At 42.5% G+C, this 144,179-nt stretch overlaps 6 protein-coding genes across 14 annotated transcripts in view; 3 read left to right on the forward strand and 3 right to left on the reverse strand.

Moving 5' to 3' along the window:
- egfl6 (EGF-like-domain, multiple 6) overlaps positions 1-20,988 on the forward strand; it is a 25,283-nt gene extending 4,295 nt beyond the window's left edge. Inside the window, exons 2-13 of one of the 3 annotated variants that reach the window (XM_042306900.1) lie at positions 82-188; positions 585-677; positions 1,757-1,876; positions 2,074-2,193; positions 2,645-2,779; positions 2,865-2,987; positions 5,014-5,082; positions 6,517-6,771; positions 11,100-11,177; positions 11,270-11,365; positions 11,613-11,875; positions 20,206-20,988. In XM_042306900.1, coding sequence (XP_042162834.1) covers positions 82-188; positions 585-677; positions 1,757-1,876; positions 2,074-2,193; positions 2,645-2,779; positions 2,865-2,987; positions 5,014-5,082; positions 6,517-6,771; positions 11,100-11,177; positions 11,270-11,365; positions 11,613-11,875; positions 20,206-20,313 — 1,567 coding nt within the window. In that variant the 3' untranslated portion in view covers positions 20,314-20,988. The remainder of the gene's footprint in view (positions 1-81; positions 189-584; positions 678-1,756; positions 1,877-2,073; positions 2,194-2,644; positions 2,780-2,864; positions 2,988-5,013; positions 5,083-6,516; positions 6,772-11,099; positions 11,178-11,269; positions 11,366-11,612; positions 11,876-20,205) is intronic. The other 2 variants (XM_042306901.1, XM_042306902.1) reach the window with 2 other exon arrangements.
- A 2,343-nt stretch (positions 20,989-23,331) lies between these two features.
- On the forward strand, positions 23,332-27,117 carry LOC112225290 (ras-related protein Rab-9A). 3 transcript variants are annotated; one of them, XM_024389085.2, is made up of 4 exons: positions 23,332-23,748; positions 24,306-24,354; positions 24,471-24,498; positions 24,601-27,117. In XM_024389085.2, exons 1-4 carry the CDS (start codon positions 23,724-23,726, stop codon positions 25,249-25,251), a joined length of 753 nt encoding a protein of 250 aa, XP_024244853.1. In that variant the 5' UTR covers positions 23,332-23,723; the 3' UTR covers positions 25,252-27,117. The 3 variants fall into 3 exon arrangements, with proteins under 3 accessions (XP_024244853.1, XP_024244854.1, XP_024244856.1); XM_024389086.2 differs by having other exon boundaries at positions 23,336-23,748; positions 24,221-24,354; XM_024389088.2 differs by having other exon boundaries at positions 23,336-23,748; positions 24,271-24,354.
- A 288-nt stretch (positions 27,118-27,405) lies between these two features.
- On the reverse strand, positions 27,406-33,002 carry LOC112225293 (trafficking protein particle complex subunit 2). 2 transcript variants are annotated; one of them, XM_024389093.2, is made up of 5 exons: positions 32,901-32,968; positions 32,534-32,652; positions 32,172-32,316; positions 29,206-29,291; positions 27,406-29,115 (listed from the first exon to the last, which is right to left on the reverse strand). In XM_024389093.2, the coding sequence occupies exons 2-5, from the start codon at positions 32,624-32,626 to the stop codon at positions 29,017-29,019; spliced, it is 423 nt and encodes a 140-aa protein (XP_024244861.1). In that variant the 5' UTR covers positions 32,627-32,652; positions 32,901-32,968; the 3' UTR covers positions 27,406-29,016. The 2 variants fall into 2 exon arrangements, with proteins under 2 accessions (XP_024244861.1, XP_024244862.1); XM_024389094.2 differs by lacking the exon at positions 32,534-32,652 and having other exon boundaries at positions 32,901-33,002.
- Positions 33,003-33,111: 109 nt separating this feature from the next.
- Positions 33,112-44,938, forward strand: ofd1 (OFD1 centriole and centriolar satellite protein). 2 transcript variants are annotated; one of them, XM_024389089.2, is made up of 22 exons: positions 33,114-33,445; positions 33,529-33,729; positions 34,294-34,362; positions 34,452-34,479; positions 34,569-34,676; positions 34,763-34,899; positions 34,995-35,168; positions 35,318-35,424; positions 35,505-35,624; positions 36,740-36,813; positions 36,915-37,006; positions 38,261-38,450; positions 39,478-39,608; positions 40,087-40,198; positions 40,725-41,492; positions 41,857-42,019; positions 42,112-42,212; positions 43,527-43,652; positions 43,888-44,045; positions 44,157-44,339; positions 44,465-44,538; positions 44,767-44,938. In XM_024389089.2, exons 1-22 carry the CDS (start codon positions 33,350-33,352, stop codon positions 44,804-44,806), a joined length of 3,252 nt encoding a protein of 1,083 aa, XP_024244857.2. In that variant the 5' UTR covers positions 33,114-33,349; the 3' UTR covers positions 44,807-44,938. The 2 variants fall into 2 exon arrangements, with proteins under 2 accessions (XP_042162720.1, XP_024244857.2); XM_042306786.1 differs by lacking the exons at positions 43,888-44,045; positions 44,157-44,339; positions 44,465-44,538; positions 44,767-44,938 and adding an exon at positions 43,323-43,424 and having other exon boundaries at positions 33,112-33,445.
- A 116-nt stretch (positions 44,939-45,054) lies between these two features.
- Positions 45,055-94,425, reverse strand: gpm6bb (glycoprotein M6Bb). 3 transcript variants are annotated; one of them, XM_024389091.2, is made up of 7 exons: positions 94,267-94,425; positions 54,405-54,591; positions 51,731-51,887; positions 51,070-51,238; positions 50,453-50,526; positions 49,964-50,029; positions 45,055-47,683 (listed from the first exon to the last, which is right to left on the reverse strand). In XM_024389091.2, exons 1-7 carry the CDS (start codon positions 94,268-94,270, stop codon positions 47,534-47,536), a joined length of 807 nt encoding a protein of 268 aa, XP_024244859.1. In that variant the 5' UTR covers positions 94,271-94,425; the 3' UTR covers positions 45,055-47,533. The 3 variants fall into 3 exon arrangements, with proteins under 3 accessions (XP_024244859.1, XP_042162721.1, XP_042162722.1); XM_042306787.1 differs by lacking the exon at positions 94,267-94,425 and adding an exon at positions 69,119-69,285; XM_042306788.1 differs by lacking the exons at positions 45,055-47,683; positions 94,267-94,425 and adding exons at positions 48,091-49,336; positions 69,119-69,275.
- A 26,055-nt stretch (positions 94,426-120,480) lies between these two features.
- Positions 120,481-134,171, reverse strand: LOC112225294 (NGFI-A-binding protein 1). The gene is made up of 8 exons (XM_024389095.2): positions 133,871-134,171; positions 128,983-129,821; positions 128,541-128,674; positions 127,826-127,877; positions 125,562-125,681; positions 124,550-124,733; positions 121,157-121,321; positions 120,481-120,947 (listed from the first exon to the last, which is right to left on the reverse strand). The coding sequence occupies exons 1-8, from the start codon at positions 133,893-133,895 to the stop codon at positions 120,859-120,861; spliced, it is 1,608 nt and encodes a 535-aa protein (XP_024244863.2). The 5' UTR covers positions 133,896-134,171; the 3' UTR covers positions 120,481-120,858.
- Between the last annotated feature and the right edge of the window lie 10,008 nt (positions 134,172-144,179).

The raw sequence follows: 144,179 nt of genomic DNA on the forward strand, positions 1-144,179 counted from the left end.
CTGGCCCTCAAGGAATGGAACCAAAGATCTAACAGGATAGAGCTGTGTATCACCTATTTCCCCTGTCCTTTATGTGCACAGGCACCGCAGACAAGTTCCCGCCGGTGGCCAACCAGGTGTATGTCGCTTTGGCAGGAGACTAGAGTGTTGCTATGGCTGGAAAAAGAACAGCAAAGGACAATGTGAAGGTAAGCATCTCAAACAAAACAAGCTGTGATTACGTTTAGTCAAAATGTACTGTATTTGACCTTGTCATGTTGCTTGTTTGTATGGTGAATAGAAATGTATTTGTATAGCTCTGCTCATCAATTTAACTTTTTCTTTGTTTCGTTGAATGAGAATATTGTATACTGTAAATAGATATTCAAAGAATGGAAACCTCAAGTTTAAGAACTCAAATTGTTCTCCACAATAATGGGTTTTCACATGTGTCATTCTTTGTGGCTGGGTATTTTCTTGCACCAGAAGAAATATGGACTAAATTACCTCTGGGATAGTAAAACTGGCATGTTTGAACCTCAGTGAACCTGCATAACTCCTCTTATTGCCGCTGGTGGTATTTCTCTCCTTGAATGCTTTACCAGCTCAGTGTGAACATGGCTGCAAGCACGGAGAGTGTGTTGGCCCCAACAAATGCAAGTGTTACCAGGGATACACCGGAAAGACGTGCAATCAAGGTCAGTGGGGTAACTAGAGTCAATAGAATGAGGGTCAAAGGTCAGAGAAATGTGAGCCAAAGTGGTCTCTTTATGGAGATCAACTTGCAGCTCAGATTTGTAGCCTGTCTCTGTAGTTATCCCTCTCTACTTCACAAGCCCCTGATACAGTGCCTTGCAAAAGTATTCACCCCCCTTGGCATTTTTCCTATTTTGTTGCATTACAAACTGTACTTTTTATTTTTTATGTAACGGAATGGACATACCCAAACTAGTCCAAATTGGAGAAGTGAAATAAAAAATATAACTTGTTTCAAAAACGGAAAAGTGGTGCGTGCATATGTGCTATAAAGCCCCTAAATAAGATCTGGTGCAACCAATTACCTTCAGAAGTCATATAAGTAATTAAATAAAGACCACCTGTGTCAAATCTAAGTGTCACATGATCTGTCACATGATCTCGGTAGATATACACCTGTTCTGAAAGGCCCCAGAGTCTGCAACACCACACAAGCAAGGGGCACAACCAAGCAAAAAGTTGTGGAGAAGTACAGATCAGGGTTGGGTTATAAAAAAAATATATGGAGGGGGGGGGGGTGAATAGTTATGCACGCTCACGTTTTTTGTGTTATTTCTTGTTTGTTTCACAAAAATATTTTACTTCTTCAAAGTGGTAGGAATGTTGTGTAAATCAAATGATACAACCCCCCCCCAAAAAATATATTTTAATTCCAGGTTGTAAGGCAACAAAATAGGAAAATGCCAAGGTGGGTGAATACTTTCGCAAGGCACTGTAAATCACTTGATCATCCTGTTGATACCTTTTAAAGATGCCTCAATATTTCAATACCAAACTATTCATTTTCTGCTATATAGAATACTTAATCTGGAGAAACCTAAAATGTATTCAATATGTTACCCCTGGGACCACCTAAGATATGATGTCCATGGGACAATATTCAAGTTTGATGTCTCTGGTGAAGCCAACATAGACTTATAGAAGCCACAGGTGCATTATTTCTGATTACAAACTAATATAGTATGGCCATAAATATCCCTGAAGTACATAACTGAGGACGACTGTCTGTCTCTCTGTCCAGATCTGAATGAGTGTGGCCTGAAGCCACGTCCCTGTGAGCATCGCTGCATGAACACCCATGGCAGCTACATGTGCTACTGCCTCAACGGATACACCCTAATGCCTGATGGCTCCTGTACCAGTGAGTGGGCACTGTAACCCCTACTTTACCTGCTTCTATTCACTCAAAAAATGGTGTTAGTTTTATACTGTACCAGTACTGTTTAAGAAGTTCTCTTTTCTGTGTGTGTGTGTGTGTGTGTGTGTGTGTGTGTGTGTGTGTGTGTGTGTGTGTGTGTGTGTGTGTGTGTGTGTGTGTGTGTGTGTGTGTGTATATAGACTCCAGGACGTGCTCCCTGGCCCACTGTCAGTATGGCTGTGAGGAGGTACAGGGGGAGATCCGTTGTCTCTGCCCGTCTGCAGGTCTGCAGCTGGGGCCGGACGAGAGGACCTGCGTGGGTGAGTACCACCACCTTGGACAACCAACCCTGACACTACAGTATATCACTTCATGAGGAGTTCATGCTGGTTCTCACTGGACCACTCCACCTCATAGATTAGCAGCTACTGAACACAATCAGAAGGGGTCAACATGTTGGAGCTTTGTAAAGCTCTGTGAAGCCTCCATTATGTGGTTTCACATTCCTGCTCCATCTCAAGGCTTCTCACATAAGAACTTAATCATCTGTAGCAGCCGGTTGGACAAAATGGGGTAGTGTTTCTTCCCACAAAACTACTTGTGTGGATTGGGAGCCATTGTCCCATTGTGGTGCTAAACTAAAGTGTCAGTCAGGGATGGTTGACATTGATCCAAATATTTAACCCTATGCTTCAATGTAGAAAACAGAACCTGGTCATTCCATGTTTATTCAAATCTGTCTGTCTTCCTCCCTTCCTTCCTTATGCCTAGATATTGATGAATGTGTAACTGGGATGAACCTGTGCCCATACAACAGACAGTGTGTCAACACATTTGGTAGCTACTACTGCAAGTGCCAGAATGGCTACGATCTGACATATGTTAGTGGGAAATATGACTGTGTAGGTAAGGTATACAATCATTTCGCATGCAACAATTTACTTTAAAACAATCTGTGAGGAGATATCAGATCAGTAAATGTATTTTTCAGACAATGACGAGTGTGCGGCGAACACACACAAGTGCAGCCACCATGCAGTCTGTCTGAACACTCAGGGATCCTACAAGTGCAAGTGCAAGCAAGGCTTCCGTGGCAGTGGCTTCGAATGCTCTGGTGAGACCTGAACAGATTAACTATTCATCAATCATCAGAACATTCTTAGAGTAAAAACCATTTGATAGAAAAGTTGTTGATGTGCAAGGGGGCCACAATCGGAAGTTTACATACACCTAAGCCAAATACATTTAAACTCAGTTTTTCACAATTCCTGACATTTAATCCTTTTAAAAATTCCCTGTCTTGGGTCAGTTAGGATCACCACTTTATTTTAAGAATGTGAAATGTCAGAATAATAGAAGAGAGAATGATTTATTTCAGCTTTAATTTCTTTCATCACATTCCCAGTGGGTCAGAAGTTTACATACACTCAATTAGTATTTGGTAGCATTGCCTTTAAATTGTTTAACTTGGGTCAAATGTTTCCGGTAGCCTTCCACAAGCTTCCCACAATAAGTTGGGTGAATTTTGGCCCATTCCTCCTGACAGAGCTGGTGTAACTGAGTCACACACACTTTCTCAGTTCTGCCCACACATTTTCAATGGGATTGAGGTCAGGGCTTTGTGATGGCCACTCCAATACCTTGACTTTGTTGTCATTAAACCACTTTGCCATAACTTTGGAAGTATGCTTGGGGTCATTGTCCATTTGTCCATGAGATGTTGCTTCAATGTATCCACATAATTTTCCTGATGCCATCTATTTTGTGAAGTGCACCAGTCCCTCCAGCAGCAAAGCACAACATGATGCTGCCACCCCCGTTCTTCACGGTTGGGATGGTGTTCTTTGGGTTGCAAGCATCCCCCTTTTCCTTCAAACAAAATGATGGTCATTATGGCCAAACAGTTCTATTTTTGTTTCATCAGACCAGAGGACATTTCTCTGTGTGCAGTTGCAAACTGTCGTCTGGCTTTTTTATGGCGGCTTTGGAGCAGTGGCTTCTTCCTTGCTGAGCGGCCTTCCAGGTTATCTCAATATAGGACTAGTTTTACTGTGGATATAGATACTTTTGTACCTGTTTCCTCCAGCATCTTCACAAGGTCCTTTGCTGTTGTTCTGGGATTGATTTGCACTTTTCGCACCAAAGTACGTTCATCTCTAGGAGACAGAATTTGTCTCCTTCCTGAGCGGTATGACGGCTGTGTGGTCCCATGGTGTTTATACTTGCGTACCATTGCTTGTACAGATGAACGTGGTACCTTCAGGCGTTTGGAAATTACTCCCAAGGATGAACCAGACTTGTGGAGGTGTACAATTTTTTTTTCTGAGGTCTTGGCTGATTTCTTTTGATTTCCCCATGATGTCAAGCAAAGAGGCACTGAGTTTGAAGGTAGGCCTTAAAATACATCCACAGGTTCACCTCCAATTGACTAAAATGATGTCAATTAGCCTATCAGAAGCTTCTAAAGCCATGACATAATTTTCTGGAATTTTCCAAGCTGTTTAAATGCACACTCAACTTAGTGTAGGTAAACTTCTGACCCACTGAAATTGTCATATAAGTGAAATAATCTGTCTGTAAACAATTGTTGGAAAAATAACTTGTGTCATGCACAAAGTAGCCTAACCGACTTGCCAAAACTATAGTTTGTTAACAAGAAATTTGTGGAGTGGTTGAAAAATGTGTTTTAATGCCTTCAACCTGGTGGGTGGGTATGTAAAACTTCTGACTTCAACTGTATATTCATCTTTTATATCCGATACAAGAGTAAAAGTCTCTCAGACAGTTATTTCACTATAGCATATTTTAACTGTGCTCTTAAAACATCAGCACTGCCAAAGCCAGTTTCCTGTTTTCAGACAACCCCTGCACTCTACAGATGTTACTCAGGGAGAGCCCCTGATTCAAATTACACCTGTGTAAATATCTGCTGTTCTACCGAACCCAGCCATCTGAAGGACAGAGGAAAGGAGAGGCATGTCTGTCTGTCTGTCTGTCTGTCTGTCTGTCTGTCTGTCTGTCGCAGAGGGGCCACAGTGCACTCTCTGAACCAGGCAGTTGGCACTAGCTGATGTAGCCTAGGTGACATGATAGGTGCGCCATGGCTTTGTGTAAACAAAGATGCCTTTATGTTTTTGTAGTCAAACCCTTTTATCAAAGCTCGTGGGACCAGGGAGACAAAGGCAGTGCAGATGATAATTTCCTCAATGGTGAGATGTGTATGGAATGCAACAAGGCTTTCCACTTCCTCTGTTCGCACCTCGCCCTGCAGCGTCCCCCACCCCCCTCCTACCTACCACTGTTGCTTTGCGAACTCCCCCTTCCTTCCCTCTCTCATGGCTCAAGGCTGGCTACATCCTATCCGCACCACACACAGCTTCATCTGCCATGTAGAAGTCAGCATGAAACCATTTTAGACTTTGCAAGTACATACAGTATATGGCTGAAGCTGGCTGTCATGCTTCCCATGCATGGAGTGTGATATTCCTGTCTGTTGTCCTACTCTATGTGCTCATCTTTCATGTCTATGACAACACGTTTACACAAAATAAACACGTATTTCAATGAACAAGGTAAGTCTAATTAATTCTTTAGTCATATCCCAGCTTACCAATTTACTTAGGGTTACGCCGAGCTATTGGTTTTTTTAAATTATGAAAGCAAAAACAATACTTAAACATGCTTATGTATGTAATGAATATGAGTTTCGGGGGGTTAAAATGATTCAATATTACAGCATTAAACCTCACTTAAAGCATGTCAGAAAAAAAGTTATACATACACCTGAACTGGTTCTGCAGGAGATTAGTAAGAATGGCTCACCCCTTGGTAAGAATGGCTCACCCCTTGTTAAAAAATGGCCTGAAAATGGAACCTTTTTCAAAATATCGCCTTTTTTAAATGATCTTTGTTAATTATATTATGAATAGGAAAAGTGAAGTTATGTCACATGTGCAGCTCACAAAAATATATGGAAATATTTGTTCTATCCAAACTTACAACCAACTGATTGCAGCATTACAGCAAAAATTGAGAAGGTTAGTGGAAGGGGAACTTGTTTGTCTGCACTTTATTAAAGACAAACATTGTCACACAAAAATTGTCACGAATAGAAAAATAAACCAGTTTCATTTACGGACCAAAATGTTGACATCAGTGCCATAGAGGTTGCAAATTTCGATGTGCCGATTCCATATCACATGGTTTATGAATTTAAATTCAAAACAACGCTTGATTCAAATCTTAAGAGTTTTTCTATTTAAAATATTATACAAAATTCTTGCCACCAACAAAATGTTATGTGTAAGGGGAATACAACCATCTCAGCTCTGCAGATGTAGCTGCAAAGATATAGAATCAATAGATGAATTATTCATTAAAAGATGTAAAAACATTTATTTTTGTTTGGTGGGTGGGCCAATAAAAAATAAATAATAATATTATATAAAGACAACAAGGTAAGTCATTAAGAAAAATTCCCATGACATACTCTCTGACATGTTTTGGCTTTAAAAACTATAATGGCTTTATAAACTATAATGGCAGTATAAACACAGGATTTATGCCTAAACTCTGGTATAACTGCATCAGATTCCACCTGTGATTGTAGTTCCAGAGGTCTGACCTGGTTCTTCTTCCTGCAGCTATCCCAGACTCCCCAGTGAGGCCCAGACTGCCAGGAAAGCTGGACAACGAGCAGATCAAGAACGTCATCCCCGAGCCCCAGGTGACCGTCCCCCCTCAGATACGCATGCAGCCCTTCGACTACGATGGCGAGACCTACATCGGTGGCTCAGAGAAGGTGGGCCAGGTGGACTTCACTAATGTAGGGGAGGAGGAAGAGGAGGAAGAGGAGGCAGATGTGGACAACCAACTCAATCCAAGAGGAGATGTTTTCAGTAAGCCTAATTTCCCCAACTCCTCCCCACTAATCCCCCTATTTATTTCCATCGTGGGTGGTCCAAAATCTGATTACACCAACACTGATCATATGGATTTTCACACACCATTACTGCTGTGGTGGTGTGTAGCACTCATAGTTACTCAGAAACACTGTCCCCCAGTTGCGTCACCTAAATAGGAATGGCAAGAACTTTGTGATGTATACTCTTCTTTTCACTCAGTTATATTTAGGGTTACACATGTTCTATGGCCGCATAGAACACTAAACAGGATGCTCTCAAACACATCTCTACCAGTCAAAGTTAGGTTAGATCACAGGGCCTTTGCTCTATGCTCTGTTCTGTGAGGGTTAGTGTAGCCTACAATGACCCTATGACCCTGCTGCCCATCTGTCTACTCTTTCTATTAGCTACCCCCATGCCTTCACAGCGACCCACAGTATATCCTCTCTGGGCATCTTTTACAGATGTCTCAAGACAGGGGGAATTTATGGAGTCTAAGGTCTGGCCTAATTACAGCCCCCCCCCCCCTTCCAAACCTGACTCTACATTTCCGGCTGGCCTCAGGTTTCTTGGCCTTGCTTGAAGGAAGTCTTATCTCTCTGTCCTATGTATCTCTTGTCAACTGCCAGGGAGTTAAACTCATCGCCGTTGTTATGAAGGGTTCTATTTATTAGGTGTCTTTGACGTAAACCTGAGGTATTCAATCAAATCTATGTCGCTTATCAAACACAGTTCTACTTGATATACACACATATGCATGCACACATGTCTAGGAAACTATGTATAAACAACATCTGAGCTTTTATTTTTATCTATAGGAGTCAGATGGTCCACTGTCACTTGACAGTTTTATTCAGAGACAGCAAGGACTGGGGAGAGCTTTGGGTTCCTTTAAAGATCCACGGTTAGCTGGACTAAACGTATGGATTGAGTCCCTTCTGACTCTAACCTTGTTTCAGACATCTCAAAGCTGCAATGTGATGTCAGTCTGTCAGGCAGTGTAAGCTTGAGGATTACCATTCCACAATAAAAGGTCAGTTCTAAGCCCTGGACCTGAGTGTATGTCAGGATTCAGCCTGTTGCTTCATGTTCTGGGCACTGAGTAGGTCTATGGCTTAGATTGAAAAGCTAATTCTCAGTAAGCAGCAGGGTTGGGCTCAAATTAAATTGAGAATGCCTCAAATTCTAGTTCAATTCTTGAATTTGAATTGAAGTAGTACATTTTGAATTTAAAATTAAATTCAATAAAATTCCAATCCCTCTTCTATTCTGTATATAGGTATAGTCTACACAAATATAAATATTCTACATGCTGTAAATCATTAAACATGTCGTTATATACGTGCATATCATTTTTGGGGAAACTGTTGAAATGAATGTTCAAGGAAAACATAACAAAACCTGTACGCAAATATTCTAAGTAATTATATTTCATTAATCACTTAAATTCTGTTAAATATAAGGGAAATACAACATGAATGCATTAATTTAGCCCTCAAGATGCCTTTAAAAATAAGCCAAATAAATGCAATGGTTGGTGGAAATAAAATTGGCTATTCTAAGCACTAAAGTTAAAGGAGTATATGAACATTGATTTTAGAGAAATGTGATATATTCTTTGGTATCTGGCAATGTGACCTGTCAGATTCTGTTAAAGGGTCATGTTCTATGGCTGAGTGGAATTTCTTTGAAATGCACTGACTTAAATTCTACTTCCTGTCACTCAAACTCTAATTCTACATCCTGTGGGGTATGTCCAATTAAATTTGAATTTCAACTCATGAGTTGAATGGGAGTCAAATCCAAAATGTTTAATTGAGCCCAACCCTGGTAAGCAGAGAATGGCCTCTTTCATATATTAGATTCACATGTTGTAAATACAACACATCCTGTGAGGTATAAATAGCCAATGTGGTTGGAAGACAAGACAACAACACATTAGCTTACGCTAGAAGAGCTCTTCCAGTGTTATGTGTTACCACCAACCCTAAATAAGATGTAGCAGAGAGTGAATATATTCAACCATGGAGTTTAACTAAGTTACTGTTAAATGCATTCGTGTAAAGTACTTAAGTAAAAATACTTTAAAGTACTACTTAAGTTTTTGGGGGGGTATTTATATTTATTTTGAATGCTTAGCAGGACAGGAAAATGGAAAAATTCATGCACTTATCAAGATAACACATGGTCATCCCTACTGCCTCTGTCTTGGCAGACTCACTAAACACAAATTAGTATTTTGAAAATAAGTGTTCCCCTGACTATCCATAAATTCTAAAAACATGAAAATGGTATTAAGCAATCTGCTTAACTTAATATAAGGAATTGTAAGTGATTTACATTTTTACTTTTGATACTTAAATATATTTTAGCAATTACATTTACTTTTGATACTTAAGTATATTTAAAACTGAATACATTTACACTTTTACTCAAGTAGTAGTTTACTGGCTGACACTTGAGTAACCTTCTGTAAAGGTATCTATACTTTCACTCAAGAATGACAACTTGGTACTTTTTCCACCACTGGTTAAATGCTGTGTGTTAAATGCTGTGTGTTAAATGCTGTGTGTTAAATGCTGTGTGTTAAATGCTGCGTATAGTTCAGTACATGCTCTACGCATGTTGGTTGCTTTAATAAACTACATCTGGTCCTAGTGTTTGAAAGAGTATTCTGTTTCACCCCTGCCATTTGCCATTGACCATTGAAAGGAAACTAAGGCCAGAAAAACAGCTGTGCTGAATACCGGTGTGACAATCCCACACAGCCAAGCCTGGGAAAGAGGTGGACGCACTGAGGCCATCAGTCAAACTGTCAAACAGAATAACTTCTCTAACCTTCTCTGGCCATGGGCTGAAACTGAAAGTTGAAAAGCAAGTAGAAACCCTTGAGAGAAGGTCATTTAATTTGACTTGTGGGAAAGAAATAAATATATTTTTAAATGTATTTAACTAGGCAAGTCAGTTAAGAACAAATTATTATTTTCAATGACAACAGATTTGTACCTTGTGGATTTGAACTTGCAACCTTGCAGTTACTAGTCCAACGCTCTAACCACTGGGCTACCCTGCCACCCCAGCATATCATGAGGAACACAGGAGGTTGGGGGCATCTTAATTGGGGAGGACGAGCTGGTGGTAATTGCTGGAGCGGAATGGGTGTAATGGTTTCAAATACATCAAACACAGGTATTGATGCCATTCCATTCACTCTGTTCCAGCCATTATTATGAGCCGTCCACTGCTGAGGAGACACCGTAGCATAGAGATGAGTATAATGAGGCCAGGATGCATAAAAGCAATGAAATATGCCTTTCATGCCAAATCGATTCTTCTGTGCAGATACAACATATGGCCTCAAAGACAGTGGAGCTTATAGCTCTTGGGATAAAACAAACATGCACATAAGTTGCCTCTGTAGCTATTTGGTTTAGATAGCTAGGATTATTATTATTATTGGCTCTTCCTTTTAAGATGAGTGTGGGCAAAGGATCACACGTGATGGTATGCCTCTCAGTGAGACAGTAACAAGGCTGCTTTTCACCGCTAATGTTGATCTCTTTAAGGAAACAAGTGAGACAGCAGCCTGAGCCTTCGTCAGGATGACTCAAATAGCAAGAGGAGACAGGCCCCAAGACATTCATCAGCTCCATGGAGGAATTCCACTCTGCCGCCATGTGAGCGCCTTGGGATACACACAGCTCTCCCTGCGCCTCTACTCCCCATTCACTATGAGGGGGGGGGTGCAGAGGCTCCGAGCCTTTTATTATCATCCCCCAGAACAGCTGTTGAGCAAACAGACCTGACTCCCTGACAGAGAGAGTCTGTCATCAGCTCCTCAAATCCCCTCAAACTCCAACCCTCTCTGGCTGGGCAGGTTCAATTAGCAAAGCCGCTGTACATCTGGTTGTCTAGAGCAACTCAGTGAAGGGGGACGTTTGTTGGGAGAGCTTTAAGATGCTTCAGTTATAATATCCTAAATGTCAACAGGGCAGGCTTCCACTTGCAGGCTTCCACTTCCCTGACTGGCTTTTGTTTTATGATGGGAAATCTTTCCACAGCATAATCATCTGGATGGTCTTCATGGACCACATATTTTCAGAAGAATGCTTGGAACTGAAATGGCATGTTTTGATAGAGCTATATTAAGCATTCATAACTGTTTAGACAAGGTTATACCTACACACTAATTAAGGTGGTTAATATCCTGTTTCAATATCTCTTGTCTTATGTCTTGCCTTTTTGTGCTTTCAGTGGAAGTGAACTACATTATCTTGACATTTGATGGACCATATTATAACAGAGTTCTCTCTTTCCCGAAGCAGATCCAGAGGACTTTGAGTCGGTATTTGGTCCTCCAACAGAAGTCAAAGAGATTGAAATAACTCCAGCCCAGGAAGGTAATCGTTGGTTTAGTTGTTGACATAAGGTGGGTAAGAAATAATACCTTTCTAATTACTGTGAATCGTTGACATCTGACTGTGCCTTCCAGAGTTCTTCATGGACTGCAACTTTGATCAGGGTGCTTGTGAGTGGGTGCAGGACAAGGACGACAATGTCGACTGGAGCGTGTCCTACCATGAAAACGGTACATATCATAATGCTAATGGCGCATTAATAGTATTTCTGCCTCCTATATTTGCCATGTAAATGCATATAGGTTTATACAATAACCGATAAGGTAAATATTTTATTATCCACATGATCATCTGAATCTATCTTCCAGAAATGGCTCTTTGCTGTGCTTAATCTATGCATTCCCAAATAGCTGTTAGTCATACGTTAACGACTATCACTGATCAGCCGGTGTCCACTCCCTGATCCCTAACCCCCAGGTATGGAGTATTACATGGCTATGAGAGGTCTTCTGGGGGAGAAGAAGGACCAGGCTAGGCTAAAGCTGCTCCTTAGTGACCGGGCCAAACAGGGAAGCTTCTGCCTCACCTTCAACTACCGCGTCACTGGAAAACAGGTGGGCTCGCTGCGAGTGCTGCTGAACAACAATGCCTACCCGGTCTGGGAGCAGAGCCGCAGCCAAGACCAGGACTGGCAGACAGAACTGCTCACTGTGGCCTGGAAGAACCAGGCCCCGGAATCTGTAAGTTACCATTCCATTCAAACACCTAGAGTGATAAAGGACACATAGAATGCTGACAATGTCAGCAGATAATGGTACAGTGCATTCAGAAAGTATTCAGATCCCTTCTTACGTTACAGCGATATTCTAAAATTGATTGAATTAATTGTTTTCCTCATCTACACCCAATTACCCCATAACGACAAATTGTAAACAGGTTTTTTGGATTTTTGCTCATTTATTTTAAATTAACAGCAATACCTATTTTACATACACTACCAGTCAAAAGTTTGGACACACCTACTTATTCAATGTTTTTTCTTTATTTTTTTACTATTTTAAAGATTGTAGAATAATAGGGAAGACATCAAATCTATGAAACAACACATGAAATCATGTACTAACCAAAAAAGTATATATATATATTTGATATTCTTCAAAGTAGCCACCCTTTGCCTTGATGACAGCCCTGCACACTCTTGGCATTCTCTCAACCAGAGAATTCTTTGTAAATAAGAATTTGTTCTTAACTAACTTGCCTAGTTAAATACAGGTTAAATAAATAAATAAAAACTGCTTCATGAGGTAGTCACCTGGAATGCATTTCAATTCACAGGTGTGCTTGTTAAAAGTTAATTTGTGGAATGTCTTTCCTTCTTAAGGCATTGGAACCAATCAGTTGTGTTGTGACAAGGTAGCGGTGGTATACAGAAGATAGCCCTATTTGGTAAAAGACCAAGTCCGTATTATGGCAAGAACAGCTCAAATAAGCAAAGAGAAACAACAGCCTGTCGTTACTTTAAGACATGAAGGTCTGTCAATCTGGAAAAACCATCAAGCTCTATGATGAAACGGGCTCTCATGAGGACCGCCACAGGAAAGGAAGACTCAGAGTTACCTCTGCTGCAGAGGATAAGTTCATTAGAGTTAACTGCACCTCAGATTGCAGCCCAAATAAATGCTTCACAGAGTTCAAGTAACAGACACATCTCAACATCAACTGTTCAGAGGACACTGCGTGAATCAGGCCTTCGTGGTCGAATTGCTGCAAAGAAATCACTACTAAAGGACACCAATAAGAAGAGACTTGCTTGGGCCAAGAAGCATGAGCAATGGACATTAGACTGGTGGAAATCTGTTATTTGGTCTGAACAATCCAAATTTGAGATTTTTGGTTCCAACCGCCATGTCTTTGTGAGACGCAGAGAAGGTGAACGGATGATCTCTGTGTGTGTGGTTCCCACCGTGAAGCATGGAGTAGGAGGTGTGATGGTGTGACGGTGCTTTAGTGGTGACACTCTGTGAATGATTTAGAATTCAAGGCACACTTAACCAGCATGGCTACTAAATCAAATCAAATCAAATTTTATTTGTCACATACACATGGTTAGCAGATGTTAATGCGAGTGTAGCGAAATGCTTGTGCTTCTAGTTCCGACAATACAGTAATAACCAACAAGTAATCTAACTAACAATTCCAAAACTACTGTCTTATACACAGTGTAAGGGGATAAAGAATATGTACATAAGGATATATGAATGAGTGATGGTACAGAGCAGCATAGGCAAGATACAGTAGATGGTATCGAGTACAGTATATACATATGAGATGAGTATGTCAACAAAGTGGCATAGTTAAAGTGGCTAGTGCTACATGTATTACATAAGGATACAGTCGATGATATAGAGTACAGTATATACGTATGCATATGAGATGAATAATGTAGGGTAAGTAACATTATATAAGGTAGCATTGTTTAAAGTGGCTAGTGATATATTTATATCATTTCCCATCAATTCCCATTATTAAAGTGGCTGGAGTTGAGTCAGTGTCAGTGTTGGCAGCAGCCACTCAATGTTAGTGGTGGCTGTTTAACAGTCTGATGGCCTTGAGTCCCAGCTTTGATGCACCTGTACTGACCTCGCCTTCTGGATGATAGCGGGGTGAACAGGCAGTGGCTCGGGTGGTTGATGTCCTTGATGATCTTTATGGCCTTCCTGTAACATCGGGTGGTGTAGGTGTCCTGGAGGGCAGGAAGTTTGCCCCCGGTGATGCGTTGTGCAGACCTCACTACCCTCTGGAGAGCCTTACGGTTGAGGGCGGAGCAGTTGCCGTACCAGGCGGTGATACAGCACGCCAGGATGCTCTCGATTGTGCATCTGTAGAAGTTTGTGAGTGCTTTTGGTGACAAGCCGAATTTCTTCAGCCTCCTAAGGTTGAAGAGGCGCTGCTGCGCCTTCTTCACGATGCTGTCTGTGTGAGTGGACCAATTCAGTTTGTCTGTGATGTGTATGCCGAGGAACTTAAAACTTGCTACCCTCTCCACTACTGTTCCATCGATGTGGATAGGGGGTTGTTCCCTCTGCTGTTTCCTGAAGTCCACAATCATCTCCTTAGTTTTGTTGACGTTGAGTGTGAGGTTATTTTCCTGACACCACACTCCGAGGGCCCTCACCTCCTCCCTGTAGGCCGTCTCGTCGTTATTGGTAATCAAGCCTACCACTGTTGTGTCGTCCGCAAACTTGATGATTGAGTTGGAGGCGTGCGTGGCCACGCAGTCGTGGGTGAACAGGGAGTACAGGAGAGGGCTCAGAACGCACCCTTGTGGGGCCCCAGTGTTGAGGATCAGCGGGGAGGAGATGTTGTTGCCTACCCTCACCACCTGGGGGCGGCCCGTCAGGAAGTCCAGTACCCAGTTGCACAGGGCGGGGTCGAGACCCAGGGTCTCGAGCTTGATGACGAGCTTGGAGGGTACTATGGTGTTGAATGCCGAGCTGTAGTCGATGAACAGCATTCTCACATAGGTATTCCTCTTGTCCAGATGGGTTAGGGCAGTGTGCAGTGTGGTTGAGATTGCATCGTCTGTGGACCTATTTGGGCGGTAAGCAAATTGGAGTGGGTCTAGGGTGTCAGGTAGGGTGGAGGTGATATGGTCCTTGACTAGTCTCTCAAAGCACTTCATGATGACGGAAGTGAGTGCTACGGGGCGGTAGTCGTTTAGCTCAGTTACCTTAGCTTTCTTGGGAACAGGAACAATGGTGGCCCTTGAAGCATGTGGGAACAGCAGACTGGTATAGGGATTGATTGAATATGTCCGTAAACACACCGGCCAGCTGGTCTGCGCATGCTGTGAGGGCGCGGCTGGGGATGCCGTCTGGGCCTGCAGCCTTGCGAGGGTTAACACGTTTAAATGTCTTACTCACCTCGGCTGCAGTGAAGGAGAGACCGCATGTTTTCGTTGCAGGCCGTGTCAGTGGCACTGTATTGTCCTCAAAGCGGGCAAAAAAGTTATTTAGTCTGCCTGGGAGCAAGACATCCTGGTTCGTGACTGGGCTGGATTTCTTCCTGTAGTCCGTGATTGACTGTAGACCCTGCCACATGCCTCTTGAGTCTGAGCCGTTGAATTGAGATTCTACTTTGTCTCTGTACTGACGCTTAGCTTGTTTGGTAGCCTTGCGGAGGGAATAGCTGCACTGTTTGTATTCGGTCATGTTACCAGACACCTTGCCCTGATTAAAAGCAGTGGTTCGCGCTTTCAGTTTCACACGAATGCTGCCATCAATCCACGGTTTCTGGTTAGGGAATGTTTTAATTGTTGCTATGGGAACGACATCTTCAACGCACGTTCTAATGAACTCGCACACCGAATCAGCGTATTCGTCAATATTGTTATCTGACGCAATACAAAACATCTCCCAGTCCACGTGATGGAAGCAGTCTTGGAGTGTGGAGTCAGCTTGGTCGGACCAGCGTTGGACAGACCTCAGCGTGGGAGCCTCTTGTTTTAGTTTCTGTCTGTAGGCAGGGATCAACAAAATGGAGTCGTGGTCAGCTTTTCCGAAAGGGGGCGGGGCAGGGCCTTATATGCGTCGCGGAAGTTAGAGTAACAATGATCCAAGGTCTTTCCACCCCTGGTTGCGCAATCGATATGCTGGTAAAATTTAGGGAGTCTTGTTTTCAGATTAGCCTTGTTAAAATCCCCAGCTACAATGAATGCAGCCTCTGGATAAATGGTTTCCAGTTTGCAGAGAGTTAAATAAAGTTCGTTCAGAGCCATCGATGTGTCTGCTTGGGGGGGGATATACACGGCTGTGATTATAATCGAAGAGAATTCTCTTGGTAGATAATGCGGTCTACATTTGATTGTGAGGAATTCTAAATCAGGTGAACAGAAGGATTTGAGTTCCTGTATGTTTCTTTCATCACACCATGTCACGTTAGCCATAAGGCATACGCCCCCGCCCCTCTTCTTACCAGAAAGATGTTTGTTTCTGTCGGCGCGATGCGTGGAGAAACCCGTTGGCTGCACCGCCTCGGATAGCGTCTCTCCAGTGAGCCATGTTTCCGTGAAGCAAAGAATGTTACAGTCTCTGATGTCCCTCTGGAATGCTACCCTTGCTCGGATTTCATCAACCTTGTTGTCAAGAGACTGGACATTGGCAAGAAGAATGCTAGGGAGTGGTGCACGGTGTGCCCGTCTCCGGAGTCTGACCAGAAGACCGCCTCGTTTCCCTCTTTTTCGGAGTCGTTTTTTTGGGTCGCTGCATAGAATCCACTCCGTTGTCCAGGATCCGCGTCGCGAAAAACATATTCTTGGTCGTACTGATGGTGAGTTGACGCTGATCTTATATTCAGTAGTTCTTCTCGACTGTATGTAATGAAACCTAAGATGACCTGGGGTACTAATGTAAGAAATAACACGTAAAAAACAAAAAACTGCATAGTTTCCTAGGAACGCGAAGCGAGGCGGCCATCTCTGTCGGCGCCGGAAGTCAATGCACCAGCATACTACAGCATTCTGCAGCGATACGCCATTCCATCTGGTTTGTGCTTAGTGGGACTATCCGTTTTTCAACAGGACAATGAACCAACACACCTCCAGGCTGTGTAAGGGCTATTTTACAAAGGAGAGGGATGGAGTGCTGCATCAGATGACTTGGCCTCAACAATCACCCAACATCAACCCAATTGAGATGAGTTGGACCACAGAGTGAAGGAAAAGCATCCAACAAGTGCTCAGCATATGTGGGAACTCCTTCAAGACTGTTGGAAAAGCATTCCTCATTAAGTTGGTTGAGAGAATGCCAAGAGTATGCAAAGCTGTCATCAAGGCAAAGGGTGGTTACTTTGAAGAATCTAAAATATAAGATATATTTGGATTTGTTTAACACTTTTTTGGGTTACTACATGATTCCATATGTGTTATTTCATGGGTTTGATGTCTTCACTATTACTCTTCAATGTAGAAAATGGTAAAAATAAAGAAAAACCCTTGAATGGGTAGGTGTTTCCAAACTTTTGACTGGTACTGTAAGGATTCAGACCCATTGCTATGAGATTCAAAATTGAGCTCAGGTGCAGCTTGTTTCCATTGATCATCCTTGAGATGGTTCTTGATTGGAGAACTCCTGTGGTAAATTCAATTGATTGGACATGATTTGGAAAGGCACACACCTGCCTATTTAGGAACCCACAGTTGACAGTGCATGTCAGAGCAAAAACCAAGCCATGAGGTTGCAGGAATGGTCCGTAGACCTCCGAGACAGGATTGTGTCAGCATAGAAGGTCCCCAAGAACACAGTGGCCTCCATCTTTCTTAAATGGAAGAAGTTTGGAACCAGAGCTGCCCCCCGGCCAAACTGAGCAATCGGGGGAGAAGGTCCTTGGTCAGGGAGACGACCAAGAACCTGATGGTCACTCTGACAGAGCTCCAGAGTTCCTCTGTGGAGATGGGAGAACCTTCCAGAAGGACAACCATCACTGCACCAATCAGGTCTTTATGGTACAGTGGTCAGACGGAAGCCACTCCTCAGTAAAAGACACAACAGCCCACTTGGAGTTTGCCAAAAGGCACCTAAAAGACTATAGGACCATGAGAAACAAGACTGGTCTGATGAAACCAAGATTGAACTCTTTGTCCTGAATGCCAAGCGTCACGTTGGGAGGAAACCTAGCACCATCCCTACAGTGAAGAATGTTGGTGGCTGCATCATGCTGTGGGGATGTTTTTCAGCAGCAGGGACTGGGAGACTAGTCAGTATCGAGGGAAAGATGAATGGAGCAAAGTACCGAGAGATCTTTGATGAAAACCTGCTCAGGACCTCTGACTGGGGTAGCCGGTTCACCTTCCAACAGGACAACAACCCTAAGTACACAGCCAAGACAACTTGAACCTGATTGAACATCTCTGGAGAGACCTGAAAATAGCTGTTCAGCAACGCTCCCCATCCAACCTGACAGAGCTTGAGCGGATCTGCAGAGAAGAACGGGATAAACTCCCTAAATACAGGTGTGCCAAGCTTGAAGCCTCATACCCAAGAAGATTTGAGGCTGTAATCACGGCCAAAAGGTGCTTCAACAAAGTACTGAGTAAAGGGTCTGAATACTTATGTACAGTGGAAGTCGTAAGTTTACATACACCTTATCCAAATACATTTAAACTCAGTTTTTCACCATTGCTGACATTTAATCCTAGTCAAAAGTCCCTGTCTTAGGTCAGTTAGGATCATCCTATTATTCTGACATTTCACATTCTTAAAATAAAAGAAGAGAGAATGATTTATTTCAGCTTTCATTTCTTTCATCACATTCCCAGTGGGTCAGAAGTTTACATACACTCAATTAGTATTTGGTAGCATTGCCTTTTAATTATTTAATTTGGTTCTATCATTTCGGGTAGCCTTCCACAAGCTTCCCACAATAAGTTGGGTGAATTTTGGCCCATTCCTCCTGACAGAGCTGGTGTAACTGAGTCAGGTTTGTAGGCACCCTTGCTCGCACAGACTTTTTCAGTTCTGCCCACATATTTTCTAGAGGATTGAGGTCAGGTCTTTGTGATGGCCACTCCAATACCTTGACTTTGTTGTCATTAAGTCATTATACCACAACTTTGGAAGTATGCTTGAGGTCATTGTCCATTTGGAAGACCCATTTGCGACCAAGCTTTAACGTCCTGATTGATGTCTTGATATGTTGCTTCAATATATCCACACAATTTTCATCCCTCATGATGCCATCTATTTTGTGAAGTGCACTAGTCCCTCCTGCAGCAAAGCACCCCCACAACATGATGCTGCCACCCCCGAGCTTCACGGTTGGGATGGTGTTTTTTGGCTTGCAAGCCTCCCCCTCTTTCCTCCAAACATAATGATGGTCATTATGGCCAAACAGTTCTATTTTTGTTTCATCAGACCAGAGGACATTTCTCCTAAAGTGCGATCTTTGTCCCCATGTGCAGTTGCAAACCGTAGTCTTGGTTTTTATGGCGGTTTTGGAGCAGTGGCTTCTTCCTTGCTGAGCAGCCTTTCAGGTTATGTCGATATAGGACTCGTTTTAATGTGGATAGAGATACTTTTGTACCTGTTTCCTCCAGCATTTTCACAAGGTCCTTTTCTGTTATTCTGGGATTGATTTGCACTTTTCGCACCAAAGTACATTCATCTCTAGAAGACAGACCGCATCTCCTTCCTGAGCGGTATCACAACTGCGTGGTCCCATGGTGTTTATTTATTTATTTATTGTTTGTAGAGATGGATGTGGTACCTTCAAGCATTTGGAAATTGCTCCCAAGGATGAACTAAACTTGTGGAGGTCTACAATTCTATTTCTGATGTCTTGGCTGATTTCTTTAGATTTTCCCATGGTGTCAAGCAAAGAGCCACTGAGTTTGAAGGTAGGACTTGAAATAGATCCACAGGTACACATCCAATTGACTCAAATTATGTCAATTAGCCTATCAGAAGCTTCTAAAGTCATGACATCATTTTCTGGAATGTTCCAAGCTGTTTAAAGGCACAGTCTACTTAGTGTATGTAAACTTCTGACCCTTTGGAATTGTGATACAGTGAGTTATAAGTGAAATAATCTGTCAGTAAACAATTGTTGGAAAAATTACTTGTTTCATGCACAAAGTAGATGTTCTGACCGACTTGCCAAAACTATAGTTCGTTAACAAGAAATTTGTGTAGTGGTTGAAAAACGAGTTTTAATGACTCCACCCTAAGTGTATGTAAACTTCTGACTTCAACTGCAAATGTAATATTTTGGATTGTATATTTCTGCTTTGTCACTATGGTGTATTGTGTGAGATTGATGAGGGGAAAAAACAATTCAAGAAATTTTAGAATAAGGCTGTGACGTAACAAAATGTGGAAAAAGTCAAGGGGTCTGAATACTTTACCAATGCAATGTATGTTCTATGACTGCCTGTATTTACTAGCACAATGTTTAGAGAGGTTGTTCATTTAATCACCACACTTGCCAATATGACCACTGTCGAAGCAAACAAGATTCACTACACAAGTCCCAATTTCCAAAACACCTCATCAACATCTTTGCTCTCATCCTGCAGATCATCTTTGAAGCTGAGCGTGGGAATGGCGTTCGGGGAGAGATTGGGCTGGACAACGTGGTGCTGACCTCAGGCTCCTGTCAAGAGGAAGACTCTGCCATCTTTTAAACTGCTCAACTCAGTGACACTGTAGAATCAGTCCACTTTGTTTGACACACAGCTCAGAGGCAGAGCAGAAGTCTCTACCTTTAGTCTGCTCCTTTCAGAGAACAAGCACACATCTTCATAATCCCAAACTAAGGGTGTATTGTTCTGTACTGTATGTGCAACAATTATTGTTCAGCTGTCCACATTGGAAAGTGTTGCATAAGGGTTTGAGCAATGGTATGTGGAGGGATTTCTGCACGTTTCCAAGGCTCTGCTTTTGAAATTTTCTGTTTAATTTGAGCCACCAAGACAAAGAGTAACGTCCACAAATAAATGATCCGACACATATATACAGTGCGGATTTCAATGTTCACAAATACTTTTCATTTTATTCAATTATTTTCACATTAAATATCATGTTTTTTATATGTGAGAATATGGCATGTCTCCAAAATGTATACAAAACAACAAAATTGTGTTGCTTTTTCATTTTTTAAGTGATAGTGAAATACTGCAGGTAGCTGCAATATAGACTTGTAGTTATGTGAAATCAAAATATGAATATTAGATTAATCAAGAAGTTTTCACTTGAAGGTTACTTGGTTTTTAAGATCATATTATGTGTATGTAACAATGAATAAACTGCTGTAAATTGCGCTTTCATATCGTAATACATAAAACATGTTTTTATAAGGACTCTGTCCATATTTCATTCTAATGGTCTTTGCTTGTGGTCACCAGCTGCTTGTCTATGAGGCCATGTATACTAAAATGGTCACAACCTCTCACACACCAAGCTTGATCTGTCATAACTGCTAGATATTAGTGAGCGATTAACCAACATTCCTGTTATTTGTAGGTTTTTAAACAACTAACTATTGATGTCGGTTCAGTTATTTGAATTCCAGTTCTTTAAAAAAAAATCTGTGAGCTAGATGCACAGTTTCTCTACAGATAAATCAGATTAAACTAGAACTGTGTGATGTAGTAGGGAGTTGTAGTTTCCAACTGGCCAATATTCAACATAGTTTCGCACAGAAAACATGGTATTTAACTACAATGACCATAATCCATTGAGCCCGCCTACTTGTCTCTTCTGTGTGGAGCAGACACATAGATGGAGAGAAGAGAGAATGCATGATTGAGAGGGATAGAAAGCAGTTGCTTTGCAGGGGAGGTATAGAAAGCAGTTGCTTCACAAGGTATTTCTACCAACTATTAAGTAATTAATGGTTGGTATTCAGCAGTCATAAAAGTATGCCTTATTTACTATGAACTACTAAAATAGTGATTTTGTCAGACAGTATAGGCAGCAGCTCTATTCATGGGTTGCATGTTTTTTCACAATATTGTTTTGAACGTTATTGTTTTGGACTGAGTATTCTACCCAATGAGCACTGATGAAGATTTCATCAAAAGTGCATTACAGTGCTACCGAGGGGTGCAGCGGTCTAAGGCAATGCATCTGGTGCAGGAGGCATCACTACAGTCCCTGGTTTGAATCCAGGGTGTATCACATCCTGCCGTGATTGGGAGTCCCAATCATAGCTGGTTGTGATACTGCCTGGAATCAAACCAGGGTAGTAGTGACGCCTCTAACACTGAGATGCAGTGCATTAGACCACTGTGCCACTCGGGAGCCCCATGATGTGACAGAGATGACTTGGAATTAAATAATGAAGTCATCAAATAAAACAAATGTAACATAAACAACAACTGAAATATTTTATTAATGTAAAGTAATGTGAATAAATAATAGTTAATAAGCAGTATTTTGCAGTCACTACTATCATGGGACTTTAATTGCTCAGCACTACTGCTAGAGAAACGCTGTTTGCCAAACTCATTCTCACAGAAAGCAACACATGTTCACTTAAAACAAATTAGTGGGGGAGTAGTGGAAAAGCCTTAGGAGCAGTAATACCAAACCTTTTTCAGTTACTGTACCACCAACTGGATTTTGCTCTGCCTGGAGTACCCCTGAAATACCTTGTGTGCATTTTACCAATAGGCCTATATTCAGTAGACCTATGGTCTGTCTCATGAGTCTTCTCAAGTACCCCTATGGGTCCTCTGGTTGGCAACCACCGATATAGTGGAATGTGTTCCATAGACATCGCAAAAGAAAAATGATCTTTAATTGGCCTGTTTTTACTCTTTAATAGACAACACCATGAAAATATTAGGCCTACTAAAGACATCCAATCAGCTGACAGACTGTGTAAAATATGCGCCTACAATGTTAGAAATCATAAATAATCGTAACCAATTTACCAGGCTAATGCTAAATCTTTAACTCTGTCTGTCCTCTGGTCAAAAGTTATGGAAAAAGTAGCTTGATTTTGGTACTGGTCTAGTCCTGTCTACCGTGTGTTTATCGCCCTCTGGTGGCTCTGTTTCTGTAAGTATCAGAAGTGGTGTTGATTGAGTACTGCAGCTAGCTAGCTATTTAATGGCTAAAACCATAGAAAATGATAGAGGCCTCTAGTGGCCAAAAGGCCATTTTAGCATGGACAACACCATTGGTATAATAAGAACTGGAGACTGCGTTCAAGATGTCTGACCGTTGTTTTCAAGGTAATCTACTCACGTTTGCAAACACTGATTCATGGACAGTCTATATCCGGGTAGCACTCAGTGCGCACAGGGAGCAGTGCGAACAGTGACAATGACATCACGTCACCTAAAAACATGGTAAACATTGGATGAAAAAACATTTAACATTGTCGGCTTTCGCAACAATTATTTGAATAATTCAATGGATGTATTGTGAAAAAAGGTGATGACTAAAGTGTCTTATTAGGAATATTATAATCTGATTTCTCTATGGGGGAGTGTATAGCAATTGTTTTTCTGGGCCGGGTGTCAGTTAAACTGCAGTACCTAAGCAAAACTGTAGCCCCTGAAACTGTTCTTCTTAATATAACAGGAACCCTGGCACCTATAGCATTGAGGGCTTCCACCATTTAATGTAGCCAACTGGGTGGGACTTCCAACTTTATTGGCTGATCCCACCTGGTGACCCTGTTGGAGTCATGTCCAACTGGGTCATCAGGAAGGATCAGCCAGTCATAAAAAAATATGTACTACTTTAACATGGAGATAGCCTCAATACTGGCGACAGATGCTATAATGGCACAGATACAAAGATGAGTCCTCTATCAATCTCTATGGCTAAAACAGTCACCAGTACAGTTACATTTGTTTAAAATGGCTTTTTATTATAAATAACCTGCTATTGTGAACTGAGTGTTGGGACTCGAAAACATTTAACAGTACTGTAAAAAGTTCGAGACTTCTTGGGTCACATGAGTGGAAACAGAGGCTAGTCCGCCATCAGTGTTGAGCCAGCCAGTTAACGTTAGCTAACTCCTATTGAAGCCAAACAATTGACAGCTTGAAAAAAAGCTTTTAACTATCACAGTCCTTGGATGTGTTCTTCAAAACGTGCCAACGGTAAGGTAATTCAGTGTCTGAAGGTTTAGCTAGCTAACGTTTGCTAAATCGTTTTCAGCATGCTTAATAGCTATAGTAGCTAGGCTACTTAGCATAACAAAGCTAGCTCAATATTGATTGTCATCCAACTTCAGCCCGTTGTGAGGGCGTTGCGCCCTATTTTATTTTAAGTTCGTTACAAACAATATTTCACCGTGATTTTTTTTTCTTCTTCCGTGTCATAATTTACCTAACTATTTAGCTAACGTTAGTTATACAACACTAACTAACATTAGCTAGCCAACTAGTTGGCAATTTTAATAACTACTGTTAGCAAACAGTAGCTATGACATGTCAGTTGAACTGTGTCGGTACGTTTTGTAAAAATGCTGGTAATACAGACAGCTGTGCAGTCACTGTACTGAATGTTTATGTTACGTAGCTATACTTGAAGGTTCAGTCAACACATTGCTTGCTAAATATTTCATTCCAGCTGTTTGAACGTTGACTATGCTTCACATTATAATGACCCACACGAAACAGACACACGTGACTAAGAACCCGGCCATTGTCTGTAGCACATGATCCGGGCCAGCTGAGACCGAGGGAGGCTTCAATAATTCACGGGTAAGTCAAGTCTCTTTGTTGAAGGTTAACCACATTTCACTTCTCCCTATTTGTGTGATTTGACTAGTGTTTAATTGTTGTAAGATAAAGTGATAACATTCAAGTGTTTTCCATAGGTTTCAGAATATCTACACAGCAGTAAAGGTAAGTCTAGCTCCTAGACATACTTTTTAGGTGGAAAAACAGGTTTGAGAAACTTGAAGGCTATTGTGCTACAGTTGTTAGTTACACATTACTGTCCTCCAGGTTCCTATTCTCCAGAGGAAGAGTCCCACGTGCTGTTTAAGAGCCATGACCGCCAAGTCATCCCTGCTGAAAGTCATCCTGCTGGGAGACGGAGGAGTGGGGAAGAGCTCCCTCATGAACCGCTACGTCACCAACAAGTTTGACACACACCTCTTCCACACCATTGGCGTGGAGTTCCTCAACAAGGACCTGGAAGTGGACAGCCGTCTGGTCACCATGCAGATCTGGGACACGGCTGGACAGGAGCGTTTCCGCAGCCTCAGGACTCCCTTCTACCGCGGCTCCGACTGCTGCCTGCTCACCTTCAGCGTGGATGACAACCAGAGCTTCCACAACCTGGCCAACTGGAAGAAGGAGTTCATCTACTACGCTGACGTCAAGGAGCCCGAGAAGTTCCCCTTCGTGGTGCTGGGGAACAAGGTGGATGTGACGGAGAGGCAGGTGTCTGCTGAGGATGCTCAACAGTGGTGTCGGGATAACGGCAATCACCCTTACTATGAGACCAGTGCCAAGGATTCCACCAACGTAGCTATAGCCTTTGAGGAGGCGGTGCGGAATGTGCTAGCCATGGAGGAGAGGGCAGACCACCTCATCCCCACAGACACAGTTAACCTCCACAGAAAGCCCCGCTCCAGTGCTTCCTGCTGTTGATCTAATGTAGGGCCTACAACCTATAAAGAACTGGAGCTAGGAAGACACACAGGCTTATCAACACTCATGCTCTCTCAAATAGCATGTGCAAGCACTGGCTAGTGTCTGGATGATAATCCACTGGGCTTGTTGGTCTCTGGACTCATTGATGTGAAGAGGGTACTGAAGAATGGTGTTATTTGTCAGATTCCAAGAAATGCATTATAATTTCAATCTGTGCCGTATTTGAATTATATAGTCTTAAAACATATTACAACAATGTGGTTGCCAGAAATATATTTATAAAGTTTAATTTCCAAATCATGTTACACACTAAGTTCCATTTTTTTATTTTGTTGAAGGGTTTCGTACACTGACTGAAACAAATGTGCTGGTCCTTACCAGTGAAAATATATTTGATTGCATTCAAATTGTATTCTGGACCTTATCCAGAGATATGACCCCAAATGTGATACTTTAAAAGCAAGTCACTTTAATCGACTGACCTGAATGGGATTAGAATATACATAATATATTCATATTTATAACAACAAATGTTGATAGATTAATTTATGCAGTATTTTTATTTGATTAAGATCAAGGTTTACTGTCACTACTTTATTGTAGAGGGAGAAATGTAAGCAGAAATGAAGGCTTATGATTTCTTACTGTTTATTATAGGTGCTGAGAATTCTATACAACTTGCTGGCCTTGCAATATTTGTTCTCAACATACCGTAATTAATGAGTTATCATTATGTAATGGATTACATGTTTTAACACCTGCACAGAAGGATAAGAGATGAGGAATGTTCAATAAATAGTTGTTGGTATCCTGTGTGTATGTACTGCATGACATTTTATGCTCACTACCACTAATAGTTTGTAAAGAATTTAGTTATTTTTTTTATCATACCAGAATTTCAGTGATCCAATATCTTGGATAATTGTAATTAAGATGGGTGATAATTAGGTGGATATGATTGAACAAGGTAATATGCTGTATGTACCTCAAATTGTATTTGTCACATGCTTTGTAAACAGTGAAAGTTAAGTTCCTAACAATGCTGATTAAATCTGAGTAACAATAACTTGGCTATATACACAGGGTACCAGTACTGAGTCGATTTGCAGGGGTACAAGGTAGATATGTACATACAGGTAGGGGTAAAGTGACTAGGCAACAGGATAGATCAAACATTAGCAGCACTGTATGTAATGAGTCAAGAGTTAGTGCAGCTGTAGTGAACTGAAGGCCCATGCCAAATCTTTTCAGCCTCTTGAGGGGAATGAGGCATTGTCGTGCTTTCACCACACACACCGGTGTTGGTGTGTGTGGACCATGTTCATTCCTTAGTGATGTGGACACCAAAGAACTTGAAGCTCTCGACCCGCTCCACTACAGCCCCGTCGATGTGGATGGGGGCGTGCTCAGCCCTCCGTTTCCTGTAGTCCACGATCAGATCCTTTGTTTTTCTGACATTGGAGGAGAGGTTTTTGTGCTGGCACCATACTACCAGGTCACTGACCTCTTTATAGGCAGTCTCATCATCGTCAGTTATCAGGCCTACCACCGTCATGTCATCAGCAAAACCCACTGCCAGTTTTTCTATGGACATCTAATCTTACATGCATTTTATTTACATTTATGGAGCTCAATTTCATTTTCTTCCTTGCTAGTATAGTTTTGATACGAAGACTTTGGATTTCAACCGTTGATTTTACAGTATTGTCCATTATCACAATTTCCTCATTGATATTTCATCTAATTCAGGTAGAGTGCTGAGAACACTTTCATATTATTTAGCTATAGCAGTGTTGTCCAGAATTATTGGAATGCAAGTTGAATGGAAAATGTTATTTGAATAAACTCCATGAATGAATCATTTCCCCTGAATACATGTTTGTATTTCTTCCCCACTATGAAAAAACCCTACAAATTATGAAAACAACCACTTGATAACAGAGTAAGACTTCAGCAGGAAGTCATTAAGAAATGTTTGGTGTGATTGTTGCATTCATAAAGGTCCCATTACAGGCAGACCATTCCCTCAGTCAATTGTCATGCGATTTCAGTTTAGCAGAAAGTGATTGGTGAATCAACATTACTTTGTACGGCACAAACATGTATACCAGTGAATTATTTGGAACAAGATCACCTGAGGAAATCCCCAAATTATGTTAATGATAGTATTTAATCAGAGAAACTGGACAGTGAGTCAGAGCATTTCACAAACCTCAGGAATGAATGGCTTAGTTTACACCGGCAGCCTAATTCTGATATTCTGCCAACAATGGGTCTTTTGACCAATCAGAGCAGATCTCATCAGAATTGGGCTACCTGTGTAAACTTAGCCACATTTACATTGATTTAACTAGCTCTCAAGAACCCAAGGGGGTGTATAACCAGCGTACAGTTGGCCACCCTTTTGGCTTCTCAGCCAATGGTACGGACCACAGCTGCCTCCATGTGAACTACAATCCAGACGCTCTGTTTAAACGCAAATACGCCTCACTTGCAATGCGTTTTTGGAAACCTTTGGAACTTAACTTTCATAGAAGCAAGAAAGAATCTTGCAAATACAAAAAAGTACACATACTTTGCGCAGTTTAGCAAAGTTGCAGCCGGCTACGACACATGCCACTCCAGATTTCGAGTGTTCCACAAAATACAGCCGGGTGCAACTTTCCTGAACTGCGTACGTTAATTGTGTTTTGTGTTTGAAAAATTATTTCTCGCTTATATGAAAGTATGGTTGCAAATGTTTCCAAAACTATTGTGTGCAGGGCATAGTTGCATTTGCACAGAGCATTTGGGCAGCGCCAGAGAATTCCCCTAAGGCGGCAGACAGCTTTGTGAATGTTAAACATTACCGTCTTTTGAATGGGATAATATTTAACAAGCTCATTCAAGTTCAGAAAAGCCTCATACAAACCTTGTCATTATTATCAAACTTGAAACAAAATTCTGGTGACACATACACTACATTACCAAAAGTAGGTGAACACCTGATCGTCGAACATCTCGTTCCAAAATCATGGTCATTAATATGGAGTTGGTCATGATGAAACAGGAAATGGCCTATCCCAAACCCCTTTCATTAAGCTCCCGACGAACAGTTAGTGTGCTGACGTTGCTTTCAGAGGCAGTTCGGAACTCGGTCGTGAGTGTTGCAACCTAGGAGACCATTTTTACACACTTCAGCACTCGGCAGTCCCTTTCAGTGAGCTTGTGTGGCCTACCACTTCACGGCTGAGCCATTGTTGCTCCTAGACTTTCACTTCACAGTAACATCACTTGAACAGTTGACCTGGGCAGCTCTAGCAAGGCAGAAATTTGACAAACTGACTTGTTGGAAAGGTGGCATCCTATGATGGTGCCACATTGAAAGTCACTGAGCTCTTCAGTAAGGCCATTCTACTGCAAATGTTAGCTATGGTGATTGCATGGCTGTGTGCTCAATTTTATACACCTGTCAGCAATGGGTGTGGCTGAAATGGCCAAATTTGAAGGGGTGTCCACATACTTTTGTATATATAGTGTACCATCCATTCATTATGCAACAATGTTCCATGCTTACAATAGCTTTTATACAGTGGTTGGGAAGTATCAGTAATACATACTGAAATTATAAGACATACAACAGGTGATCATAGACAAATTATGTGTATATTATGTATATATATGTCTTAAAACATATTTTAACTGGAAACTGCACACAATGAAAAACTGCACACAATGAAGACATTAAAAAAGCTACACAACCATGCTGTCCAGGTTAGTTCATCAGCTCAAGAGGTGCTTCTTTCCAAGGAACTGTACTTTCCTGTCAAATGCCGTCGACCGGATTGGAGCATTGGTTTCATAGAAAGGATTCATTGCAAACTGGAAAAGAGCACAGAATAATGAACAAGAATAAAATCATCAGAATATGAATTATACATGAACATACTGTATATAGGAAGGATAACTCACCTTAATGTATAAATCATACACGTCATTGAAGAAGTTTTTGATTCCATCTTCTTGTCGTACATCATGAAGCATGATGAATCTCATATGTGATGGAGATGGTTAAGGGAATTATGAAACACACACACTAATTATTTGTCTGAGCCCTTTGTAACAATGACGATTTGTTGAATTCAACACTGTAGACATAATATTTATGTTTTGTTGCAATGTTTCCAGAGGGCTACATAGGTCTCTGTGGATTTGTGGTTGGTGTCTGCCATGAAATTTGTAGGTTGTGGGTTCAATCCCCAGTCAAGTCTTGATTTTATTACGATCCCCATTAGCCGATGCCAATGGCGACAGCTAGTCTTACTGGGGTCCGACACATAGCAAAAAATACATTACACACTATTTTTTTAATGTATGTAAAGTATTTTAACATGTAGTGTGTGTGTGTGCATCTCTCAGTTACATATACATATCAGTACATACACACAAAAAGTAGGTAAAATGGGGGAAAGGCATTGTGACGTGAGGTGTTGCTTTATTTTTTTTAAACCAGGTTTGCTGTTCACTAACTCTATATGAGATGGAAGGGAGTTCCATGCAATAATGTCTCTGTATAATACTGTATGTTTGCTTGAAATTGTTCTGGACCTGGGGACTATGAAGATACCAGGTGGCAAGTCTGATGGGGTAAGTGTGTGTGTCAGTGCAGTGTATAAGTTGACTATGCAAACTATTTGGAATTGACAACACATTAATATTTCTTATAAAAGCAAGAAACGATGTAGTCTGTTTTTCCTCAACTCTTAGACAAGAGAATCTGGCATGCATACTATTGCTATTCACCCTCAGATCACAATGAAGAGCAAAACATGCCACTCTGTTCTGGGCCAGCTGCAGCTTAACAAGGTCTTTCTTTGCAGTACTTGACCATATGACTGAACAATAATCAAGATAAGATTAAACTAGAGCCTGCAGGACCTGCTTTGCAGAGTGTGGTGTCAAAAAAGCAGAACATCTCTTTATCACAGACAGACCTCTCCCTATCTTTACAACCATTGAATCAATATGTTTTGACCATGACAGTTTACAATCTAAGGTAACACCAAGTAATTAAGTCTCCTCAACAGCCACACCATTCATTACCAGATCCCAAAGACAAAAAAAACAGGACCCAATGGTTCTCTGCCTGGCACTCAATATTGGGAGTATGTCCCTGTGATAGACTAGCATCCTATGTAGATTTGAATTGTAGCTGTTGAATCAAGCTGCAGAAACAGGATATATGCTCCTGCACTATGGACTGTTCTGGCTCAGACAAGGTTACTTACTTACAGTTGAAGTCGGAAGTTCACACACACACCGTAGCCAAATATATTTGAACTCAGTTTTTCACAATTCCTGACATTTAATCCTAGTTAAAATTCCCTGTCTTAGGTCAGTTAGGATCATCACTTCATTGTAAGAATGTGAAATGTCAGAATAATAGTTGAGAGAATGATTTATTTCAGCTTTTATTTCTTTCATCACATTCTCAGTGGGTCAGAAGTTTACATACACTCAATTAGTATTTGGTAGCATTGCCTTTAAATTGTTTAACTTGGGTCAAACGTTCCGGGTAGCCTCCCACAAGCTTCCCATAATAAATTGGGTGAATTTTGGCCCATTCCTCCTGACAGAGCTGGTGTAACTTGTTGTAGGCCTCCTTGCTCACGCACGCTTTTTCAGTCCTGCCCACAAATCTTCGATAGGATTGAGGTCAGGGCTGTGATGGCCACTCCAATACCTTGACTTTGTTGTCATTAAGCCATTTTGCCAGAACTTTGGAAGTATGCTTGGGGTCATTGTCCATTTGGAAGACCAATTTGTGACTACGCTTTAACTTCCTGACTGATGTCTTGAGATGTTGCTTCAATATATCCACATCATTTTCATCACTCATGATGCCATCTATTTTGTTAAGTGCACCAGTCCCTCCTGCAGCAAAGCACCCCCACAACATGATGCTGCCACCCCCGTGCTTCATGGTTGGGATGGTGTTCTTCGGCTTACAAGCCTCACCCCTTTTCCTCCAAACATAACGATGGTCATTATGGCCAAACAGTTCTATTTTTGTTTCATCAGAACAGAAGATATTTCTCAAAAAAAAAAAAAAAGTCCCCATGTGCAGTTGCAAACCGTAGTCTGGCTTTTTTAATGGCGGTTCTGGAGCAGTGGCTTCTTCATTGCTGAGCGGCCCTTCAGGTTATGTCGATATAGGACCCGTTTTACTGTGGCTATAGATACTTTTGTACCCGTTTCCTCCAGCATCTTCACAAGGTCCTTTGCTGTTGTTCTGGGAATGATTTGCACTTTTCGCACCAAAGTATGTTCATCTCTAGGAGACAGAACGAGTCTCCTTCCTGAGAGGTATGACGGCGGCGTGGTCCCATGGTGTTTATACTTGCGGACTATTGTTTGTACAGATGAACGTGGTACCTTCAGGCATTTGGAAATTGCTCCCAAGGATGAACCAGACTTGTGGAGTCTACAATCTTTTTCTGACGTCTTGGCTGATTTTTTTTTTTTTCCCCATGATGTCAAGCAAAGAGGCACTGAGTTTGAAGGTAAAGCCTTGAAATAAATCCCCATGTACACCTCCAATTGACTCAAATTATGTCAATTAGCCTATCAGAAGCTTCTAACGCCATGACATCATTATCTGTAATTTTCCAAGCTGTTTAAAGGCACAGTCAACTTAGTGTATGTAAACTTTTGACCCTCTGGAAGTGAAATAATCTGTCTGTAAACAATTGTTGGAAAAATGACCCGTGTCATGCACAAAGTAGATGTCCTAACCGACTTGCCAAAACTATAGTTTGTTAACAAGACATTTGTGGAGTGGTTGAAAAACACGTTTTAATGACTCCAACCTAAGTGTATGTAAACTTCCGACTTGAACTGTACCTGTGGGTATTCCGGTAAAAGCTAGAAAAAGATATGTCCTGCAGTGACAAAGGCAGAGACGAACCACTCGTTGAACTTGTCCACAGTTTTCAGGTACATGTTGTTAGACAGCCACATGTTTTCATCCACCAAGTCGAGGGCTGCATGCGCAATGAACTGGTTCAGATGCCGGTGGTCATCCTGTTGACATATAAGAGACAGAATGGTAATTGAGTGGGCATTACAGTATCCTCTTCTTTTTACTGGATGTGGACCAATATCGCAATACATATATATAGGCTAGCTGCCCCTTTAGACAGTTATCAGGAACACACATATACACGTGTATGCATGCATGTATGTACTACACACATATACATATACACATTATGTTGAGTAAAATCATAACGATACATTCCTTTGACTCAGCTTTACCAGCAGGCAAGAATTCCATTTCAAAGACAGGATTATCATGATGCCCAACCATGACAAAATAGAAACTCCCAGACATGTTTCTTTCCAGCAATCTGCAATTTTCTGTGTGAACAGAAATATATACACATTATTGGATAGTAGTATGGACACTGGACTTAAATCCTTAACTAGCTATCTAAGTTAGCTTGTAGCTAACGTTAATGTAGGTAGCGTGCTGCAAATACGTGATTATCGTCAAGCTAAACACATTGAAGCAAACGACAAGTCTTAATTTTCATAAAGATCCCATAGGTATGTGCATTTACCTCCAAAGCAATGGTTTTAATATGATAAATCAAATGTGAATTTACCTGTTTAAAAAAACGAGCCTTTCTTTTCCGTAATACCGTCGCTGTTTGATAACGACATGAAAAGTTGAATATAAAATACATTTGCAATGAAAAGGGATTTAGTAATTTTATATATCTTATATTACATTTGATGTATACATATGTAGTAATATATCTGTTAGTTGACTAATGTATTTGTTTTTATTTCTGATTTCAAAGACATTGATGCATCATAACTGTGCGACAGGAACTAAAACGATAACGTTGAATTCAAAGCTGTGGGCATTTAGAGAGGACGCCGTTGGTCACTAGGCAGGTCATTTAAACCAGAATACGTTGAAATACGTGCCATAAACTCTAGCTATATACATGTTAGTCGCGTTACAGAGAATTTGGTACTTGTCTCCAGCAAGAAAAATCAGCTAGCAATTATTCGTTGATTGATCCTCTGTTCCCCAATTGAAGACAACATGTCTGTTGCCAAGGAGGAGGCTTTATCCCCAGATGAGTTGAGGAAGAGGCTTTACCAAACATTTAAGAATCGAGGAGTGCTTGACACACTTAAAGTAAGTATTTACATTAGTATTTAGTATTTTACTACCAAAGACCGTTGTTTCCCCCTTTGTCAGACGTTATTTCCTTGTTCTAGACGCAGCTTCGTAATCAGTTGATCCATGAATTGAAGCACCCCATCTTGAGTGGAGAAACTGTTCCCAGGCCAGTCCCTATGAAGTCAGACTCTGTCCTGGTCACCGCTTCTAACAGTCTGGTGGCAGATCATTTGAGGAACTCTGGGTATGAGTACACCCTGTCTGTGTTCTACCCTGAATGTGGCATGGGCAAAGATAAGGTGAGCGCTTATGCTTTGGAGCAGTAACACAGTACTAGGGAATTTCCAGGGACATCAACGATACGATATTATCACGATACTTAGGTGCTAATACGATATGTATTGCAATTCTCACGATTCTTTATGTATTGTGATTCAGTAATGTGATTCTATTGCGATTCGATGTTCCAAAAATATTGCTCACGATATGTCTGCTGCAGAGGGACAAGAGAGAGCCATGGAAAAAAAGGTTTTGTTCAGTCATGGAAATAAAAGTGCTGACAACAAATTGATTCCCTATTTTAAAAGAAGAACAAGCTATGACGTTTTGGTGCAGGTACAGCCAACTAGAGCAAATCTAATATTGATATATTGTCAAAATGATAAGATCCTGATATGCAACTATGGATTTCTCCCCCCCCCATCACTACACACTACCTTATGTTTGGTCCTGTACAATGCATTGTATTATGTTGAAGCTCTGAATGACCCCACTCCAGTAATGTGTGGTCAGCTTTGCTTGTGCTGAACTCTCAGCCACATAATACTCTTTTGTTGACTATGCTCTCATCTACACCCTGCCAGATTTTCACTTCAAGGGACATTCTTCAACTTATGAAAATCAGCCCACGGTCACCACTTTACAAATCTCTGGTAATCACATCATCTTGGTAAAATTATACAAAATTATATAATTTGTACCTAATGATGTGAATGATGGTTATTTGTATATTTTTCAACAGGCATCAAGTACACAGAAAGAGAATAAGGGTATGTTGTGTGATGTTTACTTTCATATGCCAAGCCCCCTCTTGTCAGCTCAAGCATCCTGGCATGGCCCTTATTGATGTTTCTTCCAGGTTTCCTGATGAGTCTCTTGATAGAATTAACAGACCGTCATCTGCATGGAGAATGGCGTGATGCTGATACTCAGACCACCAGTACGCCAGCTTATAGAGAATCTCTTGGTAAGCATGAAGCACTCTCAAGTTGACCCAGTATTATAGTAAAATACTGCGTTACGTTACATTTTAATAACCTTTTGTGTGTGCAGTTGACAAGATGAAAATGATCGATGAGGAGTATGAAGCTCTCCGCTACAAAGGGGACAAGTGGGTGTCCTATGAATCTAAGCTTGCTGCATATCGAAAAGAAGTTGAAGCACAGGTTCAAGCCGAAATGAATGCAAAGGTATGACTCTATTTCTCTTCGCCTCTTTATGCATTCTGATGTTCTAGTGTTGCAAATGTTTGCATTGAGAAACATGGTGCTTTTTGCTTCTTCAGCTGCAACATTATAAAGATGTGGAAATGTCCAAAGTGAAGATGGAGGAAAAAGACAAATCTCGCAAAGAGATTTTGCAGCTGAGGCAGGACATGGAGAGGACTTATGAGATGAAGTCGGGGGCATTGATCAATAGGGAGAAGAATGCCATCGATCGATTACAGAAACAACAAGAGGTAGTTAATTCTCAGTTCTCCAATCATCGAGTCAGTGGCCAATTCATGTTTTACTTGGGTCGTTCTATTTTCTTAAAGTTTTTGCATTCGGGTGTTGTGTGCTTATGTGATGTTACGAATTACTTTGTATTTCATTTGTGTTTTTTCAGATTGAGGAAAAAGACATCTATATGCAAAGACAAGCTGTGTTGAAAGAAATAGAAACCGTGCGGAATAGAGAAGCTGAGCTGAGGTTAAGGGTGGAGGCTTTTGAAAAGTAAGATGAAGTCATATCGTCATACTGGGGTTATCAGGGTTGGTTTAGCATGTTACTCACCGAATGCTTATTCACCACAGGACTTGCAAAATACAGGAAGACAAGACCAAGACCATGGAGGAGCTGCTGAGAAGAAGAGAGCTTGCAGTGAAGACGACGGAGGACACCTATGACCAAAAGCTGAAGAATGAGCTTTCAAGGTGTTATGATGGCATTTTGCTAAATGTAGCCTACTTGGACTGTTCTGTACTTTTTTAAAGATGATCGTTACTTGCTCTATCTGTTTGATTTCCCTTCACCTCCCAGCACAGAAGCCATCATTCCATTATATCTCTTCTCTCTGCATCCAGAAGGTGGCACTCTTGTGTAGAGCAAAAATATGTATACTCTGACATTCACTTTCATATCCTCTATGCATATTTTGTTAATGTACTGTGTGCTTGGATCCAGTTCATCAGAGACAATTAATTCACCTTCTGATTCAGTTGATAAAAGGGATTGCAGGGATGATACCATACAGTGTATTGTACTGCCTTGAAAATTGGGCTAAGTAGCTTTGAATGCTAATAAGTTTGACTCACCACATCTATCACCTCTTAAACCCAAAACCACACAGTACATATTTTTAGATTGTAAATCTGGCTGGTATAGCCAGCTGTCAGTTAGCATTAGTGTAACATGCAGGAGTACTGGTCACAGAGGCTGTATAACAAGCAGTCCAGATGCATGGCTTCTTGAATAGAGCATCTACTCAGTGACCGTATCATAATGTGCTATCATGTCATGGTTTTGGGATAGTTACAGTCTAAGTATAAGAAGTTTGATGTAAGCTAAGCAGTGCATCACTTCAGGAAATGATTATGTTACCGTTGCGCTATATTTAAGCAATAAGGCCAGAGGAGGTGTGGTGTATATGGCCAATATACCACGGCTAAGGGCTATTCTTGGGCATGATGCATTGCGGAGTGCCTGGACACAGCCCTTAGCCTTGGTATATTGGCCATATATCACAACCCCGGCTAAGGACTGTGTCAAGGCACTCCGCATTGCGTCGTGCATAAGAACAGCCTTTAGCCGTGGTATTTTGGCCATATACCACACCTCCTCGGGCCTTAATGCTTAACTATACCATGGCTGTCAGCCAATCAGGATTCAGGGCTCGAACCACCCAGTTTATTACATTGCTGTCTTATATTACTAACATGTAGGCCTATGACATTTATGTTACTGTCAGTCATTATTCCATGCTGTTTATGTCAATGCTTACCTTGTATAAATAATTTGTGATTATTTGATATTTCTCTCTGGCTATCAGATATCAGCTTGAGTTAAATGAAGAGTACACCAAAAGGACTGAAAAACTCACAGAGAATGAAAAAAGAAACAAAGGTCTGTATTTTCCTGTAGGCCGTCGTTATAAACAATGTATTAACTGTTGTGCTTTGTATCATTTTATACAAATGTCTTATCACACATTCATTTTCTCTCAGTGGAGACTATTCGTATGCAGAAGGAGTCGGCTGCAATCGATGCCAAGCTAGAGGAACACAGCAGAGCTTGTGCTGAGTTGAGACGATTGCAGGTAAACTTGGCAACCAATAAGACTGTAAGGCAGAGACGGCCCTGTTTTGTAGGATTGTCCTTAGACAGATTGTCATCGGATGGTATACAGTTTTAAGCTGAGTAAGTTAATGTGTACAACTGAGACATACAGTGGCTTGCGAAGGTATTCACCCCCTTGGCATTTTTCCTATTTTGTTGCCTTACAACCTGGAATAAAAATAGATTTTGGGGGGGGGGGGTTGTATCATTTGATTTACACAACATTCCTACCACTTTGAAGATGCAAAATATTTTTTTATTGTGAAACAAACAAATAAGACAAAAAAACTGAACGTGAGCGTGCATAACTATTCACCCCCCAAAGTCAATACTTTGTAGAGCCACCTTTTGCAGCAATTACAGCTGCAAGTCTCTTAGGGTATGTCTATAAGCTTGGCACATCTAGCCACTGGGATTTTTGCCCATTCTGCAAGGCAAAACTACTCCAGCTCCTTCAAGTTGGATGGGTTCCACTGGTGTACAGCAATCTTTAAGTCATATCACAGATTCTCAATTGGATTGAGGTCTGGGCTTTGACTACGCCATTCCAAGACATTTAAATGTTTCCCCTTAAACCACTCGGGTGTTGCTTTAGTAGTATGCATAGGGTCATTGTCCTGCTGGAAGGTGAAACTCCGTCCCAGTCTCAAATCTCTGGAAGACTGAAACATGTTTCCCTCAAGAATTTCCCTGTATTTAGCGCCTTCCATCATTCCTTCAATTCTGACCAGTTTCCCAGTCCCGGCCGATGGAAAAACATCCCCACGGCATAATGATGCTGCCACCACCATGCTTCACTGTGGGGATGTAATTCTCGGGGTGATGAGAGGTGTTGGGTTTGTGCCAGACATAGCGTTTTCCTTGCCAAAAAGCTCAATTTTAGTCTCATCTGACCAGAGTACGTTCCCTATGTTTGTGGAGTCTTGTTTTTTTCTTTTAAGGAATGACTTTTTTCTGAACACTCTTCCGTAAAGCCCAGCTCTGTGGAATGTACTGCTTAAACAAGTTATTTTTTTCCATTTCACTTCACCAATTTGGACTATTTTGTGTGTTTCCATTACATGAAATCCAAATAAAAATCCATTTAAATTACAGGTTGTAATGCAACTTAATAGGAAAAACTCCAAGGGGGATGAGTACTTTTGCATGGCACTGTACTATGAGATACACAGACATAACATTTTCACATACTGATTCGGCCCTAACTGTACGCATGCTACTCTCTGTAATTTAGATGGAGCTGGAGACATCCCAGTCTCAGTACTCTCTGCTAACACAGCAGAATGAGCTGCTGAGAGAGAGGCTAGAGACCATGAATGACTACCCCACCCTGAGGCGAGAGAGGGTGGAGCAGCAGGCCCAGCTCAGGCTGCTGATGAAACAGCTGGAGGAAGCTCAGGAGGAGAACCAGCGCCTACGGGCAGGTGAGGAATGGTGACCTTACCATATGAGATATGCTACTGCCTTCTCTCAGTTTTGCATTGGTGGGCTCAGTCTGGGCATGTGGAGAACCAGTGAAATTTTACTTCGCTTTTTGCTTCCGTTTTAGCCTCTAGCATCTCTCTCTCTTTGACTAGTCCTTTTCTCTAAGAGGGAAACGTTTGTTTTTTTCACTGTCGTTAGTTCAGAGGTTACCTAGTTTAAAGATGCTCTCCATTTTCTGGTCAAACGGAATGTGTTGAGAAATATACAAATAATGCATGAAATTCTTTTCCAACCCAGAGAGGATACAGTATGTCATTTTTGAGGCATTCAAAGGCTTTGTGGTTTGACTGTGTGGAGTCTGTATAGACTCTAGTGGGAAGTATTCAGTCTACTCTGCCCAGCTGGTCTTGGCACTGTGGCAGAGTCTTTTTGGATGTGCTCTAGATGACTGTCAATGCGGGACCCTCTCTGCAGTGTTTGTGGCTTTACAGACGGCTCTGTGAAGTGAAAGCAGGGGGGATGTGGGGGTGGAGAGTCCAGGCCACTGCGGAGGAGGAGGGACAGAGGGCAGAGGGCCAATGCTTCATCCCTTTCTGAGGGACACAATGTTCTTCCTGTCAGAGGAGAAGGGTGGATGGGGGACCAATGGGCCGCTCTCTTCCTCACTAACAGTAGGCTTCATTAACCACCGAGTTAGGCTAGTACCATGTGCTCGATAATGTCAACCTCCCAGCACCATCTCAGCCAAACCAATATACTGTAGCTAGTTGAGGAGATTAACTGGAGCGTATCACATAATGTCAGGTGTAAATCAGAAGTTAACGTTTTTGCCGCAAAACCTCTCTTGACATTTCTAGGGCATTGTCACAGTGATCTTAAGAAAAGTACCTAACCTAAGCCCATTATAACTTGTCCTTAATTGAAAAGTTAAAGATTGGTAGTTGGATATACTGTACAATGAGTGCTCTAATGTGTAAGCTGTTTGCCGGGATGTTGTGACTCTCCTAGCCGATTGTCTCCCCATAGATCTGGGCAGGCCGTCGGTGGAGCAGCTGGCGCTGCAGACGGAGCTGAGGAGGCTGGAGAGTGCCAGGAGGCTGTCAGAGGAGGAGTTTGATAGCCACAGACAGGTGCTGCAGGCCCAGCTCCACAATGAGGTCAGTGACACAATGCTTCTCTGATAGTGTGGGAAATAATGTGGACAATAAAGAGACTTCTTCTCTTTAACACACATCTGGCCTGACGTTTAGTTCTTTGTGCTTATGGTTAGGCCTTACATATGAGTTCCGGTCCAATTGGGAGCCTGCATGTCATCTTTCACCTGTTGCAAGGTCTTCTTCTCTGTCTGTAACCACTTGTTGGCTCTGTCCACCTGTTGGATGCTCTTCTTCTCTGTCCGTAACCCCTTGTTGGCTCTGTCCACCTGTTGGATACTCTTCTTCTCTGTCCGTAACCCCTTGTTGTCTCTGTCCACCTGTTGGATACTCTTCTTCTCTGTCTGTAACCCCTTGTTGGCTCTGTCCACCTGTTGGATGCTCTTCTTTTCTGTCTGTAACCCCTTGTTGGCTCTGTCCACCTGTTGGAGGTGTTCTCTGTCTGTATTAACCCCTTGTTGACTGTGCCTGTGAATACCAGGTGGAGCGCTGTGCCCAGTTGAAGGCCCAGCTCATAGATTGTGAGGAGAGGACTCAGTGGATGACCACCCATGCAGAGGACATCAAGATGCAGCTCCGACAAACACAACTAGGTACACTTTCTGTGCATGGTCCCTGTGGCTTATTTTATTTTTTAGACATGGCTAGTCACACTGAATCATGTGTGCATATTGTAGTTCCTTTATCTAGCTCTGCTTCACATTTCTGTATTTTGCATGAAACCTAGCTTGTGTAGCTTAGCTTGTATAGTAATCTGCATCTCAATGGTGGCCTTTCCTGACTCTCTTCATTCCTGTTCCTTCACCTGCTCTGATCTTCAAAAGTTGAACAGGTGAAAGCAAGTCCTACAGTAGGCTTTCGATACACTACTTTCGCTTAATCTCTGTTCTCAGATCAGTGCAGATGAAGGAATGGAGGCAAGGAGAGGAATCCACTTCATGATATTGACATGCACCCTTAGCCTTCTCTGAGATCAGTCTACAAATCACTTTCTCCATCTTATCACCTTATAGTGGTTGGTATTTTGTCTTTGCCCTCACCTTCTCCTCTTTCTCTCCCCATTTCTTCCCCCCCTTCGATCTCTTGGTTCCGTGTGTTCTGTGTGATTGCGGTGGGCAGCTCTAGAGAACGAGGTCCTGCGTAACCCTAAGCCCTCCCTAGTGGACCGCTCAGTGCTGGAGCTCAATCCTGATAAACTAGTGCCCCCTGATATCTATGTGGACAGAGGTGTCCTGAGAGCCTGGGTGGCTGGTTATGATGACGTGTGTGAAGCGGGTGTGATGCCCTCTCAAGGGCGCAGGTCTCGCTGGGGGCGGAGCAGCTCCCCAGACTCTGACGCTGAGCTGGTGGCCGGGGCCAAGGCCAGGATCAGAGAGCTGGAGAAGGAGGCGGAGACACTGGAGGAAGCTTACAGGAACTACCAGCAGAGGGCGGTGCACGCCACTGTGTCTCACATGCTGCCCCCGCGATGCCTCTCACCCCAACGAGCACCGGTATCACCCCGCCCTCACTCAACTCAGAGGCAACATATCTCTCACCAACGCCCTCGCTCGCCCCAAAGACAACAAGTCCCCCCCCAACCTTGCCCCCACTCACCCCAGCATCCACAAGTCTCCCACAGACCTCTCTCGCCTCAACAACAACCCCCTCCCCAGCGTACCAGAGCCCCCGCCTCTCCCCAACCCAGAGTGACCTTCGCTGAAGACCTGTCCCAGGATCAGTACCCTGGTCCAGGGAGCGGAAGGGAGTTCCAGTCTCTGGACTTCAGTGAGGCCCGGTTTTCAGGAGACAGACACCCCCTGGAAGGCACCTCCTCTCCCCACAGGCGCCTGTCTTCCACACCCCTCTCCCTCTCCAGGAGCCAGCTTCACACAGAGCATGTGGAAGGTAGGAGCGTGCAATCTGTTTTATTGGGTTGTTTCACTTCAAATGGATTTAATGTCCCAAGCGCTTTACTGCTAAGACAGTAAATGTGTTTTGGAAATAATTTACTGTCGTTGCTCGAAACAATGCTTGTCTTGGTGTATAGTTAGTATTTTATATCCCATTCATAACTTGTGAGTCATTGAGTCCGTCCATACCATTGTATTCTGAGTTTTAGTCGACATCTTGTCATCTCCATATTTCCCCCCTTTGAGCCCTTCCACTTCAAGTATTTTGAAACCCCATATGACAGTGACAGTGCTGAAGCTGTATCTTCTGTTGTTTGCTGCATTTTGTAACCAACAGTTGCTCCCCCTCTCATTCTCAGAGGCTGAGGTATCGTCTGTGGCGTTTCCTGTGCTGTCTCATGAGAGGCAGCTCTCCCCCCTCCCCCTGCCCCGCGGAGAGGTAGCGTGCTCAGGGGACTTTACCTCAGATCTCTCCCCACCTCACAGCCCTCAGCTCAGGAGCACTGCACGAGGCCAATGCAGGTAGCACCGGGGGTTCACCACATGATCGGCATTATAACAATATATTACAATATATTATCAGTTCAGTTGTACAGTTGTTTGTTTGTCTGTAGTCCACCACAGGTACAGCAAATCATCTTCTCCAGTTCCGAGTCAGAGTCTTCCCCTCAGCCTGAGAAGATAACCATTGAAGATCTCACGGAGCCTTTGCCAGGTACTCTTAATCCCAGATCAGTTGTGTTGTGTTGGTGTCCGTCTTGTTTTTTAAGATGCAGCAGATGACACAACAGGTGCAAGGTATATTCCTGGGGTACTGTGATGGGGGGGGTGTTCTGTACTGTTTTAATAACTACTTGAAATGGGACCAAAATGACTCCTCCGTCTCTCTGTCTTCAATATGGCGGTTAGTTTCCATGAAGATTTCCACTACTGACGACTCCAATGTACTTCAATTCCCATTATGTCGACTATGTGCTGCTACGTGCATTTTATTCTACATTGGCGCCCTTAACTAAGTGGGATTTACTTCATAATCAGTCAGCCTTTCCATTCTACCTTGTAAAATACAACGCACTATAACACCAAGCCAGATTGTGATGGATGTGTCTCTTTCCAGTCGTATTATTACATTCCACGGTATAATCTCTCTTGACCGTAACCATCGAACTGCGGTATGGTTCAAATGTCACCTTAATCCGTGGTCGGCAGTTCGCCATGCTGTAGTCGGTCTATTAATAACTGCTATGGCTTGGAGATATCTGAGATGGCAGAAGCCTTCTCTATAGGACGCCAGGCAGAGATGACGCAGCCCTCTGTGCTCCCAGCATGCTTTGCTTCCTAAACACACAGCACCTGTGCGTTTCTCCACTGTAATGCTGTAATACTGGAATCATACCTTGGGAGGGACAAGGCGGGAGAGCAAACACCTTCAGCACTGCAGGAATGGTGTTGGGATATTGGTTTGTGTTGTTGACCAGTGGAATTGAAATATTCACCTATTTCGTTATCAATGATGCATCCAAGGTTTTCTGCGTCTGATGTAGCCGATTGACTGATCCATATTAGATCTGGGAGTGTTTGCAAATCCAGGCATGTTTCACCTATGACTCTCAGTGCTGAATCAGTACCAGCTAACAGAGGGTATGGGCCATACAGTATGCCATATTTCTGCCCATACCAGATGCCCCTCCTAACCCAATGTGTCGCATTCAGTCCCATACTTTTACTGGGGAATCCCATTTAGAATGACTGCTAGACATCTAGTAATACATATCAGTTTAAGGTGGCCTTAATCAGGAATGACTCTTTCCATATATTTACACAGGTCAAAGAACTGTAATGACAACACCTACTGCTAAATCAGTTATGGCTGCTTTTTAATGTGTGACTGGCCTCCAGAGTGGCCTCTCTCTGGCCTGGCACAATGGTAAGGATGAAGGGCAGCTGATTATGTATTCTGTGTTGGTCCTCCTGGCCTGAGCATAAAGGGCCTCATTGTGACTTTCTTTCTCTCTACCCCCCCCTCTAGAGCCCAGCCACATTCCAGAACTGCTCCTGGACACGGCGGGCAATGAGGGGGAGGCCCTTGACGGGCCCCTGACTGTCCCCCCGTCTCGGGCCCCTTGGGACCTCGCAGAGGCTCAGCTGCAGGGGGGTGAGTAAGGGAGCACATCCCCTCTCCCTAGAAGAGCACACCCAACTTTTAGACTAACTGATCCGTCACCCCACCCACAATGCAATGGCCATACTCTGCCCATGTTTTATCCAACCTGATGTTTGATGGCTTACCACTATACTGCAATACGGTAGCCCAATTTTTAAAACCACTGTGCAGGGAGCACCGATTCTGCACATTCTTTTAACTCAAGTGAACCCACTTTGATTTGTAGAAGTTCAACAAACGCTGGATGAACCTGCCAGACAGGAGGAAGAAGAGGAGCTGAGGTGGGAGCGAGAGAGGAGAGAGAGAGAAGAAAAACGACAGCGGGAAAAGGAGGAAGCCCAGGAGAAGGAGCTGAGAGAACTGGAGAGATTGGAGAAAGAAAGGGTGGGGATTAACTTCTAGGCTGTTGCATTGACACATTCACCTCCTTCTGTAATGACCTTAACATTGATGGATTGACCTTAGCATTGATGGATAGACTTATCTGTTTCTAAGCTATTGGAAGAAGTGCAGCAGTATGGAGAGGAGGTAGGGGGAGATGAAGAGAAGGAGGAGAGAAGAGGGCAGGAAGAACTGAAGGCAGAAGAGCCTGAGGAGAAAGCCCAGTCCTCGGACAAAGATCCACTCCAGAAGTACCTGAAGATGATCATGGAGCAAAGACAGAGTCCGCATGTACAGGTGCAACACAGTCTCACACACTTTTCTGTCCTCTGAAGTGCGAAGCCCCGTTTTTCTTGTGGAACGGAAGCAGCAGGCGAGTGTATCCAGCGTAGTGTTTGAATTTGTGTTTTTTTTTTTTTTAGATCCCTGCTGGGAGAGAGGAGCCAGAACACAGGAGCCCCGAGGCCAAGAGTTTGTCTGATGAGAAAGATGATAGGTAAGTCTAAACATTTCACAGTGCTTGTGAGAGAGGAGAAGAGCGTGGCGGATTTTAGATATGGCAGAGAGACTGCCAGTGAGGTTTCCTGACTCACTTCACAAGAAAGGACCTCCTCTCCTCTGACATGCCAGTCTTTTGATTTTTAGACCAATTTGTCAAGAACATGTGTTTTTCAATCCTATCCGGAGACTGCTGTTAATAAACCATTATTCTATTCCTCTTTAGCGTTGCTTTCTCACATGAAGATGCAGATGAGTTCTGGTGAGGTGGCACAGAGTGTGAGTGTGAAGGGTACAATACTGCTGTACGTTTTACTTTGTTGTTTTTAGATGTTTAAGTTGTATAAATGTCAGTCTTGGTTCATTGACACGAATAAACCTTTGATTTTTAAATCACACAGTGCCTCAAAGTGACTTATCGACACTTGTTTACAACTTATTTTTTTGTGTGTGTACCATGACATTAGGTTCTATGCCCATTTGACATGGAAAATAAATGCAGTACATAATTGAGTGGAGTTCATTTTTGTATTTCTTTATTTTCATAAAAACAGTTAACAGGCTTGTTGAGGGAGAGATGTCAGAGGGGATCCCAGTCAGACAGGATGTTGGATTGGTGTCCTCCTGGTGATTGATCAGTAGCCATTTCTATCATTTGTTGGTACTTTATACACAGGAAACGCTGTATAATGAGACTGAATGATCAAAGTCATCCACTTCACATCAGTCATCTTCCTGCAGGCCGCTTTAGCGTCTGTTCTACAATATTTCTGAGACCACTTTGTTCACAAAACAAGATGTTGTCAATCAAGACTTACAGTGGCTTAAACTTTGGCTGAACCGTATTCCATTCATGGTCAGATTGCCATTTTCAATTATATGGTGATGATTAATATTCATAATACTGAGATGCATTAAGTATCATCTGAAATAAATTCACAAGGAGGCCCTTGACACTCAGGAAAAAAATGGGGTACACTATTAGGTTACAAAATACTATAGAGGATTCGCATACTTGGAAACACCTAGGACTACGATGACATACAATGGATTAATTGGTTCTCTGTTAGCAAAAAGAAAAGGAAACAGGCAAACACTGCCTACGATAGTTGTCAGTACATATGACTACACATCACCTGTATCACTGCAGAAACAGTTTTCTCCTTCATGCAATAATGAATTAACATCAATATCCCTGTGTCTTCTCTACCTAAAAGAAAAAGATTACATCAGTAATTGTCAGTATTTTCACAATTGCATGTCAAAAACAATGCTGAAATGCAATTCAAGAGGTTTTGAAACTTTTTTTTTTCTTTTTTAAGTGGTTATATATTTTTTTTTAAACAAAATAAGATTGAAACATCACCAAAAGATTCCTGACTTGTAACATCTTTACATTGTACACATACAAGCACAGGTTTTGTTTGTAGATCCACATCCTAAGACTGAGTTAGCCTGGATGTAGAAGGGATAACATTCACACATTTTACTTGCACTGTCTAAGTTGTAAGGTTTGCCATGGTAACAAAGCACATCACATTATATCAAATGTTTCATTACAGACAGTTCTTTTCTCAACCAAGTATAATGGAAGCATCCTGTATCTTGTAGTTATAGGGATGAACATTTAACAATCGCAAATGGGAATTTCAAGTCACCTGGGAATTTGGAATGAACTGTGGGAGATCATACACTATACAATAGGAAGCATTTTTTCATCCCAACAATACTTTGAATATACAAGCCCCTCTGTCCAACAGGGTAGTATACCATCCTCATGCTCTATTGTCAAATTTGACATTTATTTTTCATCTCACAAAGACATTAACCATGACATTTTAAATTGCTGCATTTAAAAAAAAATTATACTAATTATTACCCATGCTATCACACTTTGGTGATGTATTAAGATGAGATATTTTGGTCAGTCTAACAGAAGAATTGTTATTGGCACCATTCACTTGCCAGAGTTTAAAAATTAAAGTCTAAGAGAAAAAACAACCTTTACATGTAATTTTAGTGTAAGGGATTCCTCCCTTCAAAAAGGACTAAAACTCAAATCTGAAACCACTACGGTTTCGCTTACAGTCACATGGGCACGTGGTTAAGTAAAATACATGCGTATGTAGCTAAAGTAACTACGTAGGCCCACTATTGTACACCTGAGGGAATTAGTATTTTGCATCATTATTTATGTATGTGACGAATGTAACTAGAATTAGCATTAAACTAAATGTCAGCCCTAAAATAGGAAAACTACTATCAAGAGAAAATGAATCTAAACCTAACAGTTTTAATGGGAAGAGGGGTAACATAAATTGTCAATGAAGCCAACCAATGCATGTTCTGTTCTACAATGGGATGTTGTTGTGCCTTCATATTTCTCTTCCTTATATTCTCTCCATTCAAAGCCAGGAGGACCAAACTTGTGTGCAATTAAAAACAACACGTTGCACTACTTTAATAGAACTGATGTTGTAAGGCGTTTCATGTTGTGCTATGAAGTGTTATCAAAACTGCATCGTTGATTTCAAAAATACAAAAAAAATGGATTCTCTTCTCGCTGACACGAACTTCCTGCTCTCCCTTATTCATAAATGGCCAACAGTCAGGCCAGAATCATAACAGAACACTCTAAAACAAGTTTCACTATTTCTTTACGTTCTTGTGTTAGAATAGTGCAATGTTTCAAGCTTCACCAGCGAAGACTGATTAGGAAGAAAGCAAAAAAAGAACAGATCAAAAGAATTTTTCAAAACTGCATATTTTTCTTATTCGACAATTTAGAAAAATAAAAACAAAAATATATTCACATACAAAACACAAAACAGAGGTTCCGACACGTCTTGGTTAGTTGCAGAAAGCGACATTGATGCTTTAGTTTGTTAGGAGCTGTATTACTGCGCTGCGTGAGGGCAGCTGGCAGGTTACAGGAGCTGTGTGTGTGTGTGTGTGTGTGTGTGTGGTCATAGAGGTGGACGAGGGCGTAATCCTTATGTGTAGGAATTGAGACATTCCTTTGAGCGAGACGTGATGTCGTGCAGCTCCTGCTCTTCCTTCATTTTGATGTCTTGGTAGGCATGCATGTGACTGGCGTCCTTTAGGTAGGCCCAGTTTGCTGAGAGAATCATGAGGAAGTGGATCTGGAAGAGAAGGGTGAGGGTGGATGGCCGGTGAGCATGTCAAGATGCAAAGCAGGCTACAGGAGTCAGAGCTACGTCACACACACATATAACACAACGTTAAGCTGACAACAGACAAACCTGCACAGTAATGTTATATCATTATTATCAACACAACTAACATTACTATTACACTATGAACAAACCATACTACAGAAGAGACATTTTAAAGGGGAGAGGAAGGGGAGTGGGGGTTTTGAGGTTTTGCGTGCAAGCTTGATGAGGATGGTGGTTAGTGAAGGTCAGAGGTTAGTGGGAAATTAGATTGAGACGTGAGATGGAGTCAACCTTATCAACCTGTGTTCTGTCACTGGTACTGTTCTTAGTTAGTGTCTGTCTTTCATTTGACAATAATGTAGACCAATAGGTATATTTTGTACACAAAGATTGTTTATTTTGTATAGAAAGAGAAAAATAATAACTACAGTCTTCAAAAATCTTAGGAAATAATTAAATATTTATGAAATATGGAATATAAGTAATCATAAACAGATTAAGTAATACAAAAAAACTACAAGTAAGCATGCAGGCTCAGGGTTAAAAAAAACAACAGCGGCTCTTTAAACAACTGATTGGCCGTTTCTGGATGAGTTAAAGAAGAAATCATTAAACAAAACATGAAACTATCAGCTGAAGCTAGGAAGGCATCAGATTGCATTAAAAAAAAATCACATTACTCCTCTAAAATAGGAAAACCTCCTTTATAAAAATGTATGAAGCCATAAACTGAGGCTATATACCTTGAGCAAAAAATATACCCCTGGTACTGCCTTTACTCTTCAAAATACTAGTTATATGCGCAGTTATTTTTGAAGTACTACTGTACAACACTGTTCATCTTGTCTATGTCATCTTACAGATGAAGAGTGTCTATATCGTGATACGATTTAGGAGCTAGTTTGTGACAGAAGCTTGTAATACTGACAATTCTCTGTGTAACACATTGTGGCTTGCACCAAGAAAATACAAAAGTACACATGATCCAACCGAAAACATGAATGGGGAAAGGGCACTATGCCAAGGCTGGGTGGTCCTCGGACAAATTGACCATTAGTAAAAAAACAAAGATTTTTTTTTCACCCCGAATGTAAGAGCGATAGTCATAGCACTGACTGAAGCCTGAGAACTCATTCAAAATACTGTATTGTCCTCAGTTTAATTGTGTTTTGTCTTCCTCCTCCAAGCCTATTCTACAAAAAGCCTGAGTGCTATTCAATTAAGGGAGTTATTACTGATTTAATGTCCTAATAATATCTTAACATGACCTGGAGAAAAGCATAACCCTGCTAACTATACACCACCCCATTCTGAAGACAACTCTCCTCAGGTACCGTTGAACCTTCCGACAGGCCTATCCCTGGATATCAAATGCTAAAGGACGCATACACTCAGCTATTTACGCTTTAGGTGAATACTAATGGGGAAGATGTTTTTGTCTATGTTCTGTTGGTTTTTAGTTCATGTAGTAAGTGGCTGCTGTCTCTACTCAGTGTAGTGTCATAGACTGTGCTGTGCTGTGTCTCTGAACACCAGTTAAAACTTAGTGCAGCAGTCTTCTCGACTCTTAAACTTCAAAACGGCAAAGTTATAAGTGGTAGCCATCATGTAGATCAGCTGGTGGAAGAGAGCAGAATACAGGTGGTAAGAGAACACTCCAGGAACGTGCATGGCTGCCATATTGGCAACAACTGATCTTTCTACGTTCACATTTTTTATGTGTAAAAAATAAGTATTAGTAAAATATGATTGTTTATCACTTTCAGATGTGAGTTAAGTAGAAACTTATGAAACTGTCTTTGGAAGCAATCAGAGATCAAAATGGTCTCCATGGCCTAGACAGAGAATTTTCCTCGACTGTCATACTCATTGTTTTCAAAACCCCCAAGATGGGACTCTTTGGAAATGGGCTGCCCTTAGTTCAAAGCACTCTGATTTAGTCTACAAATGTTTATATCCTTACAGAGATTCTCCTTGACACTGTATAAACATTGCCACGGTAAGTCTCCACCCTGTGTCCTTTTACCTATAATAAAACCGGGGCCAGGGGCATCTACGGAGATGGTTTACAGCGAATGGGATTGGAGATGTGGGAAAGCCTATGTGTAATCTGCTTTACAGAGGTTACATAAACCATATGGGAAATGAGGAGAGCACTGGATTCATGATCTACAGTCAGATACAAACCGTGCAAGGATAGACTGAGTGGGAGGATGAGAGAGAGCGAGAGAGAGGTGAGCTTACCAGAGCAATGACAGTGGCCCCGGCTCCAGCGCATGCTACAATGTACAGGTGGTAGGACAGGTAGAACTGAAAAAGACAAGAAAAAAAACAATGATTTATGTGAATGAACACAGTACCACAGTACGGTAACTTACATTTACATTTGAGTAATTTAGCAGAAGCTCTCATCCAGAACGATTTACAGTTGGTGCATTTATCGTAAAATAGCTAGGTGAGACAACCCCATATCACAGTCATAGTAAGTACATTTGTCCTCAATAAAGTACCCGTCAGCAAGTTAAAAAAAAGACAAGTGCGAGTGTGTTCAAGAAAGGAAGGGGTGTTTTTTTGTTTTGTTTTTCTCATTGTGAATACAATTGGTTGCACCTCTGTGGCCCCCAAACACTTAATATAGTTGTGAGCGCATGCATCTCAAAGTAATGACACCAAATAATAGACAGTATGTCACCTGTGAATGAATGACTCCGAATTAGAGGAGAGAAGCCTTACCTCACTAGTATTACAGATGTCTCCTAGTGTGGACCCACAAGCCTTGCCTGGTGTAGCGTTCCATGGGATGATACCTGCAGACAGTCGTTAAAGGTTCATATTTACACTGAGCAAATTCTTCACATCACACGTCTTCATAAAACATGTTCCTATAATTCAGATAGTCATGCAGTAAATGAATCAGAGTTCAATCGTTAATGGCCCACAGTCACATATCACATTACAATTTACAGAATGGTTGCAACTTCAAATCACCATTAAAATGTCATAATTGGAGAGTTGAGTGTATTAAAGCTGCAAAACGCGACACACTGAACATTATGATGTCTTATTGCTGCTATAAAACTCTGCCTGAGAGGAGACAGGGAGGCAATTGAGCTGTAGAAAAGATGCCACACGTGCTTTGTTATCCTATTAGTTATTTATCCCACTACCATCTTGGCTCTCAGCCACTATGGTGAAATAAGGGTCATATTCAGTAAAGCACACTGTAACAAAACATTTAAAAGAAAAAAATACATGTTTCTTATTGGACAAGTTTAGGTAGTAATTTCAGTCTGTTTTCTTTCACATGCCTAATGAAGATGACCCTGAATGTGACTGAGGCATTCTCTTACCGTACTGACGGACGTCCACGCATATAGAGTCCACGTTGGTGAAGTTGGAGACTGGTGACCTCATGGCGGCACAGGTGGACCACATGTTGTAGAAGAGGAAGACGGGCACGGCGGAGAAACCAAACACTCCCAGCCAGGCAATACCCAGGATGTAGGTCAGGAACACAAACTGAGAGGACAGACAGAGAGACACACACACACACACACACACACACACACACACACACACACACACACACACACACACACACACACACACACACACACACACACACACACACACACACACACACACACACACACATCACACACACACACACACACACAGCATCCTATTAGCATTAGGCAGAAGGGAATCATAAACATAAACATTTCCGCAGCCTATTTGACAAGTAGGTCTTTAAGGGAGGGACTGTTTATGTGTCCAATTGCAACAATATTTTCTCATTATGGTTTTCATCAACTTGCTTGATTGATCACATCTACCCAGGATTAAAACATCATGTGGTTTGGTGGAAATACTTTTAAAAAAAAAAGTTTTTTCAATCTTGTTGACAAAAGGGTTTGATAGCCAGTTAAGACTCCAGTGAGTTGGTTATTTGTGTTTTGTGTAAGTTCAGCGCATGGAAACCACAGTCCAGTGGTGTTGATAGTGACGTACCATCCCACTAATACAGCGCCCGCAAATGGTGGTCTTGAACTCGCTGTGCAGCTCCTTGACAGCGCTGGTGGTGTAGAAGCCCTCCGCCAGCAGGATGATCCCATAGAGGAAGAAGAAGGAGGCGATGCCATAGATGACGTACTGCATCAGCTGTATTCTGTATGGGATCAAATCACACATAAACCACCTCAGTGTCCCGTGCGTGTCAAAGACACAGAGCTGAATTAGTTTACATTAGTCTTGGGTTGGAAAACTGCAACCTATACCATTCATTCTGTGAAAATCTTGAAATCATTAAGAACTTTGGCTGATGAACTGTAAACCGATGTCTTCGAGTGAGGATGACTGACTCAGTTTCCCCCCCAAAAAAGGAGAAGCAGTCCCAAACCCTTAACACAGCCTGGACAGATGACAGGTGATACATGCCTGGAGAAATAATCTGCTAAAAGAACGATCGGCCTACTAGACATCTTCAATGAAACAGTGCACTCAGAGACTCCCCTTTCAACCTCAACACAAAACACATGCTCTGTCCTGTCCTCTCGCTCCTCTGTTTTTCTCCTTAGACTAATGGATCCAGATAAGAAGAGCTCCATATTAGGCTTTGTCTCCAGGATGAGGTTCAGACAGGGGATATAATCAGCTAAAAATAGTCGTCGTGATGAGCTCATTGAAGAAAGAACATATCTATATAAAAGTACTTGTAATTTATGGATTGGGCTTCTCTATGCTTACACTAGGAGGCTCAGCTTATTTAGATAAAAGGGGTTGATGTACAAGTCAAAAGTTTGGACACACCTACTCATTCAAGAGTTTGTCTTTATTTTTAATATTTTCTACATTATAGAATAATAGTGAAGACATCAAACAAATCCAAATATATTTTAGATTTTAGATTCTTCAAAGTAGCCAGCCTTTGCCTTGATGACAGCTTTACACACTCTTGGCATTCTCTCAACCAGCTTCACCTGGAGTGTTTTTCAAAAGAGTCTTGAAGGAGTTCCCACATATGCTGAGCACTTGTTGGCTGCTTTTCCTTCACTCTGCAGTCCAAGTCATCCCAAACCATCTCAATTGGGTTTAGTTCGGTTGATTGTGGAGACCAGGTCATCTGATGCAGCACTCCATCACTCTCCTTCTTGGTAAAATAGCCCTTACACAGCCTGGAGGTGTGTTTTGGGTCATTGTCCTGTTGAAAAACAATTGATACTCCTACTAAGGGCACACCAGATGGGATGGAGTATCGCTGCAGAATGCTGTGGTAGCCATGCTGGTTAAGTGTGCCTTGAATTATAAATAAATCACTGGCAGTGTCTGCAGCAAAGCACGCCCACACCATCACACATCCTCCTCTATAATTCACAGTGGGAACCACACATGCGGAGATCATCCATTCACCTACTCTGCGTCTCACAAAGACATGGCTGTTGGAACCAAAAATCTAAAATTTGGACTCATCAGACCAAAGGACAAATTTCCACCGGTCTAATGTCCATTGCTCGTATTTCTTGGATCTTATTCTTCTTATTGGTGTCCTTTAGTAGTGGTTTCTTTGCAGCAATTTGACCATGAAGGCCTGATTCACGCAGTCTCCTCTGAACAGCTGATGTTGAGATGTGCCTGTTTACTTGAACTCTGTGAAGAATTTAACTTATCCTCTGCAGCAGAGGTAACTCTTAGTCTTCCTTTCCTGTGCCGGTCCTCATGAGAGCCAGTTTCATCATAGAGCTTGATGGTTTTCGCAACTGCACTTAAAGAAACTTTAAAAGTTCTTGAAATATTCTGTATTGACTGACCTTCATGTCTTAAAGTAATGATGGACTGTCGTTTCTCTTTGCTTATTTGAGCTGTTCTTGCCATAATAAGGACTTGGTCTTTTACTAAATAGGGATATCTTCTGTATATCCCCCTCAACCTTGTCACAACACAACTGATTGACTGATTGATGCATTAAGAAGGAAAGAAATTCCACAAATTAACTTTTAACAAGGCACACCTGTTAATTGAAAAGTGTTCCAGGTGAGTACCTCATGAAGCTGGTTGAGGGAATACCAAGAGTGTGCAAAGCTGTGATCAAGGCAGCAGGGTAGCCTAGTGGTTAGAGTGTTGGACTAGTAACCGAAAGGTGGCAAGATCAAATCCCCGAGCTGACAATGTAAAAAAAACTGTCATTCTACCCCTGAACAAGGCAGTTAACCCACTGTTGTTGTTAACTGACTTGCCTAGTCAAATAAAAAAAGGCAGAGGGTGGCTACTTTGTAGAATCTCAAATATAACACTTTTCTTGGTTACTACATGATTCCATATGTGTTGTTTCATAGTTTTGATGTCTTCACTATTACTCTACAATGTAGAAAATAGTAAAAATAAAGAAAAACCCTTGAATGAGTAGGTGTGTCAAAACTTTTCACTGGTAGTGTAAGTGGAAAAAAATGTGTTTCAAGATATCGCTGTAGACATATAGTCACTGTGCTACTGCAGATAGCATCGGGATGTATAGGTTTCGGGATGAGGTGGGATCCAATAGTATCTAATTGCTGCTCTACTCTGACCATACAGTAGGATACTTATGGTTAGCCAGACCCTACTTCTAGATCGTGTTTCATGGTCAGGTTATGGTCTACAAATCCTAACCATAATCATGGGGTCAGTATAAAAAGGTGCGGTTACTCACACGTCGGTCAGCATGGCGTGGTCAGAGGTGATCTTGGAGAAGTGGTTCTCCAGGATGCTGATGGTGCCGGTGAGGGCCACATGGCCACAGCCACAGAACAGGGCCACGCCAGAGAAACACAGGATCGTAGCCACCAGTGACGCATACGGCACCCCACCTAAACACTTGATGCAGCACTCAAAGCAACCTACATGGAGACACAGATTGAGAGAAACAGAGTGTGAGATCAGTCATTTATTGAAATCATCAATCATCACAGACTAGTTCAAGTGAAATTGTTTTCTTTCTGACATTCTCTTTAAATTATTTGGTGAATTTTTTGCTGTAGGCTGCAGTGTAACAGTGACACGTCCATATAAGGAGGTTGTGTTTCACTCTATAATACACAGAAGAGCTGAAGTATTGGTGCACAACGCATTTAAATCATATACAATAGCCATCTTTGCAGTAATGAGTTAGGGAGACGTTTCAAGTTCAACTCACTGAAACATTCAAATGAGCTGTTGCATAGCCAACGACAGCACAGTAGAGGTCATTTAAATATTCATTATTCATCATGAACTCAATAAGAACATGTACTGACTTTCTCAACCTCCTCCAAAGGACTCATCACCACGCAATCCTCATCTACCAATACACTACAAAACAATGAACACACACTGCCAACACACACTCCTCATCAGACATAGAGTGGAGAGTGGAGTGGTATTTTGATGACGATTTATGATGAGTGACGGTTGATCATACATTGATTATCATGCTAGAATGAGACTGAACGTTATGGTTGCCACTTAGTAGGGTCATCTAGCTGTGTCTGCCTGTGCAGCCAGCGAGAGCAGCCTGTCCTGACTATTCATCGCTAGAATTAAAGTGCACTAATGGGAGGCAGACAGGTCACTACTGGGCTGTGGAAGCCAGCCAAACCCTAATGGAAATCAATGGCAATTCATAATGGCAGAATTAAGTGACCGGATGAGTTGTACAGTAGAATCCATCTCCTCTACTACATTAAGGTACACAGTGCCTTTGGAAAGTATTCAAACACCATGACTTTTTCCACATTTTGTTATGTTACAGCCTTATTATAAAATGCAATAAATAATTTTTTCCCCTCATCAATCTACCCCATAATGAAAAAGCAAAAACACGTTTTTAGAATTTTTTGCGTATTTATCACAAATAAAAAACGGAGCACATTTGCTCAGTCCTTTGCTGAAGCACCTTTGGCAGCGATTACAGGATCAAGTCCTCTTGGGTATGATGCTACAAGCTTGGCACACCTACATTTGGCCAGTTTCTCCTATTCTTCTCTGCAGATCCTCTCAAGCTTTGTCAGGTTGGATGGGGAGCATTGCAGCACAGCTATTTTCAGGTTGCTCCAGAGATGTTCGACCAGGTTCAAGTCCGGGATCTCGCTGGGCCACTCAAGAACATTCAGAGACTTATCCCCAAAGCCACTCCTGCGTTGTCTTGGCTGTGTGCTTAGGGTCGTTGTCCTGTTGGAAGGTGAACCTTTGTCCCAGTCTGAGGTCCTGAGTGCTCTGGAGCAGGTTTTCATCAAGGATCTCTCTGTACTTTGCTCTGTTCATCTGTCCGTCGATCCTGACTAGTCTCCCAGGTCCTGCCGCTGAAAAACATCCCCACAGCATGATACTGCCACCACCATGCTTCACCATAGGGATGGTCCCAAATAAAATCAAATAAAATTGTATTTGTCACATACACATGGTTAGCAGATGTTAATGCGAGTGTAGCGAAATGCTTGTGCTTCTAGTTCCGACAATGCAGTAATAACCAACGAGTAATCTAACCTAACAATTTGACAACAGTTACCTTATACACACAAGTATAAAGAGATGAAGAATATGTACATAAGGATATATGAATGAGTGATGGTACAGAACGGCATAGGCAAGATGCAGTAGATGGTATTGAGTACAGTATATACATATGAGATGAGTAATGTAGGGTATGTAAACATTATATTAAGTGGCATTGTTTAAAGTGGCTCGTGATACATTTTTTACATGTGTGGCAGCAGCCACTCAATGTTAGTGGTGGCTGTTTAACAGTCTGGTGGCCTTGAGATAGAAGCTGTTTTTCAGTCTCTCGGTCCCTGCTTTGATGCACCTGTACTGACCTCACCTTCTGGATGATAGCGGGGTGAACAGGCAATGGCTCGGGTGGTTGTTGTCCTTGATGATCTTTATGGCCTTCCTGTGACATCGGGTGGTGAAGGTGTCCTGGAGGGCAGGTAGTTTGCCCCCGGTTATGGGGCAGACCGCATCACCCTGCACCAATTCAGTTGTGTGTGTGATGTGTACGCCGAGGAACTTAAGACTTTCTACCCTCTCCACTACTGTCCCGTCGATGTTGATAGGGGGTGTTCCCTCTGCTGTTTCCTGAAGTCCACGATCATCTCCTTTGTTTTGTTGACATTGAGTGTGAGGTTATTTTCCTGACACCACACTCCGAGGGCTCTCACTTCTTCCCTGTAGGCTGTCTCGTCGTTGTTGGTAATCAAGCCTACCACTGGAGTGTCGTCTGATGATTGAGTTGGAGGCATGCATGGCCACGCAGTCGTGGGGGAACAGGGAGTACAGGAGAGGGCTCAGAACGCACCCTTGTGGGGTCCCAGTGTTGAGGATCAGCGGGGTGGAGATGTTGTTACCTACCCTCACCACCTGGGGGGTGGCCCGTCAGGAAGTCCAGTACCCAGTTGCACAGGGCGAGGTCGAGGCCCAGGGTATTGAGCATGATGACGAGTTTGGAGGGTACTATATTGTTAAACGCTGAGCTGTAGTCGATGAACAGCATTCTCACATAGGTATTCCTCTTATCCAGATAGGTTAGGGCAGTGTGCAGTGGGGTTGCGATTGCGTCGTCTGTGGACCTATTGGGGCGGTAAAGCAAATTGGAGTGGGTCTAGGGTGTCAGGTAGGGTGGAGGTGATACGGTCCTTGACTACTCTCTCAAAGCACTTCATGATGACGGAAGTGAGTGCTACGGGGCGGTAGTCATTTAGCTCAGTTACCTTAGCTTTCTTGGGAACAGAAACAATGGTGGCCCTCTTGAAGCTTATGGGAACAGCAGACTGGGATAAGGATTGATTGAATATGTCCGTAAACACACCAGCCAGCTGGTCTGCGCATGCTCTGAGGACGCAGCTGGGGATGCCGTCTGGGCAGTGTTTCACGCTTTCAGTTTCACGAGAATGCTGTCATCAATCCACGGTTTCTGGTTGGGGAATGTTTTAATAGTTGCTGTGGGTACGACATCGCCAATGCACATGCTAATGAACTCGCTCACCGAATCAGCGTAATCGTCAATGTTGTTGTTTGACGCAATGCGGAACAAATCCCAATCCACGTGATCGAAGCAATCTTGAAGCGTGGAATCAGATTGGTCGGACCAGCGTTGAACAGACCTGAGAGCAGGAGCTTCCTGTTTTAGTTTCTGTCTATAGGCTGGAAGCAACCAAATTCAGTCGTGGTCAGCTTTTCCGAAAGGAGGGCGGGAGTGGGCCTTATATGCGTCGCGGAAGTTAGAATAACAATGATCCAGGGTTTTACCAGCCCTGGGTTTTACCAGCCCTGCCAAGTTTCCTCCAGACGTGATGCTTAGCATTCCTGACAAAGAGTTCAATCTTGGTTTCATCAGAACAGAGAATCTTATTTCTCATGGTCTGAGAGTCTTTAGCTGCCTTTTGGCAAACTCCAAGCGGACTGTCATGTGCCTTTAACTGAGGATTGGCTTCCGTCTGGCCACTACCATAAAGGCCTGATTGGTGGAGTGCTACAGAGATATTTGACAGTGCATGACAGTGCATGTCACCAAACCATGAGGTCAAAGGAATTGTCCGTAGAGCTCTGAGACAGGATTGTGTCAAAGCACAAATCTGGGGAAGGGTACCAAAAAATGAGGAACTCATCAATAGAGGAACTCTAGAGCTCTGTCAGAGTGACCATCGGGTTCTTGGTCACCTCCCTGACCAAGACCCTTCTCCCCCAATTGCTCAGTTTGGCCGGGCGGACAGCTCTAGGAAGAGTCTTGGTGGTTCCAAACTTTTTCAATTTAAGAATGATGGAGGCCACTGTCTTCTTGGGGACCTTCAATGCTGCAGACATTTTTTGGTACCCTTCCCCGGATTTGTGCCGCGACACAATCCTGTCTCGGAGCTCTACGGACAATTCCTTTGACCTCATGGCTTGGTTCTTGCTCTGACATGCACTGTCAACTGTAGGACCTTATATAGACAGCTGTGTGCCTTTCCAAATCATGCCCAATCACTTGACTTGACCTCAAGGGTAATCAATGGAAACAGGATGCACCTGAGCTCAATTTCGAGTCTCATAGCAAAGGGTCTGAATAGTTATATAAATAAGGTATTTATGTTTTTATTGTTAATACATTTGCTAAAATGTCTAAAAACCTGTTTGCACTTTGCCATTATGGGGTATTGTGTGTAAATTGCGGAGTTTTCTTTTTATATATATCCATTTTGGAATAAGGCTGTAACAAAACAAGATGTGGAAAAAGTGATGATTTCTGAATACTTTCCGCAGGCACTGTAGCCTATTTGGTACAGACGCAGTGCCTCTTAGACAGACAGTATGTAAACAGACCACAATGTGTTGCCAATAAAATCCACATGTTTGTCTCGAAGGATGTTGTATTTCAAACAGCAGGCTGTAGAGTTATAGCATGGCCTGGTCCTGGTTGGAGAGTGAGCTGCATATGTGAAGGCCTTACTAATGTGTGTTCCATAAAACTGTATATAGATTCATAGATTCGATTCATAGATTCACATTGATTTGTTCAAGTGTGGAAAATTGTGTTACAGACAACTGTTTCCTCCATTGGATATGGCCTGAACGGAGGCTGACTTACTGTCAGTGGACATGGCATTCAATAAATGCCCAGCCATGTTTCAGCAGAACATAAAAAGCCCATTGTTGCATGTTCTAGAGACGACTCCAATGCAGAAGTCTGAGATACGAGAGACGAGGCAGAATATGCCGATCGAAATCCAAACCTCTTCCATGAGGTGGGAATCCTGAAAGTGTGTTTGTGTTTGTCCTCTTTCTCTGGCGACAAAGGAAATGAGACAGATATATTAAAGCCAGAACAGAGCCACTCAATAGTTGTGTGTTAACAGAAAGTTCATCCCGTAGCCTTTTGTGTCACACAGAGGGATAAAAACATTTTTGTCCCAGGGGTCGGTGAATAACAGTTGCCATGGCAGTGCATTAACCACAACCCAGTGAGCGTGCTCGAGGCGAGGCGGAGCACATTTCCCACATAGACACACATGGCAGGCAGGACCAGCAGGATATAGAGCTCAGCCACAGTGTTGGTCATCTATCATCCATTGCTGTCAGGTAGGCCTATGTCTGATCTTGGGGGAAATAAGTTGGTTTTCACTCCAAGTCATGGAGGTCATGTGTCATGAAAACCAACCAACCAACCAACCAACCAATTAACACAATCAACCAGTGAATCCAATCCCGCTCATAAAGTGACAAATATCACTGCTGATGGGGAGCGTGACAAAGACTGAGCTGCATAACAAAATCATTATTGTGTCAAATAGACAGTTGAGTGACAGAAGCAAAAGCAACGTTCCAACTAACCCATTGTGAAATCACTGGAGCTCAATCAATAGTGGCACATCTTGGTTGAAATGCGGACATGATGGCTTTAATAAGTGTCTGTTTGCTGTAAAGACGAGCCTCTGTCCATATCATATCACTCATTAGGCTAACACCAGAATGGCTAACACCAGAATGGCTAACACCAGAATGGCTAACACCAGAATGGCTAACACCAGAATGGCTAACACCAGAATGGCTAACACCAGAATGGCTAACACCAGAGAGCACATTAAATCAAATCAAATTGTATTTGCCACATGCTCCTACTCACTCATGATATCATATTCCACTTTACATATACTGTACATATCATGCCCTGATATTATTAGATCGAACCATGAAGTGAAACATTTGTCACCAGTCCATCACAATTTTCAACACATGACTGAACCAAGGGAAACCTATAGCATCCATTCACCTTTGCCCCTAAGCTGCCAAGTAGCAGTCAGGCACTCTGTCTATCAGCTTTGCCCCAGTGGCCTACATCCCCTGTTGCCTGTCCTGTACTGTGAGAGAGAAGGTCAAGCTGCAATATCAACATCTAACTAGGTCCATAGAGAGAGAGAGAGAGAGAGAGAGAGAGAGAGAGAGAGAGCAGCACGATTTGAGACCTGTTGCCACAAGAAAAGGGCAACTAGTGAAGAAATAACAGTTGTAAATACAACCTATATTTGTTTATTTATTTTCCCTTTTGTACTCATGGACCAGGCAAGGAGGGCATTAATCAGAGAGGCAACAAGGAGACCAAAGATAACCCTGCAAAGCTCTACACCAGAAATTGGAGTATCTGTCCATAGGACCACTTTAAGCCGTACACTCCACAGAGCTGGGCTTTACGGAAGAGTGGCCAAAAAGAAAGCCATTGCTGAAAGATAAAAATAAGCAAACACGTTTGGTGTTCACCAAAAGGCATGTGGGAGACTCCCCAAACATAGGGAAGAAGGTACTCTGGTCAGGATGAGACAAAAATGTAGCTTTTTGGCCTTCAAGGAAAACACTATGTCTGGCGCAAACCCAACACCTCTCATCACCACGAGAACACCATCCCCCCAGTGAAGCATGGTGGTGGCAGCATCATGCTGTGGGGATGTTTTTCATCAGCAGGGGCTGAGAAACTGGTCAGAATTGAAGGAATGATGGATTGCGCTAAACACAGGGAAATTCTTGAGGGAAACCTGTTTGTCTTCCAGAGATTTGAGACTGAGGAGGGGGATTCACCTTCCAGCAGCATAATGACCCTAAGCATACTGCTAAAGCAACACTTGAGTGGTTTAAGGGGAAACATTTAAATGTCTTGGAATGGCCTAGTCAAAGCCCAGACCTCAATCCAATTGAGAATCTGTGGTATGACTTAAATATTACTACTGTACACCAGCGGAACCCATCCAACCTGAAGGAGCTGGAGCAGTTTTGCCTTGAAGAATGGGCAAAAATCCCAGTGGCTAGATGTGCCAAGCTTATAGAGACTTAACCCAAGAGACTTGCAGCAGGTGAATAGTTATGCATGCTCAAGTTTGATTTTTTTTTGGTCTTATTTCTTGTTTAATTTCACAATCAAACATATTTTGCATCTTCAAAGTGGTAGGCATGTTGTGTAAATCAATTGATACAAACCCTCAAAAAATCCATTTTAATTCCAGGTCGTATGGAAACAAAATAGGAAAAAATTAAACATATGTTTCCCTTGCCAATAAAGCCCCTTTAATTGAAATTGAATTTAATTGAGAGAGCGAGACAGAGAGAGAGAAAGAGGGGCGGGCATCGGTGATTAAAGGCCACAAATCCAATCAATTTACCATCCATTTGATAAGAGGTCCTTTAACAACAATGGCCTGACCTGGCCTGCTTTCAATTCCCAGAACACAATAGTTAAACTGGAAAGGTATTGTACTGTACTCTACCGTACTACAGTATGCTGTCATCTGACCTCTCTGTCCCCTCAACACTGACTGTGATGCTATTACACCTTGGAGTGCTGTTAAACACCACTCCTCACACACACAACGCTCATTTTCTCTCCATGGAGAAGCTTTGTGCCTCTCTCCTAAGGTGTTGTGTTTAATTACTCTATAAATCGGAGGTGGTGTTTTCTCAGCTGGAGTAACATTCGCCATGCTGTCGGCTGGATTGTGTGTTACGTCTAACCCTAACCCTGAAACAACACTGGCACCAAGACAGGCCCACTGACATGGTTTAGCGTTTAACCACCACAATAATACCACTCTATTTACATAGAACCACTATAAAGGACTTATTCTTTGGTGCATGAGTCGGAGGAAATTGAAAAAACATAATCTATCGCCTACGCAGATCCTCAATGGGTCCTTCACAAAGGACCATAGAGAGGGCTGTCTGGATTGACCATCATGCATCATGTTTGCATTATGTGGTATTAATCTCTTCTTGTCTATTCTCGTCTCTGCAGAGACTCATTCAGTGCAGAGGAGTAATAATATCCGGCACTGATTATGGATGTGAGATAGGAGGTCCCCTATGGGTAAGTCGTTTAGCACCGTGATGGGCAGTAAAGCACAGTCTCTCTCACACACATACATAGTGTGGTAGTCTTTCCGTGTCAGTGTAGATAGCACACTATAGGACAAGAGCAATGTTAGCCCTGTAGCTATTCCTGTCCAAATATCAGACTGTGAGAAACACTGTAGCGTCAGAACAATAACTGAAGTCTCCAGTGCAACTAGACAATATTCAGTCCCTGTTTTTGCCATCGCAGTCTAGGGCTCTATTCAATCTGGGCTCTATTCAATCTGTATTACTGGAGTGTTACAGAAAGCGCGGTAAAATGTATAGGGTCATTTCCTATTGAGCTGACATTGGCAGCGTTTAGCGGAAGTTAAGTCTCCACTACCGTGGGAACATTGCCTTTAAATTTAAATTGCGCTGTGACACAGAATTTCCGCGATACGGATTGAACGGAGCCCTTAGGCTTATTTACTCTCCCATTCACCACTTGCAAATTACAACTTTATCAAAGATGATATTGAAAACAATGTGTTCACCAGAGAGCTTCTGTACAGGAGTGAGAGTAAATGGGCATGCGGTTGTGAGAGGAGTGATGTACAGTGTAAGAACATGTTGGCCATCGACAGATAGTGGCCTGGCACCAGGGACTAGATCAGAAACAAAACACAAGCCCTTCATGCTGGCTAAACCTGAGACACAAGTCAGATCAGAGGATTCTCTATAAACCTCTTCTCTGTGAACCTCTTATCTCTAAACCTCTTGTCTCTAAACCTCTTCTCTATAAACCTCTTCTCTCTAAACCTCTTCTCTATAAACCTCTTCTCTCTAAACCTCTTCTCTCTAAACCTCTTCTCTGTAAACCTCTTCTCTCTAAACCTCTTCTCTCTAAACCTCTTCTCTCTAAACCTCTTCTCTCTAAACCTCTTCTCTGTAAACCTCTTCTCTCTAAACCTCTTCTCTCTAAACCTCTTCTCTATAAACCTCTTCTCTATAAAGCTCTTCTCTATAAACCTCTTCTCTATAAACCTCTTCTCTATAAACCTCTTCTCTATAAACCTCTTCTCTCTAAATCTCTTCTCTATAAACCTCTTCTCTATAAACCTCTTCTCTAAAAACCTCTTCTCTATAAATCCAGGCCTTTATGGTACACCAAATATGACAGGATATTACAGGCCTTCATTTCTGTAGTAAAGTCTTCCTCAGGGAGAGAGAAGGGGATTTGTTGACTCTCTCTCTCTCTCTGGGTGAACACACACACGTAATCACACACAAGATGGAGCCCCCTGGCATATTCCGAATAGAAAACTGTTCCAAAGGAAAATCTAATTGGCCCTCTTCTCTTTGATGACTTTCACATGCTCATAAAGCCTGATTGATATCCCGGTTAAACCACTCCCGTAAACTCTCCCTCGACTCATCCCCTCCCTCCGTGATTGAAAAGACACAGAGGGGGTGAGGGAGGGAGCGACAGAGACAGAAAGACTAAACAAGAGTGAGAGAGACTGAGAAAGAGAGTGAGAACGAGGCAGAAACAGAGAGAGAGAGAGAGCGAAGGGAGAGAGAGAAAGACAGAACGGGCAAGGGAGAGAGAGGGAGGCAGAAAGAGGGACAGAGGCTGAGGTTAAGTCGGCGAGAGAGCGAGAGACAGAGACGGAGAGAAGTATTCTGAGAGACAGACAAATAGAGAGACCAGGAGGGACGTGAAAAGTGAGAACAGAACAACTGTGACCATCTGCAGTCACACACACCATGCCAAACTGTTGAGTCTCTCATTACTCTGGTCATGCTATAGAGACTGAGTCAGGAACACAAAGAGAGATTGAGCCAGAGAGACAGAGAGAGAGACTGCCGTATGGACGGCAGTCAAAAGAGCCCTGACACAAAGAGCCAGTGTGTGTAGCCCCAGACTATTCGTCAAGCTGCAGTCTCAATGGAGAAGGCTCATTCAGAGCAGCTCTGGTCCAGGGCCCTGCTCTTCCAGCCTCTTAGTTTGGACTGGAGCACAGGGCAGGCCAACCACAGAGCTCCATCCTGTCCGCCCAGCATGCACTGCGCCGGCCACAAAGCGCGGTGGAGGAGATGGGTGGCAGCCCACTTCACACTCCAGAAGCATCCTGTTGATCTGGGCATCTGACAAGACAAACAGGAATCATCCCCTGTGTCAGATGGCTCATTAGGAGAGACATGGAGTGAGCAGACTGTCCAGAGAGAGAGCGAGAGAGAGAAAGAGAGAAAAAGAAACTAGGATTAGAGATAGAGAGAGAAATAGAAGGACAGAGACATTATGTGCGTTTGTGTGTAAAAGAGAGCGAAAGGAAGGTGGGGGTGGGGGTTGACCTCCAACCCTGCTGCTGTAGCTCATCCCCATGTTTCTAGCTCCAGACCCCTCCATGGACTCCACTCCCTTCCACATCCACAGCTGGGGCTGCTTCCTCATGCCCGTCCATCCCTCGACACCAGCTGTCACGTGACCCACCACAGCCTGTCAACACCACCACACAGCCCCCACTCAGACCCTCTCAATCCCCAACAGCTGCCTGGGACCCTCTGTGGGAACCGTGGAACCGAGGCTGTCCGAATAAAGGCCATCAGAAAAATCTCTAATCTTTAGGCTGAGCAATGCAGATCATAACAGCTGTTCTCATTATTGTATGGGGATGCTATAACTGCAGACAGGTACAGTAGCTATTGCATGAGAAAAAAACACTTCCATTGTACACTGAACAAAAATATGAATGCAACATGTAAAGTGTTGGTTCCATGTTTTATGAGCTGAAATAAAAGATCCCAGAAATGTTCTACAAGCTCAAAAAGCTTATTTCTCTGAAATGTTGTGAACAAATTTGTGCTTTGCCAAGATAATCCATCCACCTGACAGATTTGGCATATCAAGAAGCTGATTAAACAGCATGATAATTACACAGGTGCACCTTGTGATAGGGAAAATAAAAGGCCACCCTAAAATGTGCAGTTTTAAGGGAGTGTGCAATTTGCTGACTGCATGAATGTCCACCAGAACTATTGCCAGAAAATGAAATGTGAATTTCTCTACCATAAGCCGCATCCAATGTTGTTTTGGAGAATTTGGCAGTACATCAAACTGGCCTCACAACCGCAGACCATGTGTATGGCGTTGTGTGGGTGAGCGGTTTGCTGATGTCAACGTTATGAACAGAGTGCCCCATGGTGGTGGTGGGGTTATGGTATGGGCAGGCATAAGCTATGGACAACAAACACAATTGCATTTTATCAATGGCAATTTGAATTTGAATGTTGGGTTGTTTTTCCTACTACAGTATCAAGGTAAAAGCTGCCAACCGAGAAAACAAAGGACAAAATAAAAACAGAAACACAGCATGTTGGACATCCTCCCATTTCTCTCCTCTTAAATGAACTTCTGTTCTATATGAGCGCACACACCACAGCCCTCTAGCTAAACACGTAAAGGGGACACAAAGCTAGTGTGATTCGTCCATGGAGCCTCCTCCTCACCTTTGTTACTAAACCCAGTCAGCGTGGCAGCACGGAGCAGCACTGAGAAGCTAATAACAACTCTCAGGCCTAATCTGCCATCTCTCTTCATTATTAACAGATGTGCCCTGGTTGCTGCTAGGACTAGGTGTCGTTGCTTGTTGTTCCACTCACTGAGGCGCGGACAAAACACCATTTATGCGACATAAGGATTTTCCTAGACACGAGGTAGATCAGCAGTTAGAAAGACAACAGGGATCATTCTCTGGGGATGAAGAGGTCTAACCTCGCTCACACATCAAAGGATCGTATTGTTTACTTGTGTCGCAGAGCAAAGAAATGTTATGCTGGCTAACGCTCGCCCATGACTGGGGTTGCCTATTCAGACTGTTAGATTGAGATTTGTGTGTGTTTGTTTGTTCATTTGTGTGTGTGTGTGTTTATGTGTGTGTGTGTGTGTGTATGTGTGTGTGTGTGTGTGTGTGTGTGTGTGTGTGTGTGTGTGTGTGTGTGTGTGTGTGTGATGTGACATCTTCAGGTATACAGTGCATTTGGAAAGTATTCAGAACCCTTCCCTTTTTCCAGATGTTGTTACGTTACAGCCTTATTCTAAAATGGATTCAATAAAACAAATGTCTCAACAATCTACACACAATACCGCATACTGACAAAGCAAAAACAGGTTTTCAGAAATGTTTGCTAATTTATTCTAAATAAAAAACAGAAATACCTTATTTAAATAAGTATTCAGACCCTTTGCTATGATCCTTCGAAATTATGCTCAGGTGCATCCTGTTTCGTGATTGGCATTCACCTGTGGTAAATTGAATAGATTGGGCATGATTTGGAAAGGCACACACCTGTCTATATAAGGTCCCACAGTTGACAGTGCATGGCAGAGCAAAAACCAAGCCATGAGGTTGAAGGAATTGTCTGTAGAGCTCCGAGACAGAATCGTGTCGAGGCAGATCTGGGGAAGAGTACCAACAAATATTTGCAGCATTGAAGGTCCCCAAGAACACAGTGGCCTCAATCCTTCTTAAATGGAAGAAGTTTAGAACCACCAAGACTCTTCCTAGAACTGTCTGCCCGGCCAATATGAGCAATCGGGGGAGAAGGGCCTTGGTCAGGGAGGTGACCAGGAACCAGATGATCACTCTGACAGAGCTCCAGAGTTCCTCTATGGAGATGTGAGAATCTTCCAGAAGGACAAATATCTCTGCAGCACTCCACCAATCAGGCCATTATGGTAGAGTGGCCAGACAGAAGCCACTCCTCAGTAAAAGGCACATGACAGCCTGCTTGGTGTTTTCCAAAAGGCACCTAAAGGACTCTCAGACCATGAGAAACAAGATTCTCTGGTCTGATGAAACCAAGATTGAACTCTTTGGCCTGAATGCCAAGCGTCACGTCTGGAGGAAACCTGGCACCATCCCTACGGTGAAGCATGGTGGTGGCAACATCATGCTGCAGGGATGTTTTTCATCCGCAGGGACAGGAAGATGAAAGATGAACTGAGCAAAGTACAGAGAAATCTTTGATGAAAACCTGCTCCACTTGAACCCGATCGAACATCTCTGGAGAGACCTGAAAATAGCTGTGCTGAGACCCTCCCCATCCAAACTGACAAAGCTTGAGAGGATCTGCAGAGAAGATTGGGATAAACTCCCCTAATACAGGTGTGCCAAGCTTGTAGTGTCATACCCAAGACGACTCAAGGCTGTAATCGCTTCCAAAGGTGCTTCAACAAAGTACTGAGTAAAGGGTCTGAATACTTATGGAAATGGGATATTTCAGTTTTTGTAAAAATGTCTAAAAAGCAGTTTTTTCTTTGTCATTATGGGGTATTGTATTGATGAGGATTTATTTTTTATAAATGTTAGAATAAATCTGTAACGTAACAAAATGTGAAAAGGGCAAGGGGTCTGAATACTTTCCCGAAGGCATTGTGAACAAAGGTAGTGACAAACTGAGTGCGTTGGTAAATCCACTCTGGTCTTGTCAAAAGCTTTAACTCTGGAAAACAGCCAATGTTCCAAAGCAACAATCCTGCTCGATCTGTCCACCTGATCAGAGAGAAATGTGAGCTGGTACTAACACAACATAATCATTCCAATAAATAAAGGTTACTATAATGACCAATAAATCAACATCCCATCTGCCTTTGTTGTATTTGATTACTGTTCGATACAATGTGCTTTGATATGAAACGGTAGCCTTTTCTCTCAGGGGAGAACCAGAGAGAGGAGAGGAGAAAGAGGAGACAAATCAATATATCCCTGTCCTGCAACTAAAACCTGACGACGTGATTGTGTGTGGGTGTGTGTGCGTGAGAATGTCTACCGTTGTGTGCATGCGTGCTTGTGTGTGCATGTGTGTGGTGTCGACAGATCAGCCAGCCCCAGAGGAGTGATTAATCTGTAGCGCTGTGTATGGGACTGATGATGTGCTTGTCTCTCTGTCTTGATCCCCACATCTCTCTCTCTCTCTCTCTCTCTCTCTCTCTCTCTCTCTCTCTCTCTCTCTCTCTCTCTCTCTCTCTCTCTCTCTCTCTCTCTCTCTCTCTCTCTCTCTCTCTCTCTCTCTCTCTCATTAACATCGACCCACCAATAACATCCAATTCTCCCAGTAGAGTAATACATGTTCACTTATGATGAGGCATGAAATAGGTCCCTCATAAGGGGACCAATAATGCCAATGACAACAGCAACATAAGATACACCATCCACCACACGTTGAGAGACAGAGACACCGACACAGAAAACCACAACGCCTTACTAATACACTTGCAACAGCCTCTCACATATTCTTCATACCCTATATACAGCATGGGTCATCTACTGTGGATTGTCCGACAGACGTACACACACGGAAATACAACGCCGCACACAACCATCACATCATCGACTGTACTGAATGAAGGAGAGAGATTGCAATTGCTTCAAGCGGAGCGATGAGATATCGAGCGTGTGAACGGAGCCCCCTGCTGAGCAGTCTACCCTGCTATTGTGTGGCGTGAACCCAAGCAGCCTCAAGTCGGCTAAAGCCCCAGTAAACAAGGTGGTGAGAAGAGTTAAACATCTCTTTTGTTACTGTCCATTCGGGTACCTTTTTTCTCCTGGCTCTGCTCTTGGTTCTCTTCTGATGTAGTTTCCATGGTTGGTTTTATCCCATCCACCAAAAATGCTTCCTTTCAGCAGAATTTTCTCCTCCTATCTCTACCTCCCTCGCTCACTCTCCTCCACTGACTCTCGCTCTCTCTTTTTTTCTCCCTCTCTCTCTCTCTCTCTCTCTCTTGCACGTACCCTCGCTCCTTGCTCTCGCTCTCTCTCTTGTGCTGCCCTGACTGAAGCACAGCTTCCTAGTATATCACAGTTCCTTTCCAAGACGCAGAGGTCTTGTCGGATGATATTTGGTTGTAGCTTAGAGGTCCAGAAGCAACGATGCCAGCTAACCTAACGCTCCACCATACGTCTCTTGAGATTCCACTTTCCCAGGAAGTCTGCTTTATTTACAATGACTGTTTAGGCATTCGGTCTGGGTAGCTATGGAACCACTTGTCGCATCAACCATACACCTCACTCACACACACCTTCACACACATCGACCCCCCTGCTCAACCCACATAGACACTCCCTCCTCTGAGGCGTCTCGGGCACAGGGAGGCGCACCATGAATGACAATTAGGGGGCTGCTTGCCCTGCCTGCCTGGTAAGAATGGACTGGTTACATCACAGGAGTAGATGTGTGTGGGAGAGTAGGGACCCCCTCCCTTGGCTGTTGGGGGGCTCCACCGGATGAAAGCCCCATTCTGTTTTGTGTGGTGCTGGGAGAGAATGCATGTCAGCACACAATCTCCAGCCTCTCTTTCCCATCCGACCAAGGGGGATGGGAAAGGGGGAGGGTGGGAGTTTGGGGGAGAGGGGCAGGCCACTGATTTGCACCATATGCCTGCCCCCTGCTCCCGTGGCATACATTCACAACCTCTGAACGCTGTCTCCCCTCCATCTGGTAACTTTTAACTCCCACATAAAAGCACACAAGAAAAGGTGGATGATCCCTCTCCTCCGCACAAGCAAAAGGAGCATCTCCGATGTTTGTACGGGTGAAAGAGGAAAGCCAGAGACAAAATGGGCGAAAGAGAAAGAAAAAAAACATGAGAACTGTAGAGGCATTAGGAAATAGAAGGAGAGAGAGAGAAGTGAAGAAGAGGCTGAGAAAGGATGCCTGAAATTATGAGAGGGAGAAAGAGAGAGGGAAAGAAAAGACTAGAAAAAAGACTAGATAGAAACAGAGACAGATAGAGATAGGAACAGAGATCGAAACAGAGAGACAGATAGATATAGAAACAAAGAAACAGATAGAGATAGAAACAGAGATAGAAACAGAGAGACATATAGAAACAGAAAGACAGATAGAGATAGAAACAGATAGAGATAGAAACAAAGAAACAGATAGAGATAGAAACAGAGAGACAGATAGAGATAGAAACAGAGAAACGGATAGAGATAGAAACAGAGAGACAGATAGAAACAGAACGACAGAGGAGAGATAGAAACAGAGATAGAAACAGAGAAACAGATAGAGATAGAAACAAAGATAGAAACAGAAAAACAGATAGATAGAAACAGATATAGATAGAAACAGAAAGACAGAGAGATAGAAACAGTGACAGATAAAGATAGAAACAGAAAGACAGATAGAAACAGAAAGAAACAGATAGAGATAGAAACAGAGAGACAGATAGAGATAGAAACAGAGAGACATATAGAAACAGAAAGACAGACAGAGATAGAAACAGATAGAGATAGAACAGAGAAAGATAGAGATAGAAACAGACAGACAGATAGAGATAGAACCAGAGAAACGGATAGAGATAGAAACAGATATAGATAGAAACAGAAAGACAGAGAGATAGAAACAGTGACAGATAAAGATAGAAACAGAAAGACAGATAGAGATAGGAACAGAGAGATAGAGAGATAACAGAGTGACAGCAGCCAGACACAGAGATAGAGAGACAAGGAGACAACAAGAGAGATGACCAGAGACAGACAGGGACAGAGATAGAGAGACATGGAGACAACAAGAGAGATGACCAGAGACAGACAGGGACAGAGATAGAGAGACAAGGATACAACAAGAGAGATGACCAGAGACAGACAGGGACAGAGATAGAGAGACAAGGATACAACAAGAGAGATGACCAGAGACAGACAGGGACAGAGATAGAGAGACAAGGAGCCAACAAGAGAGATGACCAGAGACAGACAGGGACAGAGATAGAGAGACAAGGAGACAACAAGAGAGATGACCAGAGACAGACAGGGACAGAGATAGAGAGACAAGGAGACAACAAGAGAGATGACCAGAGACAGAGTAGGGACACATAGAGACATCCAGACACAGACAGAGAGAGACAGAGAGAGGAGTCTTGGAGAGAGGCTGTGTTTGTTTATCTGAATCGGTCTGGGTCTGGGGAGAGTCCTGAGGCATGCTAATGAGAGAGTCATCTTTGAGTGTGGAGCCCTGCTGCTGGAGTGCTGGTAAAGTGGGGTCTTCTCACGGATTCCACACCACAGAGAGGAGCGGGAGCAGCGGGAGAGAAGAGGAGAGGGGAGCCTCAGGGGTCAGGGAAGTGAACTTAGCAGGGGTCTCACAACAACAAACGCTAGGCTGTACAGATCTGCAAGCTTTTTCATTTATCTCCCCTATAAAACCTAAAGAGTTTACATCATCGTTTGAAGAAGAAAAAAAACTGTCAGAACATGAGTATGGCTAACGACATCTAAAGCTAATTCTTCATGAGCAAAATCTCATAAGATAGAAATGCAGGTTTGCATTTTACATATGAGGATGACAAAGATTTAGCTCCATGGTGATTTGGATGTGATTGATGCTAATTGACATAAGTCGTTCACTTGAGGCTTGGCATTATGGCGAACCTTGTAATTATCCAATTAAATAGATTGTGAGAACTGCCGAGCGAACAAATGAACGATGATGACAATCATGTCTAACTCTATCCACAGTCAGCTCTCCTTTCTCTGGCCAAAAGATAAGAGTTCAGCTCTCTCTTTTGGAGATACAGTAGAACTCCCCATGAGAATTCTTCTCCTTCACTCTCTCTTATACCTTTCATACCAAGACGTTTTTTTCCCGCCAACTTCACCAAGCCACCAACTTTTTGACCCCTTTTCTTTATACCTGAAAGGAATTGCCAGCAACAAAGCCTGTACTTTTATTTCCGACGAACTGACACAGTCATGACTGAGGTAATGTATTTAAAAGTCCCGCCAACCGACACAGTCATGACCGTGGTAATGTTTTCAAAAGTCCCGCCAACCGACACAGTCATGACTGTGGTAATGTATTCAAAAGTCCCGCCAACCGACACAGTCATGACTGAGGTAATGTATTCAAAAGTCCCGCCAACCCCTCAACCTAAACGTCGCCTTTCATCTCACCGTCTTAGGCACACATTGAATTATGAACATTCTACTTGTCCTTGTCAACCACAAAGCTTCACAGAAATGCTTTAAATGCTTCTTTTCTTCTTCCCCGCACCATTTAAACGTATGTACAGTTCTGTCCTTGAGATGTTTGTGTCAATTGTCACAGAAATGCTTTGGCATTTAGCCTGGGGAAATGCTTTGGCATTTAGCCTGGGGAAATGCACTGCCATTTCATTTTTAAATGACTTTGACAGGTAAATATCTAAAGACCCTTGTATTTAGCAAATACGTGATGGGTTAATATGCATACATTTCTAACTGAAACTACAAATCGCTCAGTAGGCCGTCTTCAGCCAAAATAACTGTTGGGGAGTTTCAAAGATGAGACAGTGTGCAATGTGATCACATCCAGCGTGGATCAAAAACGCAACTTTCTGAAATAATCCTACAAATGAGGACATGGGCCAAAAGATGTGGACATGGGCCAAAAGATGTGGACATGGGCCAAAAAATGTGGACAAGGGCTCTCTTTCAAAATACTACTTTCTTGTCACAATGACCACGGTTCCACATGTTCTTGACGTACAAGTTAGAATGTGTTCAACAAATATTATTTAAATTTTATTCTGTTATATTCATTTATATTAATTCTTTACAATAAAATATAGGCCACGTGTGTTGATTGTGATCAGGGCAGTGGAATGTAGGCTAAGTGTGTCTCTTGTCTGTTTAAAAAAATAACTATTGATTTAATTTGCATGGCGCAGCAGACCAGTAACATAATAAACTCAAATGCTATGCTATTCTGTTCTTTTGAAAATACATTTGATTAGTCTTATAATGTTTCTTAAGACCTGCATAGTGTATAAACCAATGAATAATGCATTTATTTGCCTAACCGGCTCATATAATTACCATAACATAGGCTATCCGACAACGTTTTGAGTAGCCAACAGGAAAAAACAAGGTCATTATTTACAAATATTTACAAGTAGGCTATGACAAGCTGCTACCTTTCAGGTTATCGTGACAACAGTTGCAACCACAGGGTCGAAGTTGAATGCCTCTTGCTCCTTCCCGGCACAAGAATGAGGTAAAAATAGGTCTGTGTGAAACAAAGGCAACAACGTAAATAGTAGGCCATTTGAGTATGCGGCAAAAATGATAGTTTTATAGTATTTTATTTGAACATATGGGTTGTTTTAGTTTTGTAGGCTAAGCTACCCCTTTAATGATTTAATTTATCGATCAAGTCTTAGCAGTCATTCTGATCTCGCTCCCAATGATCAGTTCTTTATTTTTATTGTGTTGCTATCCAGCGGTTCTGAATTCGCGATGCAACCGACTGTGCAATAGCCTTTTGATTTGAACTTTTGAAAAGTTTTGGTGTGTATACTAGGCTACTTAATTTAAGTGATATATGTTACAGCACTTTCTCTACCCTTAGCCTTGTTCTGAATACCTCCAAAACAAAGGTCATGTGGTTTGGTAAGAAGAATGCCCCTCTCCCCACCAGTGTGATTACTACCTCTAGGGTTTAGAGCTTGAGGTAGTCTGGCAAGATGGTGGTACACTGTCCTTCTCTCAGCACATATCAAAGCTGCAGGCTAAATTTAAATCTAGACTTGGTGTCCTCTATCATAATCGCTCCTCTTTCACCCCAGGTGCCAAACGAACCCTGATTCAGATGACCATCCAACCCATGCTAGATTACGGAGACATAATTTATAGATGGGCAGGTAAGGTTGCTCTCGAGCAGCTCGATGTTCTTTACCATTCGGACTTCAGATTTGCCACCAATGCTCCTTATAGGACACATCACTGCACTCTATACTCCTCTGTAAACTGGTCATCTCTTTATACCCGTCACAAGACCCACTGGTTGATGCTTATTTATAAAACCCTCTTAGGCCTCACTCCCTCGTATCTGAGATATCTACTGCAGCCCTCATCCTCCACATACAACACCCATTCTGCCAGTCACATTCTGTTAAAGGTCCCCAAAGCACACACATCCCTGGGTCGCTCCTCTTTTCAGTTCGCTGCAGCTTGCGACTGGAACGAGCTGCAACAAACACTCAAACTGGACAATTTTATCTCAATCTCTTCATTCAGACTCAATCATGGACACTCTTACTGACAGTTGTGGCTGCTTTGCATGATGTATTGTTGTGTCTACCTTCTTGCCCTTTGTGCTGTTGTCTGTGCCCAATACCATATTTTGTGCTGCTACAATGTTGTGTTGCTACCATGTTGTTGTCATGTTGTGTTGCTACCATGCTGTGTTCTCATGTGTTGCCGCCTTGCTATGTTGTTGTCTTTAGGTCTCTCTTTATGTAGTGTTGTGTTGTCTCTCTTGTCGTCCGTGTTTGGCCGGTGTAGGCCGTCATTGTAAATAAGAATGTGTTCTTAACTGACTACCCTAGTTAAATAAAGGTTAAATAAAGAACGAAAGTAAAATACTGCGTTGTGGCTGTGGCATTCAGCATACTTTTTACTAAACGGTACAAGTGAAATAGAATGCGATGATGAGTACATAGTATGCAGTTTAATATGTAGTAAAATAGTATGGTTTTTCGTACACAGCCATCGTAAATCCTATGTGAAAGCAGTCTCTCTCTCTCTCTCCCTCTCTCTCTGTGTGTGGGCTTTGTTTAATCAGGTCATCAGCAGTTGACTGTTGTTTTAACATAAATCTTCCTAAATATGTAATGTTATGCAGCAAAGGTCGTCATTGTTTTATTACTTTTGCATGCACAAACGCTACATCTCTGGCCACTGTTCAAAACAATCGCATTATAAAGTGTCTAAATGACATTTCAGAATGCTATTTTTCGAAGAACTGCCAATTTCACTCAAGACCAGATCGGAACAGGGAAACATCATTTGCTCAAGTTCGTGTGTTACTGTCCTAGGGTAATGCCGCAGCAAATCAATTCCTATTTCCACCAGAGTAAACATTAGTCGAGAAAAGAGGCCAGATCGTGGAAGAGAAAAGAAAAACACAAAAGGAGGGCCTGTGCAACCCTGACTGTGAGGACATTGCACGTTTCTGTAAGTACCAGCTCCCAAACATTAACTCCCTCCCTTTTACGTTCCACATTCGAACCACATGTCTCTATCCTTTGTGTACCCTATCACCACAAACATGTTTGTGGACTTCAGGACATTTCAGAGGCAGAAAGTGAACAGTTGTCGTAATTAGGGTCCAAACTATTGCGGTGCACAAGTTGATATGATATAAATATAACATCAGCCTGAAATGCTAATGTATGTTTATCTTCATAAAGCACCAGTGGATAGCTTTCCATGAGAACAATCTCAACACTACCAAATATGTATCTCTGCCTGAAACATGATAGCCATTGAGGTCCCCAAAACACTACTTTGACTGCCTAAATGACTGTGAGAAGATCCGTCGGCCATACTTGACAAAGCAGGGCGTCACTGCGTACTCAGTACCAGTGTTAAGAGTGTGTACCAGCCCCCTTGTCAAGGACACAATCTGAACGCTGATGAAGCACAGTAGAATGCAGGGAGCTGCATTTGTGGCTCAGTCATTATGGCTCAGTCATTGTGGCTCAGTCATTATGGCGTGAGACTGGCCCTGAATGCTCCCTGAGTGCTCACTCACCCGTGAAAGACCTGCGCCCTGCTTGGCCCGTACAGAGGAAGGCGTTCTCATGGACCAAGGAGTTCCCAAGCCTTAAGCCTATGGCCTCAGCCCCGACACCATTCATTCATACACACTAACAACAGAACAGGCTCAGGCTCAACATACTATCTCCTTTTACTGGGACTTGATGACTGGGTCAAGGAGGGTGGGGTGGGGCGCAGGGAGTTGTGAACATCCTGTCCCATGTCTATGACAGACGGGACAGAGAAAAATCAAGTTTGATGAGTTGTGAGATATGTGTAGCAGGCCAGGGTGGAAATATTCAAACATTCTGGTAGACTTTTATGCCAGGAAACCATGAGGCAGGCTTCGGGTTGGCAATAACCCCAGATAACTTCACGCCACAGTAGACTGTGTTGACCTACTTTTTTGGGAGGACTTCATAAGTCAACATGCTCTATATTTCTGACGTCATGGTTGGCATGCTGCACCATCCATTATGTCATTGATTTGTTATGCATATCCATTCTGTTGTTTGTTGACCCATTTAATGTAAGTGGCTCCACAAGAACAAATGCAGTTGAAATGCAACACATGTAACATTGAGCCCTGTAGTTTATCTAGCTGAACAAGTCTCAACCTACCACTTATAGTTAGCCTAGTGTGCAGCGCACACATACATTGAGTCTACAAAACATATGCTCTTTCCACAACATAGACTGACCAGGTCAAATTCATTTATTTAACTAGGCAAGTCAGTTAAGAACACATTCTTATTTTCAATGACAGCCTAGGAACAGTGGGTTAACTGCCTTGTTCAGGGGTAGGAAAACAGATTTTTACCTTGTCAGCTCGGGGATTCGATCTTGCAACCTTTCGGTTAATAGTCTAAAGCTCTAACCACTAGGCTACCTGCCGCCCACTACAGTCAACGTAGATGAAGGGCAGACAGGTTAAAGTAGGTGCCAGGCGCATAGGTTTGTGTCATGAATTACAACACTGCTGGTTTTTTTCATGCTCATGTTTCCCGTGTGTATCAAGAATGGTCCACCACCCAAAGGACATCCACCCAACTTGACACAACTGTGGGAAATATTGGAGTCGACACGGGGCCAGCATCCCTGTGGAACGCTTTCGACTCCCTGCAGAGTCTATGCCCCGAAAAATAAAGGCTGTTCTGAGGACAAAAGGGGGGAATCACTCAATATTAGGAAGGTGTTCCTAACGTTCGGTATACTCAGCGTATGTACCAAACCCATAACAAAATGCAGCCCGCATGTCCATGTAAAGGAGACCTTGCTAAGGTCTTTAAGAAAGCATTATTCAACTTGTATGTGTCCAATTAACCCCAGGAGTGTAGCTAATGTTGCCCAGTCATTGTTCTGATGCTCTGATGTACCGTCTGAGGCCCTTGAACCTGCCTCCTCTGGGAAATACACCTCTCTTTTATGGCTGTAAAACTGCTGTTTAAGAATAACTGTCCTCATTCATTACAGAGAGATTCATGTAGGGAGGAGGATACAACAACAGGCTTTCTGTCAGTAATGAGCCTCATTAAGGCAACGGGCTAGGACAAATGTGGAACTCGCTACTGAATGGTCAGAATAGAAATGCAATCATAGTTTGAAAGCATTGTTTACCTCTTCACTCGTGAAAACGTTTGAGCTTACAGTGAAACTGACATGCTAGCTATAACAGCTGATTGGATAAAGTCAACTTTGTAAACCTTAAGTGTTGCATACGAGGATTTGCAAAGAAAACCTCACAGAGTGAATTTAGAATCAAGTGGCGCTACATGGGCAGACAAGATTTAAACGAGGGTCTCTAAAATTCAAATGTACACAAATCCACAACTAAAGAACTGGGGAAATAAATTCCCTTCACACAACACCATGTTGTTTACACCTCAAGCTGGTAGCCTTTGAATGCTGATCAAAAACACATGGAATACGTGCAAACTCCTTCAACTGCTTGAGGGGACACTTCAGGGGCCACAGTTTGATATATTGTCAACCTCTTGCAAACAAACCACAGGGTCATTGTGTGGTAAATCACAATCACTTCATGCATACCAACACATTCGGCAATTGTGCTTTAAAACTCCAGTAGCCTGACAGGCGTTGTTTACACCATGTCAACATGTTGGCTGCGTTTGAAAGTTCATCACCTTAGCTAACCTTAGCTATCTTCTTCATAGATACTATGCTTCTCTTTAGAAACCCATATCTGCTGAAGTTAGTTTGATGTTTGACACACCCCTCATTGTGTTGTTCTCTCTGGTCTAGGAGACATTCTCTGCCTGGTGTAATTGCAAGCTAGTGTTTGACTAAATAATCCCCTGGACGTCTGACTCAGTGCTTCTCAAATTGCATGTTTGTGTTGCTGTCGTTTTAGGTCTGGAGGAAAGAAGAGAAGGGGAGAAGCCACACTGGGGGATGCCTGGCAGCCACGTTTCGCCTCTCATGTGACTCTACACTCCCAGAGCTGGCACCTCCAGCGGGCCTTTGGGATTGGCTGTGGTGAGCAGCACCAGATGTTTCATATTACCCGTGCTTCCTGTCTGTTCCACCTTGGAAACTGCCATCAGGCTTGAAGAGCCATTGGCTGGGCAGAATGCAGATAACGAAGAGGATGAAAGCCTCAGGACCCTGTCTTCATTTTAACGCTGCCACCAGGACAAGGCTGGGTTATAACTGCGTACATGTACTGTTGAAGTCGGAAGTTTACATACACCTTAGCCAAATACATTTAAACTCAGTTTTTCACAATTCCTGACATTTAATCCATGTAAAAATGTCCTGTCTTAGGTCAGTTAGGATCACCACTTTATTTTAAGAATGTGAAATGTCAGAATAATAGTAGAGAGAATGATTTATTTCAGCTTTTATTTCTTAATCACATTCCCAGTGGGTCAGAAGTTTACATACACTCAAGTAGTATGGCCGTCCATGTCATCTGGACCTGAACTTGGAGAGCTACATGTATACCTCGCTACTTGCTAATTGACTTGATAAGCGTCGCTTTTACCACAAAGAGCCTTGTCCAGGCCAGAGGCACAAGTTAAGGATCCCTCCTGAAGGTACCACATTTATCTGTACAAACAATAGTACGCAAGTATAAACACCATGGGACCACCTAGCCGTCATACCTCTCAGGAAGGAGACGCGTTCTGTCTCCTAGAGATGAACATACTTTGGTGCGAAAAGTGCAAATCATTCCCAGAACAACAGCAAATGACCTTGTGAATATGCTGGAGGAAACAGGTACAAAAATATCTATATCCACAGTAAAACGAGCCCTATATCGACATAACCTGAAAGGCCGCTCAGCAAGGAAGAAGCCATTGCTCCAAAACCGCCATAAAAAAAGCCAGACTACGGTTTGCAACTGCACATGGGGACAAAGATCGTACTTTTTGGAGAAAATGTCCTCTGGTCTGATAAAACAAAAATAGACCTGTTTGGCCATAATGACCATCGTTATGTTTGGAGGAAAAAGGGGGAGGCTTGCAAGCTGAAGAACACCATCCCAAACGTGAAGCACGGGGTGGCAGCATAATGTTGTCGGGGTGCTTTACTGCAGGAGGGACTGGTGCACTTCACAAAATAGATGGCATCATGAGGAGGAAAATTATGTGGATATATTGAAACAACATCTCAGGACATCAGTCAGGAAGTTAAAGCTTGGTCGCAAATGGGTCTTCCAAATGGACAATGACCCCTGACCTCAATCCTATAGAAAATTTAAAAAGCATGTGCGAGCAAAGGCCTACAAACCCGACTCAGTTACACCAGCTCTGTAAGGAGGAATGGGGCAAAATTCCCCCAACTTATTGTGGGAAGCTTGTGAAAGGTTACCCGAAACGTTTGATCCAAGTTAAACAATTTAAAGGCAATACTACCAAATAATAATTATAGATAGGTCCCATTGGCCTATATGTACTGTATGTTTATAGTTTTGAAAGAATACGAACCAGTAAGACACTCCCGTTACCCCAGAAAATATGGGCCACTCGAACAATTTGGGTTGTAAATCAAAACAAAACACATCACTATGGCTCACAGGGGTAAATGCAGCTCATTCAATAATTATTCTGGAATAGAAGAAGCCACTAATAGCAGCATTTGGAATTACATTTTCCACTCCACAGGCGAGCCATGGGTTCCTTTCTCTGCTCAGAAACCATTCCATCTTCTCCAGAAAGGTCTGGGAATTATTTAAACTGGAGAGGGAGGGAGGCTCTTCTCAGAGAAAAGGTAATGAACAGAACTCTTAAAAAGCAATTGGCACAACCCTCTTTGTCACCAAGTGACAATAACAAACTGTATTTGACATTGAGCAGTACATCAAAAAATTGGTGCTACAATTCTTCTATCATTGTCTTTGACTAAAGTATAAACAGGCTGATCACCAGGCTAGATCTACCCTTTCAGAGAAACTGTTTCCAGGTGTAAGCTCTGTGTGTCTGAAGACATTTGGTAAAGGCATTAGTCAGGCAGCCGCACGGGTGGATGAAATCCCTCTAATCTGAGTCAATCTGTCCCCCTCCGTCCTCACTGTATCTCTCTCTCTCTCTCTCTATCTGGGGAAGAGAGGGGCACATTGACACATCCCAGCCCTGCTAATAAAGCTCTAAGTCTCCGTGATGACAAACGATAATGGAACTGAAATTGCACCCACTTGTTCTGCTGATCTATAATTTCAGAGAAGACTCAATAAGCACAGATCTGAAGTGTGTGTGCTGTTCATTGGAGCTGGGCCGTATACAGCACGAAACAGAACCTCACCTCAGTGAACTTAATCTCCTAAATACAATGTTCATCATCATAAGCCTTGTATATTTAACCCAGCACAAGGTTCATGGTACTGCTACTTGTATCATATATAATTCAAAAACTCATTGCTGTAATTAGTCAGCAGTAAACACTAATATTACCAGCCATCTGCTGTATCTCCATCGTGAGAATACTGTGTTACTTGACTCTTGAATACTGTTTTCTTGCCCTCTTTATGCTACTTTCTCACGTCTCAGTACATCTGAACATGTCCTTCAGGCAACGAGAGGCACACAAACTTGACATTGTTAGCCAGCCATGTGAATAACCTCAGACTTGAGAAATCAACTGTGTACATGAATATTCATTAGTAACAACAGCTGCTCCTATAGAATTCAATATAAAAGTGCTGGAATTGAATTGATAAGTAGGCCTACCTCGCTATCTATGAGAAGGTTAGTATGGATCATACAGTTTGGCCATTGCCCGTGGCCAAGGAATTATAATGCATGTAATATTCCTTGTATGTATGAAAACATGAGGTTGCTCATGCTCTAAATTTCATATAAGCCTGTATTCTATTAAGGGCAAAAATACGCTTATTGTTCAGATAGTATCTCAAAGAAAAGTGCTTTACTTGTGTCCCAATGGTTTCCAATGAGACTATAGTCACTTTCCAGAAGTTCCCATGCTGCAGCTGCTATGATTGTGCATAACATTATCTCTGATCAGTTCTTTAATTTTGCTACTTGTCACACAGGGGGTAGGGACATGCACGAGAGTACATGCGCACACACGCACGCGCGCACACACACACACACACACACACACACACACACACACACACACAATGGAGACATAATGAAACACAGGGACAAAACTCTCAGGCTAATCTTGGGGGTTTCCCATGACCACCCCCTACTCCCTCCTCCTCCCTCCTTCTCTCACAGCTGCTGGGAACTCTTTCTCTTCCAGCGGTCTCCGTATCGGCATACCTATTGTCTCCAGCATCACGCTGCCAACCTCTCACCCCTGACCCAACAGTTTACCCTACTCTATCTCCGGGGCTCGAGGCTCCCAGACATCTTTAACACGGGGACCTCCTTCTCCATTCAGCCCAGCCAGAGCTCCCCCCTCTCTCTCTCTCTCTCTCTCTCTCTCTCTCTCTCTCTCTCCACAGGCCAGGCATCTAAAGGAGTGTCAGGATTCATCAGCAGCGCTATGACAACAGAGGAATGGATGGGGCAGCTCGCTTTAATGCCTTTGTTCTGCCACGCAGCACTCTTAACCCTCCTAACCCGGCTATGTGAGCTATGATCTGCATCCTGGAGCTGGATCCTGGAAGGACAAAGACCTGCTGCAACCTGAACTTGGCATTTCCACCCCGCTGCTGGCCTCAGGCACCAACCAGGAGATGTGTTGACCAGTTATCCTTTATTTCATTCAGACTAAGTGAATATAGGGTCACATGGGTTGTAAGATGAAGATGGAAACTAATCTATTTTATTAAGTGGGTCATTCCATTACTCTACACAGAAAATTCTCCAGTGTTATTTTTTTCAAAGAAATCAACACTGAAAGTGTTGAGTATGTGGACCCATATACTCAGTGTTAAGTGAACACACTGCTTAGAGTAATAAGGCTTTCCTCTAAGCAGTGTGTGTTCACTTAACACTGAGTATATGGGAGTGCCCTGCCTTTCGGGTCAATTGTAGAGTTAACACCTATGACTGTATTTGTTAGTGACAGAGACATGGTTGTTGCATTCATCCATTCGCTTGTCACTGTAATGTGACATCCATTCACTTGTCACTGTAATGTGACATCCATTCACTTGTCACTGTAAACATCCTTTGTACCTTTAGTTATAAGTGCATAATTGTACCCCAGTTCATACAGGACTGCAAGTAGGGTCCCAAAATTCCCACTGGATAATTTCCCGGTCTATTGGTATGTCTAAGGAGAGGTAGAGTAGAGGGAGCAGTGAAAACACAGATTGTGGATGACCCAATTATGCCATCAGCCACTGTAGTGTACTTCGAAATGTCTCCTGCTCTCAGCTGTAGCTGAATGTGTACATTAAACTATCCTGAAGGACACAACACAGTTTTAATCAACTGTTTGGTATTTCTGAATGTGAAAAATAACAGACATCATTTTATGGACACTATAGACTGCAAGCTGAATTCCAATTTCCAACTGCACGGCTCATGCATCTGACAGTGCATACTTCAATATGTCCTGAAGCCATGCTGTTCTTCATTAGATTCACCCGTCCAATTGTGAACCACAGACGAAAAACACAGACATCCCTCAATTCCAGTGCCAATAGCCAAACATCAGATCTAAAAACATAGAAAATGATCATCCCATTTTTTATGTTCAGAAAAAAACTGACCATAGCTGAAAAGCCAGCCAGGCGACTTAAACAGCTTTCGTTAAGCCTAAATGAAACCAGCAGCTTTGAACTTGGTCAAGTCAAATAGATGACAAACACACACACACACACACACACACACACACACACACACACACACACACACGTCTCACCCTGTTCATAAAGCAGTGAGTATGGCACGAGGAGAGAGGAAACACTGAATCCTACTTCTCATGCACATCTGGTTAATAAGGTCCACTATCCCCAATACGGTTCTACAAAGCTCTTTAATTGGTCCCAAACCTGTTTGGGTAACAGTAAACCAGGAAGCTGGTCGCTCCCTATGTTCCAGATGTTCTCTCTCCTTCACTGCATAATTTTTTAAATCTCAGCTGTGGCCTCTCTATTGTTACAGCATTAGTTTCTTATAGGGCAGATGTCCGACATTGAAATGAATTATGAGACATAGCAGCAGTTTAAATTTCATACAGCACCGCTAACTCCTCTCCCCTGGTCTCCCTTGGTCTGTGTTGCTCACTGAACACAGTTACGGGGTCACGTTGTTTTTCAGACAGGAACATCTGGGATTTCCTCTCCCAGGCCCTGAAGCTTCGTTCTCATTGACATTCTCTTAGTCCAGGGCTTTGCAGCTCTCACACTGTTCTCAATGTTTTCGCTTCTCATTTCCTCCTAAATGAACTAGAAGGATACAAAATCCTCTCAGCTTAAATACTGTCCCATTAACCAAAGAACCATAGTGATGCTAGCTAGACACCAGCAAAAATGCGTCCGGTATAGTTTGGTCAAGATATAAATGTTACCAATAATATTGATCATTCTTTACCAGCCAACACACCAGATATCTTTCTACATCTCTCATATTTGTGTTGAGAGAATATGAGGCTCAGTCATGCGTCTAGGTACTGTAAACTACGTTCTTTATTCCAATTTTTCAATCCCCAAACAGTCTTAGCGGCAAATGTGATCCCTGGATACACAAGCTAATGGGTTTCCTGCAGCTGTCGCTTTATCCAGACAGAATGCTCCGCTATTCTGGATATTTTCATCTGCCGGGCAGAGGTGTCTTCTATGTCTATCAAGATAATCCTAGGAGGATGACAGGTGGACAACGTGAGCTTGACTCAGAGCCTTCATTCATTCCACAGGAAAAGCATTCCTAGCGGAACAATTCGGCTAACACGGTCAACCCTCTGAGACACTGGTTCCATAGTCACATGCATTAGAATCACAGAGAGCTGACTGGGGGGGTCATCATGTGTACATTCTGTAACATCTAAGAATATTCTTCAATTAAAAGGAGTTGGGCAACGTGTGTACATGATGACCTTCGGAATAGTTCAACTGATTTATCTCTTAAATGTATCTTTGAATAGCAGTGATTAATTATGACCTGATTATAAGGACGTTGGCCTAATTAGTGTCTTTTCATTTGACATCTTTCCGTAAACATTGAACATTTGTACAGTATTTGGGGGGTTGGAATTTGCTTGATTGGATTTGATGAATATTAAACGGAGTTCTCTTTATTCACATAAAACGAGTCAAAAGAAGAGGATATCACTCTATTGAGCCATTGGCAAATTCCATCAGAATGCCAGAAGCAGTATCCATCCGCAGCTATGCAGCAGGTAAACACCACCAGATACGTGGCTGTTAAACCAGATCTCACAAAAGTATTCTTTTTCATGTTGTCCTGAAGAGGCCCAGAGGAAGTATGAAAGGGTTACTTTAGTTTGCATTTAAAAGTCTGCTCGATACAGCGTACCCTTTTTGCTGCCTGTGAATGGCCCGGGGCAGGCCAGCATGCCTCTTCATATGGTGAACACCTCTTAGCGCTGCACTGGGGGAACCCCAGAACGCCTTTGTCTTACGGGTTGTTTAGCAGCAGTGCTAAAGGAGCCGAGCACAAAGAGCTATCTGTGAAGTTGTTTAATATTCTCCATGGGCACCTGGCCAACAGGCTGGTCCTACAGCCTCCTTCTGTAATTTTGCTTGCACATAGGATTCACAGTATGTTGGCTATAGAAACAATTGGTCAATGTTTCTTTTAAACAGCCCTATTTTTACCTCTTCCTTGTGTGCATTCTCTTTTTATATAGCCATTGCTTTCGCCGGGAAGGAGCAAGATACGTTCAACTTTGACCCTGTTGTTGTGATCGTTGTCATGGTAACCTGACAGCTGTAGTTTCTATTCCCCTATTTAAAGTCTGACATTCCACTGCTTTCATTTCTTCACATTCACAAAGTAAAGAGGCTATTATTTTAGCACAGTTCAAACACAGTAAGGCAGTTTGATTATGCTTACTGTATAACTAAAACTCTGTTTCCTGTCATTTCCAACAAGGTTAGCAGCTTGTCATAGCCTACTTGTAAATAATTAGTAATTAATGACCTTGCATTTTCCTGTTATGGTGAATATAAAGTTGGCCACTCAAAACATTCTATGTTCTGGTAATTATATGAGCAGGCTAGACAAAGAAATCCATTATTCATTTGTTCATGCAGGTCCTCAAAAACATTATAAGACTAATCAAATGTATTTTCAAAAGAACAGAATAGCATAGCATTTGAGTTTATTATGTTACTGGTCTGCTGCGCCATGCAAATGAAATCAATAGTTATTTTTTTAAACAGACAAGAGACACACTTAGCCTACATTCCACTGCCCTGATCACAATCAACACACATGTGGCCTATATTTTATTGATAAGAAATAATATAAAGGAATATAATAGAATAAAATTTAAATAATATTTGGAACCGCATTAGAATCTGCTCTGTTCGATCATGTCCAGAATAAAAACCTCTGACCTGGATGAAACTCTGTAGGATGATTTCAGAAAGCACATTTTTTGATCCACATTGGATGTAATCACAAAATCGCACACCTTCTTTCCTTTCAAACTCCCCAACAGATATTTTGGCTGATGACAGATAGCCTACTAGCGATTTGTAGTTTATTAGAACCTTATGCATATTAAGTATTTAAGCTGCAATATGTAACTTTTTGGGCAACCCAATCAAATTCGCATAGAAATGTGTGCTATACATCTGTCTTTCTCTGTGAAAGCAAGTCTAAGTGGTAGATCTGTTCTATTTGAGCTATTTCTATGCTTCCCATTCTTAAGTTTAGTTTTTTACTTCCAGTTTTTTACTTCCAGCGTCTTTTACTTCCAGTTATCATCAGCCTCAAACTTGAAAATACTATATTTTTGGTTATGGAAAATATATTTCACAGCAGTTGCTTGTTTTGTCACGTAAACTGAAATGAGTCGATTTATTAGAATTTTTGCAACCCAGAATTTATTAGCTAAATATAAGGGTCTTTAAGGGGAAATTTCATATTCATCATGTCCAGTACCACCCCAACATCAACGTGAAAATTGTGCGCTTCTATGTTTTGTCGTTAAAAAAAATAGAGAAATATAAGCGTTTCCAATGACATCATTGGTGTGCATCGTATGATTTTAACCAATTATGAGTAGGCATTACCTACTAATTGGTTGATGATGTCATTGGAAACATTTATCTTTCTAGTGTCACGACTCCTACCGAAGGTGGCTCCCCTTCCTGTTCGGGTGGCGCTCGGCGGTCGTCGTCACCGGCCTACTAGCGGCCACTGATCCTTTTCCCTCTTTCTGTTTATTGGTTTCACCTGTTTTGTGTTTAGGCTGATTAGTCGGGCTATGTTTGTGCAGGATTGTTTGTGTAACTAGTGTGCACGTTTGAGTTTAGCGTGTTTCCCATTTCGTGGGTTTTTGCTGGACTGTTTGAGTCCCCGTGTTTGGGGCATTTGTTTTTGTGTGTGCCCTGTGTTTCGTAGGGTGGCTTATGTTCGCCGTTTGTGCATTAAATAGCACTACCCTGAACTCTCTGCTTCCTGCGCCTGACTTCGCACACACTACACCCAGATTGTTACATCTCTATGTTTTTTACTACAAAACATAGCAACGAGCCATTTTCACAACAGTATGTTGATGTTGGGGTGGTGCTGGAGATGAAGACTTTAAATACCTGATGAAGATCCGTTTCGAACCGAAAAGCGGTTAATTGGGAGCTTTAAAAGTGTGATGGCCTTCTTTTTCTGTACTACTATTCTTTATTAGCCCAGCACCTATGTTTTTAAAGATGTGCGTATGACCACAAATTTGCCTTTAAATATTTACCCATCAAAGTCAAGAAAAAAAAGATGAAATGGCAGTGTGCATTCCCCCAAGCTAAATTACAAAGCATTTCTGTGACAATAGACAAGAAGAGCTCAAGGACAGAACTACATACATTTAAATGGAGAGACAAAAATGCATTCAAAGCCTTTCTGTGGTCGACAAGGACAAGTTTGATGTCGGACAACAATAGAATGTTCATAATTCAATGTGTGCCAACGTCGGTAAGATGAAATGCGAGGGGTTGGCGGGACTTTTAAATACGTCATGGCTTGGTTGGTTGGCAGTATTAAAAGTACAGGTTTTGTTGCAATACCTTTCAGATATAAAGAAAAAGTGTCAAAAAGTTGGTGGCATGATAAAGTAAGCAGAAAAACGTCTAGGTATGAAAGGTATATAACAATCCTCCACCACCACAATACATTCCCAGTCTCCCACAGCGTACTGTGTTCTGGGGGTATTTTCTCTCTGGCTCTCTGCAGATGACCCTGGAGGGCATTAGCTGGAAGCTCCAAGTCATTTGGACTCACTTTAACTCTGTTGCTGCTACCCTAACTGCCATCCACAGTCAAACAGTTCTTTTTTCAATTAAAAAATCTATATATATCCATAAAAAACTGAACTAAAATACAAACAAAACAGATCAAGGCTACAACATGAGAAGTTCAAGCGGTGGTTTTGAACAAGGTCAGAAGACAATGAGAGATACTGACCGCAGTATGTTGAAGTGTGTTGAATGGCTCCAATATTTCACTTGAGCTATCACTGTTGACAGCGAAATCACCTCAAAGGGTCTGCCAGTTGTCTATTTCAGGCACATTATAAAATGGAAGGTGAAAGATTATTGGGGCTGCTTCGGTCCTATTGGATTTCATTATTTTGCTTTCTCTGCAGAGATACAGTACGATTTCATACTCGTATCATTAAAATACTATTGTTCCCACAAAGTTAAGATACAAATCCAAAGGAAGTAGTCTGTCTTGTTAATTGCATCAGCCCCATTTTTTGACGACACAATCACTAACCCCCATCTCGCCCTATGACCTACTAGCTAATTTACTGGCCCAGATCCTGATCTAGTACTGAAGGGTTGGGGCCTCTGGGTTACTAGTATAGGAAATGATGTCACAACCTACAGATACCTCTGCCCCCTGGTATCAGTAGCTAGGCATGATGCTGTCTATCACTATATACCAATTATGTCAAGCCACTATTCCTGACCCTGAAACAAAGTGACTGTTATGCCCTAGCCTATATACTTTATGATCTGTGTAGGCTATTTGTTTAACCGAAGCTTGGCAATAGTTCTGGGTCATGTTGGAAATGGTTATTGATTTCCGTCGCATCGATACAGTCCCCAAGCGTAGGTTGGCCTGTTCAATGAGGGTGTGAATGCACATGAGCACTGTGTCGGTCTGTGGCCACTGTCTGCTTTGTGTCGGTCTGTGGCCCACTGTCTGCTTTGTGTCGGTCTGGGGCCCACTGTCTGCTTTGTGTCGGTCTGTGACCCACTGTCTGCTTTGTGTCGGTCTGTGGCCACTGTCTGCTTTGTGTCGGTCTGTGACCCACTGTCTGCTTTGTGTCGGTCTGTGGCCACTGTCTGCTTTGTGTCGGTCTGTGACCCACTGTCTGCTTTGTGTCGGTCTGTGGCCCACTGTCTGTTTTGTGTCGGTCTGTGGCCCCACTGTCTGCTTTGTGTCGGTCTGTGGCCTACTGTCTGCTTTTGTGTCGGTCCGTGGCCCACTGTCTGCTTTTGTGTCGGTCTGTGGCTACTGTTTGCTTTGTATTGGTCTGTGGCCCACTGTCTGCTTTGTGTCGGTCTGTGGTTGACTGTCTGCTTTTATGTCGGTCTGTGGCTACGGTCTGCTTTTGTGTCGGTCTATGGCCACTGTCTGCTTTGTGTCGGACTGTGGCCCACTGTCTGCTTTTATGTCGGTCTGTGGCCACTGTCGGCTTTCACCCAGGCCTTCTGGAAATGTTTGTGTGGACCACACATTCTGTGCTGTACAAAAAACACTGATACAGACTGTTTGTCCACAGACAGGGATGACAAATATCCCCTCAGCTAGGCTCGGGCCACTGCCAGCATACAGAGTATCTGAAGACACTTTGTCCATCATGGGTTTGTTCATGTTATATAAGGTACTTCATACTATCAGGATGCATTTTTTATTATTAATAATAAAAAGACTATTGTAAAAAAAAGTTTTTGTTACTCTGGAGGTAATGTTCAATAACAAAAACTGACAGTTTAATTTATTTTTAAACAAGCTCAACAAAAAAAAAAATCGCACAGTCAATGTCTTTATTATGACCGACCATGTCAAACGGAACAAGTGTTCTGGAGGAGGCAGGATGTACTCATTTACATATCCTGGATATTTTTAGGCATTCAGATTCCACTCTGTTTCCAGCACCAATGTGACAACTCTCTAACAAGGGTGAACTCTGGAGGTTAGCACAGTGAATCCCCCCCCCCGCGCCCCCACACATCACAGTGGAGCAGTGAATAGGCCCTTAATAAAAGTGAGGGGGACGGGCCATGCTTGAGCAAGCATTCCCACTCAGGAACTTCTATTCCTATCATTTCATATCACAATACACAATGGCCCTCTTTGTGACAGGAGGAGGACTTATTAAGCTCAACAAATTAACATGAGCGCTTGGACGGAGCTGCAATGTTGGTGCCGGGCAATCAACCATCCACAGTGAAGACAGAGAAGAGAGGATAAGAGGTGTGGACTCTTAGTGGAGAGAATGAGCAGTGAAGAGGGGAGAAGGAAAAGAAGAGAAGGAGGAGAGACAGCAGGAGAGGTGGGAAGGTGGAACAGGGAGAAGAAAGAGGAGGGGAGAGAAAGAGAAAGGGATTAAATAGCAGAGTTTATTTGGTTGGACTAAGTGGTTTCACATCAGAGCAGCTCAGATTGTCTGAGAGGATATGTGGGCCTCATCTGCTGCTTAATTGCCAAAGATGCTCGGTAAGATCCTCTGCCAAATGGAGAGAAGCCCAGAAATCATTAAATTATTACAACAAATACCTCATTAACATGGATATTAAGCATATTTGATGCCCGCAAACCCATAATAAAGAGTAATGACAAATCGTAAATGCTGAAAATGAAATTGTCTAAATAATAACAACAAAAACATACAGTATGTGGAGAGACGGGGGTGAAATTGTGGGTGGTGAAACATAATAAACAAATGGTTGCATCAGTGGCTGAGTAAATGTGTTATTACATCATCCTTTCTAACGCCGTCATTCCTACACAGGTGGTAAAATGACAGGGGTCACATGTGAGAATACCAGGTACTTGAACAGAAAACAAGCCAAACTACGTCTCTGCAGACTTCACAAAAATATGGATGTAAACGTTATTCATGAGCTGTCCCCTGTTCCAGTATCCATTATCTGGAGTGGGCCTGGCATGGACCAGCTGTGCTCCCACACACAGAGATAACCTTGAATCCTGATCAGAGCATGGGGACACATGATCGCACCCTCTGTTATTGCTCAGGCATCGGTTGACAAGCCGCTGATTCTGAGAGCCAAAAAAACACTCGCCCAGTGGCATGACGTTCAAAGATGTGGAACCTCTCCTTTCCTCTTGTCCCTCTCAGGATGCAGGGTCACTGCACAGTCGTGTGCACTGTGTATATAACCATGTCAGAGTAACCCTGCTTGGTGTGACAAAAACAATCTGACACCTTCCAGACATCCCAGATGGTTGCACAAACACCAGGCAGACAGGCAGTTCAAAAAAGTCCCAAGGAGGGACAACATCTGAGATAGATCATTTCCATGAGGCAGAAAAAAACAATATGTCTGTTTTCTCTGTTGGTGTGTCAATGTAGTCAACAATGACATTCGGAAATTACAGTCAATGGAGACATTGACTTTGGGATTGAGGGAGATTAACAACATTTGGCACAAGACTTATGTCACCACTAAACTCTACCCGTAAACCATGAGTAATAGAGATAAACCGATGACAGACAACAGCACCCATGAGATGTTTAATCAAATGAGTCTTTCAAAATTACATTATTGATTTGGGTTAGCAATCAAGTGATTTTTTTCTCTCTTTCTCCGATTACAGTCATAAACAATGGTGCAATGTTTAAATCTTGAGGTTTGACGCCAGTGGTGAATCACTCTTTCCAGAGAACAATTAAGTACAGATCAAAACAGTTTTTGGAGTTGGGAGAGTTTCCATGCAGGAAAAACTATTTTTATTTTTTGGGCCATCAAGTTCTGGCTCAGAGAGGAATTGTTCAGAGTCAAGTAAGTCCATAATTCGCTGTATTTGATTAGCCTTAACTCCTGCAAGTCACAAGACAGCCCTAAATGTGAACAAGCATATAATTAAATTGTCTCTATAAAATGGAAAATGACAGGCTTGTGAGTTTCCCCTTTTCGCATCTGCCCCTTCTCTCCTTTCAGAGTTTCTATAAACCGGCAGTAGATCAAGAAATGGCAGAAACATATTGATCCCATCTGTAAAGTACTTTGACTAATGAAACAGCCAGAAGCCACTCGTAGGCCCCAGTGTTGCAAACAAAAACGTAAGTTCTTAGCTGCTGTATTGCATAAACATGCATGATCCTCACAAGCACTATAAACAGTTATCCTTCCTCAATTATATCGTGGTAATTTCCCAAGGCGTGATAGTTTAGATCCCATAATAGTGTTGCATGAGTCCACAATCTCTACTCTGAGCTGTTGGCATGGAGGAGATGCATAGCAACAGAGGCCGATGCTGAGTAAACAGGTGACAGTCACATGACTATAGAGCTGAGTAGAAGTTGGCAGAACATCTGGAACATCTAACTCCATGCTGCTTCCTCACTGAATTAAGTCTTGGACTTCGGAGGTCCCAGTCAGAGCCAAGCATCCTCCCACATTGTCCATATATCCACTGTTATAAAACCTCTTTAACACCATAGAGGCATCGGAGAAACAGTGGGGAATGTTTTAAATGTGACACCGCCTCCATGAGAAAGTCACCAGGGAATCCATTTAGACCGTTACGGATAACATCTTAGGGAAACGTTCAACAACCAAAGCCAATACCTCATTATAAGAAGCTCACCAGCACTACTATACTCAATGGTAACTTCTCATCCCTATCCCTCCTCAGGGACCTATTGTCTTAATGTCCTACTGAGAGACATATGAATGTGAACAGAGCCTTGAGGCAGTGGACAATGGTCAATTGCAATGCAAGGCAATATCCTCTGAGAGAGAGAGAGAGAGAGAGAGAGAGAAAGAGTGAGAGAGGATGAGGGGCCTATTTCACAGGGGGTCCGTCTACTCTGCAACTTGCAATTCAGTGAACTACCCTCGGCATCAACAGCCACTAAAGTCGCACACAAAGGAGAAGGGCCAAATTAGGAACACAAAGAGGCCACTGTGGGAGCTTCATAGGGAATTAATGAATGCTGATACACATTCTCACACTGACAGTGTTCTCTCCTCCCAGTCCCCCCATAGCCTCAGCTGCACCACTGCAAATCAACAGGCTTATGTGAGAGCTCTATTCCATTTGTTTTCTTAGAATCCATCTATCCTGTGAGAGGGAAGGCTCAGTTCCCCCAATAAAAAAAGCAACATATAGACCTGCCTTGGAGAGCATCAACAATCTATTTCTGCATGAATGAGAATGAGTCTACTCCTATTATTGAAGGACCGTGTGATATGATATGAAGAACACAAAAGACACTGACTATAGCTTAACAGTCTCATAGACAATTCGGGGGTAAATGAGAGTGCTCTTTCTCAATCTATACTGTCTGTCCCATCTGGCCGACAGCCTCTTAGAGCCCCAAAGCCCATAAGTCCGCTGGGAGCCTTTAAGAAGTTGCTGGATATCCATAGCATTGGCGCCTAGCTCCCTATTGCCAGGCAGGCATCCCCTGGGTGGAAACACAGATGGTCAACACTTGGGACTGAGTCAGAGAGTCAAGTAGGACACAGGAATTACACCCCAGTACAACTCCCAGCCCCTCACAGGCACGACACTGCATCTCTTGCCTAGCCTGAGACAAGTGTCGAAACTTGATGGAGGGTGTATAGTCTATGGACTCTACGTTGGTTTTGATACCCAAATGCTATAGCATAATATAGGTTTTTGTTTATAGACTAAAACTGAAACTCATCCACTGTCCGCCCACACAACTCTCAAACTCGCTAGTAACAGCTCAATATATTCATACTGAATTGCAAACCCAGATGTAGCTGCAAATAAAGCTCCACGGATATTACACCATCAATTATTCAATAACAATCTGAAACATCTCTATTTAAGCTATTGGAGAATGCATTTCCAATCCATCAACTAAATGATATAGTCAAAACATTATGATCTCTTCAATCAAAAACAATCTACACTGGAAAGTTACTCATACAAGATGGCATTATAAACATGTATTTGTGATACTGATTTACTCATTTATAACTCATTTAGTTAGTGGTTGAGAAACCAAAGAGCAATATGAGGAATGTACTTCCTCAGACAGCTGATAGTGATGTGGGTTATCAACTCCAGTTGGAACTTCTCAGCCCATGCCGAGTTGCGCCTGGTAGTAGGGAAATCTTTCCAGACTGATCTCCCTTTAATCGTCTTGTGTCGAGTTGGTCAACTACTCTAATGCTGATAGCCTACTAAACCGGGTCAGATAAAAATAAATTGGGTGGAAAGTATTGTAAACATTACACTTTTAGATGTTGTTTGCGCGGAGAGATCTCTTTGGAGGACCAAAAATAATCAACAATCACGGAAAAAGTGGTCCATCTAAAACGTATACGTCAAACATAAACATTTATTTATATTTAATTTTGAAACCTACCCATTTTTAGTTTCCCAGAGTTTCCGAAGTTGAGGAGTCTGTTAAAAGTTCAGCTAACGGGTGATGTTGCGTCCGGAGATGCACAACGAACGCCTAACTAGTCCACAAAGTTGTTGCTGCACCGCGTCCCATTTGGAGACAGGCTGAGTGACGTCACCACCGGAGGATTAGTGTGTAGGTCTGGGTAGGACAGGACAGCGTAGTGCTTAGGCCCCTTAACCCTCCAGAGGACAACTGTGAAAAGTTTGTTGCTCATTCAACCCCAGATACTTTATCTGTGTTCAGCCCTGTTATGCAGCATGCACAAAATTCTTATGGTGGTCCAGATAAAAGACCACTGGTCTAAATTTAGATAAATGAAAATGTGTCATTGCCTGAGTAAAGACGATACCTGGGTTAAATTATCTATATAATGCCTTAGCTGAGATGTTTTGGGAGAATGTAATAAATGTGTAATTCCAGTGAAATAACACATCAAGTTATACCCCCAAAATTATATTTGTCTGGTGAGAGAGGTTTAGCACTGCAGGGTAAGCCAAGGCTTATTCTCAATGCTGCAGTATCCTGTGATGTACCCCTGAAACTCCCAGTAATCCAATATTTTGAATAAGGTGTTAAGTTGTCAGGTCAGCTAGGCTGTCCTGTGCAAGAAAGACAACAAGGACAAGGAAACAATGACAGATCAGAGGTTAGCCCCAGACCACCCTTAGCCGAATTGCCACCAACCGGTGATACAGCTATCTTCAACCTAGCTTCCTTTTCCTCTGAAAACTCAAAGTGGGAATTCCGCTCAGGCTTTTCTTTTACAGTGTTGCAGTGTCAGTGAATCCAACCTGCTGTCCACTGGTGTAAATTCCAGTCCTTCTGTTTCTGGAGCCCGTAGCACATGCTACAACAGGTATATTTCACTGGTCATCCCCAAAGCCAACTCCCCCTTTGGCCGCCTTTCCTTCCAGTTCTCTGCTGCCAATGACTGGAACGAATTGCAAAAATCACTAAAGCTGGAGTCTTATATCTCCCTCACTAACTTTAATCATCCCCCCCAAGATGGCATAGCAGTGCAGACGTGGTTTGTCGTCCTCTCGTTTACTTTTTGTAATTTTCATCTTTTTTGTATATATTTCAATTTATTTTCAATCTCTTTTCTATTTTTAAATTAAATATACCTTCCGGTACGCCGCCTCACCTTTTTTTTTAGACCTTATAGCCAGAACCTCCATCAGAAGCTAGCCATCAGAGGCTAACCAGCTAATTAGCTACTAGCTATCTAGTCATTATTAGCCACTGCTAGCGGCCTTTACCTTCTGCACAGGCACCAACAGTTTTTTTTTTACCTGGATAATACCTACCAGCCTCGGACTGTTTTTCTCCAATACAATGCCGGATTCCAGCCGTAAACCCTGGACCATTACTCCTGATCATCACAGCTAGCTAGCTGCCACCGAGTGACCCAGTCCCAAAGCTAGCCCTGAGCCAGGCATACCGCACGGCCTACTCTGTGATCACCCGGCTACCCAGCCTCCCGGACACGGCTAGAATCCACTACTCCACCGGGTACTTGCCGTAAGCTCTGGACCTTTGCAGCGGATCATCGCTGGTAGCTAGCTGCTACCGAGTGGCTATAGTGGCTAACTCCCCTGCTCCGAAGCTAACACCAGTTAGCCGTGAGCCAGGCGCATCTCCTGGCTAGAAAACGAAATTACTACAACTACAATACCTCTTTCTTCATCTGGCCCGGACCCTTTATCGACACGGCGGCCGGCATACCACCACGACTGGTCCGCAGACGTAATTCCATCCGCTGTGCCCTCAACCAGCCGTTGCCAGACGTCGGAGCAGACGCTTCTACTTACCCCGGCCTGCTAACTTTAAATGCTGTGTCTCCCGCGTGCTAGAGTAGTAATGACTACCCCGCGACTTACCTGTTCCATCTATTGCTGTTCACTGGACCCTATGATCACTTGGCTACATAGCTGATGCATGCTGGACTGTTCATTTATCACGGTTCTCCATTTTGTTTATTTTTATTGTTGATCTGTCGGCCCTAGCCTCGAACTCAGGCCCTGTGTGTAGTTAATCGACCCTCTCTGCCCATTCATCGCCATTTTGATTGTTGTTGTTGTCTTAGCTGATTAGCTGTTGTTGTCTTACCCGTTGTTGTCTTAGCTAGCTCTCCCAATCAACACCTGTGATTGCTTTATACCTCGCTTTATGTCTCTCTCAAATGTCAATATGCCTTGTATACTGTTGTTTAGGATAGTTATCAATGTTTTAGTTTACAGTGGAGTCCCTAGTTCCACTCTACATGCCTCAGATTCCTCCTTTGTCCCACCCCCCACACATGCGGTGACATCACACAGTATAACCAGCACATCCAGAGATGCAACCTCTCTTATCATCACTCAGCGCCTGGGCTTACCTCCACTGTACCCGCACCCCACCATACCCCTGTCTGCACATTATGGCCTGAATCTATTCTACCACGCCCAGAAATCTACTCCTTTAATTCTCTGCCCCCAACGCACTAGACGACCAGTTTTGATAGCCTTTAGCCGTACCCTCATCCTACCCCTCCTTTGTTCCTCGGGTGATGTGGAGGTTAACCCAGGCCCTGTGTGTCCCCATGCTGTCACGCCCTGACCTGAGATATCTCTGTTTTCTTTATATTTTGGTTCGGTCAGCGTGTGACTAGGGTGGATACGCTAGTTTTTGTATTGTCTAGGGGTTTTGTATTGTCTAGGGTTTTTGTATGTCTAGGGTTTTGTAGGTCTAGGTATTTGTATGTTTATGGTGGCCTGATATGGTTCCCAATCAGAGGCAGCTGTTTATCGTTGTCTCTGATTGGGGATCATATTTAGGTAGCCATTTCCCCTTTGGTGTTTGTGGGTTCTTGTTCTATGTTTAGTTGCCTGTCTGCACTATTCATATTAGCTTCATGGTTCGTTTTGTTGTTTTGTTGGTTTGTTCAGTGTTCCTTTTTAAAAATAAATTAGAATGCACGCATACCACGCTGCACCTTGGTCTCATTCGTATGACGAACGTGACACATGCAGTCTCATTTGTTGACTTCTGTAATCGAAAAAGCCTTGGTTTCATGCATGTTAACATCAGAAGCCTCTTCCCTAAGTTTGTTTTACTCACTGCTTTAGCACACTCCGCCAAACCTGATGTTCTTGCAGTGTCTGAATCCTGGCTTTGGTAGGCTAGTTGAGAATAAGTTCTCATTTGCAACTGCGACCTGGCCAAGATAAAGCATAGCTGTGTGAACAGACAACAACACAGAGTTACACATGGAGTAAACAATAAACAAGTCAATAACATAGTAGAAAAAAAAAGAATCTATATACATTGTGTGCAAAAGGCATGAGGAGGTAGGCAATAAATAGGCCATAGGAGTGAATAATTACAATTTAGCAGATTAACACTGGAGTGATAAATGATCAGATGAACATGTGCAGGTAGAGATACTGGTGTGCAAAAGAGCAGAAAAGTAAATAAAATAAAAACAGTATGGGGATGAGGTAGGTAAATTGGGTGGGCTATATACCGATGGAATATCTACAGCTGCAGCGATCGGTTAGCTGCTCAGATAGCAGATGTTTAAAGTTGGTGAGGGAGATAAAAGTCTCCAACTTCAGAGATTTTTGTAATTCGTTCCAGTCGCAGGCAGCAGAGAACTGGAAGGAAAGGCGACCAAAGTAGGTGTTGCTGCTAAATTGTAATTACTTCACTACTATGGCCCTGATCTACCTCTACGCAGACGACACCATTCTGTATACATCTGGCCCTTCTTTGGACACTGTGTTAACTAACCTCCAGACGAGCTTCAATGCCATACAACCCTCCTTCCGTGGCCTCCAACTGCTCTTAAACGCTAGTAAAACCAAATGCATGTTTTTCAACCGTTCGCTGCCCGCACCCGCCCGCCCGACTAGCATCACTATCCTGGATGGTTCTGACCTAGAATATGTGGACAAGTACAAATACCTAGGTGTCTGGTTAAACTGTAAACTCTCCTTCCAGACTTATATTAAACATCTCCAATCCAAAATCAAATCTAGAATCGGCTTTATATTTCGCAACAAAGTCTCCTTCACTCACGCTGCCAAACTTACCCTAGTAAAACTGACTATCCTACCGATCCTCGACTTTGGCGATGTCATCTACAAAATAGCTTCCAATACTCTACTCAGCAAACTGGATGCAGTCTATCACAGTGCCATCCGTTTTGTTACCAAAGCCCCATATACCACCCACCACTGCGACCTGTATGCTCTAGTCGGCTGGCCCTCGCTACATATTCGTTGTCAGACCCACTGGCTCCAGGTCATCTATAAGTCTTTGCTAGGTAAAACTCTGCCTTATCTCAGCTCGCTGGTCACGATAACAACACCCACCCGTAGTACGCGCTCCAGCAGGTATATCTCACTGGTCATCACCAAAGCCAACACCTCCTTTGGTCTCCTTTCCTTCCAGTCCTCTGCTGCCAGTGACTGGAACGAATTGCAAAAATCACTGAAACTGGAGACTTATATTTCCTTCACTAACTTTAAACCTCAGCTATCTGAGCAGCTAACCAATTGCTGCAGCTGTACATAGTCCATCTGTAAATAGCCCACCCAATCTACCTACCTCATCCCCATATTGTTTTAATTTGCTTTTCTGCTCTTTTGCACACCAGTATCTCTACTTGCACATCATCATCTGCTAATTTATCACTTCAGTGTTAATCTGCTAAATTATAATTACTTCGCTACTATGGCCTATATATTGCCTACCCACTCACACCATTTGCACACACTGTAGAAAGACTATTTTTTTCTATTGTGTTATTGACTGTATGCTTGTTTATTCCATGTGTAACTCTGTGTTGTTTGTGTCGCACTGCTTTGCTTTATCTTGGCCAGGTCACAGTTGTAAATGAGAACTTGTTCTCAACTAGCCTACCTGGTTAAATAAAGGTGAAATGAAAAATATAAAAAATAAAGAGGGGCTGCTGTGGGGAAGCACACATTGCCATTCACCATCGATCCAGTGCATTGCTATCTGGTATCCAAGGAGGCCACAGCGCTCTCCAGGCCCAGTCTATTCATTGTCGGCCAAATGGCCAACTCTCAATGGGCCGCTTAATGGTCAAGCAGGGCTTCCGCCCAACATGGCAAGGACAACCTATAGAAAAGGGAATTTCTTGGTATCACTGAGAGCGAGGGGACATCTACTGTTTACTATATTTAATGAAAAAAGGAATTGATATTGTGCTTTGGAGTAGTTGCTGTTTCCGAGTAAAGGATTGTCATCAGGCTCAGTCAACAGGGATATCTACAGAGTTCATGAATCATGAGCAAACCTTCTAGAACACGCTAGTATGTGAGTAACACCCTGATTCTGTATGTCTGTATACATTACTACATGTGTCTAAGTCAATAAGGGGAGCATTCCAGTGCCTGCTGGTACAGTAGAACAGCAGCTGACAGACAGACAGCAGACAGATAGACAACTGTTTAAGCAGTGAACACACACACACACACACATCAAATTCATCTGGTGATGTCTATAGACAGCAAGTCAACACTTATGTTAAATCAATCCCAGACCTTTGAGGTAATATTTCCTTTTACAGATGTCCATTTTGGCCTGCATAAGAGGTTCACCACTGTGTAGAGGTAGCAGGGTGCCCCATTTCACAGGTACAGACACATTTAATTGTTCAGAAATATTTCCTTTGCTCAACAGTAGCAGCTTAGACCTTCACTTCCTGTGGAATTGTTTGTTAAAAACCCATTTGTTGACTGTAGTGTTATTGGGGAATCTGTGTGACTTGTAAGACCACAATCAGCCGCTTGTTGAGAATAAGGAGAGAGAGAAGGAGCTAAGGGAGCCAGTTTGCATGGCAGGATAGTTGACTAGCTCTTCAGTGTCACTATGGGGATGAGAAGAGTCTTTTTCAATTAGCTTCCCTTAACTGAAGGTCTTCTGTTAAGGTATGTTACAAATCTGATGTTCCATTTTAGATGCATATGTTACCATGGAAAAAATACACTTTGGTAAAAATCTATTCATATCAAAAATCTGTATTTACATCATAGAACGATTCAAAAATAATAGTTCTAAACCATGCTCCAAATTTCTCTGAACATAATCGTAAATTTACCCAATGGAACTATTGTTGTTGGCCGTGGTTCCCCTAACCCGGTGTAATGAGGAAGGAGTCAATTCTGCCAAACATTCCTTTCACAACTGCACAGATCTCAAGAATCTAGGCATTTGCCAAATGAGCACTTGATCACTGTAAACCTCAATGGGCTGTCATTATTCAAAACTTTTGAGAAAACCTGTTGCACTTAATATATCTGAGTACAGTTACTTAAAGTGATTTTGTAGTCACTACTCAAACCGATAGAGTCACTGTGACCCTATATGGAGTTCAGTTTTAAGTTGTATCAGCTTGACAGTTTTTGACTAACGCCCCCACTAAGCTACACCTCAAATACAATTTCCCAGTGTGCTTTGCCTTTTCAAGTGAACTGCAGTTACTACCCATTATTGTATTAGTTAGTGACAGAGACATGGTTGTTGAATTTGTTCAAGCCTGGGATCTTCATCAAGTGAGTTCCTAGGTAAATATTATCATTATAATAAAACTCTATACAACACTACATATCTTTTAGTCCTTTACCCTTACAGTGGCCTGAGAAATTTACCCGAATTTTACAACCCTACCTGCAAGTCACATTACGCTGGCTTGCAAAGCAATGTGTAAAACCTATTGGAAATAGGATATCCAACAGTTAGACTTTTCATTTACCCACAACCTGCATTCATAATAACTGCCATGGTTTGGAATGGTGTCAGGAGACTACCTAACCCATTTAAACTGGAACAACCAATTCAGTAACAGGTTAAAAAGAAATCTAGTTTAGAAAAATGTATGTTATTTATATTTTTGTTGCGTAAGATTAGTCAATCAATCACTCAATGTGGCAAGTAGCCCAGTGTTCAGTGGCCAGGTTTATTTTTAATGTTTTTTATTCCATCTTTATTTCACCAGGTAGGCCAGTTGAGAACAAGTTCTCATTTACAACTGCGACCTGGCCAAGATAAAGCAAAGCAGTGTGACACAAACATCAACACAGAGTTACACATGGAATAAACAAACATACAGTCAGTAACACAATAGAAAAGTCTATATACAGTGTGTGCAAATGGCGTAAGGAGGTAAGGCAATAAATAGGCCATAGTGGCGAAGTAATTACAATTTAGCAAATTAACACTGGAGTGATAGATGTGCAGATGATGATGTTCAAGTAGAAATACTGGTGTGCAAAAGAGCAAAAAAAGTAAATAAAAACAATATGGGGATGAGGTAGGTGGATGGGCTATTTATAGATGGGCTGTGTACATCTGCAGTGATCGGTAAGCTGCTCAGATAGCTGATGCTTAAAGCTAGTGAGGGAGATATAAGTCTCCAACCAAAGGAGGTATTGGCTTTTGTGATGACCAGTGAGATATACCTGCTGGAGCGGGTGCTACGGGTGGGTGTTCCTATGGTGACCAGATGACCTGGAGCCAGTGGGTCTGGCGAAGAATATGTAGCGAGGGCCAGCCGGTGAGAGTATACAGGTCGCCGTGGTGGGTGGTATTTGGGGATTTGGTGATAAAACGGATGGCACTGTGATAGAGTGCATCCAGTTTGCTGAGTAGAGTGTTGGAGGCTATTTTGTAAATGACATCGCCAAAGTTGAGGATCGGTAGGATAGTCAGTTTTACAAGGGTATGTTTGGCAGCGTGAGTGAAGGAGGCTTTGTTTGCGAAATAGGAAGCCGATTCTAGATTTCATTTTGGATTGGAGATATTTTAGATGAGTCTGTAAGGAGAGTTTACAGTCTAGCCAGACACCTAGGTACAGTATTTGTAGTTGTCCACATATTCTAAGTCAGAACCGTCCAGAGTAGTGATGCTAGTCGGGCGGACAGGCGGACAGCGATCGGTTGAAGAGCAGGCATTTAGTTTTACTTGCTTTTAAGAGCATTTGGAGGCCACAGAAGGAGGGTTGTATGACATTGAAGCTCGTTTGGAGGTTTGATAACACAGTGTCCAAAGAAGGGCCATGTGTATACAGAATGATGTCGTCTGCGTAGAGGTGGATCAAGGCAAGAGCGACAACATTGATATATACAGAGAAAAGAGTCAGCCCGAGAATTGAACCCTGTGATAACCCCTCTATGAGGGTGCCCATGTTTACCGATTTAGGGTTGTACCTGGTGGGTTCCTTGATGATTTGTGTGAAATTGAGGGCATCTAGCTTAGATTGTAGGACTGCTGGGGTGTTAAGCATTTCCCAGTTTAGGTCACCAAACAGAACAAACTCTGAAGATAGATTGCGGGCAATCCATTCACATATGGTGTCCAGAGCACAGCTGGGAGCTGAGGGGTGTCTATAACAGGCGGCAACAGACTTATTTCTGGAGAGATTCATTTTTAAAATTAGAAGCTCGAACTGTTTGGGCATAGACCTGGAAAGTATGACAGATCTTTGCAGGCTATCTCTGCTGTAGATTGCAACTCCTCCCCCTTTGGCAGTTCTATCTTGATGAAAATGTTGTAGTTTGGGATGGAAAGCTCAGAATTTTTGGTGGCCTTCCTAAGCCAGGATTCAGACATGGCAAGAACATCAGGGTTGGCGGAGTGTGCTAAAGCAGTGAGTAAAACAAACTTAGGGAGGAGGCTTCTGATGCTAACATGCATGAAACCAAGGCTTTTGACGGTTACAGAAGTCAGCAAATGAGAGCGTCTGGGTACGCACAGGTTCTGGGTTAACCTCTACATCACTCGAGGAACAGAGGAGGAGTAGGATGAGGGTACAGCTAAAGACTATCAAAACTGGTCGTCTAGTGCGTTGGGGACAGAGAATAAAAGGAGCAGATTTCTGGGCGTGGTAGGATAGATTCAGGGCATAATGTACAGACAAGGGTATGGTAGGGTGCGGGTACAGTGGAGGTAGACCTAGGCATTGAGTGATGATAAGAGAGATTGCATCTCTGGACACACTAGTTGTGCTGGGTGAGGTCACCGCATGTGTGGGTGGTGGGACAAAAAAGGTATCTGAGGCATGTAGAGTGGGACTAGGGGCTCCACAGTTAACTAAAACAATGATAACTATCCTAAACAACAGTATACAAGGCATATTGACATTAGAGAGAGACATAAAGTGAGGCATAATGCAATCACAGGTGTTGATTGGGAGAGCTAGGTAAGACAACAACAGGTAAGGCAACAACAGCTAATCAGCTAAGACAACAACAACAACAACAACAGATAAAATGGCGATGAATGGGCAGAGAGGGTCAGTTAACTACACACACGGCCTGAGTTTGAGGCTGGGGCCGACAGATTAACAAAACAACCAAAAGGTTCCTGGATCGAATCCCTGAGCTGACAAGGTAAAAATCTGTAATTCTTCCCCTGAACAAGGCAGTCATTGTAAATAAGAATGTGTTCTTAACTGACTTGCCAGGTTAAATAAACAAAGAAATGTACATACAAAAACACAGATATTAAAAACAATTCCAAAAAACCAACCCGCATTAGAGCATGCTGGGTAAAAAATTGATTTGTTAACATAAATCCCAAAAAGGGAGTTGCTGTTACTTCTCATTTAGTTTTGTAGTCAGTACCAAATAAACACTTTAAGTAATAATTACTTTACGATTACTTTGACTTCACCTTACTAAAAGTATTTGTTTTACAAATTCTAGTGCTGAGCGATTAACTGTAATTAAACAACTAATTGATGGACATAGGTTCAATTACTTGAATTCTATTTCCTTCTAGATTTTTCCGTGAGCTCAATTGGCACACATTGTACTGCAGGTACTGCATCTCTACGTGAAAATACATGATCTAAGTGATTGGTAGTTGGTTTTCAGCAGTCATAAAGGTATGCCTTATTTACCTTGAAGAACTATTAAAACAGTGATCTTGTCAGACAGCATAGGCAGCAGCTCATTGGAGAAGAGAGGATGACTTGGAATTAAATAATAAAGTAATTAAATGACAAATATTCTAAACCGATATCGAAAACTGAACCGGCCTCAAAAAGTACTAATCGCTCGCACAAAACAATGCCTTGGTGTTTACAGGGTAAGGTCTAAGTCTCTGGATTTGGGTGACATGAAGGAGAGATGGCAGGTCTGAAAGCTCCAAGTTATCTAGAGGTTTTCAGGACATGGACTCTGCCACCTCTAATTGATTTCCCATTCAAAAATAGAGAGACGGCTCCTGGACAACATCAATAAGACATTTGTCAAACGTCTCCATGAACAATAAATGCATCCAGGCTACTTAGTATGCCGGCCAGCACACCTTCTGAAAGGAAGGGGCCAAGGACCAAGTTGCCATTTAAACACTTCTTTCTTATTCACCAAGTTGGTGATCCATGCAAATCATCTGTACAGAAGTCTCTTTGTTGCTACAGTAGATATAATTTAAAAATGACATCCATTCATATTCACAAGTAGACCAAAATAATAATCCAATTTGTTGAGACGTCAATGGTGACATGGTCTCTGCAAAACCATAGAATAACCATCCCTTCCCTTCCTATGAGGAACTATGAAACATAATGTTGCTACCAATGTCTGTCAATAGCAAGTTTTCCATCCAATTGGCGACAGATTTTCATGCGAATATTCAAAATCCACATTAAAAACAATATGTACATTGTCTCACCAGAGATGTGTTTCCATCAAATTCACCTGTTGCATTATAAAAAGCTGTGCGTGATGATGCAGTGCACATAAAAATACCTTTTGCGGTTAAATTCCCATGTACCCTATAATGAATACAAGTTAACATTAATTACATTTTACCAACACAAAGAGAACCCACCTTCAAATCAAATCAAATGAAATGTATTCATAAAGCCCTTTTTACATCAGTTGATATCTCAAAGTGCTGTACAGAAACCCAGGCTAAAACCCCAAACAGCAAGCAATGCAGGTGTAGAAGCATGGTGGCTAGGAAAAACTCCATAGAAAGGCCAGAACCTAGGAAGAAAGCTAGAGAGGAACCAGGCTATGAGGGGTGGCCAGTCCTCTTCTGGCTGTGCCAGGTGGAGATTATAGCAGAACATCTAGTGTCTAGTGTTTTGTCTAAATTTTCTGTTTCTATCAGGCCTGTCATGACATTTTTTATCCCAAAGGCACTTTACTCACATAAAAAGGTTGAATGGAAACTTGGTTAGTGAACCATTTTCAAACCATTTCACGGTATCCTCCAGTATTATTCCTCTAAAACAAACAAATTCAAGTATTACGAGGGGGGTTAATGATGCACATTTTACTTGCCTTGGAGTCAGACTTGACAGTGCATAACTTGATAGTTTGGACATCAAATGTGAAAAAGTGACTGAGGAAAAAGAAAATGAATTTGCTTATAGACTCTGACAAGGGTATGGTAATAACATGACATTACAGAAAAAACTGTAAACTCAAACATCTTTGTCAAGGATGAGGATTTAGTTTCAATACAGCCCCAAAGAGACAACAGATGCCCTCGCTTTCCATTATCAAAGGCTGAAAATATGTGTGCTAATCTATGACTCAAATGCAATGGATTTCAATTTCATTCTTTTGAAATGTTTCCGATCTTTTTGGGAATTTCTTGGCTGCGCCAACAGGCGCTGATGTTGCAACATGAACCATATGACAGATCCAATTAGTTCTCATTTGCACACCCTTTGTGCTGCAATGAGTCAGGGTTTACGGTGAAGTAAGTGCAAAATTGCTTCAAAATCTGACGTATTCAGCTGCCATATCATACTTGCACAACAATATATTCTACATTTTGTCACTCGCTGTTTTTCCCTGAGTTGGATCATCTGGAAAGAAGACTGGCTGACCAAGGGAGAACAAAGAGAAAACTAGTACTAAACTGGACTGTCATGTCGTGAATCCAGCAGATTCACGACATATGATCGGGCGGCAGGGTAGCCTAGTGGTTAGAGTGTTAACCAAAAGGTTGCAAGTTCAAATCCCCGAGCTGACAAGGTACAAATCTGATGTTCTGCCCCTGAACAGGCAGTTAACCTGCCCATGGCCTAGGAACCCACTGTTCCTAGGCCGTCATTGAAAATAAGAATTTGTTCTTAACTGGCTTGCCTGGTAAAATAAAAAAAAATGACTTAGTTGACCTTCACTGGAATGATTTACATTCTTCTCTAGAATGGTTCTACACCATGTACAGCATACTATATAATAGCAGCTTATTCTCTCTGGAGCAGGTTTCAATTTGGGGTTAAATCACCTCAGCAAATTGAAGCTGGGTAGCTCATTCCAATGTATGCTACATCACGTCAATCCAATATTTTATGAAAAACTAAATGAATTGTAATCTGAAATTCAATAAGGGCAATGAATGGTTCCTGTATATCTGGTTTCAGATGGGAATGTTACCTCCAATTCTATAATTGGAGGATAAAAAATAATAATAATAACAATAATAATAATTGAATAGAAAATGAAGAAAATGAAGGGTTGGTATAATTATGGCGAAATATAGAGATGTAACTATTAGTTGGTTGATTTTGCATTCCAAAAGAAATGTCACTGCAAAAACCTTTGACCTAGTTTTTGAAGTCAGCAACGTGAGGTATAGTCATGGAACACTGACGTCTGTTTTAACATTATAGAATTGGAGGTAACATTCCCATCTGAAACCAGATATACAGGAACCATATTGTTTACCACGGACCACAAGACGCCTATCAAAAGAGTTTGCCATGTTGGTTATCCCTTTAAAGAATGCCTGTACAACTACAACTGTACAACTACATTTTGCACTAGGATGAGACATAAAAACAAAGGAAAACATCTGTTGCCTGCATGGCTGTGTGTCTACTTCAGGCATTGTGGGATTTGACTAGCTGTTCTCTGCTGTACTCAAGCATCAGTTAATCCTACAGTACTTACCTCTTACATGACAAAATAGTTCAAACAATTTCCATTTACATGTCTTTATGCTTCATTGAACCTCAAGCTTTAGAGTCCTTCTGTCAACTCTCTCTGTCTGCTTTGCGTGGAACAAGAGTGTAGTAACATACGTGATTATGGTCTGTACTGGACCTCACTGCACCTTCGTAGGGACCATGTAGCTTACATGGAGATTGGTTGAGGATCAACCAAAGGACAATCAGACCACCAGGAGAGGTCCACCAGACCACGGGAACACATAGAACAGCAGACCACATTGGTTCACTGGGGTAATGCGATCACAGTTCCAGTTTAGGAACCAGGAGAGGCAGCCAAGGGTAGTTATTAACCTCAGCCAAACAAGGATTCCTCTGATGTTCATTTTGATATTCTTACAAATGACGAGAGTGATTCGTCTCAATCACGAGACACTACACATCACGCACTGTAACGCGGAGGGAAAAAGATTCACTATGCAAAGTTACCGTACAGATGTCAAAAATAAGTCAGGGATGTGAGAAGAAGAATAACATACCATGAATATTTGAATGTTTTCTGTAATTTATTTAACAGGGTACAGAGGGACACTACATTGCGGATCGCTACGCAACAGACGGACTTTCCATTAACATCAAAACAGACAGTTGTGAGGGGGAGGGCTGTGCGGCTGTGGCGACCTACTCAGGGATGTCAGTGGATGTGGCCAATGTGTGTGTTGAACTGAGCTCATGTAATTTATCACCCCTATGGCCCCAGGGAGAGGGCACTCCGAAAACAGCTCAACTGTTGGGGGCTAGGGAAGGGAGGTGGAAGTCATATCTACAACTATCTCTTCGAGGGCCCATGGAACAAAGGGGGGGAAGCAAAGAAACCTTTGTTGTGAAACCCGGGGATGAAAAGGAGCAATATGCTGTGAAGAGAAAATGTAGGCTTGCAAACTGTGAAAATATGATGGAAATCATTGTTTCTTTGGCTGCTTGGGTATCTGTTAGACCTATAGAGGCCAACAACAAATACAATGTATCAGTTCTTTACAGTTATTGGTTGCTCTCTGTACATTTTGACAAATTCAAAGAGAAAGACAGACATATTCAAATAGAGAAGAGCCGAGCGGTAAGTCCTGTCGCATCTGCTGCCCCTGATTTGTGGCAGAGTTCTAGGGGGAAAGAGCCTCGGCGCTGCCAGATTCTACAGAATCAGACAGCCTTGTTCTGAGAAGTGGAAAACAAAGAGCATCTAAGCGGACCCTTGTGACTCTGCTTCCAAAGATAATTGGGTCACTGCAACTCTCCCAACCTCACTAGCTGACATTGGAGGATACGCAGAATAAATGAGGCATTTATCTAGTATAGTAGAGTCCTCATAGAGGACGACTGTCCTTCTGGTTGGATGTCCTCATCAGGCTAGTCAAAATGAAAAGTAGATCAACTGTATTTTTCTGTGTGTTATGTCCTGTTTTTGTCCTACACAGGGGATCACATTGGAAATAAGTGGTTTTACGCGTTCATGTGTCATCCTCTGGATTTCTTGTAAAAAACTGTTTTTAAACTGTACAAATTGTTTTACCCAAAATAAAAATCAATCAATCAACTCTGACATAGGAGGTATGCCGAGGTACTGACTTAGACATTCCCTGGAACTTAGATATTACCTGGAACAAAATATGCCGACCAAATGAGTATGGACCACAACCAGAAAGACAATCAAGGGTAGCGAAGGTAGCTTGCTCAGGCAAGCCCAAAGATTGGCCTAGTTTTTAAACAAACACACATTGAATACATTACTGTTGTACCCTTTAACTTGGCGAAGATGGCCACGGGCAGAGGCAACCTGACAAAGTAGTCCTTTCTAACAGATCAATGATATGTTATGTGTTTCACAGGGCAGGCAGCTACACTAGTTATCTGTTAGCAACTGCACAATTAAATAGTGAGAACATTGAGTAGCGAATGTTTTGGAGTCTGTGGGAGTGTGTTGGTTGCAGTGTATCTACAGCCTAGTCTAAGAACCCAGATCAAGGAAAATGCGCATTTTTAAACGAATAATCCATTTTCACGAAATTATCACTGCATCCATCTGAGTTATGTCTGTATTATTTTGATTAAGGCCTATGTACGGCAACATGCTAGAAAAACTGAAAACACTCAAGATGATAAAGTTAAAGGGTTGCACAACTCCTGTCTAAAATCACTTGATCTAAGTAACACAATGCCAACTGCCTTTACAGCAACAAGTCTATAACTACTGTAGGGGAGAGTGGGGTATGTTGAGCCATTCTTTACATTCAGCATCACTCCTTCAAAACATACAGAATATTTTAGGATGTGGTGAATCTCTGGAAATATTCAGAATTCATGTTAACATTACAGTTTTGATAACATAGCTTGTCCAAAAAAAAAGTGCTCTTGGCACATCGTATGGGGCAAAGTAAGTTGATCTTTTGGTATTTCATTTTCACTACATATTCAAATAAATTCTAGAAACATGTTTTCACTTTGTCGTTTTGGGGTGTTGTGTGCAGATGGGTGAGAAGTGGAATCAGTTAAGCAGCCTGTACTGAATGACATTTTACCACTACCTTTTTAAAACCACGTCTAATTTTATTTTCCAAACACAATTCAACAAAATCACACTAGATTTGTTGTCTTTTAATAGTTGTAAGCATATTTTAACCCATGCTTAATACCTTACAAATACTTTGCTCTCTTTTTTTTTTACACTTTTAACATAGGCCAGGCCCTGTTGTTACCTGCGTTGCATTACGCCTGGGAAAAAAGACTTCAATTTGCTTAACTTTCCATTGGCTCAACCATTTGCTCAAATTACCCTATGACCATTTGCTCAACTTACACCAAGGCAAACATTGGTACTATATTTGTCCACACAGCTACAAGAATGCACTTTCATGCAAAGTTTAGGACCTCATATTGAAGCTTATAAAGTCCCCGACTGATGTATAGAATAATCTTACAAATGCATACTTTGGTTTAGATTAAAGCAATATGAAGCCTCTAACACAATAAATTCATAATGATTTGGTGAAAATCCGTTTTTTGGACATAACTGTCTTACCACTTTCCCCATGCGGTTTCTTCCTTCACTGACTACATGAAATGATGACCTCTTCCTAAATATTTGGCCAAATTATTAATTTAGTGTATGGTTTCCTAGAAACAAGGGTGGCTCAACTTACCCCTTTTGCTCAATTTACCCCAATCTCCCTTAAAGGTAAATCATTTGTAATCTAACCAGCATTTTATTGAATTCTAACCTGGTGAACCACACAGTAACAGACCTGGAGTCTATCATTTATCATCTGAGACGTGACAGACCCCAGACTTACAGGCGGAGGATCTTTCCTACACAGTTCCTCATAATCAGAACTAATCAATCACTTCCTTTGTCCAGAGATAAGAGGTTCCACGTGCCACATGCTGACTACGAGTCTCACACATTAGTCATCATGGCCCAACTCAAGTATGTCACAAACACATGTGTCAGATGTTGATACCGCAGATGGCAGCTGTTATTCGCCACATTTCTTTTAGACCAAAGTTTCCCCCCAAGCAAATTTCCAGGACCGTGGCATTCAGATTATTTCTCTTCAGTCAAAATATGAGAAATCCTCAACTGGATATGTATTTCAACTGAGGATTCTCCCCAATATCCTTTATCAGTGAGCTATGCTATGATGCTATGTGATACAATGTGTGAATACTTCTCCTGTGTACATACAGTAGTTTTATTTTGAACTGGAATAACATTGTCAAAGTCGCCTAAATCCTTGGTCCCGAACTTAATTTGTGTGGGAATATGTTAATGATTTATTATTTTCTTATTTCGGCAATGTCTTTCCTTTCTGCAAAGAGTGAAGAGAAGCCTTAGGCATTATAATATTCTAACTGGAAAAAAATATATATTCTAACTGGACATCAGTTATTAGCCATTTCAGAGGGTAAAATGTATTTTTGGTCCACAAGTCTATACTGCCATCTGGTGGTTGATTCCATACTGCTAATTATGTTGTATATTTTTTGTCAGTCAGCTTTGTCATTCATTGTAATGATGCTGAACCTCTGTTGTGACTCATGAACAAATATATGCAATGTACAGAAGAGAGTTTGAAAACATATGTCCGTTTAAGGACAAGGGGATTAATATTCAAGTATCAAATATATTGAATTACACCCAAACCCATTACTTTAACCTTGTTATTCATCTTTTCCTACAACAGCAAATTACAGACGTGGTATTGATGATTGATGACAAATACACATTTGTGATAATAAGTGATAATAATACAGGACAATGGGGACATTCCTATAGTACATTTGTGTACCTTTTTAAATAATAAAAACATCTCAATAATGTGTACATGTCAGAATTAGATCACCTAATCTTAAACTTTCAAAACGAATATAGAAAATAGTTGCCGGGGTTGTATCTGATTGGTCCTCAATAGTAATTCAAGTCCTGATTGGTCTTGTTCACCATAATTGTGAACAAGACCGTAAGACTGGAGCTCAGATTCTTTCAGAGAAAATAACATTTATGGAAGCATTTGGGGGGGGAAACAAAACCATATAGAGTGCATCCATTAATATAATGACAGCAGTCTTTCCACTAGATGGCTATTACACCCAGTTATAACATTGCTTGTGAAATTGTAAACTCTGACACTTGAAATGCATTCATATCAATTTCTACAACCATAATGAAAGAGCTTTTGAATGTGCACAGACAAGCTTCATTCTGACTCCATTCTCGCTACCACACCCCTACAGAAAATAAAACACAGGCGCCAACATAGCCTATCATGAGAAAAGAGAGGGAGAATTATGCACTAAAATAATCAAATTGTGGAAAATAACACGTGTCAAACACAATGGCTGTGTTTCGGGCTGACTACATTGCAGATGCCTGCCTCCACATGTCTAATATTAAAAGGTCGTGGAGGTTTCTAATGAGCAATCATCAACTGCACTGCTCAGGTTCATCTGTAACAGATGAGTTTTTTAAAAAAAGAAGAAAGTCCTCTTAAAGAGGACAGGATAATATACCACCGCCCATACTTTCTCGAATGTCAGTTTAACGCCTTCTAAATGAGCATGACGACGTGCCCGCTTTTCTTTCAGTTCTGCTAGGCTCGACGGTGTGTCCCCGAGTCACGCCATGGTGGCTTGTGTGTGTGTGTGTGTGTATGTAGACACAGGGCTGTGGGTTGCAGTGGGCGGAGGGGACTATTCTATTATCAGTCCAAGCGCATGTGAAGCGTAGGGAGACAGTCAGTGCGTCAAAGATGAGTCATTTTGAAGTTTCATAATGTGATGATATGATGTGACATGTCAAAGGATCACAAAGACTCAAGCTTTTGCCCAGTGACCCCTTTATGTGAATGCCGTTCCATATAGCCTTATCAATAACAGAGGCTGTTGTACATTAAGAAGCATTAAGAAGACTTGGTAAAAATGTACAGAGCCTTGCAAAAGTATTCACCCGCTTCGTGTTTTTCCTATTTTGTTGCATTACAACCTATAATTTAAATGGATTTTTATTGAGATTTCATGTAATGGACATACACAAAATAGTCCAAATTGGTGACGGGGAAATGTTATTTTTAAAAAGTGGTGCGTGCATTACTGTATGTATTCACCCCCTTTGCTATGAAGCCCCTAAATAAGATCTGGCACGACCAATTACCTTCAGAAGTTACATAATTAGTTAAATAAAGTCCACCTCTGTGCAATCTAAGTGTCACATGAACTCAGTATGTATACACCTGTTCTGAAAGGCCCCAGAGTCAACACCACTAAGAAAGGGGAACCACCAAGCAAGCAGCACTATGAAGGGCAAGTAACTCTACAAACAGGCCAGGGACAAAGTTGTGGAGAAGTACAGATCAGGGATGGTTATTAAAAAAATATCAGAAACTTTCAACATCCCACAGAGCACCATTAAATCCGTTATTAAAAAATGGAACTAATATGGCACCACAACAAACCTGCCAAGAGAGGGCCGCCCACCAAAACCCCCGGACCAGGCAAGGAGGGCATTAATTAGAGAGGCAACAAAGAGACCAAAGAAAACCCTGAAGGAGCTGCAAAGCTCCACAGCGGAGATTGGAGTGTCTGTCCATAAGACCACTTTAAGCCGTACACTCCACAGAGCTGGGCTTTACGGAAGAGTGGCCAGAAAAAAATAAGCAAACACATTTGGTGTTTGCCAAAAGGCATGTGGGAGACACCCCAAACATATTGAAGAAGGAACTCTGGTCAGATGAGACTATAACTGAGCTTGGTCATCAAGGAAAACACTATGTCTGGCGCAAACCCAGCACCTCTCATCACCCCGAGAATACCATCCCCACAGTGAAGTATGGTGGTGGCAGCATCATGTTATGTTTTTCCATTGGCAGGGACTGGGAAACTGGTCAGAATTGCAAGAATGATGGATGGTGCTAAATACAGGGAAATTCTTGAGGGAAACCTGTTTCAGTCTTCCAGAGATTTGAGACTGGGACGGAGGTTCACCTTCCAGCAGGACAATGACAATATGCATACTGCTAAAGCAACACTCGGGTGGTTTAAGGGGAAACATTTAAATGTCTTGGAATGGCCTAGTCAAAGCCCAGACCTGAATCCAATTGAGAATCTGTGGTATGACTTAAAGATTGCTGTGCATCAGCAGAACCCATCCAACTTGAAAGAGCTGGAGCAGTTTTTAGAGACATACCCCAAGTATTGACTTTGGGGGGTGAACAGTTATGCACGCTCAAGTTTTCAGTTTTTTGGTCTTATTTCTTGTTTGTTTCACAATCAAACATATTTTGCATCTCCAAAGTGGTAGACATGTTGTGTAAATCAAATGATACAACCCCCCCCAAAATCCATTTTAATTCCAGGTTGTAAGGCAACAAAATAGGAAAAATGCCAAGGGGGGTGAATGCTTTCGCAAGCCACTGTATGTGTCAGAGGATAGAAGGTTCATGCAATTTGGACATATAGAGTCCACCATTACACCAAAGTGATAGTCTGATAAGACTTTAGGAAGACAAACAGGTGTGTCTTTACTAGATATCTGTGTAACACTACAGTGCCTTGCAATCCTATTCCTTGGATTTCCCTTGGATTTCCCTGGGATTTCTTCACATTTTATTGTGTTACAAAGTGGGATTAAATTGTTGGTAATTGTATTTTTTTGTAAAAAATCGACACCTAATACTCTGTAATATCAAAGCGGAAGAATAATTCATAAAAATAAAACAAATATTAATAAATATGTAAGAACTAAAATATTGTTTGTTGCATAAATATTCAGCTCTCTGAGTCAATACATGGTACCTTTGGTATTGATTACAGCTGTGAGTCTTCTTAGATAAGTCTATGAGTGCTTTGCCTTGTTGCATGCAAGATGCATGTTTTGGAATATTTGTATTCTGTGTATTTGTATTCTTTGTTTCACTCTGTCATTTAGGTCAGTATTGTGGAGTCACTATAATGTTGTTGATCCAATCTCAGTTCTCTCTCATCACAGCCATTGAACTCTGTAGCTGTTTTAAAATCACCAATGGCCTCATGGTGACATCCCTGAGCAGTTTCATTCCTGTCCTGCAGCTTAGTTCAAAAAGACAACTTTATCTCTGATGTGTTTGGGCGGTTTAATACATAATCCACAGCATAATTATTATCTTGACCATGCTTAAAGAGATATTCAATGTCTGATTTGTTATTGTTACCCATCTACCAATCACTGCCCTTCTTTACGAGGCTTTCGAAAAGCTCCCTGGTCTTTGTAGTTGAATCTGTCCTTGAAATGCAATACTTGTCTGAGGGACCTTATAGATGTTGTATGTATGGGGGACAGGGGAAGGGGAAGTCATTCAAAAATCTGGTCAACCGCTATTATTTCACACAGAGGGAGTCCATATAACTTATTCTGTGATTTGTTAAGGAAAATTATACTCCTTAATTCATTTCTGTGATTTGTTAAGGAAAATTATACTCTTGAATTCATTTAGGCTGGCCTAAACAAAGGGGCTGAAAACTTATACGACAGCTATAGTTTAGTTATACCATTTTTATTTATCTTAAAATAACATTTCATGTTTCTTCCACTTTCACATTACAGAGTATTTTGTGTAGATGTTGACCAACCAAATGACAATTAAATCAATTTTAATCCCACTTCGTAACACAATCAAATTTGACGAAATCCAAGGGGTCTGAATACTTTTGCAAGGCACTGTATACAGTGCCTTGCGAAAGTATTCGGCCCCCTTGAACTTTGCGACCTTTTGCCACATTTCAGGCTTCAAACATAAAGATATAAAACTGTATTTTTTTGTGAAGAATCAACAACAAGTGGGATACAATCATGAAGTGGAACGACATTTATTGGATATTTCAAACTTTTTTAACAAATCAAAAACTAAAAAATTGGGCGTGCAAAATTATTCAGCCCCTTTACTTTCAGTGCAGCAAACTCTCTCCAGAAGTTTAAAGCCGGATTTGGATACAGCTTTTAACATCCCAAGGAGCACTGTGCAAGCGATAATATTGAAATGGAAGGAGTATCAGACCACTGCAAATCTACCAAGACCTGGCCGTCCCTCTAAACCTTCAGCTCATACAAGGAGAAGACTGATCAGAGATGCAGCCAAGAGGCCCATGATCACTCTGGATGAACTGCAGAGATCTACAGCTGAGGTGGGAGACTCTGTCCATAGGACAACAATATAACAGTATATTGCACAAATCTGGCCTTAATGGAAGAGTGGCAAGAAGAAAGCCATTTCTTAAAGATATCCATAAAAAGTGTTGTTTAAAGTTTGCCACAAGCCACCTGGGAGACACACCAAACATGTGGAAGAAGGTGCTCTGGTCAGATGAAACCAAAATTTAACTTTTTGGCAACAATGCAAAACGTTATGTTTGGCGTAAAAGCAACACAGCTCATCACCATAAACACACCATCCCCACTGTCAAACATGGTGGTGGCAGCATCATGGTTTGGGCCTGCTTTTCTTCAGCAGGGACAGGGAAGATGGTTAAAATTGATGGGAAGATGGATGGAGCCAAATACAGGACCGTTCTGGAAGAAAACGTGATGGAGTCTGCAAAAGACCTGAGACTGGGACGGAGATTTGTCTTCCAACAAGACAATGATCCAAAACATAAAGCAAAATCTACAATGGAATGGTTCAAAAATAAACATATCCAGGTGTTAGAATGGCCAAGTCAAAGTCCAGACCTGAATCCAATCGAGAATCTGTGGAAAGAACTGAAAACTGCTGTTCACAAATGCTCTCCATCCAACCTCACTGAGCTCGAGCTGTTTTGCAAGGAGGAATGGGGAAAAATTTCAGTCTCTCGATGTGCAAAACTGATAGACATACCCCAAGCGACTTACAGCTGTAATCGCAGCAAAAGGTGGCGCTACAAAGTATTAACTTAAGGGGGCTGGATAATTTTGCACGCCCAATTTTTCAGTTTTTGATTTGTTAAAAGAGTTTGAAATATCCAATAAATGTCGTTCCACTTCATGATTGTGTCCCACTTGTTGTTGATTCTTCACAAAAAAATACAGTTTTATATCTTTATGTTTGAAGCCTGAAATGTGGCAAAAGGTCGCAAAGTTCAAGGGGGCCGAATACTTTCGCAAGGCACTGTATACAATATATCAGGGTCCTATGTCTATGTGTAACACAGCCACACCCAGGCATCTGATAGGGCCTATCAGCCCTATATACGTGCTGTGTATAACTGCTGGTTTCTTAGAACATAGCACATAGCAGTGACTTGAAACTTTCCTCTCTGAAGTGTTTCAAAAACATCCAAATGCTAACTGAGTTTAAATGGCTACGCATGAATAAGGACACTAAGATGGTGTTGAGAGTCCGAGGTTTGCAAGGTTGAGCTGGAATACGCTGGATGCTGAAGAATCCGAATCACTCTTTTCAGAAGCCCTGCAGCGGCAGAATTTCCAAACCTTGTATGCAAATGTAGTTTTTGTAGGTTGTTTTTTGGACTTGAAAGAGATGAAGAATTGTGCAGGCTGAATTGTCTTTTCACTATGTACACCCTCGTAGACGCTTTTACATCCACCTCTTTGGGGTTTTCTGAAGGCAAAACTAGCACGGTATTTGCTGAGGACAACAAAAGGTCGCCCAAAACCTCATCTACTCAGGTTGTTATCTCGATTCAGAGAGAGGCTCTGCAACCCTATCACAGGGGAGAGCACATTTACCTCCCATTTTACCTCAAATGAGTTCTCAGAAGTTGTTTTGGCTTGTCAAGCTAAGAACTTCTCAGAACTCTGGGCTCTCCACAAAGAACTCATTTTTTTTGTTCCAACTTAGTTCAGTATAAAGCACATCAATTATTTTTTTTTTAGGAAAAAGGACAGCCGGGTGAAAAATAATCCACCATCAGATCTAAAAAAAATAAAGTTTAATGTTCGTGTATCACAAAGTAAATATATTAGTGTTTACAAAACAATTGGGTGCATGACAATAATGCATAACCTAATTACGTTTTTTTTTTACCAACAACAACAGTGATAAGAACGCCTTCTATCGACAACAAACACGGTTTCATCCCACAGTTATAAATGTATAATTCTACTGTATAAATGCAAAAGCCGTTACAAGTTCAACAGAGTGTGAGAGCAAAGGTAGGTGTTGCAGAGGAACAGGAACTCACAGGGGGCTACGGTGGTTCAGATAACCTGATCTGTTTCTCTTGGAGCAGACTTGTGCCTTACCTTATTTAGAGATCGCTCTTTTGAATACAGATACAGTCAGGTACAGAATTAGGTAAACATTTCGGAATAAATCATACTGCCAAAATATTTCCATGACGTAGGGGGAATCTATTGAGACATTCGAATTACTTAACAATACGGTTTTCAAAATGAGGGTGAATGTAGACGTCCCATAGGCCATTAAATAGCAATCCCCACATAGGTAAATGAACAAAGATTTGCATGCTAAAAATGATTGGTGTTCTGAACAAAAATGCATCCATCTAATAGATTGTAAAAATGTATATTTTATCCTCACATTTTGGTTGTTCACTAAATATAAAAATTCACGTTTTTTTTTTACTCCATGGTGTTGCAATGATCAACCCGACAGTTGTTCAGGGCTTATCCTAGTTATTGTGTAAGTGTCAGCATGCTTTGGATAGCCTCCCTTGACCAAAAGCTAACCACACCTTTGTAGGCATTGTCGTCGAATGCTGTGCTCTAAAAACATTAAACACATTTAGTGGTAAATCATACAATTTCAATTTTTAGTGAATTGTCCCTTGAACTATTGCATGAGAATAGAGAACACAATCGATCAGTGTAATTGAAAGAAGAGGTAATCATTTTAAACATCAATACAATTAGTGAGACAGCTGAACTGGTACGTGACTAAAATATAAATTTGAGAGGGAAACCTGACAAATGACATCATATGATGGTGGCTCTAAAATTGCCTGATCTAAAGTCACATTAATAGAGGGACCCCAGTACCCCAGAAATGCATGTCATTGACTACATTACTCAAACGTTGCTATACAAACATGTACAGCACATCATTCACGGGAGACAATCAGAAATGTGAAAAATACTTTGATGGAAAATCTGAAAACATGACGATGCATTTTACAATCAAACAATAATGCATATCTGTTTCAGGTCATCTTGAGGATGGGTGTTACCTAGGACTATGGCTAACGCTAGTCAACAAGAAATTAAACAACTGTACAGTGAACAAGATCCCCAAAACTGGGACAACTAGACATTTGCACTGGGTTCCTCAACAACAGCTAGTTGGTATTGCTCTACTAAACACACAATTGGTACTGTACGAATCAAAGTGAGATGGTGCGATGGTAAACCCTGCTTTCAAATTCAGTTATTACTGGTTTATGGTTCACACCATTTTAAATTCCCTCCATTTGGTAAAATCGAGAAGGTCAACGTCTACATTTGAAAATACTTGTGCTTATTATTGATGGCTATAATACCCACCCAACGTTATCACATGAAGTTGTCGTCCCATATACAGTGCATTTGGAAAGTATTCAGGCCTTTTGACTTTTTCCACATGTTGTTACATTACAGCCTTATTCTAAAATGTATGAAATTGTTTTTTTTTTCTTTTCTGATCTACACACAACACCCCATAATGACAAAGCAAAAACAGGTTTTTCAAAATCTTTGAAAATATCAAAAAATAAATCAACTCAAATGTCACATTTACATAAGTATTCAGACCCTTTACTCAGTACTTTGTTGAAGCAGATTTACCAGTGATTACAGCCTAGAGTCTTCTTTGGTATGACGCTACAAGCTCGGCATACCTGTATTTGTGGAGTTTCTCCTATTCTTCTCTGCAGTTCCTTTCAAGCTCTGTCAGATTGGATGGGTAGCGTTGCTGCACAGCTTTTTTTCAGGTCTCTCCAGAGATGTTTGATCGGGTTCAAGTCCGGACTCTGGCTGGGCCCCTCAAGGACATTCAGATACTTGTCCCAAAGCCACTCCTGCGTTGTCTTGGCTGTATGCATAGGGTCGTTGTCCTGTTGGAAGGTGAACCTTCGCCCCAGTCTGAGGTCCTCTGCGCTCTTGAGCAGGTTCCTTCGACCTCATGGCTCTGACATGCACTGTCAACTCTGGGACCTTATATAGACATGTGTGTGCCTTTCCAAATAATGTCCAATCAATTGAATTGACCACAGATGGACTCCAATCAAGTTGTAGAAACATCTCAAGGATGATCGATGGGAAAAGGATGCATCTGAGCTCAATTTTGAGTCTCATCGCAAAGGGTCTGAATACGTATGTAAATACGTTTTTTCTGTTTGTTTTTTTTATATACATTGGCAAACATTTCTAAAAACCTGTTTTCGCTTTGTCATTATGGGGTACTGTGTTGATGAGGGACATTCTTTTTTTAATTTAATCATTTTTCGAATAAGGCTGCAATGTAACAAAATGTGGAAAAAGTCAAGGGGTCTGAATACTTTCCGAATGACCTGCACACCCTACTGTTAGTGCTTTGAAAAATCGGACCACATTGTCAAATTAAATAAGACTTTTCTGAGCCAAATCCTGGTTGACTTGAAGTGAAAGGGAATACTACCAGGATATTCTGGTGTTGTCCTCGTACACTCTTAACAAACCCGAGCCAAACCTGTCCTCGTAACAACTGGGACATCCATCTTCCCAATCTGGAAATAACTGACATCCTATAGTCCACCAGAAATATGTTTCCTTATTATACACAGCACATATTTAAATAACATTAACGACAAACACTTTTCAGAGTCAGAATTATGTATGTACAAAAACGACATCTACAGACCACTCGCCATCAGTCTTGATAGTAAGAAAGGAGAGAGGGGTGGGGGAATCAGCACAGTCAGTGAAAACACAAAAAAACTGGGCTTCTACAAGGAAAGAAATCAAGGCTCTCTAGGTGCTTTGGCAAAAAATAAACAAAAAGTAAAATCCCTTTACTTGAGGCAACATTGGTTGTTAAGGCTCTACTGCAGCTGTGCTTTTTTAGTATTGACCGATGACGACTATGTTATGAGAGAGGGATGAGGAAGGAGGAGGAGTTGGAGGAGAAGAGGTGCTATCTGGAATCCTCTGGCTCTGATTTGATGGTCTTCTTGTCGGAAAGGTTGAGAGCCCCTTGGGAGAAGTCGGCCCCGTTCCCATTTTCTGGAATGAGAAAGAGAAAACAACAACATAGGAGGAGTTGGATTATCATCAGATGATTCAGCATGAGTGAACTATGACAGAGAATTAACCAGCTGATTCAGTATCAAATGATTCAGAATGAAGGTTAAATGTGATGGAATCTTTGAGCTGATTCCATATCAAATGATTCATTGTGAATAAACTACAATAGAGAATCTCTAGGTGCAGACCTGTGGCCAAAGTTTTGCCCTCGACATTGCCATGGTGACTCGTCGCCGGGGTCTTTCCCTCCCCGTTGCTGTGATGCCTCTTTAGCTCATTGGCTAGCTGTTTCCCCAGGGGTATGTCTCCATCTGACCTTTGACCCGCCACACGCAGGTTCAGTGGCCTCTCCCCTATAGGAACACGCAGCTAGGTAAGGCCAAACATTTTATAAAAACAGAATGACAATACAGTACTTATCTATTCCATTATATTCTAACACTCAATTCAACTCATAAAAAGCCATTAAAACACTGTTATTCACAATAATGATTTGTGTCTGTTCTGTAGAAAATGCCATTATCTATGTCTCGCTCTGTAATGAATAGAGGCTGTTAAATGAAAGAGCGGTGTGTGTACTGTGTATAAAATAAAAAGGTGTTAGTCACGCCACATTGCTGTCAATGCCGTCAATGAAGACCCATTAGATCAGCCAGAGGTAGAGCACAAAGGAAGATAACTCATGCTGTGTACATGTGTGTGTGTGTGTGTGTGTGTGTATGAGCCATCCTCGCTTCATCAGCCTCCACTAGTGTGTGTGTGTGCCCGTGTGTGCCTATGTGTGTGTTTCAGTGTGTATGTCTGTGTGTGTTTCAGTGTGTATGTCTGTGTGTGTGTTTCAGTGTGTGTGTGTGTTTCAGTGTGTGTGTGTGTGTGTGTGTGTTTCAGTGTGTGTGTGTGTGTGTGTGTGTGCTTGAAGGGAAAGAGAATAAGCAGTATTAACACGGCAGTGTCATGCTGTTGACTGCGTGAGGTTGTGGGTGTGAAAGGTGTCACCCTCTATCCTCTGTGTTCACCACGCACTCTTAAGAGGGCTTCAGATCAATACAACAGCAGCCTATGCTACTCAAAGCAAGCTTAAAGCAACTCATAGCATTTATGGTTATATAAGTCCGTTTTTCCCTATCTGATGACCATACACACAAGTGGATCCTTCCTGAAACTCCCCAAAATCTCCACAAACAGCTGACAAATGAATGGAAGAAATTAAAATTTGACTGAGAAACGAAACATAAAGGCAAAATATTTAACCAGCACAAAAAGAATTGCGTCGGATGGTGGTACGCTTAACCAATATTAACTTTTATGCATTTTCCTTTCCTAAACGTCACTGAAACTACACCTAACCTGAACCTTAACCTAACCCTCGTTCCTAAACCTAACTTCAACACTTGATTACACTGAACAAAATAAACGCAACATGCAACAATTTCAAAGACTTTACTGAGCTACAGTTCATATTTGGTATTGGTATTTTGGCAGCCGGCAGGGAGAGGTGAGGGGAGTGGTAATTGAGGAGAGAGATCTTGCAGGTAGCTGGATCCACCCACCAAGCCTAATATGGACTTCCTGCCCCAACGAGGAAAGGCTGTGGGTCATTAAGCCAGGGAGTGCTTGGGGATAAAGGAGGAAGCAGCCTGCACAAAAGGGCAGAGGTGAGAGACAAGAGAAGTATGAAGAGGGAGAGAAATTAGAGCAAAATCTGTGTGATTGCCCAGTGTGACCTGGACTGTTGGACAACCCCCACTCCTCCTCCTCCTCCTCCTCCTCCTCCTCCTGCTGTGTACCGGATTGGCCCGAGGACCCGAGTGTGAGGATTACCCCTGGGAAACGGGATGGACAAAGAGAACGGCTTGTGGACTGTGAGGTGACTGGTGAATTCCCGCTTCTTTCCCCGTTGTACGAAAATCCCTAATAAACTTCCGTTTTGCATTCGCTTTGTGCTACTGGTGCATGTTTTGTTATTGCACTTGGTGGCGTGGAAACCCCACGCCCTTGATCTTGCTACAGGATTTGCTGAGAAAGCAGCAGCTACCCTTCCTGGGATCCACACAACATGAAACATGACAATACGGAACATTAGTAGACAGGAACAGCTCAAGGCTAGAAATACAGACATTTAAAAATGGAACACGAAACCTACATATCAATAGATAAGCCCAAACTATCTAGGTCAAATCTACATGCATGCAGGCCATGAAAGAACAGGGACATTTTCAGCTTCCAGGAATTGTGTACAGATCCGCGCGACATGGGTCCGTGCATTATCATGCTGAAACATGAGGTGATGGCGGTGGATGAATGGCACGACAATGGGCCTCGGGATCTTGTCACGGTGCCTCTGCGCATTCAAATTGCCATCAATGAAATACAATTGTGCTCGTTTAATGTAGCTTATGCCTGCCCGTACTATAACCCCACCACCACCGTGGGGCACTTTTCACAACGTTGACATCAGCAAACTGCTCTCTCACACAATGCCATACACACCATCTGCCATCTGTTCAAACTGGGATTCATCCATGAAGAGCACACTTCGCCAGTGGCTATCAAAGGTGAGCATTTGCCCACTGTAGTCTGTTACAATGCCGAACTGCCGTCAGGTGAAGATGATGAGCTTCCCTGAGACGGTTTCTGACAGTTTGTGCAGAAATTCGTTGGTTGTGCAAAACCACAGTTTAATCAGCTCTCTGGGTGGCTGGTCTCAGACGACAACAGCAAAGGTCCTTGTGAAGATGCTGGAGGAAACGGGTACAAAAGTACCTATATCCACAGTAAAATGAGTCCTATATCGACATAACCTGAAAGGCCGCTCAGCTAGGAAGAAGCCACTGTTCTAAAACCACCATAAAAAAAGCCAGACTACGGTTTGCAACTGCACATGGGGACAAAGATTGTGCTTTTTGGAGAAATGTCTTCTGGTCTGATGAAACAAATATAGAACTGTTTGGTCATAATGACCATCGCTATGTTTGGAGGAAAAAGGGGGAGGCTTGCAAGCCGAAGAACACCATCCCAACAGTGAAGCACGGGGGTGGCAGCATCATGTTGTGGGGGTGCTTTGCTGCAGGAGGGACTGGTGCACTTCACAAAAAGATGGCATCATGAGGAGGAAAATTGTGTGAATATATTGAAGCAAATGGGTCTTCCAAATGGACAATGACCCCAAGCATACTTCCAAAGTTGTGGCAAAATGGCTTAAGGACAACAAAAGTCAAGGTACTGGAGTGGCCATCACAAAGCCCTGACCTCAATCTTATAGAAATTTTGTGTGCAGAACTGAAAAAGCATGTGCGAGCAAGGAGGCCTACAGACCTGACTCAGTTACACCAGCTCTGTCAGGAGGAATGGGCCAAATTTCACCTAACTTATTGTGGGAAGCTTGTGGAAGGCTACCCGAAACGTTTGACCCAAGTTTAAATTGTTTAAGGCAATGCAATAAAGTGGTGATCCTAACTGACCTAAGACAGGTCATTTTTACTAGGTTTAAATGTCAGGAATTGTGAAAAACTGAGTTTAAATATATCTGGCTAAGGTGCGTGTAAACTTCCGACTTCAACTGTAAATGTCTAATGTCTGACCTGGTTGTAGACTGGTGTTATCAGGGGAGCCTCCGTTGGTATGGTGGCGGTGCTCTGGGTCTGTGCTGTGTCTAAATTTGAAGCCCCCCATAGGAACCCTCCACTCCAGGGTCTGAAGTCTGTCCTGGGCCTTAGCCTCGTGGAGGATCTCCATCTGCCTGGCCAGCAGATGCTCCAGCTGCAGCTACAACACACACAGATGCATATAATCAGTTGAAGATACATGTCTATTGTTACACACACATTAGAAAACACATAACACACAAACAACTGAGCCTGGAGTTCTATCAAAGACCATCTAAAAGCACAATCTTAAGTTCCTTCTCTAGTCTAGATACTCGTTGTTTACATGTATCTTTTGGAGTGGTAGGTAGCCTAGTGGTTAGAGCGTTGGGACAGTAACCATAAAGGGTGCTGGATTGAATCCCTGAGCTGATAAGGTACAAATCTGTCGTTCTGCCCCTGAACAAGGCAGTTAACCCACTGTTCCCCGGTAGGCCGTCATTGTAAATAAAAATTTGTTCTTAACTGACTTGCCTAGTTAAATAAAACGTCTGTCAGCCATTTCCAGCATCTACACTGTCTTGTCTGTTTCTCCAAAACAACAGAAAATAAGCCTGCAATTTGATGAGGGATAATGCGGTGAGTATTGGTGATGATGTCATAACAGACAAAGAGGGAATGGACGGGCTACTGCTTTACTTATTCTGTTTTTTCCCTCAATTATAAATGAGAAACGAGGATACAAACTGTATTATCAAACAAAATAGCTTGTCAATAACTCTGCTGGTGATATGCAGTGGTGAATCTTTACTTTCTCACATTTCTTCTAATTGGTATGACCCAGCCTATGCACCACCCGCAGATTGGACGTCAACTAGCCAGTTAGTCAGTCAGACAGCAAGCCATACAGTCGATCAGGCAGCCAAGCAGTTTGCTAGCCAGCCAGTCTTTATGTCTGTTTGTCCGTCAGTCTGTCCAGCCATCCCTCAGAGAGTGGTAGTGTAGTCACCTGGATGTTGCGTCCTGTGGTCTCCTCTCCTTTAGACTTGGCTGTGGCCAGCTGCTCCCTCAGGGTCTCTTGTCTCATGTGGATGGCCTGCAGGGCCTCCTGAAGGTCAAAGAAGCCCTCCTGACGAGAGAGAGAGAGAGAGAGAGAGAGAGAGGAATGCCACTATCAGACCATGGTCCCATTCAGATTTTCTCTCATTTTATGCTCTACTCTACTCATGATGCCGTCTAGCTGAAATAATGTCACCCAGTCTCACCAGGGGATGCTTGTCACACTTATCTCCTGTGAAAAATAACTGTTATATTTTCAGTATGTTTACCCTTAGATCTGTTTATCGGATTCTGAAGTTGAAATTGAGGTCTGAATAAGGAGACAGTGGGTTGCCAGGTTGGGTTGGGTTGAGGGGGCTGTCCCTCGTCTCTGTACAGGGTTTGTGGAGGATGTTGGGGGAAGGTTAACACATGTCTACAAGTGACGTAAATCTGAGCTCACTCTACCGCCACACCTTATGATTTATCACACCTTCACAGCACCCACAGAAGGTGTGGAGTCAGAGTGTGTGTATGTGAAAGATTGGGAAAGACAGAGAGAAAAAGAGCATATGAGTATCGTGTGTGCGGACAACCCAACTGCGCAAGTGCATGGAGGTGGGTGGTTCTGAGCGCGCCCATGCGGTGATGTCATGTAAACCTCAGGACTATGGGTAGGCGTGACTGAGCTCATTTGGGCTTTTGTGTTGTCCATGTGGGCGTGTGGCTGGCTCTTAATGGGAGGGTGGCAGTTGTGTGTGTGTGTGTGTGTGTGTGTGTGTGTGTGTGTGTGTGTGTGTGTGTGTGTGTGTGTGTGTGTGTGTGTGTGTGTGTGTGTGTGTGTGTGTGTGTGTTTGTTTGAGACGGGGGTAGGGCAGAAGAGTGGGTGGGGATTAATTTTCTAACTCTCCATGGTTAACTCCAGTTAAGTCCTTTGTGGAGATAAATATGTAAAACTTCATCTCAAGGACACACAGTAACATGTTGTTAAAAGAAAACAACCAGGTTGTGAGAATAATTCGCCTTTAGTAAGAGAAAAGTGCCACAAAAATATTTGAAAAACTGAAAAGGTGTGTCATGTATGTACAGATCTTAATTTGAGGCCATTTTCTACAGCAGGAAAAGAATTCTGCAACAACAGGAAATGTTGAATTATAATGTGGATTATAATTCATTTATTAGGGCATTTTAATGTGTAAATTACAAACTTTAGAAGCCTTTTTAACCTTGTATACACTATAGGTTTACATTGCCTGCTGTGCAGGAACATTTGCAGCAACAAAAGAGTGATCAAATTAAGATCCTACATCTGTTGCAAATATCTTCAGTAGTCTCCAATAAATTCCAGGAAATATATTTTCGATGAAAACAATCCACTTCAACACATTCATTCATTCAAACAAATAACTGTATTTGTTCTAGCAAGGTCTGCTATGTGGCTGCCCCGGAGGACTGAGAAACAGGGGGAAGGTGATGGGGGAGGGGGCGTGGGCCTGCTAGCTAGTCCCACCCTGGCCCACCCCTGGTCTGTGGAGGCGTAGGGGAAGCTCACTCACATCAGAGATTTGGACCGTCATCAAACATACCACTGGAGGGAGATGAATGGACAGCTGCCATAAGCTCAGCTCACAACAGTTCCCTACACAAAGACGCTCTTTACTGAACAACTCAAAAACAACTCAGAGGAGTTTCTGGGGGAACTCTTTACTCAACACACGATGAGGAACGGAACTAGAGAAGCATTGACACACTGACAGACAAAGCCCTCTACTTCGCGGTATCCAACCCACTTCAAAAGACAAGGAGTGGATGCAGCGAGGTGTGTCAGTCAATCTCTCACTGTGGGTCCTCAGGGCGTTACGTAAGGCGTGGAGGAGGAGGTGACCCGATTCGACAGAGGAAGTTTTTATTCCGGTGAACTTTGATCTTTCCCCTGCATTATGACACCCAGTAGTCTTGAGGGACACGCCCCCTGTCCGCCGAGCCCCATATACACGGCCAAGCTGGCTGACAGGCAGCTATGCAAACAAAAGGCACTGGACACACCCATCCAGAACCATGCACTATCGGTCTGTGGGAATCCAGGATTGTTAAGGGATTTACCCTTTCTAATCTAACAGCACACAGGTGTTAGGAAACTGGGGATATAGGAGTGAGCTTTAACTTATATAAGGTCAAACTCTGTGGAAAGCTCTGTGGTCGTTGGATGATGCGGTGAGAAAGAGATGGGCTCACCTCTGTTTTAATCCTCTTGGGAGAAATCTCATCTCTATCACCACATCGGGACCTACAGGAGAGAAAGAGATAGGGAGAGAGACAAACAGGGAGAGAGAGAAAAAGAGACAGAGAAAGAGAATAAGACAGAGGGAGAGCGAGAGAGAATTCAGAAGATGAACATTTCAAAGAGCATAACCCTTCTAATAGTGTACAGGATAACCGTTTCTTGATCTGTAATGCCTCAAGAAAATAATTTTAAATATGGAAACTCCTGTAAAACATTGTAAAATGTTTATTCATTTCCCTTTAACCTCTGGTGCAACACCAATGAATGATCATTCCAAAAGAATGATTTATGAATCAACATGCAACATCATCATTACAAGAACAAGTGAGAGAGACATGTGGCGCTGGGTGGAATTTTCCATCTTTGTGGTTGCCAGTCAGGAAGCACCTGCATGTCAGATTAAACCTGTCATCTAGAAGCAGTGAGAGGGAAGTGGCAAGCACATACACACACACACAGAAATACATACGCAAACACACAAGCAAACACACTTCCCGGTTGGCAACTACGAGGATGGAGCACCATATCTGATACTCAATAAATCGGGTGACATTTTTTACTTCAACTTTGTTCATCAACCATTCATGAGAAGCATTTCACCCAGTCACATTAATGTATTACCATTCATCCTCAAGATGTGTGTGTGTGTGTGGCAGCTGTTCTCACTTGCTGGTCCTGTAGGTGTATTTGTAGGTGACCTCCCGGGAGACCTGTCTAGCCAGACCAAACAGCTCATCTCTCCTGGTCAGCAGGGACACCTCCTTCATACACAACTGAGCTGCTGCCTCATTCACTGTCAGCTAGACAGAGACAGAGAGACAGAGACAGAGAGAGAGAGAGAGAGAGAGAGAGAGAGAGAGAGAGAGAGAGAGAGAGAGAGAGACGGAATAAGAGGTATGGGAGGAAGAGAGGGGGAGGAGAAGAGGGGAAGAGGGAGAGAAGAAGAGAGTGGCGGTATAAGGATACTGTTCTATGCAGTTATAAAGCAGGTTCTCTGAAACCACGTGGTCAAACGTATCTAAAGCAGAGCAGCAGCGAACACACATCTGAAAATGTTGTACTCCTTACACAGCGATAGCCAGAAACACACACCCTCTTCCCCCTCTACCTCGTGCAGCGTAAGTTGCTTGCCATCCTTCCTCTTGGAGTCGAAGCGTCCGTAGATGGCACTGTACTTGCGTATCTCCTCCGCCCTCCTCGGGTCGTCCTCGTCCATGTCCAGGATGTGGCAGATCATCTTGGCCAGCTTCTTGTTGCCCCGCAGCCCCTCCTTCACGTCGGCCGGATCGCTCCGAGGCAGCGCCTGGGCCAGCCGCTCCACACACTCCACCACCGACCGCAACGCCGCGGCATCTAGTACCTCCTCGCCGCGGGGGGACGAGGGGGAAGCCAGACCCAGGGTCAACTCTGCTGGGGACAGGCTGCGCTCGCTCTCCGCTCCCCCTCCCCCGCCGTGGGAGGACAAGGAGGCCCAGAAGCGGGGCTCACTGACCCTCTGCAGTGGAGACCCTGAGGTCGAACCCCCTCCCCCCTCGCCCCCCACCACTGACGCCGACGCTTCGCCTCTCCTGGGCTCACCCACACACGCTGACGCCTGAAGTTTGGGCACTTTGACGTGGGTGCTAGCGTTAGCATTACCGTTAGCTTCTAGCTTGTAGACAGGGATGCTGCAGACAGGGAGAGAGGCCAGGGGCTGGTTGAACAGGGCCGGGTTGGTGACCCAGTCTCGCAGGGCCTTCTGGAGCCTCCTCACATGCAGGGGCTTGCTGGCCATGCCCACCAGGGCCATGATCTCCAGGAACTCCTCCTCGGCCGCCTCACACAGCTGCTGCACGTCATCGCCGCCCTGCTGGATGAAGGCCTCGTAGTAGGACAGCAGGTTGGCCCTCTGGAGGATCCTGTAGAGCTGGAGCTCCCCCAGGGTCCTGGGCAACGCCGCCGCCATCCCTGACCGAAACACACAGGCAAATCAACCTCCAGAGAAACAAAGCACAGCTCAGATCTGAAACCTTGAAAAACAAATAAATCATAAATAGTCTATGAACATACAAACACAGCAAAAAAAACAAAAAAAACACATACTACTACAGCCTAACCAATAAGTATTGTAGATTAGCCTTTCCGGGTGTGAGGTATAAAGTAGTGGCGCTAGATTAGCAGAATAAAGAATGTGAAGCTGTGATAATGGTGCATTATTAGTCAGACGGGCAGATCTGAACACAGCTTAAGGAGAGCCCAGCCTGCCACACTCCTGGAGACGAGGGAGAGTCACATACCAGACGCCACCTCTGCAGCACACGTAGGTGGTCTCTCTCTCTCTCTCTCTCTCAGCATGGAGTCAACCACTGTGCGTGCGTGTGTGCATTCTTCCCCCACTCCCTGTCCCCAGTACATTTTATAGCTACCTAACACAGCCAGTGAGGGGAGTGAAATAGAGCAAGGGTGACAGTGGGATACAGGGCAGGTTGCTGGCTAGCACAGAGACCCATTTAGATTTGACTCACCCTCCACTTAAGCTATGCCCTCCACGCACGCACGCGCACACACACACACACACACACTCACACTTCTGCCTATCCCGATGTGCAGTTCTAATTAGCTCTATCCCTTGGACCAGCCATATAATGTTTGGCTGACATATTATTGCTAGTTATACCCAGTAGCCAGTATTTTCCCCCTCATCAACGGATCATTACTGTGACACTGTGCCTCCTCTCACACTCTGTGGCTGAGTCCCAGTACTGAATGGAGTCTGTTGACAACTCGATTCAAAAAGTGGACACCCACTGGGCACAGACGCCAGTTCAACATCTAGTATTGCTTTACATCTGGTTGAGTTGTCAACTAACGTGAAATCAACAAAAGAATTCCCCATGCCATTGGATTTAGTTGAACATTTGGGTGACAAAAATATACAATTCCCTTAAACTGATTACTTTTTGTAGTTTTCCACGTTGATTCAACATCATCACAATGAATTTCTTGGGTGAAATAATGTGGAAACAACACTGATTCAGCCCGTTTTGCCCAGTCGGCAGGGGGTGAAGGGTAGAGGACGAGTGCAGCTCGCACAAACCTAATGTCAGCATATCACCTGGCTGAAGACCCCCCCATCATCAGTCTGTTTTTAAATCACATTTACTCTCTTCCCCACTCTGTAACTCTTCTTCTCCCTGTCCGCGAGTCAGCCTTATCTAGACAAACACGTGCCCGAAAGGGGCTTCCTTTTTTTTTATACCCCTGATGGAGCGTGCCTCACACCTACCCACACCACACACACCTTTACCGAACACACTACCGATCAAAGACACACAGGATGGACGCTGCCGTTTATAATAACAGACAGGTTTTTTTCTGTCCTTCCTTAGAAGCTGAATTTGAAACAGAACACTGAGACGGGTGAACAGTCCCCTTGTTTCATGTGGACTAGGTGTTTGTGGACAGTGATAAATTGCTTCGGTGTTCACCCTCTCTGGCCCTGCAATAAAGACGAAAGATCAGACCTAACCAATATGCGATGCAATTTACATTTCCAGTTGCGTGGTGGATAGGACACCTTGCTGTACTGCTATGTGTTCTACTCGACAGATACAGTAGAACTGGTGCCTTCGCACATGATACATGGACGATATGAAATCAATTCATTTGTCTGTTTCTGTCTGTTTTGGTTATCAACTTTTCAAGCTCCATTGTGATATTGTTGATTGAGTCACATGTCCGCCTTAATATCAGAGATTGAAGCAGTTGCTCCTCTCCCAAAACCCCTCTAAGCATCCAGTGTTTTGGCTATTCTCAGAAACAGCACATGGCATCGACTACCTCTAACTTTCTCAAACGAACCACCGTGTTCTGTAAAGAATCATCCGAAGGAGAAAAAAGGTCAATTTGTCAGTGCTGCAGAGACAGTTAGGTCGTGCTGTACTCAAGCTGAATATTTAACACAGACGCTGGACTTTATAGGGGTGGTTGCTGAAACCCATTTAGGCTGTACAACCTCATCAGAGCCCTCACCAAACGTGTGATAACATTGGAGGGCTTCTGGCCATTGCCTCTTCACAGCAGTTTCTGGGAAAGTACTCTCAAATGACATATTAACCTGTTAAACTCTTGAGTGGTTGTTTGAGGGCCCTGTAGTATGCATGGAAAGGGTACCGCCTGATGGTCATTGTAAAGCACTGAATTTCCTTCCCCATCCACATTACCTTCTATGCGTCCTCCACAACCTCCATGATCTATCTCACTCGTTTACAATTGGAAAAGTGAATGGGAACAGAAGTTTGAAGTGTTTCTTCACCTGTCTTGTCTTATTTATTTTTAATTGCTCGGGTCATTTTAAGATGTCAGGCTTCAAAATCAGTTCAGCCGTTTTTGGCACAGTGACTCACTACCCAAACCAGACACAACTGGTTTCAAGAGGACAAGAGACGTCATGTGATCTCCTACTGCTATCTAGTGGACGAACTGGGAATCGGACAGAGCATATATTTACATCAATGGATACAGTAGGTAGAAACGTCAGCTTTCTCCTCGTATGTTTATGACCATCATTCCTGTAAGAGGAAAAATGAAGCCATGGCACGTTGCACAAGCCCGGCGCTTTTAAAATGGCCGTGTTCCTATGGGAATTTGTGCACGTTTAGAGCAATATCATTTAGTAAAAGATTTGACAAATGCTATTTCTAAATGATAATAAATATACGTTTGGAATCGTAATTGGTGACTTATTTTTTTATTTCAAACATAGACTTTCAAATCTCTTAGATCCACCTCTTCAGCACCTCCTGAGTCCTGCAATATTAGTCATGGAATTAAAATACACTGAATAAAGCCTATCTACAAATATACAATCACTTTAAAAACGTACCCCTTTAGTTCAAAGACAAGGAAAACAGTGATTTTCGGAGAAACATTTATTACTGGATGTTCTAGCTGGTGTTTGGGTACGCTTACTTCTGACTTGAAAACCTTTAAAATGTCCAATTAACTAACACTAGTATGAATCACGGTCTTTAAAAAAAAAGGTAGTTGTAGACTATGCAAAAAGTAAAACTGAAAATCAGAGGAAACCCCTTTGCCAGAACACTACAAAGGTGACAGTGGTGGGATAATCCCTCAGTTTCTCCCAGGAAATGTGTTCCTCCTATCTGGGCTCCCTGTTAGGTGACTTTTATGCCAAGATGTCCTGACCTTTATGGCACAGGGGAGGTAGGCTTCTGCACTGGCCCTGTAACTGCAGAGTCATTGGTTCAAATCCTGCTCTCGCTGTTCGAATTGATCATCATTTCATCTCAAATTAGTTTAAATCTGATGACTATCATCCCTGATATCATGAGAAAGCATGCTTTACAATTGACTTCCCAGGATAGCATATCTCACTTCCTTATTGGAAAGCATTGAATCAAGCAGGCCTATGCACCAAATAAGTTCTCAATCACGTAGTCAATGCCAACTAGGCTTAAAATCCACAAGGAAAGCATACGTTATTTAAGTCATTGTGGGAAAACGACAGAAGCGAGGGAGGGAGCAAGCAGATGCTTTCTTTACACAGCTGCGGATAGACTCCCACCGTCCCCGCGCCCGGGAATAAACGGGTTTGCGTCTCCCACTCCGAGAGTAAAAACATAAATAAACATCCTGTTTCTACTGTCTGCCAGTGTAGCTCAGCGCACAGTGCAAAACTCCACGTTCCCCAGATAAAAGTCATACAAAACGTCGTAATGTTGTGCCAACAGAATGAATGAGCCTTAGTTACAGTAGGATGTGCACTCTCTTCATCAATAATATTCATCAATAGGCTAGTATAAACGAGTGTCCTAGCCTATCTCTCTTCTTTATATTATCCGTAATGCTGTCCCATGTCCACACAATTATTTAGGCCATTAAAAGTCCAATCTAAAGTTGTCTGTCTTTAGCATATTGTCTAGTCAATCTATGGACGCATCTCAAATTTGCTCCCTGCTAGAAATTGAAAGAAAGCGGCCACCGCGGGCGCGTACCTGCAGAACTCTTCGCACCGCTCATCCAACCTTCCTTTCCTTTCTTGCTCTTCAATTCTCCCCTCACCGCGAGAAGCAAAACGAGTGTGGGCAATAGAAGTTTAGTATAAAGGACCTGCTAAGTGTTGGTTTATCCCTACTCCCCTACTGTTCCGAGTTGGTTGCTCCTCTCTTGCTACATTTCTCTCTCACTCCCACGCGGCTGCGTGACGCAGATCCTGGCGTGGGTGGCTGCGGGGCGTGGGAGGCTGCTGCATGGAATACCAAGCATCATGTCACACCAGGCAGCGACCGCGGTAAGCAGGGAAGGGAGGGAGATGCTGGCGCGTCACCACACACAGGCTTCAGATGCTTTTTAAAAAGCCAGTTGTACTGAAAATAGGCCCAGAGGCGTCATGCTCATCACAGTGAGTACAGGGGCACATGCCGTAAAAAGTAAATAAATAAATAAAGTACATTGTTACATTTATCTGTACACTGCAAAATATTTCCAGTAATTGTTTTTACAGTAAATTACTGGCACCACAGTAGCCAGTAAGTTGCTATACATTTACAGTAAAATACTGGCTGCACAGAAGCCAGTAAATTACTGTAGATTTACAGGACCTTTACTGAAACACAAATGTACAGCATTACACTGTAACACCTGACTAGAGAAACATGCTGTATTTCTAGAATGTACCGTGCATTACTGGACACACAGTGGTTAGTAAACTGTTGCAGATGTCTTGCGGACAACCTTCACTCTATTATTAAGTATTTTTGCTATTCAGGTGTTTTCCATTGCCACCTTTCTCAGTCCCACAATATTTTTTATTTATTTAACTAGACAAGTCAGTTAAGAACAAATTCTTATTGACAATGACAGCCTAGGAACAGTGGGTTAACTGCCTTGTTCAGGAGCAGAACGGCAGACTGTTACCTTGTCAGCTCGGGGATTCAATCTAGCAACCTTTTCGGTTTCTGGCCCAATGTTCTAACCACTAGGCTACCTGCCGCCCATAGAATAGTAACAACAACAAAACAACAACCTTCAGAGAACAAATTGTGTTCGGCTACGTATACAGTAGTGATATCAAGATGCTGACAAGACAATACAGGGGACACTTACACTAAAACTCCAAACCATTCTGATAAATTGACAATGTCCAGTGACACAGAACAAGGAGAGAGGGAGAGAGGAGAGGAAGGGAGAAAGAGAGCAATGGGGAGAGGGACTGGTGCTGAGAGGATAGGTAAACGGGGGGGTGGATAAAGAGACAGAGAGCCAGGAGAGAGAGATAAAGCTAGAGAGGTGGTTTTCCAATACAAAAATAAACTTGCAAGTAGCCCACTTAACTTCAACAACATTCTCAGTAACAGTAGCATAATCTTTTTCCTTGTGGTGTGTTCTTGTTAATCTGCCTTAGTCTCTTTGAATAAGAACGTCTGCAAAATGACCAAAATGTCCAAAGGAACACCTGCAAAGCACATTGCTGGACATTACTCGAATGAGCACAGTACAGTAAGTGCATTGAACTAAGGTTGGTTTTAAAAAACACAGTAACAGCAAGTGAAACGTTTTTCTGTAATCATTATTAGGAATGTTTTAGTTAATGATACATTGTTCAAGGTATTTGGTATTTTGATGTATCTTTAACCATCTCTGGCTAGTGCCAATTACGTTACTGTAAATAAATCGATCTCAGAGCGCTCCAACTCTTTTTACCTCATGATTTTTGTCATTGTTGTTGAGCACCCCTCCTCTCCTTTGTTTGTTGAAGCACCAACAACCACCTGAACTCTTACGTTACTATAATATTCACAGTAACTTGCCACCAGCTTCCTGTAAGTTAGTGTAACATCAGAGCAACAATACAGTAAAATTAGCCTACTATACTGAAATAAAGTAAATGCTACTGTAATCATAATGTTGGTATTTTACTGTAATTACATATAATTTGTACAAGCAGGTTGGCTGCTTGGTATATGTAGAGTGCAGCATTTTTATGAATATTCTGTGTTTTATATCACTTACACTGCTAGAGGCCTAAACCATAGCTTGCAATCTGGCCATAATTAAAGGGGATGACACTCAACCAGTAAAGATGTAAGAATTACTGCCAATCTGATCTGTACCTACACACATTCAATTGCTAAGGCACTACTACCACATATCAGTTCCATTGGTACAGCATTCTCTCTAACGGGTACAACAAACTATAGCCTCTTTCAAGGCACGCCTCAAAATATGTTAATGAGCCAGAGATTATTTCCCCGCAACAACATTTTCCCACAACGCACCATAATTCACAGTACACTGCTCTAAATATACTGCACAACAGGTAATTCAGTGCTTTACTGTAAAATTTACTGTAAAATCATAGTAGCTAACTGTAAATGATTTGCTGTATATTTCCAGCAATTTATTACAGTGTAGTCCTACTAGCATACTACTAGCCACCTAGCAATTTTCTGAAGTTGTCTTTAGCTAGCACAGATAGGTTCCCAACATCCTAGCTACCAAGAAGCTATTTCAGGCTGTCTAACAAGTTGGAGTAGCTGGCAAGGTTGGTAGACTTAAGAAAAGCAAGCAATAACTAAATGGACTGAATAAGACTCACATTCCTTTATACATTTTACCCAGATTTTAGCAGAGTTGCAGAGAAGCATATTTAGTTGCTAAAAAAAAAGAAACTAGTCAGGACACAGTCACCTCAAGAGGTATGCTTAGACATGCAGACATTTTTTTTTTTTTACATAGAATCAAGCATAATAATTATGTCTCTAAATTGCAGGAAAAAGCTGTTTCACATGCAAAATCCCCCAACAGATAGGGGCCCTAGCCCCCAGTGGTGTAAAGTACTTAAGTAAAAAATACTCTCTATTTTTTGGGGGGGGGTGGGGGGTATCTGTACTTTACTTTACAATTTATATTTTTACTATTTTACTTCTACTTCACTACATTCCTTGTGAAAATATTGTACTTCTTACTCCTTACATAAGCCCTGACACCCAAAAGTACTCGTTACATTTTGAATGCTTAGCAGGACAGGAAAATGGTCCAATTCATACACTTATCAACAGAACATCCCTGGTAATCCCTACTGCTTCTGATCTGGCAGACTCACTAAACACACATTCTTCATTGTAATTTACGCCTGAATGTTAGAGTGTGCCTCTATCCGTAAATTTAAAAAACAAGAAAATGTTGCCTTCTGGTTTGCTTAATATAAGGAATTTGAAATTATTTCTACTTTTACTTTTACTTTTGATACTTAAGTATATTTTAGTAATTACATTTACTTTTGATACTTAAGTATATTTGAAAGCAAATACTTTTAGACTTTTACTAGAGTAGAATTTTACTGGGTGACTTTTACTTTTAATTGAGTCATTGTCTATTATGGGATATTTACTTTTACTCAAGTATGACAATTGGTTACTTTCCCCACCACTGCTATCCCCCCTTGGAACCAACCCACAGCCATCCTCACAAATGTTGTGGCCCCTCAGATTTTTGGGGTGCATGACGTTCCTGAATAAGCCTACACCCCACTGGCAATTAGCTTTGCCAGCCAAATAGAGACACGGCTTCCCCAAGCATTATGTAGGCTATTCTGTACTGTATATTGTCTTGTGGACAACCTTCACTCTATTATTAAATATTTTTGCCGGCTAATTTAATTTTTTTCCATTGCCACGCTTTCACTCATTTTTCTCAATCCCACTGTAATAGAATAGTAACAACAACAAAACAACAACATTCAGATAATAAATTGTGTTTGGCTACGTATACAATAGTGCCATCAAGATGCTGACAAAACAATACAGGGGACACTTACACTAAAACTCCAAACCATTCTGATAAATCGACAATGTCCAGTGACAGAGTTCTTTTCACAGAACGAGAGAGACATCTAAGAGAGATGGAAGGAGAGAGAAATGAGGGAGGGAGGGAGGGAGGGAGGGAGGGAGGGAGGGAGGGAGGGAGGGAGGGAGGGAGGGAGGGAGGGAGGGAGGGAGGGAGGGAGGGAGGGAGGGAGGGAGGGAGGGAGGGAGGGAGGGAGGGAGGGAGGGAGGGAGGGAGGGAGGGAGGGAGGGAGGGACTGGTGCCGATAGGTGAACAGGAGGGAGACTGAGGGGGAGATGGATAAAAAGAGAGAGAGACAGAGAGATAGGAGAGAGATAAAGGTAGAGAGGTAGAGGGAGAGAAAGTGCAGGGGAGAGGGACTAGTGCTGGGAGACTGAGAGGAAGAAGAAAGATGAACTACAGGAGGGAGATGGAGAAACAGTGACAGAGCGAGAGGTCCCACATGCAGCAGGGACTACAGACTACTCTTTGAGGATATTTACACTCCCACGCTGAGTGATTCAGTTGGCAGGCAGGCAGGCAGCCTCTCCAACCACACATACACAGGTCCTGGATCAGCCTCCATCACACATACACACACATTTTACTAGCAGACACCAGGGATGGGCTCCACCTCGCCCTCTCTCTTTTCCCTTCATATCTTTTCTCCTCCTCTTCCTCTCATTCCCTCTCTCTCCCTTCAGTTCTCTTCTCCTCTGTCCCCTCCCTCCCTCCCTCTCTCTCTCTCTCTCTCTCTCTCTCTCTCTCTCTCTCTCCCTCCCTCTCCTCTCTCTCTCTCCCTCCCTCCCCCTCCTCTCTCTCTCCCCTCCCCCTATTTACCTCATGAAACGTTTCCCATGGACAGGAGGCGTTATTTCCGACAAGCACTGATAGTCAGACAGACTCAATGTTGATTGATGATCAAATAGATCCTGTCAGAGGAAACAACATCCATAACCTGTTGCATCACAGTCCATCGATATCAGAATCATTGGGTTGTGTGACATTAGAATATGAGTCTTATTATACAAATACATTCACAAAAAATCAGGTTGAAGTAGCCTTGGTTCTATCCGACTTTAGCAGCCAGAGATTAAACATAAACAGGGTTCTCAATGTTCAGTTTTAGTTTGGAGGGGAAAGAGAGACACAGAGAGAGTGATAGCGGGAAGTACATTTAAAACTCTTAATCTTCCTCGGTATCAGAAGCTATTTTTAGGAAGTAGGCCAGCTCCAGCTAACAGCCTAGGGAAGACATGACGGAACTCTTTGTTTCTCTCATCCCTAAAAAAAAAAAAACATGCAGAGCAGAGCTTTGAAACAAAAAAACGCACACACACACACTGCCAAACGTGTGGCTCTTCTTTCAACAATACGAAAAACTGGCCAACGGTGAAACAAAATATTGTAACATGTTTTTTTCTGGAAGACTTGCACCACGTCAGATCTGAGACATAAGTAGCCATTGGGCACTGGCAAGGCGTCCCAATTTTATCAAGACAGAGGGAGAGAGAGAGAGAGAGAGAGAGAGAGAGAGAGAGAGAGAGAGAGAGAGAGAGAGAGAAAGATCACAGTCAAGTATTCCAGATCACAAAGAGTAGGGACTCACTTTAGAAACCTCATCCTTCCCCATCCAGGTTATTTCTTATTAAATGGTTTATTCATATTTCTGATTCATTTTTAATCCTCCAGCCTTCTCTCTTCATGTAACTCTAAAAATCCTGCTCCTTATTAGATATGAGTTAAAGCAACAGTGGAGCTCATTATGCCACAGTAACAGAATAAAATTAAATATCATATAATTCACTGGTTGTGGGTCTCTCTATCTCTCTCTCTCTATATATATATATATATATATATACATATATATATATATATAAAGTGTAACCAATGCATTTACCTACAGCGTGACATTTAGTACATTTCCATTCTCTGGCACTAGTATGGCAGCCATGATTTGAACCAACGACCCCCTAATCTAGACCAGGGGTGGCAAACATTCCTCCTGAGCAGGAGGAATGTATCGTTACAACCGGCGAACAGGGATTCGCATATTTATGCTTTTAATCTAATTCTCATCCCATTTTCTGCCAATTGGATGAGGGTGTCATCATCTAAGGTTCTCTGTTTTTATGTCCCTTTTCCTCTTGTATATATCTACACACCGAGCCGTCTTTATTTATTTCCTATTATTTCTTTTCTAGTTTAGGCAGGGATCGTCATTAGTCAAACTCAGTTTTGTTTCAAGACTAATGCCTAGACGTTTAGCTCAATGGGCTAACACGGCCTTTACGTCACAAGAATGACCAGGGTTCTATAGTACTGGTCTGGCCTGTAATACAGGTTCAGAGGGATGAATTCATGCGGTTGCGTACTTATTGGAGGTATTCCATTAGAGAGTCTCGCCGTAAGGTTTAGGTAGAAGCTGGGTCTTGATAAGGGCCTGGCAGTGTTTTGTTGAGGTGAATCACATGAGAATGAAAGCCACTTCGGTAAATGCATCCGCAGCCCATTCAGATGAAACGTAATCAGATGAACAGCAGAGGAGGCCCAGATGAAAGCAGCTAACAGACGCTCAACACAGAGGCCTATTTCCTCCTTCACTGGAACAATAGACTACCAGGTATAAGAGGAGAGTGGATGAAGCTCGGTGGTGCGTTAGTTGAGGGGGAGACCATTTGAAATGCAAATTCCCTGTAGTGTAGTGATGTGGGAGTCTTTTAACCTGTAGTAGGATGCAGTGTTGTGAAGCAACGAGAAGAAGGGTCATTAAGGTAACGTGATAGACAGAAGAACCAAGCCATGTTCTTCATTTGTCTGTGTCTATTTCTTCCTGTGTCACTATGATATAAATGACTAGTCTCCCTTTAATGAACTCTAGGTGGAAATTAGGTACCAATTGGGGGGAATTAAGCCTACACAAGACAACATTGTGGTCGTAGAATACAATATAAGACTTCAATAAGAACTCAAGAAGGAGTTATTCTAACTATCTTGTAGACAGTTGCAGCATGCTCTCATTTTCTCACCTGTGTGAATGTGATAATTGGTGTCTGGAAGGAAAAGTGTCTTCTCTTCACTTCCTGGTTTAGCTGTTAATAAGGATAACGATCAGTTCGGGACGTATTTGCTTCACTTTGATTGTCCTCAATGCCTTACGTGAGAGTCAAAATAGTGTCAATTAACACATTAATTTAATATCAAAACTTTTGTAGAGAGGGAGAGAGAAACGCACGCATGCACACACACCTAACCCTAATTCTAACCCTAAACCTAACCCCTAAACCTAAAATAGCCTTTTTAAAAGTGAGGACCTGCAAAATGACCTCACTTCTCAGATTTTTTGTTGATGTACTATTCTTGTGAGGACTTCTGGTACTCACAAGTATAGTAAAACATGTACGCACACAGCCAGAGGTGATGCCTGGTGCAGTAGAGAGCAGCAACAGCCAGGCTGTATCGATGGCTATTCCTCAGGGACAGGTAGACCCTGCGTTCCCTACGCCCATGCACTCCACACAGCAGCCTGCAGCCCCGGCCGTCCCCCACGCTTCTGGCTCACCTCTCCCTGACCCCCCTCTCCCAGTCTCCCAGGCAGATAGACTGCCGGGCAGGCCTGGCAATTACCCATAGTTCCCCTGCCTACTCTCTCTCTCTCTCTCTCTCTCTGTGTTTCTGTCGCTTTTTTTTTCTCTCTTTCTCTCTCTCTCTGTCTGTCTCTCTCTCTCCCAGACAAAACACAACAATGTTTGTTTATGTACTAGCATTCAGTGTAGATATTTAACACATGGAATGCAAAATGCAGCTATATGTGGCTTGATAATTGGCTCTTTTTTCAATAGTCTATAACAGCTTCCAACATTCCAGCTCTTCCTCTCCTCCCTCCTCTCTCCTAGGTCTGTACTGCAGTGTTTCTGGCCTTGGGTGGGCAGCGGCAACTTTCCCCAATTACACTAACTCCTCCTCCTCAAGGCCTGGGCAGGGCCAGCCAGCCCCTGACTCTGGGATGAACACACCCATGCAACAAAACAAGTGAGCCAGGCCTCATTCAAACACACACACACACCTCTGAGCTGGGCTTCTCTATCATCCTTTTAGACACACAACCACACACCACAAAGTCAAGCCTCTCTCTCTGTGTCTTAAGCACACGCATACACAACCACAAGCCTCTCTCTCTGTATCTTAAGAACACGCACACACAACCACAAGCCTCTCTCTCTCTTACTCACTCCCTCACTCAGTCACTCACACATATGCACACAGAGACACACATCCACATTCATACTCCCACGTGCTTGTAGACATGCCCCACACCCTCTCCATCTCTCTCTCTCTCTCTCTCTCTCTCTCTCTCTCTCTCTCCCTCTATCCCAGCTGCCAGAGACCCTGTTAATCTACTGGCCCGTCTCCCCATCAGCCAAGTCCTCCTCGCCTTCCTTATTACAAAACCCCCGCACACACACCTACACACACTGGCAGGGTCTGTGTGTGTGTATGTGTCAATGAGTGGGAGGTGAACGGCAGTGTGTGTGACTGGGTGTGACTGAGTGAGAAAACACTAAGTTTGTTTTAAAGCAGGCATTGGATCTTTGTGTGTGTGTGTGTGTGTGTGTGTGTGTGTGCATGCGTGTTTTTGTCTGTGTTTGTGTTCACGGTGAAAAAGGGACTGAGGGCATATGCACCATATGTCTATGAGTGTGATATATGTGACGGAATTGTAGGGAATTTTTGTGCTTGCAAGCAGCACATCTGTGGGAGTGTGTAGGTCTCAGTTTATGTGTGTAATGTGTGCAAGCGTGGGCAGGTATGTACGTACACAGAAGTGTTGTTATGTATGTGTGTGTGGGTAGATGACTGGTTCACATGGGTGTTTAGTGAAGGGTGTGAATGTCTTTGCGAGTGCATGTATGTGCAAGCGTGGGCAGATCCTTGCGCCTGGGTGTGTATTGTGTGTGTGTGTGTGTGTGTGTGTGTGTGTGTGTGTGTGTGTGTGTGTGTGTGTGTGTGTGTGTGTGTGTGTGTATGGTGCGGGGGGGTGTCTGGCATCCAAAGATAAGAGTGCTGGGGACTTGGAACAATCTAAGTGTCATTCCCAGCTCTCCCAGCTAACTTTCCCATAGCCGCTCAGTCAGGGTCAGAGGGTTCTCATCTGCTCTGGTGAATACTAGTTTCCACCAGGGAAAGAACTGCACTTTAAAGGGGAAATCTGGAGTTGCTACGTCCATTTTTGGACTACATATTTACCCATTGATGCTTGAAGAATATAACTTTTGAATACCTTAGAATGAGCTTAGTTCAACTATCACACCACATCTGAACCCAAAATATAAGCTTGTTTTACTCTGTTTATAAATATTGTAAATGTAAACAAACGTTATTTAGCCTAAAACTATAATTGTGATATCATAGTCAGTCCTTGCATCTATAGCTCGGTCTATGAATTTGAGAGTGGTTACATTTCTCCAAGCCCATCCTTCAGCTTTTTCCAAAAGAGAGGCAGAGTGATCACTTTGTAAAGTTTTAACTGAAGAATATTTTCCATCAATACGTTCACAATAACTGACTGGCCAAATACATTTTGCTTCATTGTCCTTTGTCCTGAGGTTAACTACCTTATTGGAAAGGTGGTACAAGATCATTGTGTAAAGAATTGGGAAAACCAACCGTTCTGTTTATGTACTTACTGGTATATCAAAATGTGGTTTATTTGTTTAAGTGTTCAGTTATATTCTGTTATTGATCAGTTACATAGTTGTAAAACAGTTTTACATTTCATAGAGTTTAAACTTAGATAGGACTGAGGACAACACGTTCTATGTGCAAATGTCACAAAGTAAACAGTTTTACTTCCTGCGTGTGAGTCTGTCTGTCTGTCTGTCTGTCTGTCTGTCTGTCTGTCTGTCTGTCTGTCTGTCTGTCTGTCTGTCTGTCTGTCTGTCTGTCTGTCTGTCTGTCTGTCTGTCTGTCTGTCTGTCTGTCTGTCTGTCTGTCTATGTGTCTGTATGTGTCTGTGTGTGTGTGACACATATAGGGCTCTCACGGTAATTGACCGTTAATTAACATAAACACATTTAGCATCTCCTGGCTTCGACAGACTTTTGGAACATCTACATTTGAAAAAGTCCAATAACTCCATGTAATATAGCCTACACCTTCACAATAAATCCATTATTTATTTTAGACAGGTCTAAAGAAACATGATATGAAGAAAATGTAGTCTGTTTCAGATCAGAAAAGCATACTCTGAGTTATCATTATGTTAGGTCCTCATCTGGCTATGCCATATGGCTGTGGGCAACACTAGTTAATTTAGCAGACAAGATTTGCGTAGAATTCTGTGGCATTATTTTATATTATTTTATAGTATGAAGAATACAATTGAACAAAGATGAATAAAATAGAAAGGATATTTTCTCCAAATGATTTGAGGAAGTAGGAACATTTGGCTATTCTGTGTTGAGTGGTTAACAAAGA

This window comes from Oncorhynchus tshawytscha, linkage group LG26, assembly GCF_018296145.1.
Source record: "Oncorhynchus tshawytscha isolate Ot180627B linkage group LG26, Otsh_v2.0, whole genome shotgun sequence".
Lineage (NCBI taxonomy): Eukaryota > Metazoa > Chordata > Actinopteri > Salmoniformes > Salmonidae > Oncorhynchus > Oncorhynchus tshawytscha.

Excerpts from the sequence above, each read along its gene's own strand:
- LOC112225293 (XM_024389093.2), bottom strand. The coding sequence starts at position 32,626 with ATGTCTGGGAGTTTCTATTTTGTCATGGTTGGGCATCATGATAATCCT. Across the intron at positions 32,317-32,533 it reads CTGGTAAAGCTGAGTCAAAG|GATGACCACCGGCATCTGAA; the intron begins GAATGTATCGTT and ends ATATGTCAACAG. Across the intron at positions 29,292-32,171 it reads TGCCTTTGTCACTGCAGGAC|ATATGAGATTCATCATGCTT; the intron begins ATATCTTTTTCT and ends CATCTCCATCAC.
- LOC112225294 (XM_024389095.2), bottom strand. The coding sequence starts at position 133,895 with ATGAGCGGTGCGAAGAGTTCTGCAG. Across the intron at positions 127,878-128,540 it reads TACACCTACAGGACCAGCAA|GTCCCGATGTGGTGATAGAG; the intron begins GTGAGAACAGCT and ends TCTCTCCTGTAG. Across the intron at positions 125,682-127,825 it reads CCAAGAGGATTAAAACAGAG|GAGGGCTTCTTTGACCTTCA; the intron begins GTGAGCCCATCT and ends CTCTCTCGTCAG.
- LOC112225290 (XM_024389085.2), top strand. The coding sequence starts at position 23,724 with ATGTGTTCTTCAAAACGTGCCAACG. Across the intron at positions 24,355-24,470 it reads GAGGCTTCAATAATTCACGG|GTTTCAGAATATCTACACAG; the intron begins GTAAGTCAAGTC and ends TGTTTTCCATAG. Across the intron at positions 24,499-24,600 it reads ATATCTACACAGCAGTAAAG|GTTCCTATTCTCCAGAGGAA; the intron begins GTAAGTCTAGCT and ends ACTGTCCTCCAG.
- ofd1 (XM_024389089.2), top strand. The coding sequence starts at position 33,350 with ATGTCTGTTGCCAAGGAGGAGGCTTTATCCCCAGATGAGTTGAGGAAG. Across the intron at positions 33,446-33,528 it reads GAGTGCTTGACACACTTAAA|ACGCAGCTTCGTAATCAGTT; the intron begins GTAAGTATTTAC and ends TCCTTGTTCTAG. Across the intron at positions 33,730-34,293 it reads GTGGCATGGGCAAAGATAAG|ATTTTCACTTCAAGGGACAT; the intron begins GTGAGCGCTTAT and ends ACACCCTGCCAG.
- gpm6bb (XM_042306787.1), bottom strand. The coding sequence starts at position 69,167 with ATGGAAACTACATCAGAAGAGAACCAAGAGCAGAGCCAGGAGAAAAAA. Across the intron at positions 50,527-51,069 it reads CGTGGACGTCCGTCAGTACG|GTATCATCCCATGGAACGCT; the intron begins GTAAGAGAATGC and ends GACTGTCTGCAG. Across the intron at positions 50,030-50,452 it reads ACATCTGTAATACTAGTGAG|TTCTACCTGTCCTACCACCT; the intron begins GTAAGGCTTCTC and ends TGTCTTTTTCAG.